Source organism: Spermophilus citellus, assembly GCF_964194105.1.
Source record: "Spermophilus citellus genome assembly, contig: SCAFFOLD_91, whole genome shotgun sequence".
NCBI lineage: Eukaryota > Metazoa > Chordata > Mammalia > Rodentia > Sciuridae > Spermophilus > Spermophilus citellus.
In genome coordinates this window covers 995,724-1,139,902 of record NW_027673011.1, presented here as the reverse complement: position 1 = coordinate 1,139,902, position 144,179 = coordinate 995,724, and the positions used below count along the sequence as shown (strand labels likewise).

The window sequence follows — 144,179 nt, the reverse complement described above, 5'->3', positions numbered from 1 at the left end:
CTTGCACAGAGGTAAGGCCTCAGACTCCTGGGAGAGGGAGGTGGCACCCCAAGGACTGGTGCCTACAGGGGTCATTTGTAAAGGGTTGACCCCACCTGTGGCCTCAGGATCCCTTCTTACCCTGTAATTATTACTTGGGCCTTGGCACTTCATTTCCCAAACCACTGAAGTGTGAAAAACAGAATCCTGGAGGTTTTCCAGTTGCTTTAGAAGGGAGGACGGGGCAAGAGAGGCAGCAGGCTCTTCCAACCATGCAGTTCCCACTTCCTCCTTCCCATTTCACACCCGACTCCAAGCACTGATCACTATTCCACACGGGGAGCTCCATGTAGAGCTCCTGTGGCTGGACAGCCCTTCTCTCTGACTGCCGCCCATCTGAATGGTCAGCTTACTCAACAGGGACCAGGGTTCCCCTGCCCTCCTCTTCCCCACCTTCTTGATGCCCAGTGATGCTATGGGGCTGCTCTGAGCATCAGAGTGATACAAGGGCCTCCTCCACTGCCCACACCTCTCCCCCTACTAGGCGCCTTCGAGCAGTACCCTGAGACTGTATACATGGCCCGAGTGAATGGCAGGTTGTACCACATGCCGTGGTGTCCCACCTGTTATTTTCACCGCCTGCCCCGAACCTTCCACTGCGAAAGGTGTGACATCTGTGTGGAGGTGAGTGCTCCTCCTCCCTGTCCACTCACCAACCTATCTCTGGGCACCTGGCCAGGACCAGGAACCTCACATCATGAGTGGGCCAGGTGGGGGTATCAGACCATGTTCCCATTGTGCTTCAAGTGGCTCTCAGCCACTGTTGGTCACTTATATATGTCATCACCTCTGTGTCTGCACCTGTCCTGGGAGGCTGGCCTTGTTTGCACAGGTGTGACATGCAAAGGGCATCCCCTCTGTGCTGAGCCTGGTGGAGTCAGGGGGAGGAAAGGTAGTGACTGTCCCCTCCCCTGGCTTGCTGATACTAGATTCCCAGCTCTTTAGGCTGACTGCTGCCCTGTCCTGGGGATCTTTGCCTGTCTTTGTCTGGGTGTCCCAGTTGGAGGGTTTCCTGGGTTCTGAGTGCGTTTCTCTGATGTGCCCACCCTGCTCGGGTTCACAAGTGCAGACAGCCAATAGTGGAAGGGTATTTTTTCATCCTTATCCAGTACTTGAGGAAATGGAGGCCCAGAGTTTTCATGTCCTGGTCCACGTGACACCAGGCAGGTCTTGTCTCTAAAGACCTCACTCAGGACAGGTGACTTGATGAGCCATGGGGTCCTAACTGTGCTCTCACCATGGAAATGCCAGGTTCTCGCTGAGATGGGAACCCTTATGTAAGGTCAAGAGCAGGCGGCCTAGAGGGCTGCGCAGGGGAGGCCCCAGGATTAGGGGGTGATGGAGGCCATTCCAGAAGGACCCTCAGACCTGCCTCCTCTCCCCTAGGAGTTCGACCACCATTGCAGGTGGGTGAATAACTGCGTAGGGCACCGAAACATCCGGCTCTACCTGCTACTCCTCATGTCCCTGTGCCTCTATCTGGGTACCGTGCTGGCCACCTGCGTGGTTTTCATCATACGCAGGAGGAACATGGCGTTTTTGGACAAAACCATGACGTATCCACACAGTCCCAAGGGCCCACACTGGGAAGAGCTGGTGTGGTGGGGAGGGAGAGGCAAACAGCCCAGGAGGGTCAGGGTGACAGGGGAGGGGCTGAGGTGGACGGGGCTAGAGGGAGAAGTCACTGGGGAGGACCTGTGAAGGACATTTGGAAGGCCAGTGGGGTCAGGGACATGGGCGGGGTAGGATGCCTGTGAAGTTAAGAATCTAGGGGCCCACAGAGTAGGGTAATGAAAGTTGAAAAGGGACAGGTGGGAGGACAGTGTGGTGGAGGGAGGTTTCCCTTGGGTGTATTGGACTAACTGTCCAGTACAGGGAGGGAGAGCAGTGGGCGGTGCTAGCTGGGGCAGGAGGGAGGGAAGGAGGGAGCAGTGGGGTCGAAAGTGGGGCCAGGGAGGAGCTCTTCCATGGCTTCCCTTCTTAGCCTGTGCACAGCATCCTAGTGGCTGTACCTGCTGGGGCCCTCCTGGTCCCGCTCATCCTGCAATTGTTCATCAAGGCAGTGGCGGTGGGCACCGCCAGGCGACCCTATGAGGAGAAGGTAAGCGGTGAGTGCGTGTGCCTTTGGCTGTGTGGAGGCATCTTGCACCTCTTCAATTAGACACTTTGTGCGCTTTCTCCACTGCCCTTGGCCCTGATGATGCCTCATGAGTCCTTCCAGACCCACCTCTGAAGATGCAGCTCAGATATTTCTATACCCTGGAGCTTGGGGCCATTCTGCCTCCTGGGTGCATTGCATTGAAAGCCTACTGTGTGCTGGGTGTTCTAGGTGGTGGTTATTTGAGGGATCGGTGTAGGGGTGAGTAAGTACATCGTGCACTTGTGTTGATAAGCAACCTGCCATCAGAATAACACCGGGAGACACCAGGAACACTCTGAGAGAGGGGTCAGTCCTGAGTGGTGTAGCCGACTGGAAGAGACTGGGAGTTTGGTGGAGCCCATGCTGTAGAGGAGAACATGCCACTCTCTGTCCTAGGTGTGCTTTTGGAGAGGCAGACAGGAGGGCATTGACTGTGAGAGGTACAATTTTGTAGAAAGGCACAGAAATCTGAAAGTAGGGTGTTAACAGAATGATGAAGAAATGGATCTAGTTCAAGCACAAGGTGACATGGCAATGAGGTTGACCCCATGGGGGTCAAGATTAGAAAGGCCCAGAAAGCCAAGCGTGGAATTCCGTTTGGAAGAAGTGGAAACCTGGGAGCCATGGTAAAAGTTTGTAAAAATGTCATTCATTGAGGGGTAATTACAACCAGTAAAATTCACCCTTTTTAGTCTATAGTTAGGGATTTTGACAAATGACATCGTGTATTCTCCACCAAGATCAAGGTTAACCAGTTTCATTACACAGAAAATCCTTTCATCTCTTGTTGTCATTTTCTCTCCCTGAGTCCTTGTGGTTTTTCTCTTTCCGGAATCATGCATAAATGGTGTTGTGGGCTTTCTAGTCTGGCTTCATTCACTGAGCACGATGCATTTGAGATTCATCTATGTAGTTGCTCACATCAGTAGTTTATTGTCTTTTGTTTCTGTGTAGTATTGTATTTCCCTACAGACTATTTGTACATTCACCAATTGAAGGATTTTTTTACTTTGCATCTAGGTTTTGGAAGAATTTTTGTTTTGTTTTTGTACCAGGGATTGAACCCAGAGGTGCTTAACCACTGAGCAACAATCCCAGCCTCACCCACCCCCACCGCCAGCACCCTTATGTTTTCTTTTGGAAAAATTTTTAAAATTTTGAGAAAGGGTCTTACTAAGTTGCTAAAGGCCTTCCTAAGTTACTGAGGCTTTGAACTTGTCACCCACTTGCCTTAGCCTCCCAAGCCATTAAAGTCATGGGGAACTGTGCCCAGCCAGTTTCAGGCAGTTATAAATAAAGCTGCTACAACAACCATTGATGCATAGACATGTGGACATAAGTTTTCATTTCTGTTGGGTAAATTGTTAAGGGTAGCATTGCTGAGTCATAAGATAAACATATGGGACGTTTTAGAAAACAACTCTACTGTTTCTATTTTGTACCAGCAATGAATGAGAATTCCAGTTGCTCCACATCCTCACTAGCATTTGACACTGTCATTGGTCACTATTCTTTTTTGTTTTCAAATTGTACCCTGTCTAATAAATGAGTAGTGGTATATCACTAGGGCTCCACTCTGTATTTTCCTAATGACTAATGATGTTGAGCATATTTTCGTGTCTTATAAGCCATGGGTATATTGATGGTGAAGTGTTTGCTCCAAACTTTTGCCTATTTAAAAAAAAAACTGTTTTTTTCTTATTGAGTTTCAGGAGTTCTCTATACTGGATTCAGATCTATGTGTTGCAAATCTTTTCTTGCAATTCATGGCTTGACATTTCATTTTCTTCATCGCATCTTCCAAAGAGCAGGAGTCCTTAGTGTTGATGTTTTTCCAGCACTGAGGAGCGAACCAGGGGTACTCGACCACTGAGCTTCTTCCCCAGCATTCATTGTTGTTCACTCTGAATGGAACCTCATGTCCTGTGGAGCAGTTTCATTGCTTTCTTCCCCATCTGTGTCTTTATTGCTTTTTCTTTGAGCATCCAGTAGGAATGATAGGAGTGGGCATCTTTGCCCTGGGATTCCTTTAGTATGGCAATCACTTAACTAAAGTCTCTTTCAGGAAGACTGGTGGACAGCATCAGTGGGGGAGGGGAAGTTGCAGACCCTGAGGCAGCTGAACAGACAGAGGAGCCTGTCTGCTCATAACCTCCCATCCTTTTAGTCACCACCCCACCACTGCCATATTTGGTTCCCTCCCACCTGTGACTCCTGTGCTTGGCCCTTATTCCTCAGCCCTATGGTCTGCCTGTCTTCTCCTGTCTCCAGCTTCTATTATCATCATTGAGTTTGCCTGGCAGCCTTTTCCCTTTCTCCATCCTGTGGTTCTTCCAGCCATAGATCAGGCCATAGGCCATCGCCCTTCCTCCTCTGCTCAGAGTGAGGCCTTCCAAGTCCAGCATCCCCAAGTCTCAAGGGACCTAAATGTGGTCTGCACTCTAAGATTCACCAGACAGGGCTCCTTTCTATTCTTGGCAGCACTAATTTCAGGCACTGATCCCATGCTCCAACTTTCACTCCCACCATACTCCATTCCCTGACTTCAACTCCTCCTAGACTCACTTGCTTGGTGGTTGGTGGCAAAGACTCTGGTGAAGACCACATAAGTTCAAATCGCAGCTCTAGAACTGACCAGCAGGGAGACCTGGGGTATGCTACTCAGCCCCTGGTCACTCAATTTCTCTATCTGTAAAACAGGGAATTATGGGTTAATTCATGTAAACCTCATAGAACAGTGACTGGTACCAGAGAGTGCCCTGTGTGCTGCTGTTACATCACTACCATTCCTTCCCATGGTCATCTACACATGTTTGTGCTCAGATTAAAAGACATACAAGTCCCAGCCTTAACATCCCAGGCCTCTACTCCACCTGTTGTATGTTCTGGGCCTTATTTCCTGACAGAGTTGACCTTGTTCACTAGCCTCCCCTTCACTTCCTGGCCCAAGTCAGCCCAGCCCTTGCTGTCAGGATGATGCTCTCATTAATGGCCAAATTCAGCAGACATCTTCAGACTACTCTCTCTGGTCTAGACACAGCCTCTGAAACCAGAAGTCGCTGTCTCAGCACTTAACTCTCTGGGCTTCTCCTCTGCATGTACCTGGGTGGTGTGAGCTGGGTTGCCTACATGGTTCCCATGATACTCTCTCTCTGCTCTTCCCTTTCCACTCCCCTTGGTGCACAGGGCCTTGGGTTGCAGCTGCCCTCACCCACTGAAAGTAGGCTGGCCATGCTGTTTGTGGTGTGCTTTCCATCCCCAGTGCAGTGACTGGGCTTTGGTTTTTTGCTACTCGGTATTAAACCAAGGGGCACTTTACCACTGAGCTACATTCCCAGTCCCTGCTCCTTTTTATTATGAATCAGGGTCTCACTAGGTTGCTGAGGCTGGTCTCAGACCTGCCTCAGTTTCCCAAGTCACTGGGATTACAGGTGTGTGCCACCGTGCCTGGTTGGACAGAAGCATTTTTGATGCCCTGAAATATTTCTGATGGGGGTGCATCTCAGTGGTAGAGTGTGTGCTTAGCATGTGCAAGGACCTGAATTCTTCAAACCCCAGCACACAGAGAAAAGACATCTGAATTAATGAGTGAACCATCAAACAGAAGAACCAACATTTGGGGATAGAAGGAAAGAGGAAAGGAACAGCGAAGAATGGTGTCCTGACCCCCCAGGATAAGGGGAAGAAGGAGAGGCAGCAGGAAGTTGGGCAGAAGATGGGGCAAGAAGAAGATGCTGCTGGATTTTGGTCCTGTGGAGTGTGAGGGTGTTTGAGACACAGAATTGGAGCAGGAGCCCCAAGAGTGAAGCCAGTGAGAGAGGCTGGTCTGGGTGCCTCAGAGCTGTTGGATTCGACTTGTGTGTGATAGGGTTCCATGTTGGGGAGAGGATGGTATTCACATTTACTGCTCAGTTCTTCGAAATTTACTATCATTCCTTAAACATTTTCTATACTTTATGTACGATCAATATTTTCTACACATGATATAAATCTAATCAAATATTCTTTCTCTAAGTTTAAAGGTTCTGTAATATTTTAATGCTCCGCTATTAATTAATTTATTTCTTCTGGTACTAGGGATTGAACCCACAGGTGCTTTACCACCAAAGCTGCATCCCTAATCCTTGCTCTATTTTGTTTTGAGATAGGGTGTCACTAAATTGTTGAGGGCCTTGCTAAGTTGTTGAGACTGGCCTTGAACTTGTGATCCTCCAGCCTCAAAATCCCAATTCCCTGGGGTTACAGGTGTGTGCCACTGTACCTGGTGGTATACTCATTTCTTAAGTACTGTGAACACCTTAAAGGAGGCAGAACCTCATAGAGGACATTGATTCGAGTTGCTTTTTGGACATATTCCAGAGCTGTTCTGATGTGGAATCATCTTTCCTTCAGGGGAGGAGAGTGTTGAAGATGAAAGTCTTCATTTGTAGGCCATTGGAGACTTGGGGTGGATAGAGGTGCTGCTGGGCCACTTTCCATTCTAACAGAGTATTTGCTACCTAAAGCTCATGAAGTTGGGGTGAAACTCAACCTGTTCTGGAAGGAGGAGTGGTCGAGGCTGATGGATGGGCTCAGGGGAAAGAGAAAGTAGAATAAGGGAGAGGAGAAGCCAGTCAGAGTCCTGGGAAGGACATGACCTTTCCTGCTTTGTGTACTGAAGGTCTTCAGCTCAGATTTTCCTGGGAAATCTGATTTTTGACTAGGGAAATATGTCTGGGCATCCCCTGCTGCCACTGGTCTCCCAGATAGTGAAACTCATGAAGGTAGATTTTTAGAAAAATTGAGAGGTAAGAGAGTCAAGTGGGAGTGGGGTGGTGACACTATATTTGGATCAGTTGAGCAGAACAGCACGAGACAGATCTTAAAAGGTACCTGGAAGGATGAGGTGAGAGGACAGGTGAGGCCAATGGAGACACAGCAAGGATCCTGCAAAAGGAAGCACTAGGGGTTGAGAGCCCTGAGAAGGCAGGAGAGGTGGGTGCTGGGTCAGCACTGTCTGGGGACAGCTGCTCACAAGTGGGTCGAGGGAGGTCACGCTTCCTGGGAGCCTGGGAGGGCAGGAGGCCCTGGGTCACTCTTGGGCACCCCTGTACCTAGAGCCTGGCCACAGGCCCAGGTTGAGCCCTGGATTAACTGACCAACTTAGCGAGGGTCCCTGGGAGATGGCCGTGCCCAGTCCTGCTGATTCTGAGCTCCTCTTCCCTTCCTCATCTCCCTCCAGTATGACAAGGCATTCAATGTGGGCTGCCCAAGAAACTGCTACATCGCACTATGTGCACCCCTGGGACCCAAGTGAGTTGGTAAACCAAGGGCTCAAGTGGTGGACCCTGGGGCTGGTGGGGTGGGGTGAAGCTGGGTCTAGTTCCCTGATCCCTGTCCCCAGCTCCCAGCCTTAACACTCCCTGTTCCTTTCTTTTGGGGTTTTCTCCAGGGCACTCTGGGAGTTTCTGGGAATTTCACTCTTCCTTGGTGTTGTAGGTTCTTGCCCCAAGAATTGTGCTCGAGGGGAATGGCAGCCTGGATAAGGCTCCTGGGCTCTGTGCTTTCCCAGCTGAGGGTGAGAGTGGTCAGGGAGACCAGGCCAAGGTGGGTAGTGACTCCTTGCATTTGGCCTGTTGCTTCCCAGGTACATGTCCGAGGCGGTCTGCCTTCAGGTGGACGAGGGGACCAACTGGGGGCCAAAAGAACACCTTAAAGACCTCCTTTGGCCCAGGTCTGCCACTCAGGCCCCCCCAAGGAGTGGCAAGGCTGCACCTGTACAGAAGGTAAGGAGTATCGGGTGTGCTTTGAACCATGAGGGTCTGTGGTTGCACATATGTTGGGGGAAGCCCCCATGTGGGGCAGGCCCTGGAGCTGAAGCACTTGGAGCATAAGGAGTGGGATTATGGACCTGGAGCGTGCAGGGTCCAGGTCACAGGGCTTCAGAGCACACCCAGGTGTCCCTGGATAGAGAAAGAGAAAAGACTGAAACACACTTTCTGGTTGGCTTTGTGCCAGTCCTTACTTTTTTGGTCCCCAGTTTCCTCATCTATTAATGAGGACTGAGACTAGTCCAGTAGTTTATGTTTTAAAGAAAATTCTGTTTCTTTTATATGTGTGTGTGTGTGTGTGTGTATGTGTGTTGTTTGTGTGTGTGTGTATGTATGTACATATATAAATATTAGTTGTAGATGGACACATTTATTTTATTTGTTTATTTTTATGTGGTGCCTTGGATTGAACCTAGTTCCTCATGCATGCTAGGCAAGCACTCTACCCCAGAGCCACAACCCCAGCACTCCAGGTTCTTTATTTATGGAAATTTTTGACATACAATGTGAAACATTTGTGTGAAACATTAGGTGTACAGTGGGGTGTGCTTGATGCTGAGGGCCATTGCCAAGTAGGAATGACGCATCAAAATTTCCTTGCTAGCATACCCCATGTTAAATGGATTTCGCTGTTGACATTGCATGTAAGGTGACCTTGCTCAAGGACCAAGGCGGATCCAGGTTTAGAGCTGATCAGTTTTGAGGAAGTATCCCGGTCCTTGGGTTTAGGGCGTTCCCGGTTTAAGACAATAGGGGTTTTAGGGAAGTTGGAGGTTGAAGATTATTGCTGCCGGGATTAGGGTGTTCCTGCTGCTTGTTCCCGTTGAGTTCTCCTGAGATTCAAATGGTATATTGGAAAAAAAGCCTCGTGGATTAGGTGAATTGGGCAGCAGAACTGGATTTCCCCAGAACGTGTGTGTAGAGGCCGGTGTGAGTTCGGTGTGAGAATTGTTGTTTGAATCTACAAAGCTGTGTGGTGGCTCGTGATTCTGTGCCCAGCCAAGACTGTGGCAGGGGTGGGTAACCCACAGTGCCCCCCATGGTCCCTTGCCGTGATGTGGTGCCAGCCCTCCCCCTTGTCCTGCCTCTAGGCATCCAGGGACTTGACTGTGAGCTGTGGGGTGGAGGTTAGGGAGAACCCCATGTACTGACTCTGTTTTTAGCTTCTCATCAGCCCAGTGGTGCATTGGGAGGCTTCCAAGGGAGGCTTGGCCTCCTATTCTCCCTTCACACCCAGCAATGCCAGGACATGCACCATAAGTTCATCTCCTGACCCCCATGTGGGGGTCTCTTGTTCCTGAGCCCTCACTCCCTTGTTGAGAGTGCCAAGACCCCCATGTCTGTTATATACACATATTTTGTGCTGCTTCCTATGGCAGCTGTGCCTATGTGTCCTAGGTTCAGGGAAGTGTGGGTGGAGGCTCTGAGGGGCTGGGACAGATCCCTCCTGGAAGGGAAGATCCTTGCTCTCTGGAGAATCAAGCTCAGGAACCAACACTGCATGACTCTTTGCCCTTGGGCAAGACTTTCAGCATGTCTCTCATCCTTAAAATGTGGCAACAGTAATAATCACAGTGACTGACCTGGCTGGCTTCCTGGCAAGGGCTGCAGATGGACAATACCCACGAGCGTGGATAATACCAAGTGCGCCGGAAAAGATTTCATATAATAGGAAGGGAACTTGTTTATTGTGAGTCCTAATAGGGTAGTAGATTACTCAGAAATTACAAAGTTTCAGTTAAACATGAGTAAGTTTTGGAGATATAATGGTCAATAAGGTTGTTCCAGTTAATTTACTGCACACTTGAAAACTGATAATACAGTTGGGTACAGGGGTGCCCATCTATAAGCCCAGCTACTCAAGAAACTGAGGCAGGAGGATCACAAGTCAAGGATCAGTAACTTAAAGAGAATTGTTTTCTGTATCAAAAAAAAAAAGTTTTGGGCATGTAAGTCAATGATAACAATTCAATCCTCAGATGTGGAAAAGGAAAGAAAAATTGACCATCAGTTTTGTGGGTTTTCTGTTTGTTTGAGGTGGAGTTCCCAGTATGTTGGCCAGGTCAGTCTTGAACTTCTGAGGTCAAGCAAAACCTCCTATGTCAGTGTGCTGAGTCCTGGAAGGCAGGTGTGCACCACTGGAGTGGCTAGAAAAGGGATTGTAAATTGGGTTTGGTGGCACATGACAAATTCCAGCAAGTCAGGAACTGAGGCAGCTTTAGGCCAGCCTCTGCAATTAGCAAGACTGTATCTCAAAATAAGAAGAGCTAGGGAAAAAGCCAAGTGGTAGGATGTCCTTAGGATCAACCCCCCAGTGCTGGGGGAAAGTGTGTGTATACACACACACACACACACACACACATAGATATAAAGATATATACACACACATATATATATTTCATTATATAGAAGGATTAGGAGATTTTAGATTTCTGCTTTGGGGCTAGTATGAATAAGCATGAAAACTCATGTCCTTGAGCATGCTAGGCAAGAGCTCTACCATTGAGCCACACCAGAGACCTTACATTTAAATTTGGGTTATTTTCTCACTGTTAGTTATTAGAGTACCCCACTTTTATCTCTTTTTTTTTCCATTTTTTGGGGCGTGAGGTGGGGCTTCCTCTGATGCTCAGACTGGTCTCAAATTTGTGGGCTGCAGTGACTCTCCTGCTCCTGATTTCTGAGCAGGGGGGATTACAGGTGCAAGCCACCACACTTGGCTGTACAATCTCATATTGATAAGACATTTTACATGTGATAGGAATCCCAGAATAAAAAACAGCAATTTAAGATGACTGGGCATAGTGAAGTCTGCCTATCATCCCAGTAGCTCAGGAAGCTGAGGCAGAAGGATCATAAGTTTGAGACCAGCCTGGGCAGTTTTAGCAAACCCTATCTCAGAGTAAAAAGGCTGGGAATGTAGCTCAGTGGTATAATGCTCCTGGCTTCAATACCTAGTACTTCCAAAAACAAAGAATAAAAACATTAGGGCTGGGGATGTGGCTCACTGTTACAGTGCTTGCCCAGCACACATGAAGTCCTGGATTAGAGCCTTAGCACTACATAAAAATAAATAAAATAAAGGTATTGTGTCCATCTACAACTAATGTTTTTTTTTAAATAAACATGAAAGCTGGGCTTTGTGGCACATGCCTGTATTTCCAGCTACTCTGCAGACTGATACACAAAGATCACTTGAGTCCATGAGTTTGAGATAAGCCTGGGGAAAATGGTGAGACCATAAATCCTGCATAATAATAGTAATAATGATAATAATAATAATAATAATAATAATAATAATAATAATAATAATAACTTGTGTAGCCAAGCATGTTGGTTCACCCCTGTAATCCCAGAGGCTCCAGGTAGTGGTAGGATGATCACAGATTAGATGCAGGTGTTGGGGTCTTAACCAGACTCTTGTCCCAAATTTGCAAAAGGGTAGAGGGACTGGGGATGAAGCTCAGTGTTAAAACACCCCTTGATTCAGTCCCCAGTCCAGCAGATGGGGGAGGAAAAAAGCCAAATTGACTCCATAACATTAAGACCTTGGGACTACAGGTAACTTGTGGTAATGTTTAGCAGGTGCTTGCCAGCTTGATGCCCTGGGTTTAATCCCAAATACCAAACAGCAAAAATAAAAAAAAAAAATTAAAAACCCTTTATGTGTATATCCCAAATCACAAATGAATATGTTACTTTTTAACATACATACATTTTGACTCAGAAATGTAATATTTAGCATGTGTGTCCTTGGAGAACCAGAGAACAGCACATATTATGGGTTTTGTCCCATTATTTAGCTAGCAAAATGTATTAAAAAATCAACTCAAATATCATTAGTAGTAAATTGGTTAAAAATATGACATGACCATGTAATGTACTACTAGATTATTTGAAATGAATTTAGGGGAAAAAACTGTAATGTATTGCTGGGTTCAGTGGAGCATGATTGTAATCCCAGCAGTTTGTGAGACTGATTAAGGATGTTTGCAATTCAAAGCCAGACTCAGCAACTAAGCAAGGAACTAAGCAATTTAGTGGGACCCCTGTCTCAAAAAATAAAAAGGCTGAGGGTATAGCTGAGTGGTTGAGTGCCCCTGAATTAAATCCCTGGTACTCCTCCTCCTCCCCACCAAAAAAGATCTGAAACAGTAATCACTGTATAAAGTGGGTTCTTGGTTTCAAAACCCTACATTTGTATTCCCTGAATTACTGAGGTTGGAATGGGGCTGCCATCATGTGTTCTCTGTCTAAAGCCTAGAGCAGAACCAGACATAAGAAAGGATCCTTCTTTCTGTTTGCTGTCTCCTGACTTTTGCTCTTGGCTTAAGCCTTTTCAATTAGGAGCTACTCTGGTAGGTGATGAACAAGAGGAAATACAGGTTTGACACTTCTGTCCCTCTCCCCAAACAAACCCAGCACTCCATTCCCATTCCTCTGTTTGGATCTTTCCTGTTGGTTTACAAAATAAATATGGAAAAGTAGAGTATTAGAAAACGAGACCATTTAGAATTTAGTCAAATCTAAAATTATGTGTATGGGTTTGTTTTATGTATGTTGATGTTTATCTCTGAAAATTGATAGTATTAGAGCAATTCAAACCACAACTCATGTCTGAATTTCTCTTTGTTAGGGCATGCCAGAGCAGGGGGCTCAGTTGCCACAAACCTTCAGGATCCTCAAAGGAAAGCCAACAGAGCATCCTCTAGCTGTGCGGGGTGTCAACAAGTATTATAACGCCAACACCTTGAAAAAGAAAAATCGCAGATTTCCTCCTACTGGTGAGACATCAGACAGTGGTAAAAGACTGAATCCCATGGAAACTTGGCTAAACTGTATTGTTCCTATTTCTCCTACATAGATACTCTTTTAATCAACTGTCGGGATGTCTCTTGAACATCATCTGGAGATTGAGGATTTCATTGATCTCATAATTTTGTTAGAAATGGAATTGGATCTGTTACATAGTTTTCCATATTATACATTATAATACAACATGGTAGTGGGATTCACTCTTGTTCCATGTTGTTACATTTACTTGGGTTTTTTTTTTCCTCCTCACGGGTTTAAATGATTTTTAGTCGAGAAGGAAAAATTGTGGATTTCTAGACATGTTTATGCTAGAGATATGTTTATTGTCAGTGGCCTAGAAGGAATTTTTGCTTTATAAATGCATAGACCTTGAAATAAAAAGTATTTTCTATTCAAAAATTACATGCAAATACATAAAAATAAATACCTTACCTCAAAGGATTTATTCCTCAGAATTAGTATCTAAGTGGGTAAGAGTTGAAATATACTGGATTTTTAACAACAGTTTGTGTAAGGCAGCATGGGAATGAAGTCCACGTGGTGCAGTTGGTTGAGCGATCCCTGGAATGTCTTTGGAGATTTAGTTAGATTCTCCTTCCCTACACTGGTTCTCCTGCTTTCTCTTCTTTGCACTGTACATTAAAAGATGCAAAATAATTTCTCCCATTTCTCTCTGAGTAGATTTTGCCCATTACAACCCCAAGAAATATAATTTTTATTTAATATGTTTTCCGTCTCTATAGTCATATATATAGTTTTTAAAAATAATCTAAGTATGCAAAAATCATATGTGGTTGGATTAATTGTATTTAATATGTTTACACCATCACAGAGAAAAAGGCTATGTTCAAAAAAGAAGTAGACTTCTTTGCAAGTAATACTGATCTATCTTTTTCTATAAATAACTTACCTGGTATCCTTAGGAAAAGCTCGTACTTTTACCTAGAACTTCTGCATCAACTAGTAAGTTGCATTTTACAAAGAAACAAACCATGTCAAAAAGAATTCTTTTCCCAGTTGCCATGTTTGGTGGCTTTATATCCCCTTGCTCCTTGATACTCAAGAATATTTGTCCTATCACCTTTACTGCTTAAGGAAGTATCTTAAACAAGGAATGTTTTATTTTAATACAGCTTGGGTGGGTATGGTTTTCCTTACACTTTGGTGGGGGCAGGGTACCAGGGATTGAACCCAGGGGCACTCAACCCCTGAACCACATCCCTAGCTCTATTTTGTATCTTATGTAGAGGCAGGGTCGCATTGAGTTTCTAAGCACCTAGCTAAATTGCTGAGGCTGGCTTTGAACACAAGATCCTCCTGTCTCTGCCTCTTGAGCCCCTTGGATTATAGGCTTGGAATTACCAGGCTGGGACTCCATTACATTTTAATAACTTGATTGAAGTATAATTTACATACCATGAAATCCAGTCATTTGAATGATCAATTCAGGTTTTTCAAAATGTATTTTTAAGGTTTCAATAAGATTAAAGAGTTAGTAGCTGAGTCTTATGTAAATTTTATTTTTAAGTTACTATTACTATCATATTTCTAGAGAAGTAATTCAACTTAAAATGAAATCGGTTTTAACACATTTCACATGCTCCTCTTTTATATTATTTTTCTTTTTGTCATAGAAAAGTTTTCTGTGGTAAATTGTTAACATTCCTTTCCCTTTCATTTTCAGAGAAGGATTGCTTCCCTTCTGGAACACCTGCAGTAAGTTGATGATGTATTTCTTATAGTTCTTGCTCTAATTAAGGTTACCAAAAGAAATCTGTTTTTCATTTTTTTTAATTACTAAAATAAGAGGTAGGGCTGGGGTTGTGGCTCAGTGGTAGTGGGCTTGCCTGGCATGCATGAGGCACTGGGTTCGATTCTCAGCACCACATACAAATAAATAAAATAAGGGTTCATCAACAACTTTAAAAAAATGTTTAAAAAAATAAAATAAGAGGTAAAGAAATATTTAATGTGTCTAAATAGCACTCCAGAATATTTATCATATATGTTTATTTACTTTTCCATATTTCAGAAAATCATCTTTATTTTTTAATTGAATATATTGTAACCAGTAAGGTTTAGTCATTTAAAAATTAGCTATGAAAAAAATAACTTTTTAAAGTTTGTTTAATAAAAGGAGACCTGGTCACATTTTAATCTTTGACTTTCTTGGCTTGTCTTCCTTTGCTCCTGAACACAGCTGAACACCAAGGGGCCGGAAACATCAGCAATAGTAATGGAGGCAGAGGATGGTGATGGAGAGGTGCAGCCTTTCACTGCCCCACAACATGGCCATACAAGACCAGTGAGTGACTAATGACCTGGTGTGCACATCTGTGCATGTGTGTTCGAAAAACAGCTGTTTGCATTTGACTTTCAGAGATAATTTCAAAAAGCCTTCAAGTTTAAAATATTTTACTATGAGAAGATTAATTTAAGATTAAATTAAAGTTTTTACCTAAAGAGTACTCATCAAAAACCAATTTTTTTTTTAAAAATAAAAATCGATGTCTTTTTTAAAAGTTAGAATACTTAACACACTGGGTTTTTTCTTTCCATGTTTTGTCCCCTTTTCCAGAGAGATCATCCATTGCTCTGTTTTTTCTCTGTTTCATAATGTAGGTAACTCTGCTACCTAAAGCTTAGATCTTTCCTCTTCCCCAGATTATGTACTTTATTTCTCATTTTGACATTTCTCTCAAACCCTTGATGGCATTCTAAAGACAGTTGAGAGTGAAATTCCTCCCCAGCTGAGGAGAATTTCAACAGTAAAGAGTTCAGATGGAGCCAGGGAGAGAAGTACTAAGGGGGCTGGACTGTGATGTGGTGGCTCTGAGGACCACCATTGGATTCCCATCTCATGACAGATGGCTGTGTTTTCTATATTCCTTACAACTGGCTCTTTGAAGTGAAAGGGAGGGTATGTATTATATTTGTGTAAAATGTTTTGAGACTGGATTAATGATAGATTATTATAGTGGAAACTACCACAGTGAAACATAAAGATAGAAATGAAAACAACTTTTAAATGCAAGAGCATCAGTGAGCTGTGAGACAGTTTCAAGGGTTTTCATGATGTGTAATGAAGTTCTGATAGAAAAAAAAACAACCCAAAAATCTATCTCCCAAAAGCTATTAACAGCTTCCTCAAATACAGGAAAGTCAAAAGTACCTCTACCTGCCTGAATAAATAAATGTCTTGTCTCTTATAAAAGTATCTTTGAAAGATAAAACCATTTAACTAAAAATAATAACAGTGAAGTCAGGAGATGTGCATATAAAATGACAGTAAGAGCTTCCAGGCCAAGAACAACAACCCTAAGATTTTTGTCCTGTGTGACATGGGGTGTCACGTGATGGTGGAGCGTGATCATTCAAAGATGCAAACATTCAATAACAAGAGGGAGTGTTACCTAATCACTAAACTAAGCAGCTTAAGGCCCTGGGTTTAATCCCAAACACAAAACACCAAAAAAAAAAAAAAGAAAAAGAAATTGTTTAAAAATTCCTTTATATATCTACCCCAAATCACAAATGAATACGTTACTTTCACTTACATACCTTTTGACGCAGAAATGTAATTTTTAGCATGTGTGTCCTAGGGAAACCATAGAACAGCACAGATTATGGATTGTGTCCCATTATTTTGATAGCAAAATGTAGCAAAATGTCAACTCAAATATCATTAGTAGTAAATTAATTAAAATATGGCATGACCATTTAATGTACTACTAGATTATTTCAAATGCATTTAAGGGAAAAATAAACTGTAATGTATTGCTGGGTTCAGTGGAGCATGAGTGTAATCGCAGAAGGTAGTGAGGCTGATTTAGGAGGTTTGCAATTTCAAAGCCAGACTTTAAAAAAATGTTTAAAAAATAAAATGAGGTAAAGAAATATGTAATGTTTCTAAATAGCACTCAAGAATATTTATCATATATGTTTATTTACTTTTCCATATTTCAGAAAATCATCTTTATTTTTTAATTGAATATATTGTAAGCAGTGAGGTTTAGTCATTTAAAAATTAGGTATGGAAAAAATAACTTCTTAAAATTTGTTTAATAAAAGGAGACCTGGTCACATTTTAATCTTTGTCTTTTCCTGGCTTGTCTTCCTTTGCTCCTGAACACAGCTGAACACCAAGGGGCCGGAAACATCAGCAATAGTAATGGAGGCAGAGGATGGTGATGGAGAGGTGCAGCCTTTCACTGCCCCACGACATGGCCATACAAGACCAGTGAGTGACTAATGACCTGGTGTGCACATCTGTGCATGTGTGTTCGAAAAACAGCTGTTTGCATTTGACTTTCAGAGATAATTTCAAAAAGCTTCAAGTTTAAAATATTTTACTATGAGAAGATTAATTTAAGATTAAATTAAAGTTTTTACCTAAAGTGTACTCATCAAAAACCAATTTTTTAAAAAATAAAAATCGATGTCTTTTTTAAAAGTTAGAATACTTAACACACTGGGTTTTTTCTTTCCATGTTTTGTCCCCTTTTCCAGAGAGATCATCCATTGCTCTGTTTTTTCTCTGTTTCATAATGTGGGTAACTCTGCTACCTAAAGCTTAGATCTTTCCTCTTCCCCAGATTATGTACTTTATTTCTCATTTTGACATTTCTCTCAAACCCTTGATGGCATTCTAAAGACAGTTGAGAGTGAAATTCCTCCCCAGCTGAGGAGAATTTCAACAGTAAAGAGTTCAGATGGAGCCAGGGAGAGAAGTACTAAGGGGGCTGGACTGTGATGTGGTGGCTCTGAGGACCACCATTGGATTCCCATCTCATGACAGATGGCTGTGTTTTCTATATTCCTTACAACTGGCTCTTTGCTCGATACTCAGCACCACATAAAAATAAAATAAAGATGTTGTGTTCACCAAAAACTAAAAAATAAATATTAAAAAAAATTCTCATTCTCTCTCTCTCTCTCTCTCTCTCTCTTAAAAAAAAAAGTGTTTCATTGATTGACTGATCACCTCCCTAAACCAGGATTTGATCTACTTTTTTAAACCTACTTCCTAGTTAGAGATCCTTCTGAGAAAGTATAGTATCTTTGTATTCTCATCACTGTAGCTTGGAATAGACAGTTAATGATTGATCCAAGTTTGATGAATGAATGAACAATGAGAAAGAAGATGATCATATGAACTCTCTCTGTGCTTTTAAAAAGCAAAACAAAACAAAACCTGGATTCAGGTCTTTGAAAATGTCCTCAGATCTCTTATGTGAATTATTGACTAAACTCTGAAGCACCCTCTGGAGTTACAACACTATAAACCTCATGAGATGAGGCTGGGGTTGTAGCTCAGTGGTAAAGCGCTTGCCTAGCACATGTGAGGCCCTGGGTTTGATCCTCAGCCCCACATAAAGATAAATAAATAAAATAAAGGTATTGTATCCATCTACAACTACAAAAAAATTATTTAAAAAAAATCATGAGACATTGCTGGTTTGTAAGAATAACTTAGGAATTAAGAGATTCAGATCTTGCCAAGAATAGAAGACAAGCTGATAGATTTAGTCTCCCTCCTAAAAAATGATACTATTATCCAGAAAAGCCATTTTATAAAATATGAAGATAAATATAAAGCATAGTTTTCTTACTTTTTAATCTCTTTAAGAGGTAAATGGATGCTTAAAGCACAAAATATGTGAGATTTAAAACAAATATAGAAGCAAACTTTATGAAAATATAGCACAGAAGATGTAGGTGGTCCATGAAAATATACTATTTTAAGGATCTTGTTATTGATGTGAAGTGTTTTATTAGTGTTTAAAAGTAGGCAGTGATAAGTTAAAACTTTATAAATACTAGAGCAAATATAAGAAAATTTAAAAGTAAATATCTACTCGGCTAATGGCAAAGATGAAATGGAGCCATAAAATATATTGAATGAATCTAAAAGAAATCAGTATAAAAGATAAAGAGTAATGAGGAACAGATGGGACAAACAGATAATAAATAATCACCATAGGAGATGTAAACTATCCCCATATCAGTAATTGCATTAGATTGTTATGGGCCAGGCTATATGGACAAGGACCAAACAGACAGACTCCATTTGCCCTCAGACTCATGCAAGAAATGCTCCTCCCATGGGAACACCCCGCCTCTGTGCCCATCAACAGTTGCTTAGCTTAGCATGTTGGACAACACAAAATGGCAATTCTTATACAATATAAAAATGTTCTCTTTTCAGTTCCCATCTTTTTTGGACAATGTACCCTGTCAGAGATTGATTGTGTAGATGTTAGTAACCATTCTTTAACTTGTACTCAACTAGGGACGTTTTGGCCCACTCTCTGTGTATGATTTTAGATCTCATGACGTTTGTTTATGGTTTTGAATCAGAGCAACAGCCACTTATGATTAATATGGTTTGGGAACATAAAAGGTGTACTCAAACCCTGGGAGGAGGTCAAAGAGTGTAGACTTGCAGCCTGCCCCTTGGCCCACCAGCTGGTGGATCTCAACCAGCTGGTGAATAAAGGTTCTTTCTCCTGCTTTAAGATTGACTGAGTGATTTATTACAATCTTGCCTTAAGGAGATGTAAATTGGTGTCTTCCTCCCTTTGGGCTGCTACACTAACATGCTACCGACTGGGTAGCTTTTAAATGACAGAAATTTATTTCTCATAGTTCTGGAGGCTAGAAGTTCCAGATCAGGCTGCTAGGAGATTCAGTGTCTGATGAGGGCTTCAGAGAGAATTAGAAGTTGCTTTTGAACTTGCAATCCTCCTGCCTCAGCCTCTGAGTCACTGGGATCACAGGTGTGCACCACCTGATTCTTCACTTGGGCCTGCAGATGCCCAGTGTGTAACTCAAAGCAGGATGAAGCTTAGCATCTCTGCCTTAATTTTGTACCTGTCTTCTTTATTACCTTAAACTTTGACTCTGCGGGTAGGCATCTTAATCACATAAGGGGCATATTACAAGGTTTATTAGCCCTAAATTTACCTAACTTATCTTGTCCCCTTCACAACTAAGGATACCAAAATAAGAGTAACTAAGGTATTTTCAAGATTTGCAGGGATAATCAACTGTCCTGTTCAAGACCCCTGAAATGACACCTGGAAGTCTCCAGTTGTTGCCTCACCCCTTCCAGGAATGGTGACATCTTGCAGGCAGATCACACCAAGGTAAGACTGCCCTCCTTGAGCAGGAGCAATCTTCTAATGGGAACAGAATTGCCCTTTTCCTGGATTGCAGATCTGAAAGATAAAGATCCTGAGCAGCCAATGGAGATTGCCCCTCTCAAATGGCAAGGACTTCCAGAGTGGTCTTGCAGAACCAGAATTGAGATAATGATCAACAAGACCACTTTGGTCAGAACTGCTTAATTATGTACACTTCTTACCTTCTACCCCAATTTTTCCTCTTTTCAACCCAAAGCTCAGTACACTGAATACAGGACTGAGATGCTTGATTTCACTTGCCTTCCCAGTGTAGCTATTTGATTAATATATTGATATATTATATTGATTCATATGCTTCTATATAATATATAACATCCATGTATTATGTAGATTAACAGGCTTTTCACTCTTATTTTTTCCATTTTTCTGGGGGGAGAAGTGGCCAAACCTGATTTGTTGGAACCTCCAGAATCTGGCCTCTAGCCTAGGCACAAATACTCAGACCACAGTAATTGGCTAAAGTCTTAAAAGGCAGAGAATGTCAGACTAGATAAAATAAGCCAGGCCAGGTGGTGCACACCTGTAATCCCAGTGGCTGAGGCAGGAGGATCATGAGTTCAAAGTCAGCCTCAGCAACTTATCGAGGCCCTAAGCAATTCAGTAAAACCCTGTCTCTAAATAAAATATAAAAACAGGCTGGGGATGTGGCTCAATGGTTAGGCACCCCTGGGTTCAATCCCCAGTAGCAAAAAAAAAAAAAAAAAAAAAAAAACCAACAAAAAAAACCCACCCAACTGCATGTTGTCTGCAGGAAATTCACTTTAATTATTAAAAACTTAAAAGTAAAGCAAAGATTCAACAATTCAAATACTAAAATAAATAAAGCTCGAGGATCCCGTATTATGATCAAGCAAAATAGGGTTCAAAACAAAGACTATTACCCAAGGATAAAGAGGGTCTTTCCATAATGGCAAAAGTATAAATTCATCATGATGATATAAAAATAATAATTGTATATGCATCTAATGACAGAATTTTAAAATATCAGAAGCAAAAACTAATAGAATCAAGAGGAGAATATTATCTTTAGAGATATCAACAGTCTCCTCTACGAGTAATTGATAGAACAAATAAACAAAACCAGTAAGCATAAAGAAGACTTAATATAAAACCCACTTAGCCCAATTGACATAGGCACACAGACCCCGAAAACAGCAGAATACACATTGTTTTAACTGTTCATTGCAGTCAATAATGTAGATCATTTACAAGGCCATAAATAAAAAAAAATCAAAAGGATTGAAATGATACAAAATTAGTTCTCTGACATCAATAAAAGTAGACTAGAAATCAATAACAGAAACATACCTTTAAAATCTCCAGTATTTGGAAATTGAACAACTAAGTTCTAAATAGCTCATGATGTCAAATAAAAAAAATACAAGGGAAATTAAGAAGAGTTCAAATATAGTTAAATGAAAACAGAAAATATGAAAAATTATGTGATAAAAACGAAAGCAGTGCAAACAGGAAATTTTATACCAGTAAAAGCTTGTGCTTAAGAGGAAACAAAATTTCAAAAATTTATCTAAGTTTTTGCATTAACTGAAGAAAGGAGCAAATGGCCAGGTGCAGTGGCACAAGCCTAGAACCCCAGCTGCTCAGGAAGCTGATGCAAGAGGTTTTCAAGTTTGAGGCCAGCAAGGGAGACTTAGCAAGACCCTGTCTCAAAGAATTTGTTAAAGGAATAGGGACGTGATTCAGTGGTAGAGTGCTTTGCTTAGCCTGTGCAAGACCCTGGTTAACCCCCAGTGCTGCAAAAATAAAAATAAGCTAAAAAAGGAAAAAAATTGTAATTGAATTTATAGTTGAAAATCTTCTCACAAAGAAAATACCAGGCCCAAGTGGCTCCGCTGGTGTGTTACAGGATACATTTAGGAGCTGGGCGTGGTGGTGCCTATAATCCTAGCTATTCTGGATGCTGAGGAAGGATTTTTTAATATTAAGACAGGGTCTCATTAAATTGCCCAGGTTGGCCTTGAACTTTAATCCTCCTGCTTCAGCCTCCAGAGTAATTGGGATTACAGGCATGTACTACAACACCGGCTTTTCCTCTTCTTGCTTCTTGGCTCATTAGGTGATCGGTTTTACTATGCCACACGTTCCTACCATGATGTTCTGCCTCATTAGTGGCTCAGACAATGGATGCTTGATCATAGAGTGGACCCTCCAAATCCATGAGCCAAAATCAACTTTTGCTCTTTATAAGTTAGTTGCCTCAGGTATATTTGGCTATAGTGACAGAAACCTTTTTACTTTAAACAATCAATTGATGTGATTTATCCTAATAACAGGGTGAAAGGGAAAAACAGGCATCATCTTAATACATGCAAGGAATCCTATGATATGTCAAGAGCTTTGTAATGTTTTGAACAACCAATTAAAAAAAAAGGAATCCTTTGACAAGCTGGGTGTGGTGGTACATGCCTGTAATCCCAGTGATTTGGGAGGCTGAGGCAGGACTGCAAATTCAAGGCCAACCTCAGCAATTTAAGGAGGCCCTAAGTAACTTAGCAAGACCCTGTCTCAAATATTAAAAACAAAAAGGCTGGTGATGTGACTTGGTGGTAAAATGCCCTGCTACAAAAAAAGAAGAAGAAGGAGGAGGAGGAGAAGGAGGAGGAGACACAAAAGTCAACACCTGTTCATCATAAAAAAAAACTCTCAGCTGCTGAACATGGTGGTGCATACTTGTAATCCCAGCTACTTGGAAGCAGCTAGATCATACGTTCAAGGCCAGCCTGGGAAACTTAGTGAGACCCTGCTCAAATTTTTAAGAATAATAAGAAGGACTTAGTGGTAGAACACTTGCCTAGCATGCACAAGGCCTTGGGTTTGATTCCCAGTGCAAAAAAAAAAAAAAAAGAAAAAGAAAAGAATAAAAACAACAACTCAACCCTCTCAACAAGGAATAAATGGGAATTTCAATAACCTGATAAAGGACATCTATGAGGACCTAATAGCTAACATCATGAAGATGTTGCCTCTAATTCTGAAGATAAGAAAAATAAGTTCACTCTTACCACTTCTATTTTGCATTATACTGGAGGTCTTGCCTGGTACAGTAAAGGAAAAAGAAAAGAGAACGAGAAATAAAAAGGCCGGCAGGGGTTGTGGCTCAGTGGTAGAGCACTTGCCTAGCATGTGTGAGGCACTGGGTTCGAATCTTAGCACCACATATAAATAAAATAAAGATCCATCAATAACTAAAAAAAATTGCAAAAGCAGGTTTAAAACTCTTGGTGCTATAGCTCTTATTAAAAAAAAAAGAAAGAAAAAGGCATAAAGATTGGAAAGGAGAGATTATAATATCTTCATTCAAAGATGAGAAGATCATCTACATAGAAATTTCTAAGGTTTATAATTTTTTTCTCCAAGGAACCAGCTATAGAAGATTCTAGAATTAATAAATGAGTATGGGAAGTTGGCTTGATATGAAGTCAATAAACAAAAATTAATCATTTTTCTACATATTAACTATGATCAATTGGAAATTAAAGTTAACATAATTCTATTCACAATATTATAAAATGCAAAATATTGAGGGATAAAATTTACAAAATTTGAAAAAAGTGTTTACATTGAAAATTATAAAATATGCTGAGAGAAATTAAAGAACACCTAAAAATGTGTTAAAGTATGTTAATAGATTGGACTACTCCTTATTGTTAAAATGTCAAATGGATACATAGATTCAATGCAATCTAGTCAAAATCATAAGGGGTTATTTTGTAAAAAAAAGGACAAAATAATTTTAAGTAATTTTAAATAATTTTAAAACTTCCAGTTGGGATTATAGCTTAGTGGGAGAATGCTTGCCTAGCATGTGAATGGCCCTAGACTTGATCCTTAGCACTGTCAAACATTTTTTTCATATGCAAAGGAAAAGAACTGAGAAAAGCCAAAACATTTTTTTTAATTTATTATTTTTTTTTAATTTTGAGACAGGTTCTCGATAAATTGTATAAGGCCTCGCTAAATTGCTAAGGCTAGCCTTGAACTTGCCATCCTCCTGCCTCAACCTCCTGAGTTGCTGGGGTTACAGTCATGCACCACCACACCCAACCAAGCCAAAACATTTTTAAAAGAGAAGATCAGGATTGGGGCTGTAGCTCAGTGGTAGAGTGCCTGCCTAGCATGCATGAGGCACTGGGTTCAATCCTCCGCACCACATAAAAAATAAACAAATAAAATAAAGGCATTCTGTCCAAATACAAAAAAAAATTAAATTAAAAAAAAGAGAAGATCAAAAGTTCAGGACTTACACTATCTGATTTCAGAATATACTATAAAGATACAATAGCAAATCAATGTGATATCCGTGTAAGGATAAACAATTAGGTCAGTGGAACATTACAGAAATTTAAGAAATAGATCCACGCATATACAGTTAATTGATTTTCAACATAGGTATCAAGATAGTATAATTGGGATACTCTTGTTAAAACAAATGGTCTTCAAATAGTTGGATATCCATAAAGCCATGGGGGCTGGGGATGTGGCTCCAGTGGTAGCATGCTCACCTGGCATGCGTGTGGCCCGGGTTCCATCCTCAGCACCACATACAAACAAAGATGTTGTGTCTGCCAAAAAACTAAAAAATAAATATTAAAAAAAATTCTCTCTCTCTCTCAAATATAAATAAATAAATGAAATAAAAAGGGGATCCAAAAGAGACCTTTTTATTTTATAGGTTAATTTTCTTAGTTTTTTTTAAACAGTAATGGAAAACTAACACGGTGATTTATTTGAAGACAGGGTTTTTATACAAATAATTGAGTTAAATTGAAGTCCTTGGATATGATTGGTGTCCTTATAAGAAGGGGAAAATCTAGACAGAGCCCATAGAATATGATGTGAAGAGACACAAGAAGATTGCCATCTATGAGCCAAGGAATGAAACTTGGAGCAGATCCTCTTCTCACAGCCCTCAGGAAGAAAGAGTACCGCAGACACCTTGAGACAGTGTTGATCTTGGATCTTGGCCCAGGATGATTTTGAACTTCTAGGCTCCAGAAACATGAGGCAATAAATGCCTGTTACTTAAGCCACCCTATCTGTGGTACTTGTTATAGTAGCCCTGGCAAATGCATAGCATCACTCAGAGAAGCATTAGGAGTCATTGCAAGATTTTTGAGGCCATGTGCAGTAGCTCATACCTGTGAGTCCCAGCTACATAGGAGACTGAGGCAGGAGGATGACTTGAGCCCAGGAATTTGAGACCAGCCTGGGTAACACAGTGGGATTTTTGAGTCAAGGAAGAATGATCTGGTTTACACATTCCCTTGACTGCTGGGTGGTGAATGGACTCCTGGTGGGGGACCGGGAGAGGGTGGCAATCAGAAGTAAGATAAGGAAGCATTGCAGAAATCTGGGCACAGAGGTGATCAGGGTTAGGCCAGATCACTGACAGCAGCTGGGAAATGGTCAGATTTTGGATATGGTTTGAAAGTAGAAGCAAGGGATAGTCTGGTGGGCTGGATGTGGTGAGAGAAAAGGGAAAACAAGGATAACTACAAAATCTGGGGATGTGCCACTGGAAGGATAGAACTTTCATGGGCAGGGATGACAGAGACTGAAGGAGGAGTGGCTTTTGGGATCAGCAGGAATTTAGTGATTGTTAATTGGGGATGTCTATTAGGTATCTAAGTGGAGCTGTCAAGAAGAGAGTTGAGGGCTGGGATTGTGGCTCAGCAGTAGAGTGCTCCCCTAGCATGGGCACAACCCAGGTTCAATTCTATGCACCACATTAAAAAAAAAAAGAAGAGAGTTGAACATGAGAGGCTGTGATCAGGGGAAGTTCAGGGCTGGAGATGGGAACCCGGGAGGTGTCAGCATCTGGAAGATACTCAAAACCAAAGGACTGACAAGACCACATGGGTGGAGAGTAGATGGAGAAAAGTCAGAAGACCAAGCCCTGGCTGTCCCCTCCCACAGAGGCCAGGGAAAAGGCTGCTAAGGTAACAAAAAAATTGTGACCAGGGAGGCTGGAGGACCCACAGTAGGCAGTGGGGTCCTTGAAACCCAGTGAGAGCATGTATGAGGGAGGAAAGGGTGAGCAGCCATGTCAAGTTATAACAGCTCCTGGCACCTGGTGAGAGCCCAGTGAACACGAATTTGTTCTTGTTTTTGTGATCATGTTTGCAAGGAGGGAGTGAGCAAGAAACATGGTGAATAAAAGCAAAATCTTCATGCACCACCACACAGAAGGAAAAGCTGATGTCTCAAATGGATAAATCAAGAAACAGCAGGGAAAGAATATTTAGAAAATGGAGGCAAAATGCCTCAAAAAGTCCCAAATGGATCCCTCAGAGGAGAGAGGTACAGCTGAGGAGGTAAGGGGGTGGCTGAGACAGGGGGGTTTAAAAATAAACCTCTGATATGATTGGATTTTAAACTATTGTGTATATATATATATTCTTTGATGAAGACATTCTAAAGGACACAAAAAGAGAAATTTTGCACACATGAAACTATGGAAGGTGATTTGTGAATCGTGTTTTGGGGGGCTCAGAGCCCCTCATGGCTGTAGGGCTGATGTGGACATATTAGTTCCCCACCTGAGGACTCCTTGTTTAATGACATCTTACATGCACTGTAGGGAATTTTATTCTTTTATCACTAAAATCATTTTCTGACCTAGTGAGATAGACCTCAGAAACCCAGGAAGGCCAGAAATAATGGGCCACAGAGGGAAGAGGAGAAACCAGAGAGGAAGTTATTAGAAATATTTTCTTTTGGCCAGGTTCTCTCTCCTCTGCTCCCTCCCTGCTGCTGAGGGTGGGTATAAACTGGGGTGACATTTTCCCACCCCATCTCTCTGTCACAATGTAATCTCCCCCAGCACAGCCACCCTGAACCACCCCAGGCTTGGGAAAGACAATGTGACCTTTGTGCTTAAGTAAATGAGAATCCTCAGGAGACCAACAGAAATGCAGATAGAAAATGACTGAAATGACTGGGGATTAGGAAGGGATGGTGACCTAAATGATGAAGAAGACATTGGAAGGAGGAGAGGGTGGAAGTGCTAAGATCCAGTAATGACATGATGCACAGCTATTTGCTTATTTTCACTGACTTTTGCTCCAAATTAGTGGTTTCAGCTCTCACACAGAGAAGTGCAAAGCAGGAATCCAGCGCTCATTATGAAGGACTTCCAGGGCAAGGCACAGTGGTCTAGAGGTCCCCTAGCATGGCAGAGAGAGGCTAGGAAAGCAAAGCAAGAAGGAAATGGAAAGGGAATTGGAAAGTAGGAGGTGGGAGAGAGCAAAGCTAGATAAGGCTAGGGAAAAAAATTACAAAAAGGAAGATAAGGCATAATATGTTGGAAACAGGGAAAGAGCTGGCCAAAGAAATGAGTTTGGTTGTTATTTTGTGGATGGGTGCAATGGGTTAGTGTATTAGTTTCTTAAAGCTGCCATATCAATTACCTTAAACTTGAGGGCTTGAAAGTGAACATGTGGATTCTCTTATTAGAGTTCTGGAGGTCAGGAATCCAAAATTAAGGTGATAGCAGAACCATACATTCTCCAAAGGTGCTAGGAGAGGATCCTTCTTTCCTCCCTTTTCCTTCCTTGCCACTTCCAGCTTCTGGTCACATTCATAGGTTGAGAGCACCTTGAGAAACATAGCAAGACCCTGTCAAAAAAAAAGGCCTCAGAGCTTTTTTTTTTGGTCTCAAGTAAGAGGCCTCCCCCACCCCCACCTCTGCCCCCCACCACCCCCGGCCTAAGCAGCTACCATGGCCGAGGTCCCCAGTGTGGCGTTGTCCCAGTCTGGTTGGTATCTTTCAGATGAAGGCATTGAAGCTTGCACAAGTTCTCCTGACAAAGTCAATGTAAATGACATCATCCTGATTGCTCTCAATATCTGAGAACAATTGGCAAGAAATTTCTTCCCAGTGACATCAATGGTGGAAAAGTAGAAAAGCTTGAAGGTCCATGTGTTTTGCAAATTCAAAAAATTCGCAATGTTGCTGCACCAAAGGATAATGAGGAATCTCAGGCTGCACCAAGGATGCTGCATTTGCAGATGACTGATGGTCATACAAGTTGCATAGCAGTAGAATTTAGTTATATGCCAAAAATAAGCTTGAACACACCACCTGGAACTAAGGTTAAGCTGTCAGGCATTGTTGATGTAAAGAACGGATTCCTGCTCTTGAATGACTCTAATACCACAATTCTTGGTGGTGAAGTGGAACACCTTTTTGAGAAATGGGAGTTACAGAGAAGCTTATCAAAACACAATAGAAGCAATATTGGAACTGAAGGTGGACCACCACCTTTTGTGCCTTTTGGACAGAAGTGTGTATCTCATGTCCAAGTGGATACCAGAGAGCTTGATAGAAGAAAGACATTGCAAGTTACAATGCCTGTTAAACCTACAAATGATAATGATGAATTTGAAAAGCAAAGGACTGCCGCTATTGCAGAAGTTGCAAAGAGTAAAGAAACCAAGACATTTGGAGGAGGTGGTGGTAGTGCCAGAAGTAATCTCAATATGAGTGCTGTTGGTAACCGAAACAGGGAAGTTTTACAAAAAGAAAAGTCAGCCAAATCAGAGGGGAAACATGAGGGTGTCTACAGAGAACTGGTTGATGAAAAGTCACTGAAGCACATAACAGAAATGGGCTTCAGTAAGGAAGCATCGAGGCAAGCTCTTATGGATAATGGCAACAACTTAGAGGCAGCATTGAATGTACTTCTTAACGGCAATAAACAGAAACCTGTTACGGGTCCACCTCCAAGAGGTAGAGGAAAAGGAAGGGGTAGATAAGATCTGAAGATGAAGAAGACCAAGGAAATGCAAGGCCATCAGCACCAAGCACATTATTTGGTTTCCTGGAATCTAAAATGGGGACTTTGAATGTGGAAGAACCTAAGTCACAGCTGCAACAATTTCATCAGGGACAGCACAGAATGTCAAGTACTGAACAAAATGGAGTAAAAGATAATAACCAACCAAGACATCTTCCTCAAAGTGATACCAGGCAGCCACGAAATGAAAAACCTCCTCGTTTTCAAAGAGACACCCAAAATCCAAAGTCACTTTTAGAAAGCAGTGGATTACCTAGAAATAGAGCTTCTGAAAGACCAAGTACTTCTTCAGGATCTGAAGTATGGGCTGAAGAAAGAATCAAGTGTGATCGACTATATTCTAGATATGACAGAACTAAAGATGCTTCATATCCTCTAAGCTCTCAGCACAATGATGGTGCTTTTAAAAAAAGAACTCTATGCAAAGCAGATCAGGAAAAGGCCCATCTTATTCAGAGGCAAGAGAAAATCCACTTCCTCAAGAATCCATAGATTATAATAACCAAAAACGAGGGAAAAGAGAAAACCAAACAGGTAATCCTGATCATTTTTATGACAGGAAATCATGAACAATAAACAATGAAACTTTCAGTGGTGTGAAAATTGAAAAAAAATTTAATGTAAATACTGATTACCAAAATTCTGTCCGAGCTAATAGTTTCATTGGTGTTCCAAATGGAGAGACAGAAATGCCACTGAAAGGAAGACGAGTAGGACCAATTAAGCCTGGAGGACCTGTCACAGCTACACCTTATGATGAGAAAGTATTTTACAATAGTGGGCCCAAAAGAAGATCAGGCCCAATTAAGCCAGAAAAAGTGCTAGAATCATCTATCCCTGTGGAGTATGCAAAAATGTGGAAACCTGGAGATGAATGTTTTGCACTTTATTGGGAAGACAACAAGTTTTACCGAGCAGAAGTTGAAGCCCTCCATTCTTCTGGTATGACAGCAGTCGTTAAATTTGTTGATTATGGAAACTACGAAGAGGTGCTACTAAGCAATATCAAGCCCATTCAGACAGAGGCATGGGAAGAAGAAGGCATCTATGACCAAATTCTTGAGTTCCATAGAGGAGGTGATGGCCACCAAGAGGATCTACTTGGCCAACCCAGCAGTTTTACCAACCTCCCCGGGCACGGAACTAATCATGAAGAGTCTTCATGAAGAAAGGAGCCATTGACTGAAACATCCTGGTCAAAACCTGTTGATAAACCGTCTACTTTCCCTTCAGATTAAGATGCAGCCATGGTGGATATTTTTAGAAGAAGCAGATTTTTAGGGGGAAAAACTTCAACATATAAAGAAGGGTAAAAATACTGAGTTAAATGAAGCAAATAACTTGTATTACAAGTGAAAGGAAGATTTTTTTTTTCTTCTGCCATCAATAAAACCAATGTGCTATTATAAAAAAAAAAGGCCTCAGAGATTGCTGCCTCTCTTAGCCACGTGAGGATGCAGGAAGAAGTTGACATTCTGCCGTCCTCACCAGGACCCAACCGTGCAGGTGTACTGATCTTGAACTTCCCAACCTTTAGATCTAAGAGAAATAAATGTTTGCTATGAAAGCCACCCAGGGTATAGTATCTGCCCTAGCAGCCTGAATTGGCTAAGGCAGGGGACTAGGATTTGAGGTAATAATTATTCAACTCACTTGTTATCCTCTTTGAGACTTAAATGGCATTCTAAAGAGGGAGAATTTCTCAAGACAATTGGGAGAAAATTTAAGTCCTTAAAAAAAGGAAGAAGAAAAAAAATTTTTTTTTAAACTGAATGGCTCAATGAGAACTTATTAAAAAGTTGAAGCCTGAAACTGTTGCTCAATGGTTGGAGCTCCTGCCTAGAATGCAGGCGGAGGGCCTGAGATCCACCCCCAGCACAACCAAACAAAATAAAACAAAATGAAAACCAGCCAACCAACCAACTAACCAATCAACAAACAAAACCCCTGGAGTATAACCGGAAAATCAGAGCACTTGAAAACCTGAAAGTTGAAAGAAATCTCTGATAGAAGAGATGTGTTCTCCTGTTACTATGTCATTAGATTTTGTTTGTGATAATGTAAACAGTATAGAGCAGGCATTTAGCAAAGCAACAAATATGATTCTGACATTTCCAAGGATCCCTGTGCTAACATATTTTCAATATATATATTCCATCAATTTAGCAGATTCTGAAGCTCCAAAGTCCCATCCCAGGCCTTGTGAGGGGAATCATTAAGAATGTGACTGGATGGTACCTTCAGAGAGTTCAGGGTCTGGAGTCACACCCTTGAGAAGGGAGTCCTGAGAAAGGGGATACAGAGAATTCAGTGGGAGGAATCACAGAAAGCTTCCTGGAGGGAGGGTCTGAATGTGTGATGTAGGAGGAAGGTCCTTCTGGGCACAGGCAAAAGCAGAACTGAGGCATGGGGGAGTTCGTGTTAGATTTCCATTGCTGTGGCAAATACCTAAGATAGACAACTTAGGAAAATTTTGGCTCATGGTTTCAGAGGTTTCAGTCCATGATCTGCTGGTCCTATTGCTTTGGGCTTAGGCAAGTCAGTACCTCATGTCAGGAATGCATGGAAGAGGACACTGTTCACCCCATGGCTGCTGGAAAACAAAAGACAGGAACTAGCTAGAGTTCCGATATCCTCTTCAAGGGAATGTCCCTATTGATCTAAGTTCTTACCACTGAGCCCAACCTCTTAATGACTCTATCATTTCCCAATAATATTACAGGCTGGAAACAAAGCTTTAGCATATGGGTCTTTGGAGGATAGTTAGCTAAACTGTAACAGAGCTCATGGCATATAAGGGAGATAGATAGTGAGTGGTTCCATTAGGTTGGAGGTTAGAGTCTGTGGAAGAAAGTAATTTGGATTAGGCATGGTGAGGTTGGTTGAGGCTGGTTCATGGAGCGCCTTGAGGGCCACACAAAGAATTTTACCCTACAGATACATTCTTAGATTGAAAGAGAAGGCACATCCTGGGGGAGTTGGGGTGGCTCGAGAATCTACAGGGAGTGGAATAGTTGAAAAGAGCTCCTCACCAAACTTTAGTGCACTCTCCAGAACAAGTCCCCTACCCTTTCACTAATGACCTACATGTTGGTACCCTTACAGCTTTGAGCAGGGAATGGCACTGCCAAGTTGGGCTTGAGGGACAGTCACCTGCAGCTACTTGTGAGGTTTGATGGGGGTGGGATGAGATCAAGGAAGAGTCCCACAGGGAGGCCACTGCAGTTATGAGGAAATGAGCATTGATCAAAGGTAGTGGCTGTAAGAAGAGGAAAAAAGGAAATGAACTGCCCCTGAGATCTTAATTATTTTTGAAGCACAGCTCCAGTGGGACCAGATTCAGGGGGAAAGATTTTCTTGCTGGCTGCTCACTCCTTATTTGGGATAAGATACTGTGCACATGAGTCTCTCAGCCTCTTATCTCATGATAGTTCTTATTGCTCTATTGGTTTTGAGGCCAGGCAGGTCAGTGACTGAGATAAGATGCTCATTTATTCTCTGATAATTTTCTTCCCTCAAATTTTCTGTTTCATATATACTGGGAGATGGGAGGATGGGTACCAAGAGTGGGGGCAGTGGTGTGGGTGTTGGAAGAGATGGAAGAACACACTGGAAGTTAGACATCTCATGAACCAAAGTTTTAGCTCAACTCTCCAGTGAGCATGCTATTCACCCAACTCAGGCCCTGAATTGTGGGATTATCCTTGCCTCCCCTCTTTCTCCTTCTCACTCTTCATCCAGTCTGCCAAATTCTACCCTCCTTTGACCAGCCAACGTGGATGAATCTATGGCCAATCAACGTGGATGCTAAGTGTGAAAAACCAGTCACAGAAGGCAAATTCTATATGATTCTACTTATCTGAGGTGCTATAGTAGTTAAATCCATAGAGAGAATCTTGTTTGCAAGGCGGTGGGTGAGGGAAGTGAGAATTGAGGAGTAATTGTTGAATGGGCACAGAGTTTCCATTTTACAAAATGAAATGAGTTCAGGAGATGGATTGTGGTGATGCTTGTATAACAGTGTGAATATATTTAATGTCACTAAAGTGTATAGTTAGAAATGCCACTGAACTAAAAATGCTTAAGACCCCTAGTGTGGCAGTGCACACCTGTAATCTCAGTGACTGGGAAGATTGGGGCAGGAGAATCATAAGTTTAAGGTCAGCCTCAGCAACTTGGTGAGGCCCTCAGCATCTTAGTGAGATTCTGTCTCAAAATAAAAAAAAATGGCCAGGGATGTAATTCAGAGATAAAGCTCTCACTGGGTTTAATACCAGTACAGAAAAAAAGGTTTAAGAAAGAAAATTGCAAAATTATGTGTATCTTACCACCATGTAAAAATAGATCTGCACTTGACACACACAGACACCTAGTCAGCACTGAGCACCTTCAGGCTATCAGCCTGGTCCAGGCCATCTCTCTCTCATCTCGATTATACCAATGACATCATATGTGGTCACACAATCTGCCCCTCTTGCCTTGTACTTACCAACCCTACCATATTTGTTAGATTATTAATAGTTTGTTGTCCCCACTAAAACCTAAGTTTCAGAAGCACTAGCCTTTCTGTCAGGCTTGTTGCTATATTCCAAGCACACAGAACAATGCCTTGCTCCTAGACATTCAGTAAATTGTTGCCACTACTTGCCACAACAGGCAAAAAATCAGAGAAGGAAAAACCACACCAGGTATTTCAAAGAAGGAGAGATTGATACAGTAGTCTCACTTATATACTTTCTGCTGTGTTATTACCCTTCCTCAACCACAGCCCAAAATATTAAGAGGAAAATTTCAGAAATAAACAATTTTTTAAGTTTTACATTGTGCACCATACTGAACAGCATGATGATATCTTATGCCATTCTGCTCCTTCTTGCCTAAGACCTGAATTGGCCCCTTGTCCACCATGTCCATGCTGTATAAGGTACTTGCCTGTTGGTCACTGGGTGGCCATTTTGGTTATCAGACCAAGTGTTGCTATGTCAGCATATTGCCATCAGTGCTCTATTTTATCTTTAGTTATTGTTGTTGGTCTCTTACTCTTACTGATAAACTAGTATAGGTATGTATGTATGGAAAAAAAAAACATAGTATAGATTGGGTTCAGTTTTACCTATATTTATATGCCCACTGAAGGGTCTCAGAATGTATCACCCTTGAAGAGGGGGGCTACTGTGCAAGGAATTAGGGGCTTGCAAAATGACAGAAAGGGTGGTGGTACAAAGGTAAGGGAAAGCCATCACTAGCTGTCAGGCCCACCACTAGATTTTAGGAAAATAGGAACTTCTAGAACCTGCAGGAATCATTGCCAGTATCACATTTGCCTCCATCACCGAGGTGGGACTCACCGATGTCGGAGCAAAACTCTTATCTGCCAGGCTTCCCCACTGCTGATGGGGAGGAGGGTGGGCTAGATGGTTTGCAAATCTTCCATTTTCAAACCTCACTTGAGTGCCCTTCTGTGAACCCTCCTGGTGGGTGTCCTGGAAAACATAGTGCCTCTGCTTCTAGCTCCTGCAAATACAGATGGCAGATTTCTATAGAAGAGGCTGACAAACCCACTAGAAGTAGACAGTGTCCACCATGTTTTCTCTTCTTATTTTTTCTGCACTTTTACCTTTAAAAAATACTTTCTTAAGTGTAGATGGACACAATACCTTTATTTTATTTATTTATATGTGGTGCTGGGGATTGAACCCAATGCCTAACACGTGCTAGAAACTCAATGAGCTACAAACCCAGCTCTTCACTTATATCTTTACAGTGGAAGAAAAACTTTCTCCAGGAAAGAAATTAGTGATACTAGTTTCAAGGATTGAGATCTGTTGGACTTCAGCAACTCCACGTGATGAGGCTGTCTACTTTGAATTTCCAAAAAGTAATTACACTGAGTCAGGAATTAGGAATTAGGGGCTTTCAAAATGACAGAAAGGGTGGCAGTACAAAGGTAAGGGAAAGCCATCACTAGCTGTCAGGCCCACCACTAGATTGCAAGTTTGAAAGGAGGATTGCAAGTTTGAGGTCAGCCTCAGCAACTTAACAAGGCCCTAAGCAAATTAGCAAGACCTTGTCTAAAAATAAAAAAAAAATAAAAAGAGTGGTGAAGTAGCTCAGTGGTAACATACAACTGGGTTAAATCCCAGGTAACAAAAAAGAAAAGAAAAAAAAATAAGGTAATTAGAGATGAAATGCTTATAGGTATAATGTGGGTCAAGCACTGATTATATAAGACTGTTATACAAATTATATAATTTAGTCTTCATGACATGAGCATTATTATTCCTCTTCATTTTATAGATTAGGAGAAAGGCTGTGCAGACTAAGCAACTTACCCAAGGTTGCAGACCTAGAAGGCTGTGGGGCCAGAATTTGAACTCAGGTTGTCTCACTTTGTAGCCTGAGGGTTTTTTGTTTGTTTGTTTATTTGTTTGTTTTTATTTTTCTATTCATAGTGTTAGGAAGAACCCAATGCCTCGCACATGAGGCAAGTGCCCTGCCACTGACTGTACCCCAGCCCTGGAGCTGGAGCTCATAAACCTTAGATTCCATTGTCCCCCCAAAGCAAAAATAACAGTTCTAGGGATCCTTGGATGTCAGCTATAAGAACATGCATGAAGGAATAGGTGTCAAGAGGCATATCCCTCTGGGTCAGGGAATCCTGGAGAGAGGAGAAAGTAAGTAGAGAGAAGTATGTTTTGTGATTTGGAATTCTAATCCTTTTCTTGCCCTGTTGACTTCTCTCACGATATTCGGCATATTATTTAACCTTTTTGTGTTTGGGGGATTCTCGTAGTTAAAAGTAAAATAACTGTGTTAACATTACTCATAGGATAACGAGGGTGTGGGGAATCCTAATCACTTAGTATGAGCTCTTCTGAAACCCCAGCTGCTGAAGAGTGATGTTCTCTGCTGGCAGAAAATTGAACATTGCACTAGAGGATCTTCCAGGTGTCATTTAAAATTCAGTGGTGATGGGCTTGTCTCTGGTAGCAAAGGAAGCTGACTGCAGTCTGCCAGCTTTTGCAGTCATTATTTTTACCTTGAAACCACGCGCCTTCTTCACTTTAATTTAAAGCTATCATTCCTAATTTTAATCTTCGAGAACTGAATGTGTTTCTGCTTTTGTTCTCACCCTTAGGAACAGACTCACTGAAAACAGTCTTGACAACTAAGACCATAGCTGAGCTCTTTAAGATTTTGTGTGTATTCTAGTTGTTCGATCTTCACTTGGAAGCCATCTTTTCTTAAGTTTTTTAATTACTGCAATCACAGACTACATTTACTTTTTTGGGCTACAAGATGTTCAGAACAGAATGCAATAATGTAGGTTAAGTTTCATATAAAGAACTAGAGGAACTAGGGCTGGAGCTCAGTGAGTGAGGGTTTGCCTAGAATGCATAAGGCCCTGGTTTCTATCCCCAGAACTGTTTCCCTTGAAAAGCATTTGAATCAGGACACACATGGATTTCCTCCATATGGATGTAATAGTCAGTGTCATGCTGAGTGTTAGGGATTTAAAGATTAAGAACCTGGCCACTGGCCTCAGGGAGCTCATAGACTAATGGGCACCATGCATTTGACATTGAACCATTAAATGGACAAATGGACATTTCAAACCTTACGTTGGAGCTTTGTAATTAACAATCATTTTGTACCTTAGCATTGCTCAGTGGCTTTAAGACTCTTTAGAAACATTGCTCAGTGGCTTTACGACTCTTTAGTACCTTACCCAAGGTTACAGACCTAGAAAGCTGTGGGGCCAGAATTTGAACTCAGGTTGTCTCACTTTGTAGTCTGAGGGGGTTTTTGTTTGTTTTTTATTTATTTTTTTATTTATGGTGTTAGGGATAACCCAGGCCTTAGTAGGGAAAAGAGAGCAAATGAAAACCTATGACAGCTCAAGCATATTGTTAGTTATTAGGGACACTGGGTAAATAAGATTGTAGTTTTGGAGGGATTGTGGAGAATGTTTTGTGTAAGTGGAATGAACTGGGAAATGCTTCCTGTAGGAATTGGGCCTGCCTTGATATAGCACACGTTTATGTTAATTTTGAGCCTTTTTATCTCTTGCTGGTCTTTAGGGAGAATTGCTTTCTAAATGGCTGCCATGTAGACATGGTTCAAAATTTCTCTCCTTGATGTGGGAGATGTGATGTTTCTGGCTTGCTTTTGTGATTTTTATTTTCTTATACTTTGGAGACTGTGCTTTCACACTTTATTTCACATTTCTCAGGAGTGTTGGCCACACCTCTCAATTTAGCTCATCTCTGCTTCTCATCTGTTGCTGTTTACTCCTCCTTAAAGATCATTTGTTAAGATTTCAAGTAAATCCAGGTGCCATGGTCCATGCCTGTGGTCCCAGCTACTTAGGAGGCTGAGGCAGGAGGCTCACTTCAGCCCAGGAATTCAGGGACAGCTTGGGCAACATAGTGAGACCTGGTCTAAAAAAAACCCCAAGGACACAACTAAGACCATATATGAGGCTGGCCTCAGGTCTCTGTGCTTTGGACTAAGGACCACAGGTCCAATTTGTGGTTAAAGGCTTTGGTTATATTTTTCAATCCATGCACCTGTTTTTACCTGAAAGATGAAATTTACTAAGACTCGCTGTGGTAAAAGCTTTACTAAAACAAGCATCTGTAACTCTAGGGGAGTCTTTTCATCTGGCAGATCAAGTGAAACTATCCAAAAGCAGTGAGGGATGCTAGGGCAGGGCTTCTTTCCTGTAGGACCTGGGTATGTATTGCTTCCTTCTCTTAAAACATTGGGGAAATTTATTTTCCTTATTTCTCTTAGTAAGTGTCCACAGTTCTGTGAAGGCAGTGAACTTGGTCACATGAAAATGCAGTTAAGTGGGGGTTACAGGCCTTTCTTTTCAACTCCTTTTCATCTGTTCTTGTCCATTCAGAACACTGAGGCCTTTGGTTTTTATTATTAATTTTTGGATACCTGTGATTCAGTCCTCATTAGCAGGGGTTTGAAAAGACTCACTAGCAGGACCTCATGCACAGTAGGCATTTAAAGACTGGTTCTCATGCATACTGAGCAATCCTGTGAGTGACGTTTCACTCTGCTTTCCTGTTATGTGGAGACTAAGATAAGCCAGCTAGTCACATGGCCCAGGTTCTCTCGGTGCCTCATTATTCTCCTGAGATTTGGTTTCTTATTGTGGAAATGAGAAGGTTGTGGCTGGGAAACAGGTGACTGTGAGGAATTATAAACCAATAAAGTGATTGCTTAGCATATGGCTGAATGTCAAGGGCAATATAAATGCTTAATTTCATTTATTTAACAGTAGTTGGGTGGCCACGTGAATGTTGCTTTGGAAACCATAACTCCTGAATTCCCTGACACTTGTCTATGCTTTAAATGAAGCTTTACATTTAAGTCCTTTTTTCTTCTTTTTTTAATGTTGGAAAAGTAACAAGAAGGATCAGAGCTTGATCTCTATCTCAGCCATTTTAAAAAGAAACTGTATGAGATGCCATCATTCCCTATTCACAGCACCTATTTTCCAGTTCTACCACCTCATCCCTCCCTTTTGTTTTCTCCCAAGGTCATGTCTCCCATCCATCCATCCATCCATCCATCCATCCATAATCTATTCATCCAGAAAGACTCATTCCCAAAACCTGAGCTGGATGGGCCAAATTGAGTAGATCAGAAATATTGACTAAAACAATGCAGTGTTTCTTTGGGTGATGGAAATGTGATGGCAGGTGTTGTATAGCTAGGGGGATTAAAGGCAGGTGAAAAAGGCAATGTTTGGGGCAATGATGGTGGAGGCTTTGCAAATTCAGTGGAGTACCAGAATCTTCCCCTGTTGGTTCCTGGGCTTCCACAAGTGGCAACACACAGCTGAGAGACACAATATATAGTATGGGCAACAATAACACTATTTAGAAAAATTGGACTTGATTTTAAGCCCTCATTGGAGGAATTCCTGGGATCCTATGCCCCTGCTGTAAGCCCCTCTCTCCCCTGAGCAGTTAGGTGGCTTTCCTCTTCACCAGGGCATTGGACAATCTTTCCTGAGCTGGGTGAGCTTCTCTGCCCATCACCCCTGTTCCTGACACTCCTGCAGCCTAATCTTGGTCACTCCAGCACCAGCTGAGGCATGTGGCTTAGGTGGAGACAGCCCACCTTCTTCTCCTAGCCATAGTGACCTTATTCTGGCAGTTCCTTACAGAGATCACAACTTTTCAATTAAGCACACATTCTCAGGGTTGTTTATATCATTGTTTTTTAAATGGCTCTTCTATTGCTAACGGTGATTAACTAGTGCCTTTTGATGCTCTTCCCAGTGTTGGGGTTCACTCTCCCAAGATTCTTTGATCTGACTTGAAGATAGACCCTTTGGGTTTGGAACTGGACACTGGAATTCCTGAAATGAGCATGCAGATTAACTCTAGGACTTTTAATTCAAAGGGAAAGGAAAATTGTGTTATTCTGGTTGTATCTTTTCTAAAACAAACACATTATTGTTCTCCCTGCCCCTACTTTATTTTTTTTAAATTGTTGTTAAACACTTTTTCCATCTCTCTTGCCCAGCTCACAGGACTGGAAGTCATCCTTGACTCCTCCAGTTCTCTCCTCACACCTATTTATTCCACAGCCTAGCTGACTGAGTGCTGCTAATTCTGAAATTGATCCTTCATTATTATTCCCTCCTTTACCTCCCTCATCACTTGTAAAAACAGCTTTATTGGGTTATATTTTACATGTGGTAAAATTCACATAATGCAAGTACACAGTTCAATATTTTTTGATGAATGTACAGAGTGAAGTACCCATCATCATAAATCAGTTTCAGAACATTATCATCCCCTTAATTAAATTAGTGGTCTCTCATTTCTGATTTTATTCACTTAGAGTAATGCTTTTAAGGTGCATCCATTATTGCAGCATATACAATTCTTTGTTCCTTTTTATTACCAAGTAATATTCTATTGTATGGATATGTCATTCAAACAATGAAAGGGCTGAGGGCTATTGGGATTGTTTCAATTTTTGGCTATTATGAATAATGCTGTCAGGATTTTTTTGCATGGAAATCTTTGTGTGAACACAGATTTGTGATTTTGATTCTCTTAGGGTAGACACTTAGTGGAAATGATGGGAGGTGTAATAATCTTACATTTAACTTTTTGAGAAACTATCAAAATATTTCTCAAAGTGGCTATATCATTTTACACTTCCACCAGCAATGTATGAATGTTCTCCTTTCTCCACATCCTCAACAGCCTTTATTTTTTGTCATGGAGAGTTTGAATGATATTTCACTGTGGCTTTAATTTTTCATTTTCCTAGTGACATGCTGAGCAGCATCCCATGGATCAGTTGTTGGATCACATCTTTTGCCCACTTTTTAAAAACAATTTTTTAGTTAGAGATGGACATAATGTCTTTATTTTATGTTATTTAATTTTATGTGGTGCTGAGGATTGAACCCAGTATCTCACTTATACATGGCAAATGCTCCACCACTGAGCAATGACCCCAGCTCCCTTTTGCCCACCTTTGATGTTTTCTAATAATTGAATTGTAATGCCATTTCTCCATCTCTTTCTACCTTCTAACTAGTATGCTCACCTCAACCCTTTTATAAACTGCTACCAAATCAATGTGAACACATAGCTTTGGTGACAACCCTCATACTCTAAACCCCTCAGTGTTTTCCCCATTGCCTAAAGTTCAGACTCCTAACTTAATATTTGAAATTATGTGATGTGGCTCCATACTCCTACAGACACTGAAAAATGGCTCATGTGTGACCTCCCTGTTGTTTTCTTCAGGACAGACTGTTTCTTCCCCATGCCTTCCTCAGTTTCCCAGCCAGCCATTCTGCAAGGCTCAGCACAAAGCCACTTTCCCTAGAGGTTCTGCCCTGATTTCCTCCTCTGGAAATCTCTTGCTATCACTCTGACCTTTCCTAACTCTGTATTTTTCTTTTGTCCTACTTACCTGTTTGCTGATCAGTAAATGGTTTGCTGTTTTTAGACTTTTTAAATATAAATGTTTCCAGGCACCCCCTCCACTTGCCCAGAAGGATACTCTAGTTCAAAATTTATTTGAATGGTCATCAATTAGATATGTAGAGGTTTTATTTTATTCTGTGTCTTGGACTTCTGCAGTTTGGTGTGTGTGTGTGTGGGGGGGGTGTGTGTGCGCAAGTAACTGAACCTCACGGGCACTCTGCCACTTAACTACATCCTTATGATTTTTATTTTGTGATAGGGTCTCACTAAGTTGCCAGGCTGGCCTCAAATTTGGAATCCTCCTCTCTCAGCCTCCTGAGCAGGTGGTATAATGGGCTTTCACCACCTAACTCAGATTTCAAGTGTCCCACCTGCCACCCACATGCTGCACCTGTAATCCCAAGGCCATAGTCTCTGTTTGGGGACCAAGGAAAAGTTTGTGTTTGTCCCTGGCACTCTCCCTGCTGCATCTGTGTCTCTGGGCAAGTTCCTCTAGAGCACTCCAGATTCCATCTCGTATAGTCCTAACTCCAAATTTAGGAAGTTATAGAGTGTTATTGGCTTTTTCCTTTGGAAAATAAATTTAAATATATTTATTATAAAATGCTTATTTTAACCATCGTTTGTTAACCAGATTCCTTTTTTGTCCCTGGCTTTCGCTAGGCATAAAAGCATGTGTGTTTGTGCATGTATGTATTATATGTGCAAGTGTGAGTATCTGAATGTGCCTGGCCACAAATGCCCCGTGAGTGGCATGCACATCCTTTGTACTCACACTCCTTATTTTCCCTTTCCAAATAACCAAAACTTACTTGAATTTCTTTTTTTTAATTTTAATAAGCTTTTTCTATAATATTAAATGTCTTACAGTATACAGGTAGACACTCCCCCCAGTTGCTATACTCTTTAATAATTTTTATGTTTTTGTTAGTGTATTGCAGTTATATATAATAGTATGGCTCATTTTGATATAATCATAAATGCATATAGAATCATTTGTTCTTTTCACTCCCTAGTACTTCCCCTTTCCTTTCCTTCCTCCCACTTCCTGATCCTCTTCCTCTCTTCTACTAGTCTTACTTCTATTTATTGTTTTTGTAATTGGTGCATTCAATACATTAAAGTGGAATTCACTGTGGTATATTCATACATGCATACAGCATTAATTGATCAATTTCATTTTGAAGTTGTTTCCCTTATCCTCCCTTCCCTCAGCCCCTTCCTCTACTCTATTGTTCAACTTTTTACTTTCATCTCTCTCCTTCACCCCTACTTTTTCCCCTTATTTCTTTCTAGCTTTTGCAAGTAAGAGAAAACATTCCTTGACTTTCTGAGTCTAGCTTATTTTACTTGGCATCATGTTCTCAAATTCCACCATTTACCAGCATATGACATAATTTCATTCTTCTTCATGGCTGAGCAAAACTCCATCATGTGTATATTCCGCATTAAAAAATAACCCATTCATGTGTTAATGGACACCTAGGCTGGTTCTATAATGTGGCTATTGTGAATTGTACTACTAGAAGCATTGGTATGCATTCATCACAATAGTATGCTGATTTTAGTTCCTTTGGATAAATATCAAGAGGTGGGACTGCAGGATTACATGATAATAATTCCTTTCCTAGCCTCTTGAGAGCTCTCCATATTGATTTCCAAAGTGATTGTACTTATATACAGTCCCAGCAACAATGTTAAAGTGTACCTTTAAAATCCTCAATCCTCACCAGCAATTTTTGCTTGTATTCTTTGATGAATGCCATTCTAACTAGACTGAGATAAAATTTCAATGTAGTTTTAATTTGCATTTCCCTATCTACTAACGATGTAGAATTTTTTCATATGTTTTTTGACCACTTATGTTTTTGCTTTTGAGAAATGTTTGCTTTATTTGTTTATTTATTGATTGGATTTTTTTGTGTTAAGTTTTTTGAGTTCTTTGTATATTCTGGGTATTAATCCCTTGTCAGGAGACTAGCTAGCAAAGATTTTCTCCCATTTTGCAGGCTCTTTCTTCACATTCTTACTTGTTTATTTTGCTGTGCAGAAGCCTTTTAATTTGATGCCATCCCACTTATTGATTCTTGGTTTTAGTTTTTGAGATTTAGCAGTCTTATTAAGGAAGTTGGTGCTGGTGCCAATATGTCTGAGGGTGGAGCTTTGTTTTCTTCTCGAAGTTGCAGTGTTTCTGTTCTAATTCCTAGGTTTTTGGTCCACTTTAGGTTGATTTGTGCATGGTAAGAGACAGAGATCTTGTTTCATTACACACTTACTATTTTGATGTTAAACTCCAGTCTTTATTTTTTCTTGATGCATATGCAATTTTCTTCTGGCTGTACTATGTATACCTCTGATTTTTTAAACCTTACACTAGTATCTCATCAAATCTTCCCATTGTATCATCCTTTTATGAAAACATTTTCAGGGCTGCATGGTATTCCACTGTCTGATTAGATTGTTAAGTTATTAAAGCCATCTCCTCCTGAGCCACATGCAGGTTGTTTTTCTTCCTTTGTTATTATAAATAGTGAACCATTAGGATATTGTGATCTTTTTTCCAAGCAGGTTATTTTCTGGGATATGTGGCAGCATGGCTCCAGGTTGTCCTAATGTTAGCAGGCTGAGCACTTGTTGTCCGATCTACACTCTCCTATTTTATTTATTTATTTTGGTACCAGGGATCAAAGCCCAGGGTACTTAACCACTGAGCCACATCCCCATCCTTTTATATTTTTAGAAATTTTAAAATTTGAGATAGGGTCTTGATAAGTTGCTTAGGGCCTCACTAAGTTGCTGAGGCTTTGAATTTGTGATCCTCCTGACTCAGCCTCCTGAGTTGCTGGGATTACAGGCCTGCTCCACCATGCCCAGCTTGACCTTAACTCTTTAAAATTACTGAAATAAAAAAAAAATCACTACTTTGGCCACATGAATTTGGTTCACATGCTTTCTCTTTCTATGCCTTTATCTTCTTAATTGTCAATTTGGGGCTGCAATCAAGACTTAGAATTGGGACTGGGCATGTGGCTCAGGGGTAGAGATCCTGCCTAACATGCATGAAGCCCTGCATTCCATTCCTAGCATCTCTCTCTCTCTCTCTCTCTCTCTCTCTCTCTCTCTCTCTCACACACACACACACACACACACACACACACACACACCACACAACTTGGAATTTAGCAGAATAAATTTATAAGCAGAATTATTTATAAGAAAAAAATGATTAACAACTGAACTGATATTCTAAGAGTGGAAAGGAATTATCAGCTTTCCAAGATAAGCACCCTCCTCTTCCACTACAGTAGTGACCAAGTATACAGATTAAAGTCATCAGCTTTCTGGGGACTCTTTGGAAGCCCACACATGATCTTATGGTTCAAGAACACCAGTAGATCATATGCAAATATATCAAGATACCACATGGACAGTGTAAGCTGCTTTAATTATCTTTCAAGGAGAAACACAGCCATATCTGGCACATGCACTCCACTGGCTCTGTTGGCATGTCACTGCCTAAACTGATATGGAAATTAGTTCAAAAGACAAATATTAAAAAAGGTGTGAAATCTGTTATATTCTGCATTCTGCTTAGCAATTAGAAGTTGCCAGCCTGATTGTGTGTTTTTTTTTTATTTATACCTTGAGGCTTTCCAAAAGACAATGACAATCCATGTTAACTATTAAACTTAGGAGCTATTCACTTCTTAGGAATGCACAATGGGAAGGCATTCTCTGAAAATATGAAAATCCCATGAAACATTCCCAAATGTTCATTCAATAACTAAGCAACAAGGAGTATGGAAAAAAAAAACTCTTCATTTATAAACAGGTAATGAACCCTAACTGTTTTTGCACTTTGTACTCATTGATATACCAGAAAGAAACTGTTTTTACCCAGGAACAACAATGGAATCAATAAAGTGATGTTCAAAGATGCTCTGGGCTTTAAAAAGTCAGCATACAATTTTTTTTTTCATTCCTAAAATGGATGTTTTTAACCTAAATTTTGAAGTAATGCTGTTACATCCTTGAATGTGAAGAAGTGAGAAGTAATTATCATCTATCTCTCTATCCCTCTGGGCAGGATTCAGTTGTGTAACTGGGATTCTTCAGTGTAATAGAAAATAAAATTATAGCTAGCCTCTATAGGCTGCTAACTTCCAGAAAAAAACAAACTTTGAAATTATAAGACTTCTAAAAGCTAAAGGTAGACTTGAAAGAGTCACATTAAAACTAGAATTAGAGTACTCTGTGTACAATATTGAATTTCCAAATTATTAATGGGAACTATTAAAAGCTGGACAATGACAACAACAAACCTATTTAAGGGAACTGCAGAATGGTCCTCAGCAAGCAGAGACCAGAGTGGTCTCTAAGATTCAGTCCTTGAAACAAGGGTTATGTAGCCCCCCACTGGCCCCAGGCTGCTGAGCATGGTGGGTAGATGGTCTGAGATTTTATAGGATGGAGTTCAGAGCTGTCAGAGTGGCTGGAAAAGGAGGAAGAAAATGCTGGAGAAGAGACAGCCACAGTAAGGCAGTCTTAAAACAAGCATTGTTTCCCTCAATCTTTGGCTGATATTTTTAAAAACTCTGATATATGGAAGAGCTACAAGCAGTCCAGGGAAAGCAGCATGCAGATGATGAAAACAGTGAGCAGAGATTTAAGTGCTGACTACTGCAGGGGAGCAGAGCGTGGAGTCCCAGGTTCAGGACTTGGCAAACCTGTTGGACTTTCCCTTGAAACACCAGAGGGCCACACCTTTGGGTAAAGAACAAGTCCCAGGACTAGGAATTTTCCTTGCAGCTAAGGGCAAAAACTAAATAGAACCCCTCTAACAAAGCAGGGGGTAAATGGAATTGTATTGTTGCCACTTCACATTTTAGGTGAAGTGGCATGATGTTAACTCTAAGCAGCCTGTGACAAATGAAAGATGCATATTATAATCGTTAGAGGTAAAAAGTCAAGTCTCTCCAAGTTCAAGGTGATCCACTGGTAACTTACCTGCCTGCTAGACTCAAAAATCAGTACTCTTCAATGAAGACAACAGAATATAATATTTCTACAATGTAGTATCCACAATATTCAGTATACAGTTAAAGTTTATTGGCTATGAAAAGAAACAGGAAAATGTGATTCAGAGTCAAAGCGAAAAATCATTTAATTGAAAGTGGTTCCCAAATGAGTCAAATGTTGGAATTCAGAAAAGCATTAGGATTAGGGACAGGGATGTAGTTCAGTGGTAGTGCACTTGGTCCTGAGTTCTATCTGTAGCACTGGGGGAAAAAAAGAAAGAAAAGAATTTTAAAGCTGCTATTATAACTACATTCAAAGAGTTAAAGGAAAAGAACAAATGAAATGGAAATGTCTTTCTTTCTCTTTCTCCTGTGTGAGTGTGCGCGTATGTGTGCGTGCGCGCGCGAACACACACACACACACACACACACAATCTAAAATGAAAAAAAAATCACTGGATAGGCCTTATAGAAGAAGTAAGAATTGGTGAATTGAATGAGGGACAATATAAGTTATACAACACGTAGAATACAAGGATAAAAATACAAACAATGAAAAGAACTTCAGTAACCCATAGGATAATATCAAACAGCATAAAAACATACACATTTACAAAAGTCCTAAACAGAGAAAAAAAGAGATAAAATAGGGCAGAAAAGATATTTGAACAGTGACTGTAAATTGCTCAAATTTGATCAAAAACTTACCAATCAACTTATAGGTCCTAGAAATTCAGCAGACCTAAGCAGGATAAATGTAGAAAATCATATCCAGAAACATCAGTCAAATTTCTGAAAACCAAAGATAAAGAGAAAATCTTCAAGGCACCCAGAGGGGAAAAAAGGATGCAAAACATGCAGGTGAATGTCCATAAGAATTACTGCTTACCTTTAATCAGAAGCATGGAATGACAATGAATGACATTCTTAAAGGGCTGGCAGAAAAATAACTGCCAATCAAGAATCCTACATCTAATTAAACCATTCCTCAAACCCAAAAGTGAAATAAAGACATTTTCAGATAAGCCGAATCTGAAAGTATGTGTTGCAAAGAAACCCTCACTATAAAAAATGCTATGTGAACTTCTTTAGGCAGTTCTTCAGGAAACAATCTAGTTGGACATTTGGCCCAATAGGGAAAAAAATGAACAGTCTCAGAAATGTTAAAACTGGGTATAGGGCCTGGGGTGGTGGCTCAGCGGTAGAGCACTCACCAAGCACTTGCAAGGCCCTGGATTCAATTCTCAGCATCACATAAAAATGAATGAATAAATAAAATAAGGGTATTGTGTCCATCTACAACTAAAAAAATAAATATTATAAAAAACTAGGTATATACAAAACACTGAATTTTTTTCTCTTTTCATGGAAAGACAACAGATTGTTTAAAGTAAAATTGATAAAATTGTATTGTGGGCCTGTTATGGTTTAGATATGAGGTGTCCCCCCAAAAGCTCATGTATGAGCCAATGCAAGAACATTTAGTAGTGAAATGGTTAGAGTATTAAAGTTGTAACCTAATCAGGGGATTGATCCACTGATATGGATTAACTGGGAGGTAACTCTAGGGAAGTGGGGTGTGGCTGGCAGAGGTAGGTCACTGGGGCATGGCTTTGGGGTTTATATTTTGTTCTTGGTGAGCAAAGCCCTCTCTATGTGCTTCCAGATTACAATGTCTTGAGCTGATTTCCTCTGCCATGCCCTTTGTCCATGATGTTCTGCATCACCTTGGGCCAGAGCTATGGAGTTGGCCATCTATGGTCTGAGACATCTGAAACTGTGACCCATCACCAAATAAACTTTCCCTTCTTTATGCTATTCCTGTTAGGTATTTTGGTCTCAGCATCAAAAAAGCTAGCTAAAACAGGATCTTATAATGTATATACACATAAAGTATATTCAAATATTAGCCTAAAGGTGAGAGAGAAAATGGAATTGAACTGTTGCAAACTTATATTTTAGGTGAAGTAGTACAATATTAACACTAATTATCCCATAGTAAGTTAAAGATGCATATTGTAATCATTAGAACAAAAACCCAATAGAAGAATGATATTAAATACTAAAAATTATTCAATTAATAAGAGAGGATGGGAGAGATGGAGGAATGAGAAACAGAATAACAGAAAACTGACCCATAAAAGGCAACATGGAATGAAAAAAACCTATGCTAAGCCAAACACAAAAGAGTTCTATGTACAAAAATATTCGAGATCAGTCAAAACTAATCTATGGTGATAGACATCAGAACAGTGGTTTCTTATGAAGAGTGGGGACCGACTGCCTGCCTAAAGAGGCAGGAAAGAATTTTCTGGAGTGATGGAAACTGATATCTTAATTGGGGTAGTGGATTATACAAGAGTATAAAATTTATAAAAATGAGCATACATTTATAAAAACGCACAGAATTATGCGTTTAAAATTTTTGCATTTCACTGCGTGTACATTTTTAAACGCTTCAAATCATTTGTGGAGCCTCCAGTTATAGACTTTTATCAACAGAGGGCGCTCCGAACCCATAAAACACAATCTGGGGCCCCAGATACTTTGGGATGCAAATCAGATAAGCTCCGGGCTGGTCAGTCTCCATGGTGGATCGCGCAGCTCCCCAGTTGCTCCCCCTCGACAACCCACCTTCCCACCCGCGTCTTCACCGGCTCGTCCATTTCACCTGGCCACACGCTGCTTTCCGGCTGATAAGCAGCCCATAGCTAAGCAGCCGGGAACCAGAGCCCGTGGGCTTTCAGCCAGGCCTCAGAGACATGCCGATGCCCCGGCGGGTGGTAAAATGGCGCCCCCAGGCCGGCCCAGCTCCAGAGAGCGGGAGTCCGCCGCCTCGTGGCCCCTGACACCCGCGTGTCTCCCCCTGCAGGTGAATGAGGTCTGCTCGCCCACCAAGCCTGCGGCTCCCTTCTCCCCTGAGAGCTGGTACAGGAAAGCCTAGGAGGAATCGCTCTGGGAGCCGGCCTACCCCCGAGGGCGCAGGCTCGGCGCCGGGCTCCTTGGGACCCCGTTCCCCGGCTCGGGCACCTCGTCCCCGAGCTCCTTCACCGGATCCCCGGGTCCCGCCTCTCCTGGCATCAGCACTAGCTCGCCGGGCTCCCTGGGCGGCTCACTGGGCTTTGGCACCGATTCCCCGGGCTCTGGCAGCGGCGGCGGCTCCTCCCCCGGCTCGGACCGACTGCGTCGTCTGGTGCGAGAACTGCAACGCCTGCCTGGTGGAGCTGAAGAGGCAGGCTCTCTAGGTGCTCCTCCCGGGGCCCTTCCCGGGCAAGGTGAGCGGCGCGACAGGACAACCGGGAGGGCGACCCAGGACGGGGGATGTCCCGGGAGGGCAGTGGCCAGGACAACTACGGGGAGAAGTAGCTGCCCGACCCATCGCGAACCTGAGCAGCGCCGCCACCCGAGGGGCCTTGGCGGTTCTGGGGGCTGCTTTACACACTAGGGGGCGCAGATGGCGGCCCTGGGGAGGACCCTTACCTAGGCCCCATGGGGCAGGGGAACTAGCTCAGGAGTGTGTTGGCGCACCCGCAGCTTCAGGCCTCATGGTCCACCCGGGATGCCCCAGGTGGATGCCCCAGGTGGTTTGTCTGGCTGTGCCGCCACTCGGGACTCCAGACTGCTTATGAAATCTTTCTCCCCATCCCCACATGGGATCCTTTTCAAGAATGTCAATGGGAGCAGTAACAGCAAGCTGATATTTGGGTGTTGTCGTTTCCCATCGCATATTTGTGGTTCTTCCTCCCCAGGATTACAGAAACAGAAACACATTCAAAGGCCAGCCCTTTTTCTGTGTGTGTGTGTGTGTGTGTGTGTGTGTGTGTGTATGAGGACGATTAAGAAGAGGTGGATAGCTCCTAAGAGCAGTACCACATCCTGGCCTGCTATTGCGCTAAGGCACATTGGTTCTTCCATAGCAACCCTGCTGCGTTGTGTGACCTGCTGGGGAGCCCCCAGAGTGTAACACAATGCAATTGTATTTGCATTGTTGGGTCCAAGTACTATCAAATGATAATATTTACTTTTCCACTTCAAATAGTTTTTATCAGTAGTTAGAAATATCAAGAAAACAGTGGGTTGCTGTGGAGGTTTCTGTCACCCTTCAATGACATTTTCTGGTTTATGTTTCCATGAAATGAAATATTGTGATTTTGAGTAGTGGAATTTAGGAATAACTGCATCTGCTTGCCTCATCTATTTACCCAAACACACACTTTGATGCTTTTATATACAAGGGTTAAATTAAACAAATCCCAACAGACGGTTATAAAATTCAAAATATGGAAAATTCACCACCAGAATTGGTCTTCTGAATCCATATCCTTTCTCAAGAATAATTAACTCATGGATTGTTGTAAGTTTGCCATTTTTATAGGTTGTTAATAAATCTTCCAGGACATTTTAAGAATAAATCCCAGGGAGTCTGAAAACTTATTTCACCTTTGCATTGCTAGACCCTCCAATATAACACCATTTCTTCACTCACAGATTTATTTGCTCTTATGATCATTTGCCAGTATCCATTGATTTCCTTTCCCATTGAAAGCAAAGTGTCAGGAACAGCAGAGAAAATGACAGAAACATACAGTCCTTATCTACATAGAGACTGTATTCTAATGGAGGATACAGACATTAACTACAAGTTGCAGTTCATAATTTATTTATCCACTTGTGTTGAGTGCTAAGAAGGAGGGAGTGTGGGATTCTGTGAGGTTGTATAATGGGACTAGACCATCTGATAAAGATTTAAAGAACCTTGGTCTTGGTTCTTGAAGATATATAGCATTGTATATTTGGCAATCTTAATAAGTTGCAGCCTACCAAATTATTTTAGAATATTCTAGAGAACCCATTCTTATAATAAATTCTTTGTGTTGTTGTTTCAGTGCTCTTCAGGTGCAAAAGTAAATCAAAACAGATTCTTTTCATAAAAATGGAAGAGGGGAAGGAAAACTTACAGGAATAAGAAACAAACGTTGAAACTTAAATGCATCCAATATGATGTGTGAGGTCATGTGACAAACTGGATTTTTGTTTTTGATGAAACTTCCTCGAAATTTCATTCAGTGTTAAAAGAGGTAGCTCAATATATTTGCCAACTTTATTGATGTTGGGAAACTGATAATATTGTCAGAGCAAGGTGATAGCTCCAGAAGCAGCATTGGATGGGCTGAACCTCAGTGCTCTACACTGACTCACAGTGATCCAGGCATGCATCTAGGGAAGAGCTGTCATCACAGGGATAGTCATCAGGATCACTCTGACTGCACACATGACTATAACACAACCATAGTTTCGTGAGATTAGATGTGAAGCATGACATTAGATACAAGGGATGTAGCCAGGAATGAGAGTGCTTTTGGTTAAGCTCATGATTAGTAATGAGATATGGGGCCTCAATTTTAACTACCAATCTTTTGTATGTCTCTAAGAATAATAATTTTAGGTGTGTGTGTGTGTGTATGAGTGTGTGTGTTTAAGTATTTCTACTCTCTCATTAGGTCCAATTTCCATTATACCTTTTAATGTTCACAACTTTTTTTAGGATACTGGGGATTCAACTCCACCACTGAGCCACATCCCCAGTCCTATTTTGCAATTTATTTAGAGATAGGGTCTCACTGAGTTGCTTAGCACCTCACTTTTGCTGAGGCTTGCTTTAAATTTGTGATCCTCCTGCCTCAGCCTCCCTAGCAGCTGGGAATACAGAAGTGTGCCACCTCTTGTGGCTATTCATAACATTTTAATAAAACAATTGCCATGTTCTGGGAACCATGAATGGTGGGCAATAAATCCTTATGGGCAGGATTTATGAGCAAACTGTGGACCTCTGAAGCCCTCAGGCACCAAAGGAGTTAAGTTTCATTAGAACAAAGAGATATCATTGTACTCCAGCAAGTAATTCACCCTGGAGAGTTAGAGGCTTGAAGATAAAGATATGTTTTTGAGCGATAATTAGTAAAAATCATCTTTGTAATTTGCTTAAGATGCTTAACTGTATTTGGGGAATATATTCCTTAATAGAGTATTAAATTCTACTAGGTAGCATTACAAGTCTCATAGGTAAGCAGTTAAACATCAAAGGCAGAATAGTATACCCAGGAACCCTATTATTTTAGGATGGATTTGGCTTTGGTTCTCTCTCCACCACTGGTTTATTTTGTGACATTGAATAAATCAGTTTTTCTGTCTATTTTTTAACTTTCCCATTAAATTTCTAATAAAAAAGATTCAAACTGTTAGAATGTCAGAAGAATTATCCAAGGTAAAGCTCAAAAAGTACTTGCATTCTTCAGTGAAAACTGTGCGGGTTGATATTTATTAATTAGAAATGATTTTGTTAAATTCATGTTATAGAATTTATTTCTGAAAAAATTTAGCAACTTTCAGGTTCTAATTTCATTAGTATATTTCCCAAATATCACACTGCCATATTAATTCTCACACTATGTCAATTTGTAGGTAGCAAGCCCTGATCCCCTAGTTTTATCTTTGGGACAGTTGGGTAAGGAGAGGAGATGAGGTTATGGAAGGTCCCTGCAGGGTATCTGCTTGGTCCCTCAAATTATTAACTGGCTATGGTGATCTGAGAGTTACTGCTCTACTCTGAGCTATCTTAGGAATTGGATGACAGGGTTTCATGATAGAAGGTGACATGACTTGGATGTTACGGGGTATCGAGGTTGGTGGTGATGGTGCTGACTGAGACTGAAAAAGGTGATGATAGGAGACCCAGATCTGGATAGAGCACAGAGAGGAGGATGATAATGGATTTGAGTTCCTATGGATGGAATTTGAGTTTTCTGGAAAAAAATGGAAAATGGAGGAAGATTTGATCTTAAGACAGTTTGTTGTTGGCTATTTCAAGATTCTGCAATGTTTAAATGACAAGTGTGAGCTCACATAACTGTTTAATGATTCTCTGAATTCATCTTTCCAATAGCAACTTACCTGAGTAAGGAGATATTTGTGCCTGTTGGCAGATTGTAAAACATTTGGACTGACTTTTATTACCTTAGTCAGTAAAAAGGGCATACTCGGTTTATATCATTTCTCTTCTAGTACTGGTAAGTGGTAGTGGTCAGATAAAAGAATGTGGATGTATTAAGTGTTGGGTTTCTAAGTGAGGACAGTTCTTCTACCCACTACAGTGTTCCACTGTGTAAATATAAAATTATTTAATGTCCAGTGGTGAGAGTGTCTTTTCTGCTTTCTAGACAATGGTTAAGACACCAAGCCAGAAGAGGACAAGGAATGAGTCTCTTATTTTTGAGTTAGCTCAGATCATTCTATTATTGGGTGATAGGACTTTTGAAATGACTGTGTAAGTTCTGCAAAACATCAGTCCAAAGAAATTCCATGAAGTACAAAGAAATGTTTCAGGTTGGCCAAAGGTTATCAGGCATCTGTTCATTTCTATATCAATAAAAGAAAATCTTCTTTTATATAGAGAAGATCCAGAACTATGTTCCTTTTGCAGTCAAATATTCTGAGCCCATTTATGCCCCAGAAATATGAGCAAGATTAGCCAGACACCCTGAGAAGGGAAGCCAGGAATCACAGAGATGAAAGAAAGGAATGTTTCCTAGGGGTTAAAAACACCAGACGTGGACTCTAAATAGCCAGGGCCCAGGGAAGTCTAGACTTGGGGAGATATAAATACACATTTCTGTATTTTACTGGCTCCAAAAAGGGGTATGGAAAATAACCCTATGTAAAAGGTCCCCCAAAACCATCATAAACACTTTATAAATAGAAAAAGTAGAGATTGCATTTTAAGTATTTATTAATCATGGAGGAATTATAGTTGAAATCTCCTTCTAAAAAACATGGTTATTTTCTAAAAGCTTCATTAGAATTTCTCATTTTGGAAGTATTGTAGACAGAGGGGTAGTTACTTGATAACATCAATAATGAAAACGACCTGCAGCATTTATTGTGAAATAATTTCTGAAACATTGTAGGAGTTTATAACAGCATTCCCAGTACAGCCATAAGAGTTGTAATTTTTTCTTTAAGGCTTAGCAAGCTATGGAATAATGACATTTCATTCTCCTAGACTTTTAATTGTGGAAACAACATGGTCAGTTTTTGTAGTAACTTAATTCACTTTGCAAAAATCCCTGGCCTATAATCAATTCTTCCACACTCATTGTAGATAGGATTATTCCCTTAGATATGGGACTTTTAAGGGGCTGAGGCTGGTAGTTTGTTAGCATTTGGAAGGATTTAGTCAATTAAAATTTAGTCCACCCCTCAGTTGCTGTTTGGCATCATATCACAGTTTGTGCTATTAATCAGCTAATAACATGATGGTAATAATGATGGTTATGAATGGCTAACAGTTATTGTCATTATGTGCTGGGTGCTGTACCAAGACACACAATCTCACATAGAAAAGAGATGAGCATGATTTCTTTTCTTCACCCTGGAATTCCAGAGGCTTGAGATAATTATTTAGGTCACAAAAAGAAGGAAAAAGTTAGACAAGGAACATAAATCAAAGCATGCTTTGTCTCCCAAAGCTTTTGGGGGGTCACTGTTAATGCAGTATAAGTGATTCCAAGATCCCTGCCTGAGAAGGTTATAATTATCTGGGCTCACAGATGGTAATTTCACTTTTGGGGGGCAGAGAGGTTGGGGAAAATATGCAAGACTGTCAAGACTGAATTGACTAGATTTTCTTGGCTTGTGGTGGGGGTGGGAAGGGAACTTCCTTGTTTCTGAATGCATTCAGCTGAGATGCTGTTGTCAGTCCTCTTCCAACAGAAAACCCTGCCTGAGGGCCCTGTCCTGACCTTCTGAGAGGAAGAGCCCTGCAGCTGAACATTCAGTGGTACATCAGCAGGACTGCTGGACTTCTAGGCTGTTCTGTCTTTGAAAAGATTGTAAATTGGTCAGTGTGTGTGAGGGTCCCCTGTCTCTTTTCAGGAATACAAAACTAAGCCACTTTCAAGTCACAAGCTTCATAAGCATCTTTTCTTTCCTTTTTGAAAACTTTCTCTATTTTCTTACTATGACAAAGGAACATTGTTTAGACTGGTTTCTCAATTGACCTTTCATACTTATATGCACCAATCTGAAATATCTTTAAGTTTACTTGTATAGGTACAAAAGGATTCCTAAATTACTCTTGGGATAATTATCAGAATACCAGATTAGTTTGTATCTATCATCCTGTTTTGCCTTTGGTCCTGATCTGGAACTCATCTGAGAAAATTGGATTTTGAATCATGGTTAAAAGTGGGTCTGTCCACCATTTCTAGGTATGATAGGAATTTACCATGCTTGCTTTCTTATATGGAGTGGCCTTTTTAGTATTTAGATTTCTGATCCATTGGGAGATTATTTGGAGGTATCACAAAGGTAGAGATCAATTTTATCTTTTTCTAAATATGTATCCATTGCCCCCAAACCCTTTATTAATACATCCATCTTTCCCCCATTGAGATTTAAGATTCCACCATTATCATAAAACAAAATTCCAGTTATATTTGGATCTTTTACTGGATTTTCTATTCTGTTTATTTGTTGGTCTCCTTGTGCACCAATTCCATACCATTTTAGAAACTTTATAGCACCTTTTAATGTTTGGCAGGACTAGCTCTCTCTGACCCAAACAATCCCCTACTTCTCTAGGAATTTTTGGTTATTCTTCCTGATTATTTTCCCTTATGAACTTTAGAATAAACTTGCCTAACTCCAGAAAAAAAAAATTTCATTGGGACCATGTTACACTTGCATGTTAATCTGGGGAGATAGTTGGCATCTTTATGATGCTGAGACTTTCCCAAGAACCTGAAATGGCTTTCTTTTCAACAATTTTACTTTTCAACAATTTCTAAGAGTTTCCTCATGTATGTTTTGCACATTTCTCCTCAAATTTCTTAGGTGTTATCTTTTGTTACTATTATGAATGAAGTCTTTAACTCCATTATCTCTTCTAAGTGACAGTTATATTCATGAGGAATACTGATTTACATATTAGTATAATCCTAGTGCTTTATTAAATTCTACTAACACGTTCATTTAAAAAATTAATACTCATGAGTTTAAAAAATGATGTTCAAATATAGATGTCGTTACTCTCTTTGCTGGATGTATGTCTGTTTTATCTTGATTATTATATTGGTTAATATTTCTAACATGATATTAAATGGTAGTGTCTATAGTTTTTTCCTGACTTAAAGTAAGATTTTGGCTTTTGGTCTGAGATCTACCTACAGTTTTACAAGTCAAGGCAGTATCTATCAATTACTATTTTATTTAGGATAGCTGTTGTTTTCCAAGTATCTTTTCAGTATTTAGAGCGATAATCATGTGAATTTTCTCTTTACCTCTATTAATATTGAAAATTATTATTATTATTATTTGTGGTGCTGGGGATTGAACCCAGGGCCTTGAGCATGTAAGGGAAGCACTCCACTGACTGAATTATATCCCCAGCCCAAAACTGCAAATTATTATCTTTTATTTCCTAACAGCAAACCATCCTTGAATTCCCATAATAAATCCTACTTGGTCTCAGTGCATTAAAAAATTCTGCTAGATTCAGTTGGTTAATATTTTATTTATTGTTTTGGTTGATATTCATATGCCACTGATTATTTCAGATTCTCATTTAGGTACCAATTGCTACTGTAACTGTGCCACATTATAACCAAAATATGAAAAAGACTAAAATCCCTGCTTTGGAGCCACTCAGTCTAGTATTAGACAGATATGGAATATAAGAGTTGGAACAGTGTTTCAAGTGCTACAACAGGGCTGCAACAGAATGCAGACAGGGGAGCCTGGAACTGGCTTTGGAAGGCTGGGTAGAATATGAATATGGAGAAGCCTAGATATTCCAGTCAGAGGAAATGGCAGGTGGAAGCACAAGAGAACTATGTATGCTCAGTACACTAGGGGAACTCACATAGTGCATTGAATGAATGATAGGGTGGGAAGGTGGCAGGGAAAGGTTGAAGGGTCTTGTGGGCAAGAATCTGGACTTATCTGTAGGCAATGGGCAGCTTTTAGAGGATGTACAGGAAGGGACTGAAATGAGCTGCTCATTGTGAGAGAGATTGGACTGGAAGGGTAGTCATAGCGACCAATTAGAAGACTCCTTGCAGTGGCTTGAGTGAAATTGTGTCAACTGACTGCAAAAATGAAGTGGCAGCTTGATCTGAATGAGTGAGTAGAAAACCCATGTTAGGTAGCTCCTGAGATGCAGGGTAGGAAGGAGAGGAGGCATTCTCACAGATTTCTGGTTAGGACAAGTATGAAGACAGTGTTGCCAGCTATTCAGACAGGATATTAAGGCAGGAGAGAGTTTTTGTTATTAGAGGTCTGGTTTTCAAGGATGGTTGTAAATAATGAAACTGGTTTGGGCTTCTAGAGCTTGAGGCTGAGTGATACAGTGAGATCCACTTGGGGCCTTAGGGTGAGTTCAGAGGTGGAGACGTGGATCTGGGAGATGCCCACATGAACTAGGTGATAGAATAACCTCACAGATTGTGTGAGTTCCCTGTGGGTGTGGGTGTGGCTGTGTAGGGATAATAACCAGTGGAGCATGGAGCCGTGGGGCTCATTGACATTGACGGGAGTCAAGAAGACAGACCAAGAAGAACAGGCCAAAAAAAGAGGTAGAAAAATATATAGGAGAAGTGGTGATATACAAACTGAGGCAATCTTGAGCTTCAGGGGCTTGTTGTGAGAAGTCTGATACTTTGGTGAGATCAAAGAAGCAGTGACTGAGACTACCACCGAATTGGCAAATAAAAAGGTCTTTGGAGATCTTTGAAGAGTTTCTAGCATCCTGGAGAAAGACAGACAATGACAGTTAAGTTCAGGAGTGGATGGAGAGGAGGACATGTGAGTCAGTACTGGAGTTGTCAGAACACTAAAATTTATGAGAGATCCGTTTTTTGATGTTCTTATGACTATGAAGACCTGGGGTGCACAGACTTCAGTGCAAAACCAGGCTCCATCACTTCATGGTGACCTTGGGCAAGTCCCTTAATCCATCTGTCCAGTGGAATAATGAAAGGACCCCACCAGGGTGGTTGTGAAGATTAGGTGAAATTGTGAGATAATATTTAACTGTCACTTTCTATTATTATTATTCCAATGACTTTCCACAAAAAGAAAACTGAATTTAATGAAAGCCCCCTTCCTTCCTTCCCTCCTATTCTTTCTCTTCTCTTTAATTTCCTTCTTCTCTACTCCCCCCAATTTCTAGTGGCTTAACACAAAAATGGAGGGGGGAAAATGGAGTCAGGGAACACTGGAGCCATTGAGCTCCTTACTTTGCTGTTTCTTCACCTCCAGATCAACAAAGCATCTCATGCTTCTTCATTCATACGTAGCACCATTGAAAGTTTTAAGAGAGTTCCACTGATGCAAATAGCCACTCCTTTTAGTTGGGTTACCATGAATGTGGATTGAGAGTCTTTGTCACAGATGCAAATCCCTTCTCGAAGTCCTGCCCCTCTCAGAGCCCCCCTCCCCCCAAAGGGAGTATTGCAAACAGCATTTGATATTTCAGGCTCTGGTGAAAGAAGGAGTGCAGATTTCCTCCAGTGACTGTGCATGTGATATGCAGATCTGAACAGCACTAGGAATTTGGGCTTATCTGCCTTCTAATCCAGTTTTAGCTTTCTCAGACAGTTTTCTTTGCAGTTATAGTTTGCTGATCCTGTTGCATCAATTCCTACCAGACCCTGTGGAGAAGTCTGGAAATAGAGATGATACCCTCCCCCACAAAGCAGTATTTTCTGCCCTTATCTCAGCTCTGAGAGCTGGAGTTGACATGGAAGGAGTGGGTTCTTGTAAATTGTAGTATAAAAAGAGGATGTATTCTGAATGATGCTATACAGGTTTGCAGATCTGAAGGCTCTGAGGCTAGAGCAAGTTATTTTGATAAGCAGAAGTATATATGAATGTATCTTAAGTGCCATAGACTAGGTGGCAGCTGAGGGGCTATTTTAATTCATTTTTTCTAGTTTTTAGAATTGTAGTTCAATACTGTTGGCAACCACAAAAGGTTCTCAGAAGAAGTTTTAGTTCTACACATAGCATGCTTTTTCAGTCTTTGATAGTTTTTACATGTATGATAAATTTCTGTTTGGTTTTTGTTTAAAAGCATGAATTGGAAATAATAAGTCAAAACATGCTTTTCCACCACAGGATAACAAAAATATAAATTTTAGTTTCATAATTCTTTTATCTCATCTGACTAGGACTCTCCCCCCCAAGATAGCATAGGAGCTTAGAGAGCTTGAGATTTTATTGTGATATAATTTCATCTATTAATTAGCAGTGGTGAACAGTTATGCTTTCCTATGAATCATTATCACCTTATTTATAGTGGTTGCTTTCTTTGGAGTTATAATCACTGCCTCTACTTCTATTCCATCTAACTGGTAGCTTCATGTAGCAATGGGACACTTAGGTATTAACTAATTAGACACCAAAAATAACAACCACCAAAATCTGTTGAGCTATCTAATATAGAGGTTATGCAGAAAATAAAAGTCGAATTCAGGCAGACAACTAGCAATCACCTTTGTTTAAGAAAAGCAATCAGCTGGTGTTTCTCTATAGAGGGAGGTCTATATCCTGAGCAGCTAAAGAGATGGCCTTGGATATCTTCCCCATGACACCATGGCTGGGAATTGGAGCATCATTTTTCTTCCACCAAGCCAGGAGGCATGGCAATGGGAACTGAGGGACAGAGGGGAGAAGGATTAGAAGGAGAATAAGATGGGGCGGGGAGAGGGGAAGAGAGGGAGGACGGATGAGAGAGAGGGTGAGAGAAATAGAAAACAAAGAAGTGGGGGGTATAGGCATCAGTGGTTGTCTACAATCCCAAATTTTTATTGAAGAAGAACTGTGCTTAGAGCTGGGGACAGAGGTACAGTCCAGCCTCCAGCATAATTAGCATTGTGATCTTGGGAAAGTTACCCAGCTCACTGTGCTTTCTCTCTCTTTGTGGTGCTGGGTGTGGAACCCAGGGCTTTATGGAGTCCATTCCTGGCTCCCATATTCCAGAGGAATATGCTTGACAAAACCCTGTATGGATTTCTGGCTGAACCAAGAGCCTCAAGCTGTTCTGTGGGCTGCCATGAGGCAAGACTTTGGATCACACTAGTCATCCAGTGAAGGTGCCGGTAGCCCTCTCATCAATGAAGCTTCTGACTTTAGAATTTGGATGATAAATTGATTGACAAAGATATTCCTGTTTCTTTCTCTCCCTCCCTTCCTCTCTCCCTCTCTTTCTCTCTTTCTTCTGGGAATTGAACCTAGGCCATCATGCATGCAAAGCACACATTCTACCACTAAGTTACACCCCCAGACTCTCTTCCTGTTCTTTAGTAAATCTATTTGCTTTATATTATTCATGTTTTAAAATAGAAATAAACTTGAACAAAAAGGACAGTTGACTTTATGAGAGCAATTGGATTGAGGGTTATTTGAGGCAAAGAATGACCTTAGGACTTAGAAAGGCCTACTTATAATTAGTTTTACATTGAACATATCTGCCATGTTGATTAGGATTTAGAAACAATTTGTGGAGAGTTTCCTATAGCAATATAGGAATACCAAGACTCCAAACACTGTATTCATCATTCTTAAAAACAGACTCTCTGTTGAAACTTTCCTCAAACCCTTTTTGCCCACTTTGACTTCTCTTTTCTTTTTTCTGCATTTACAAGTGTCAAGAGGGGACCATAACTGTTTAGGCCAGTATTTATATATTATTAGCCCATGGCCTGGATGGTCCTGTAGTGTTTGAGCTATAGGCTGAGAAAAGGATATGACAGGTAGCTGCCTGCTGAACCAACAGAAAACATTCAGTTAATATTGATTTGGTTTTTCATCTTTATCCTTACCCCTGGTTGCCTCTTTAAACTACCTGCTTCCTGGGGAAGTTTTCTCCAACTTTTGTTTCAAATCTAATACTTTATGTTTTTGTCTAAACACATTTCATGGAGTACAGATATTAAAAGCAGAGCTTCATTTGGCTTGTACTAGCCCGGAACACATTAAGACTTCGGAGCAAATATAGTTGAACAGGCACAGAGCAGCAGGAGCTACAGAAGTACCTCGTGCTCCTCTTCATCATTCCTCTGTGTTCTCTGCACACCCATTATTACAACATTAACAAAGCATCCTGTAGCCAAACCCACACAACACAGGGTTTTGGCCTATTCACAGCCAACCTTCCACATAAGTTTTCACTGATTATTATCTCACTGATTATGATAGTGTACCCTGTATTACTTTTTTTATTATTTACCCTTAAATTTACCATAAAAATTAGGTTCTGAAAATTTTTCAAAAAAAATTTGTTGTAGATGAATACAATACCTTTATTTATTTATTAATTTTTATGTGGTGCTGAGGATGGAACCCAGTGCCTCACACATGCTAGGCAAGCATACTACCACTGAGCTATAACCCCAGCTGCAAGGTTCTGAAATTTCTAAAGGAGACTTTCTAATGGGCCAAATGTGGGGGATGTGTGTGTGTATGTATGTGTGAAGGGTGTGTGTGTGTGTGTGTGTGTGTATACACTCTGTGGACCCTAAAGGAAGCATACAAGTTGGTAACATGGTAGACATCCTGTCTCAGGTTTCAGACATTGTTAGGCTGAAGCTTTTATTGGAGGTCAAGGCAGCTAATAAAGTGGAATGTGCAATTAAAAGGGCATTCAGCAGAGAAGATGGTGGGTTACCGCAGCAGGCTGAGAATGGAGCAGAGGAGGAGGGTGGCAGCTGCAAGAATGCCCATGATGGCTTTATGAGTGTATACATATATTTACATATATACATACACATATATATGTATATACACACATATACACACGTGTGTGTGCATATATATACATACACACACACACATATATGTGTGTGTGTATATACATATAAACACACACACATTTGTGTGTGTGTGTGTGTACGTATATATATACATATTTTGCAGCCAGGGTGGTAAATGCAATACAAAGGCATGATTTTAATATGCCTAATTGGGCTCTCTGCTTCCTGTGTGAGGTATCTACTTGGGGGAAGAAAGTTGCTGGATTGTGGGCTTTTTGTGGTGAAGGTGTGTGCTGATTAACATTATTATTATTATTATTATTATTATTATTATTATTATTATTATTTTTAATAGAGTCCTCCTAGTTTTTAGTGATTCTTCATAATGGTCCTTTAGAGGGTCAGGAAGGAGATAATAGAATGATGGAGAGGGTTAGGAGGCATGCCCAGGGTCACCCAGAAAAACTTGGGCTTCTGAATCTCTGGTGGTTTTGATAGAATTTATTTACCCAGCTCTTTGCCCTCATGTGTCTCCTTCTTGACTCTGTACCCCTTGTGTGTTGTTAGTGATCCAATCCAGGATACTCAAATTTGGGATCTGGTGAGAGCCTGCTTTCTGATTCATGAGTGGGGTACTTTCTCCCTGTATCCTCAGGTGGTAGAGAAGACTGGCTAGTTCACTAGTGATTCTTGTGGAAGGGCACAAACTTCTTTTATGAGAACTTCAACCTCATGTCCTAATTGTGAAAGATGTAAAGACCTCACCTCCTAAAGACATTACCTTGGGGTGAGCTTTCAATATATGAATTTGTGGGAACATAAACATTTCATCTGTCACAGCAAGGATGAGGCTCATTCCCCAGATGCTGGCTCCCTGATGGTGTTTGTATTGGGTTTAATTTTTCCCTTTATCTGGTAATGTGGTTCTTCACTATCTCCATTGTTTGCTGAGATGGTAACACATGATGACATCCTGGGTGGAGGAAGAGTGGTAATAATAAAGGAATCACCCTTCCTTTAAGACTCTTCCTTCAGACTCCCTCAGAACTTGGAGGTGAGAGGAGAAATCTGTGGGCTGGTTTCAGGTCCTTTGGTCCAGAACATCAAAGAGGCAGGAGGTGGGTGGCAGGATGGTTTGTCCACAGATATTAATGGGATCATGTACACAGGGAACAGTCACCAGAGTTTCTGTGTAGGATACCATTGCCATTTTCCCTTCTTTCCTTCAATACCCCTTGGAGGGATGTCATGGCTAGGTATGGAGGGGAAAGTTGATAGTGGGAATGGATATTTAGGAGTTAGTGAGGAAGTTGAGGAATCTCAGACCCAGAGACCAGAATCAGCCTTGAAGATCTGCAGGAGCCCTAGGAAATGGTATTAACAGACATAAAGTGTCCCAAGAGGGAGGGCTTCAAAAGAAGTGAAATAACACTGTAAGGTTTATGCTTGAGTTTGAACAGAGGATGATACTGTGTAACATGTTGAGATTAGCAGCACAGCATCCATGTTCATAGCAGCCTTATTCATAAAAGCCAAAAGCTGGGAGCTACCCAAGGGACTATTGACAGATGGAAGACTAAATACAATGTGCTATGTTTGTACAGTGGAATACTCAGCCTTAAAAAGGAAGGACATTCTGTCACAAGCTACATATAAGTGAACTGTGAGGACATTTGCTAAGTTAAGTAAGCCAACCACAGAATGACAAACATGATTCCATATACAGGAGGCACCTAGAGTCATCAAATTCATAGATGAAACCATATGTGGTGGCACACACCTGTAATCTCAGTGAGGCTGAGGCTGAGGCTGAGGCAGAAGGATTGCAAGTCCAGGGGCAGCCTGGGCAACTTAGTGAGACCCTGTTTTAAAATAAAAAAAATAAAAAAAATATTGGGGATGGAACTCAGTGGTAAGGCACTCCTAGGTCCAATCCCCAGTACCACCCCTGCCAAACAAAACAAAACAAAACAAAACAAAACAAAACAAACAAACAAACCCTAGTAGAATGGACGTTAGCAAGAGTTTGAGAAAATGAAAAATGTTCTGGATGAAGTGGGGATGTGTGGTTGTATAATGGTGGGAATACATCATGCTGTGGAACTGTACGCTGGAAAATAGTTAAATAATCAGTTTTATGTTACATGACATTTGATGTTATATAAAATCATTTTCCCTGCCCCCAATAATACATTACAAATTGTGTCACAAAATCGTGTTCAGAGGGAAGATGGAGCCCCGTGGTCTGCCTGATCATGCAGTAATGACACATGAAAAGTTGTTACTCATTATGAGTAATCTCACATTGAACCTCATGAACACACTGAGGCAGACACTATTACTGCCTGACTTTATAGCAGAGGAAACTTGGCAAGGTTAGGTTCTTGGACCAAGATCCTGCAGCGAGATTTGGTGCAAGTCAGGAGGTGATCCTTGCACTATCTGCTGCATAGCTTCTACTTGTTGTCCTCTGCCTATTGGCCTGCAGGAGGGGAAGGAGAAGGTTATCCAGAAATGGAGCCAGTTGAACACCTATAGAGGGATGTAGGAATAGGATTCCCCACCCACCCTCTCTTTTCTCTTATCTCTACTTGCCTTCTGAGAAGAGACCTGGCCATGACTAGCCAAGACTCCTCCCTCTGCATTTGCTATGGAATAGCATGTGCAATAAGCCAGCTCCATGTTATTCTGTTCTGTAGATCTCAACACAAAGCAGCCATCTCCTCTGTGGCTCTAATAGTTTGAAGAGTTTACATGGTCAGTCATCATAACTGAGTAAACATATTAAGCTAGCAAATAAATCTTTGTGAGAGCAGCATGTTAAACGGTTTCCTGCATAATAGTTATTAATGCATTGCTATAATTACATTTCTCATTTTACAGTAAACTCCAAGAAAAAAAAAAAAAGATTTATTGAGCTCTTGGGTCCTTGACAGTAGTATGTTGAATGGCAGTGTAATTTTTCCAAATTTGCCAACACACTTTGCACGTATAACTTTTTTTGGAGTTGGACCAAATGGACCCTTTTAAAGCTCTGATAAGTTAATACCACCTTATATTTGTATAGCTGCTTTTTCAAGTTAATTCACTGGGCCATTGCCACTTTTCCTTCTTCTTCTCAAAGGACCCATTTAAGGAAATGTGAGGGCTGGATATGGGGGTGGTCTGTCTTCATTTAATAGACAAAAGAAAGAGAAGAATCAAGAGGCCAAGAAACATTTTTCTCCTATTCAACAACTATTTATTCCATATCTCTTCTGTATCAGTCCCTGTTCAGGACTCTAACCCTTGATCAATGTCATCAGCAAGCTTAGGTTAGACCCTAAGACTCCTGATGTCCTTTAGGCCTGGGTCCTGCCAGCTGTTTTCTAGAAAATGACACTTCTGAGCTGTGAGGTTTCATGGGTTATTGAATACCTGTCATTGACTGGTGTCTGACATTTCCCAGGTTAAAGAAAGAGAATTTTATCATAGTGTCACACATCAAGGGCCTCTGCCATAGATGAAGCACCAGAATCACCAGACTCTCAAGCTCTCGATCTGTTCTTGCAAAGGGCTCTCTCAAACCATTCTCATGGACTGAGGCTAATTGGGAGTTTCTTTGGGGGCCTGTTATCCAGCCCTTGCTGCTTTTCTTGGTTAAAACTTTCCACCAGGGTCAAAAGCTACAACAGTGAGAGGCTTTTGTCTTGAGCAAGGCCATTAGATGGTACAGTAACTGCTTTCAGATGCTGCTAATGTGGCCTGGCATTAGTATTGTGACCCAAAGGTGAAAGGCTACATATTACATTACAACCCTGAACCAGGCAGCCTCCAGCCACCAGTGTATTTTAGCAGAGAAAGGAAGGAGGATAGGGTGACATATGCACTAGATGGAACTTAGAAGTAGGTACTGGAAAAGCTTAAGAATGGAGCTTCAGTTTCTAGAGATACTTTTGTAAAATGCATTATCCATGTCAATGCTGATACATTAATATCAGTGATGTCATCATATTATTCCTGGAGTATAGCAAACATCTATGTGCATATTATATATGAACATATTGTGACTATGTGTATATTACAAAGTATTAGGTCCAGATTTTTTTAAATTCCTTTGCTGTAAAGGATGCAATCTTCATTAATTTGTTTGACTCCACTAAAAATTAGTGCAGGTCTGAGACAAGACTCTTAGAAAGTTAAAACTCACTTCCTTTCTGGGTGTCAGGGTCCACTATTTAGCCTCCTTTGCTTTGGGAGGCTCTGGGAGTCACCTGGGCTGTGAACGCTGGGTTATTCAGGTAAGGTGGAATGTGAACACAGAGAATAGAAAGTACAATGGAGGTGGGCTTCCTGCTTGTTTTGATGTGGTAGGCATCTCTCCCCACGAAATGCTACTCAAAAGTGAGTATCTGTTGGTCAAAATCCTCTGAGGTTCTATGAAATCAGGATTTGAAGAGAAAAATAAAAAGAAAGTACTAAAAATGAAGAGATGTAGTTTTGTGGTAAGATGCAGAAAGTTACTGAATCCAACCATGGTTATAAAAATAAGAGGTCATTTAGCCTAAGTTCTAAAATCTCTTATTTTATTAATGTTAACTGAAAAAGCTCTTTTGTTTGTTCAATTTTTAATTGTTTCTTCTTTCTAAAGAGCTTAAAGGCAAGAGCCCTAAGCATGGAAGCATTGTTTTATTCAAAGGTAGGGAAATAGTATTCTGTGAAATTTCATTATTTGTTCCCAGCAAATACATTCATACTCTTTTTTTAATATCTTTATTTTTATTTGTTTATTTTTATATGGTGCTGGGGACCGAACTCAGGGCCTCACATATGTGAGGCAAGCACTCTGCCACTGAGCTACAAACCCAGCCCATTGGTATTCTTTTGCAAAACATATTTGTATAGGGACAAGTAGTATCAGGTCTGTGGAGGGCATACTGGAACTTACTAGGAGATAGAACAATATAGTTCATGGAAGGGGACCAGAGGAGTTCAGGAAAGATGCATCCCTGCTATCTGCCACGCCCAGCAGCAAGACTTCTAGGGATCGGGAGGGTCAACTCCTTCCATAAATGGTGCCTTCAACTGCAATAGAAGGAATTTGGCTGACAGGATGTGAGTAGATGATGGGGCTTGTGACTTCCAGGTAATTCTTTCTATGACTTTTATAGTTTATATTTATTTCTGAATATAGTCTGGTATGAAACTTTTGTGAAGAGAGGTTTGCAGAGTTTTGTGGTAGCTTATCCAGGTATTTGCCATAACCTCTTAAAGCACAGAAATTCAGGAGTGTGGCCATTCCCTTAATTTTTTAAACAAATACAACTCTGTCTTTATTGATTCTGAATTCCTTATAGGAGTATACACTCTCTTAATAATTAAAAGAGCATGGCCAAATAACCCTATTTTGAGGTCTCTTTGTGGGGATGGACTGTAGATTGTCAAACTTTTGAAGAACATAAGACTATGGTGGGGATGTTTATGTGACATTGTAAGTGGCACACACTGACAAGTGGCTCAGCTGAGCAATCCCGGGAAGTGAATTGTAGATGAGTTGACTTCCTGGCATCCTTGGCTCTTTGGTTGAATGAAGTCTCTATGGAGACGTTATTACCCTCACTACATAAGGAAAGAAAGGGTAGGATTCATTGCCTTTTGGTTTTGATTTTGCTTGTCTTGATGTGTGTGTGTGTGTGTGTGTGTGTGTGTGTGTGTGTGTGTGTGTGTTTTTCTCCCCTTGCCTTCTGGTGATGGATAGTGGTGATGGCAGTTGAGGCCTGTTTCTGATTAGTAAAATGACTAGGAGAAAAATGCTTGTCTGACCCTGTGGAGCCCTGTTTTTTTTTTCTATCAAAAGTTTAATGGCCTTGGGTTCCACATTTTTAGCTGAAAAATGAAAGGCTTTTTCTGGGGGGACTATGACTTTTTCTTGAGAGGGACGGTGAAGGGGTGACCTGAAATGGTGGCAGAGTTGGATGAGGATTGCCTTACCCTTGGGAAAGAGCACCCTAAATGTAGAGGAAGGACCAGGTCAGGTTGTGCCAGCAAGTGGAGCTCCCTTCGGCAGTGAGATTGTGATATTTCTGAGCACAGATTCTTTGTTCCTTAGGAGAGTATCATGTAGAGGTCAAATCTCACTATTGCTGCTGTTACAGGAAAAAGACCATTACACCAAAATAATTCCTAAGCTGTGTGCTATTTCTGCCAGTGATTTTAGACACATTCTGGAAATATTTAGGGCATATTCTAATGTATCAAGCACTGTGCTAGGAGCTCAGAATTTTCAAGAACAACCAAAGAACTGAGTGTGGCTCTGGAGCCCTTCTTATGGGTTTGGGGCTGTATTTTAAATAGCAAGATCACATCCTCAAGACTTTGTGTAAGAGCTTTTTCTTACTCCTTTCCATGATTATATTCTTGGGTTATTTCTTTAGTCAGCAGTCTCTTGGTGGTTTGTATTATATTTTTTTTCTTTTATAATTGTGTTAAATATAAAACATATAAAATTCACTGGCTGGACCATTCTTAAGTGTTCAGTTATGAGGCTAAGTACATTCACATTGTTGTGCAGCCAGCACCAGTCTTCATTTCCAGAACCTTTTCATCATCTCAAACTGAAACTTTGTACCCATCAAACAGTAACTTCTCATTCTCCTTAAAGGTGTTTTAAACCAAAATAGGATTTGCAACACTCTGGAGAATGCGCTAAAGAAAAATGTCATGATCGAACCATTCATTCACTTACTCTGTTTGTCAGACATCTGTTAAGCTCCTAACATGTACCACCCTCTCTGTTACACTCTACAGATTTAAAAACAAACAAGGCCCAGACTTTGCTCTGGAAAGTACTAGGGAGACAAATGTGCAATCAAATAAGTACCAGTATGTGGGACAAAGGGATCAGTGCAAGTGTGGGTGGATGTAATGGGGCACAGCGAGGTGTCAGAAAGTCCAGGCCCACCCTTTACCAGAACTGAAGAGGATAAGCAGGTGTTTGCTGGGTGACAGAGGGCCTGGGGTATCCAGAGAGTTGCAGCTGCAGGGTAGAGGCGGTGAGGCACAAAGCACCTGGAAGTAGCATGTGTAAGCCAAGGTGGCCAAGGCAGAGGTGGAGAGCTGGCAGACAGTGTGGGGCCTTGTGGGCCTTTCCCTGTACCCAGAATGCCTCCTGGTAAAGAATTCTTAAGCAGGAGCCAGATTTGTGCTCAAGGATAAATTGCCGTCAGCATCAAGGAAAATTGGAAGGAAACAAGACCGTAGTTAGAGGCAGGCAAGAAGCTTTAAAAGAAATATCTTTATTTTTAAACCGTTGATTTCACTGGAACTTCTGCTTTCCTAGGAAATATTTTTAAGAATGTCAGATCCTCTAAAATATGTGTTTCTGAATGTGTAAGTCAGTTTTCCATCACTGTCACAAAATACCTGAGAGAATCCATGTACAAGGAGGAAAAGTATTTTGGCTCATGGTTTTATAGGTTTTAGTCCTTGGTTGGTTGGCTCCATTGCTTCAGGGCCTGTAGTAAGGCAGAATACCATGGTGGAAATGTGTGGTAGAGCAAAGCTGTCTATCTCATGGTAGCTGGAAAGCAAAGAAAATAAACAGGAAGGAGTAAAGGTCTCGGCAACCTCTTCAAGGGCATGTCCCTAGTGACCTAAATTTCTACTGCTAGGCCCCATCTCCTAAAGATTCCACCATCACCCAGTAGTGCCCAGGCTAGTGACTAAGTCTTTAATACGTGGGCCTTTGCAGCCTTTAGCACATGAGCCTTCAGTGGCCATTCAAGATCCAAACTACAGCACTGAGTGAGGCAGGGACCTATGTGTTTCTCTCTCACCCTGGAGTGAATGGTCATCCTTAGATGTTGGAGGTGGTGGTGGAGGAGAGTGCCTAAGAGTATGGGCATTGGAGTCCAGGTAATCTGGGCTCTAGCCCTGGCTCTGCTCTTCATCAGTGATGTTGTTCGAGAAGTTTACTCAGCCATCTTTTTCTCAGCCTCCACCTCTATAAAATTGGGAAGACAGATCTTTCCTTTCAGGGTTACTGACAAGACTAAATGAGACAACCTTGCTTAAAATACTCAGCATCAGTATGTGGGTAATGTCTGGTAACTGTCATTGCCAAGCTTTATTTCCCAAACCGTGACTTCTGGGGAACATGACCCAGGGCTTCAAGAGGGAATTTGGAGCCACTTTTAAAAATGTTCGCATCTGCTCATGTGGTCTAGGTAACTGTGCTCACTCTGGAAGTGGTCAGAGAGGGAAAACAAAAAGAAACCAAATCTCAGAGAGATTCATGCACTTTTTCATGACCAGAGTAAGATTTGGGCTCCTCCTGGAGTCTTTGCTGCAGAATTCTTATTCCCATGGGCCTGATGGAGTGGGGGTGGCCTGCTTCCTTGTTGCCCCCCATCTCATCCTGTGCCAGACCCTGTCAGACACAGAGAGGCCTAAGAGCCTCAACACTTATTGTGCCAGTGAGAAATCTGCCAAAGGCCTCAGAGATCTTTCTATATTAAAATTTCTTCTCTTTATCTCTTTCACATACAAATTTAAGTGCTCTTTTCCCCCTCTTTAAATCACTTTTGTGCTGTTTAACCTCTTTACCCTGATTTTTTTCTCCCTCTTTTCTTGCTCTTTTTATGGTAGTTTCCAGCTAATGGATCACCTGGATAAGATTGCCCCTGGCTTTATGAGAGTAACAATTAGTGCTCACCCTGAGAAGGTGGCTGCTCTGTTGCTTGGCAGCCTTGGTAGAGAGGATGGATTGGGCCCATCTCTTTTCATTTGAAAGTTGGCTATTGATTAGCATGGATGCCAATTTACCGCCCCGGCCCTTGACAGCCCCTCTTGATCACATTATGGTATAAATTTTCAAGATTGTATTACATTGGCTCAGGAGAATTCAGGAGTGAAAAATGTGGCAAAGTTTAAAAAAAAAAACCTCACAAGAAAATGAGTATTGCTTCCATTATATTATATATATATTCTAGGTAATAATAAACATGGTTGCACCTGAGTATGGTCTGAAAGAAACTCTGTGTGTGTGTGTGTGTGTGTGTGTGTGTGTGTGTGTGTGTGTGTGAAGCTGGGTTAGTCATGCATGAGGCATGGGGAAATCTAGCAACAGGTTTTAAAGTATTTTCATCTTTGGTTTATTCCTTTTAGGATTGATTTTTAAGGAGAAAGCTTGATTTTAGGGAAAGGTCAGACTGTTGGGTATATTGCTATGGCAGGGCCCTTATAGTCTCAGCTTTGAGAGGGATGAAGAAGGGAGGGATTCGAGGTGGCTGAGGAGGAGATGTTGGCCACCATGGGCTGGCTGATGCTAATTTTGTGGGACAGATGGTATATATGCAGACCATTAGGTGTTTAATAATATGAGGTCATTCTTTTTTCTTTTAAATACGTTTATTGAGGTACAATTTGTGTGCTATAAAATTTACCCCTTTAAATGTACAATTTGATGGGTTTTATTGTATTTTCAGTTTTTCAGCCACCACTATCATCTAAATTTTAAAACATTTCTATCACTTAAAAAAGAAATGTGCCCATTACCAGTCACTCTCCACTCCCCTATACTCTGACCACTAATCTACTTGCTATATATAGATTTTGCTACTTTGATCACTTTATATAAATGGAATCATGTAGTACACATTGTGTCTGGCTTCTTTCACATAGTAAGGTGGTTTAAGATTCACCATGTTGGGGCATCTATCAGTACTTGTTTTTACTGCTAAATAACATTCCATTGTGTAGATATGCCCATGTTGTATGTCCATTCATCAGTTGATGGACATGTGGGTTATTTCTAGCTTTTGACTAGCGTGGATAATGCTGCTATGGACATTTTTGTGTATAAATCTTTGTGTGGACATGTTTTCATTTCTCATGGGGTAGAAATGGAGAAATGGAATTGCAAGTTGATATGATTCCTCTGTGTTTAACATTTAAGCAATATCCAAACTGTTTTCTAAAGTAGCTGCATCATTTTACAATCCCACCAGCAGTAAAGATTCCTTTGTCTACATCCTCTTCAGCAGTGGTTATTATCCGTCTTTTGATTTAGTGGAGGTGTAGTGGCATCGCATTGAGGTTTTGATTTGAATTTCTCATTTCCCTAATGGTTAATAAGGTTGAACATCTTTTTGTGTGCCTTTTGCCCATTCATATATTTCCTTTGAAAAATGTCTATTCAGAGCCTTTGTCTTATTTTTTTATATTGGGTTATTTTGCAGTTGTCATTGTTACTGAGTAGGAAGAGTTCTGTATATCTTCTGGGTGTAAATCCCTTTTCAGACATGATTGGTCAGTAATTTCTCCTGGTCAGCAAGTTCTCTTTTCACTTTCTGAATAGTGTCATCTGAATCATGGAAATTTTATTTTTCAAGAGGTCTAATGTATCAATTTTCTTTTATAGCCATGCTTTTGATGTCATCTCTAACAAATCATTATCTAACCCAAGGTCATGAAGATTTACTCCTATATATTCTTCTAAGAGTTTTGTAGTTTTAATTTTGATTTTTCGGTATATGATCCATTACAAGTTAAGAATTCTTTAATTATCTGTAGAGGTCCATCCAAACTTTCTATCTCCTAGGAAGTGAGGCTGTCCAATTTCCAATGTAGTCAGTCCTCTTTTCCATCTTAAACCTCATCAGTATGGCTTGTACTTTCTGCATTTCTATTAGCATTCTGGTCTTCTGAGCCTATACTAGAATCACCCATTAAGTTTTACTTTCCTTTATGCTTTGAAAATGAATGAAAAATTATGTTTTAAGAACTCAGGTAAGTTCCACTTACACAAATGTCCAAACTTTAAAACTGAACTGCATGCATTTGCCTCTGTGTGTGTGTAAAATGGTGCTGCTGCTGTGGAGAATGGTATGGTGGTTCCTCCTCAAACAAATATTGTATTACTATCCAATCCCACAATTCCATTTCTAGATGTAGACACCCCCTGCACCCCCTAAAAAGCAGGAACTGAAAGAGATTTTTTTTAAAAATAGATATTTGTACACCTATATTCATGGTAGCATGATTCGCAGCAGTCAAAAGATAGACACATATCCATCAGTGGATGGATGGATAAACAAAATATAGTGCATACTTACAGTGGAACATTATTCAGAAAAGGAATGAAAATCTAACACATGTTGCAACATGGATGAAATGTGAGGACATTATTCTAGGTAAAAGAAAGGGCACATATTATATGATTCTACTTACATGAAATACATAAAGTAACTAGGCAAGTAGAGTGGTGGTGCTTGGGGTTGTGGGAAAATGGGGGCAGAATTTCAGTTTGGTGGGGATGAAAAAGTTCTAGAGATGGCTGTTGGTGAGGTTCCATAATGGGAAAATACTTCATGCTGCAAAACTGTACACTTAACATGGTTAATGTGGCAAATGTTATGCATATTTTACTACAATAGAAATTGTGAATTGTTTTATCTTACCTTGGTGATTTTATTCCCTTTTAGATTCAGGAAAGTAGGGTATAAAATATCATCTTATGTTGTTCCAGTTCTGGACAGTTAATCAGTGTTAATGTTTTCTTTCCTTTTTTTCTTTCCAATGTTGCTTGTTCTAAGAAAACAACCCAAAATCATGTTCCCTTGGACAAACACACCTTTTCTATAACAAAACAGTAAACTCTCTTTGAAAGTTTATCTACTCTCTTATTGTTAAGCCACAAAGAAGCTGTTTTGACAGGAGGTTTGCACTAACAATTAGACTTGCTCTCAGAGTATTTGGGGTACACTCAGGGCTTTGTGGCCCTCACACTTTGGAGATGTTATCCTTCCTGATATCTGCCCAAGTTTTCTTTCTCAAGTAGCCCCCAATGAAAAGTCAACCTCAGAATGCCTGTGATGCCCAAAGTGAGAACTTTGCATCTTCTTTGTGGCATGGAAAAGTACCACCCTCTCCACCCTGGTGTTACTGAAACACTGAAAGCAGGTAGCGCCAGGGAGCAAAATGACAACCAGATTGCCAGGACTTACCTGTCAAGATCCCCTTCTCCTTTTGAGCCAGGTATTATTAGAACCAAACCATTTAGCTTATAATCTTTTCATTTATGATGTGACTATTTTCCTTTCATACATCGTATGTCTTTTTCTGTGGTTGTCTATGAGTAATTCTCTTATATCTCTTCAGATATCTACTAAAAAAGCACACTTATAAAGTGTTCTTTGATTTGAAGGAAGTAGTCCTTTTTCCTTAGTCTTATAATGCCTCAATTCTTACAAACTTTAAGAACCAAATATGTATACATATGAATTTTTTTTATTGTCATGTAGCTTTTCCTGTGATCACATGCCACCAGGATTTGGAGGAGAGTGAGGAAGAAGAAGTTAGCTTTCAACTTGGAAAATAGAAAAGTCAGTGCCTAATAGATGATACTTTTTATGTGTAGAAAACCTCTAATCAAATCTGTTCTAAGAGATGATTTGCCAAGGATGAAGGATGAAATTTATACAGCCAAGGTGTATTTTCACTGGAAGATATCACTAAATCATTACTAGGAAGAGAAGTTTAGACTCAACTCAGTACATTGTTGTATTGATCATGAACTGATGGTGCTATGGCTGACCAAAGAAAAGGAGAATTTAATAGTATTTGTCAGTGTGCCTTAAAAACTTGCAAGGGAAAGAGAACTCTAAACTGGTTATATGAATAAAAGGATCTCTAGAAGTAGGACAGAAGCTTAGCTGGTATATACCAGTATGGCCTTCCTGGTTGTTTATGGCCATTATCTTTGATCTCTTGGGCATCTTTTTTTAGATGGTTTGGCATCTCTTCTAATTATAATTAGCCAGGGGTTAGGCACCACCTGGTGTTGAATACTTTGACAAACATTCCTACTGGAGGTATTCCTCAGTCATTTAAAACTATCTAACTTTATACCAAGATTAAATTAAAAACTAATTTTCCATCGTAGTAAAATATATGTAACAAAATTTTCATTATTATTAGTCAGTTTTACATTACTCTGACAAAATGTTTGAGATAAACAACTTCAGAGAAGGATAAATTTATTTTGGCTCATAGTTCCAGTGCTTTCAGTCCATGGTTGTTTGGCTTCATTACTTCAGCAGCACAGTACATCATGGCATTGTGTGCATAATGGAGTCCGACTGTTTACCTCATAGTGACCAGGAAGCAAAGAGAGAGAGGAAGGGTCTGGGGGTCCCAATGGCCCCTTTCAAGGACATGCCCCCAATGAGCTAATTCCCTCCCACTAAGCCCCCTGTCTGAAATGTTTCATTACCTCCCAGTAGCACTACAGACTGGCTATCTTTGGCATATGGGTCTCTGGGGGACATTTAAGAGCCAAACCATATCAACCAATTTAATTGGTTTTTTTAAGTGTTACAGTGAATATTGTTAAGTGCATCTACATTTGTGTAGCCATCACCACTGTCCATTTCTAGAATTTGTTTATTGTCCTAAACAGAGACTCCATATTCAATTATAGCTCCCTATCATTCTTTCCCCTTCATCCTTTCTCCCATCCTCTGGTAACTTTCATTTAATTTGCCTACTCTAGGTACCTAATATAACTGGAATAATGTAATACTTTTGAAAAACAGTGTTATTTTTTTATAAACTATTTACTTAATCATCTTAATAGGAAAGGTAGCAGAATACAACAATTACTAACAGGGCATTATGTAAAATTGTGGATGTGTAACCGACATGATTCTGCAATCTGCATTTGGGGTAAAATTGGGAGTTCATAACCCACTTCAATCTAATGTATGAAATATGATATGTCAAGAGTTTTGTAATGTTGTGAACAACCAATACAAAAATAAAAATAAAAAAATAAAAATAAATCATCTTAATAATTATCTTAAGATTTCATTAAATTGTGAACTTATTATTATTAGCACCAAAATATAATTAAAATGTTGTATACAAAATGAATTTTAAATAGATACAAGAATAAATGTAAGAAAAAATTTAAGTGCATAAGAAAATGTAGGTGATTATGTGATTAATGATTGGAGACATTTCTAAACTTCAATGAATGGAAGTAGTCACAAAAGAAAATATAGACAGATTTAGCTACATAAAGATTAAATTGTGTAGCAGAAAACATCTGGAATTGATAGATAAAAGGTAAAAAAATGTAAAAATTACAACAAAAGATTGATATTTTTAACTCTTTAATGCAAATTCCTAAGGTAAACAATAAGACCAGTTTGTAAAAGGTGAAACAGAAATGGTTAGCAAATATATAAAAAAATAAAATTTGCAAGTCAACTTTTCAAGTAATCAGATTAAAATTGAAGCATTGAGGTACCAATTTTCATCCATCTTAGCAAATATTTTTAAAAATGTGATAATCTTTCATATAATGGTGGGTGAATTAATAAAAATATTTTGGAAAGCAGTATGATGAACTTTGAAATTATTCTTACTTTTTGACCTAGTAATTTTTCTAAGAATCTGTCTTAAGGGAATAATTATAACTACATGAATTAATGCATAAAAATAATTCCTGAAGCATTATTTACAATTATAAAGAATCAGTAAGGGGCTACATGTTCAGCATTATGGAAATGTTTAAATAAATTGTGATCAGTTCATCTGATCAAATACTGTGTGGCCATTTAAAATGACATTTATTTATCAGGGACGTGCTCATGATGTAATCCATGCTAAGTGGGGGGACAAATGTAAATTACATATGGAGTAAGTCCTAAACAATTACATGTTATTTTTTTTATTGTTGGTTGTTCAAAACATTACATAGTTCTTGACATATCATGTTTCACATTTTGATTCAAGTGGGTTATGAACTCCCATTTATACCCCGTATACAGATTGCAGAATCACATCAGTTACACTTCCATTGAGTCCTAAACAATTAAATTCACAGGAAAAAAGCAAATGAATATTTTCTAAAATATTAGAAGAGAATACATGGCTGCCAGTCTTCTCTAGTAAGCTGTGTTTCACAAATGGCATAAATAAGTTTAAGCAAACATTTATTCTTTTGGTTCATTTTGTAAAAATTGGATTCTTACATATTGTTTTTAGGAATTTCTCTATTTTATAAAACATCTATGAGAAGTTGCAGTTTCAATACCCTGTATTCTGCTAAATGGTCATCAATACTGATGACTTTTAAAAACAATATAACAGTCTAGAAGAGTGGGAAAGATTATGCTTATTGTAGGTGTGTATTAGTCAGCTTTCCATCACTATTATAAACTATCTAAGACAATCAACTTACAAAGATGAAAGGTTTATTTTGGCTCATATTGGAGGTTCTGCTCCATGGTCATCTTGCTTTGGGCCTGTGGCAAGGCAGCATATCCTGGTGGGAACTTGTGGCAGAACAAAACTATCCACATCATAAGCCAGGGAGCAAAGGGAAAGAAGAGGCAGGGGTCCTACAACCACTTCTGATGGCATGCTCCCAAGGATCTAACAGTCTCTGACCAGGCCTCACCTCCTATAGGTTCTACTATCTCCCAATAGTACCACCCAGAGGATCAAATCTTTAACACAGAGGCCTTTGAAGGACATTCACCATCCAAACAACAGCAAGGTACCTGCAGAACTCACAGTACCTCCTTCCTTCTTAGGGAGAAGGGACAAAAGATAAGTCGCCAGCAGGAGTAGAGCATGTGAACCACACCTTTAGTATAGTTGACTTCTGAATATCACCATGTTTACTAAGCTCACAGTCAATTATTTTTGTAAATAAGAGAGCTTATGTTTTAGCTCTTAAATCCTTTTATTTCTAAATGCCATATTTCTTTTCTCATTTCAGGGATGCAGTAATAGCATATATTAAGAGCTTATGAAGAGCCAGGTCCTGCCCTAAGCACTCTGTGTATTATATCATTTACTATTTACATCAATCCACTGAGGAAGGTGATATTACTATCCTTAATTTTTAAATGAGGAAACTGAGGTATGGAGAAGTCAAGTTAGTGGAGAAGCACATGTTTGAACCCAGGTAATCTGAGTGCAGAGTTTATCCACCACTGGGACAAGTTCATTGACCATTTATCTGTGGTTTATGAATGAATCACCTCAGGCACAGATGGGCCCAGGTTGCCATCTGATGAAGCATCTGGCAAATCAATGGCAAAGAAAGACCTTGGAGTAGAGATACAGGGGTGCCCATTTACCTTGTGAGGAACTGGACTAAGTGGAGCTAGAAAGTTATATCTGCGTTCCAAAGTTTCTTTTTTGCTTTCCAAATAGTGTTCATGAATTTTCCATGGACTTTCAAGAAGAATGTTCATTCAAATAAAACAAAGGTGATTGTTAAAGCCATCCATGTAGGATGCTGGGCATTTGAATTTCAAATGAAAGTTAATTTATAGGAAGATGATGAGGCATTTTATTCCAAATCAAGTCTCAATCTTCCCTTCTTGCCTCATTGCTGCTCCAATTTAGTGTTGGAGAAGGCCAGTTCCTCTTTGTTATAGCAAATGCATTTTTAAAATCCATCCCTTGTTTGGAATGAACTTGATTTCATTTTATGTAGATGGCTTGATGCAGAAGGCAGTTATAGATAGCAGCCATCTTTGAGCAGGTTGCATGGGTTTAAAGTTGCATGGACTTTGATAAAATAGTGACCCTGCAAACTTAGTGCATGGAAACATAAGAATGCTTTGCTTTTCATTTTTGAATCTGACATTCAGCTTTATAGTATTAACACAGTTTAATTGACTCCAATTAAAACATTGGCCCTAGCTCCTGAATAAACAGAAAAATAAAGATGCTTGTAATTAAGCATTGGTGTTTTCTTGAAGAACCTATAATTGCTATAATAGAAATATCAGTAATTTTCTCTGTATGGTGTGTGCATTTGTTGGAAGAGCATTGTAGTTTGTAACAATTGTTTGACCGAGGTTACTGTATAGTCCAAATATAATATATAAGGCTCTGAGGCATTTAGCATATGGAGAAAAATTTAAAAGGGACTAGTTTGCAAAGGTAACTACTTGGGAGGCCTTAATAATTGTTACTTTTTATGGGCTCTGCTAGGATTTCAATATGGGAGCCAACAGGACCTTGGGAGGATTCTTTTACAGTCTTCCTTTAAAAAGCCACTAGTTTTCCTCTACAGTGGCATTTGGGATATTTCCCGCCCCCATAGATTTCCTTTCTCCACGTGCAATCTCATTCACTGTTACCTATTAAAATGGTCGTGTGTTCAGGAGCATTGTTGCCTGTTATAAACGTGGGCTGGTGGTATCTTCAGATTATGCTTGTAGGTAATGTTTGGCACTACCTCCAAGGTGGGAATAACATTTCTTTGCTGTGCCTTAGTCTCACCATCACTTAAGTGGGGAGTGTGTTGTGCCAGCAACTTTGCTCCCATCTGGCATTTCGAGATGTGCTGTGGGGTTGCAGATTGCATATTGCTTGAGTTCCTTGGGGCACAAGGTCCCATCAAAGTGAGCTTATGGCTTTTCAGGACTAGGGGGTGGGGCATCTGCAGTCACACCTTTTAGATCTTTGCCTTTAGTTTTCTCAGAATAGGACACCTTCCACATCAGTCTGGATCTTCTTTGAGGTCCTCTTCTGAGCTGGGAGAGGAGGCAGGGCTCTGTGGTGTCCTGGGGAATGTTCATTGTCTTACCATGCTACTTTGTGGGAATGGGGGGACGTCCCATTACTTATGGCCCTTTCCTGGGACCTGAGTGCATTTATGAGGTCCCTCAGGATATCTTTTTGTGGAAGGAGGGTTACAGAACTATTTGTTTCTAGTGTTCCTTTGTCTGGTTTTTAAGGCTTTGTGCATAGATTCAAAACAATGGTTAGATATTGCCTCTGTAGGAAGAGCCTCTTTTTGGTCATTGATATTTACAATATAATGATCCTTTTGTCTCCTCCTCTGCAACTACTCTGTGACTAAATCTTACACATTCCCACTTTGCAGTGATCAGGATGCCAGTGTGTTTTTTAGCCTTCTTCCTAGTCTCCATATGTCCATTTCCTTTCCATTTCTAATGGTCCTGAAAACAATCTAATACTTTTTTTCTTTTTTTTTTTAGAGAAAGAATTTTTAATATTTATTTTCTAGTTTTCGGCAGACACAATCTTTGTATGTGGTGCTGAGGATCAAACCCGGACCACACACATGCCAGGTGAGCGTGCTACCACTTGAGCCACATCCCCAGCCCTCTAATACTTTTTTTCAAGCATAGTTCATTTAGTCTCACTAATCTGCTTAAAAACCTTCACTACTTTCAGCTGAAAATGGTGACCTCAGTGTAAATCGATGCCCCCTCTACCTCCTACCCACCTTCCTACGTTCTTACTGCCTACCTACATACTAGGCTCCAGACCAATCTTAAGCTTACTTTGGATTCTCTTGGAAGACTTGTTGAAACACATATTGCCAGGTTTACCCTCAGAGTAGGTCTGGGATGGACCTGGAAACTTTCATTTCTAACAGGTTCCCAGGGATTCTGGAGAAACACTGCTGTAGCCAGATGAGTTACTTGTGCTTGAAGAGGCCTCAGAAATCTCCCTTGAATATTTTAAATGCTGCTGCTACTGTGTGTGTGTGTGTGTGTGTGTGTGTGTGTGTGTGTGAGAGAGAGAGAGAGAGAGAGAGAGAGAGAGAGATTGCATGTGTGCTGGGGACTGATCCTGGGTGGGGACTGATCCTGGGGCCTTGTGTAGAGGACAAGCCCTCTGCAGTGAACCACACCCCTGGCCCAGTGCTTCTTCCTTTATTTTGGGTAATCTCCTTGATTCATTGTACCCATCAAAATCCCACACATCCATTAGAGTATTTCCCACTGACACTGTTTTGAGCATATGATTGCCAGTCCCACCAAATGACTCAACACACTCCCCATTGACCAGCCAGAGTTCTGTTATTTCATCAGAGCCTCCATGTTCTGGAGTTGTTTATATTTCATCTTATTCCTCCCTTCTCTTCAAGGAAAAAAGGCATATAGAACTCCTTCAGTGCTTGGTGATAGGAATTCTATTTCTATTTGATTCTGTTCTGCATTTCACCATTCTGGCAAGTGGTTTGAGATTCTCAGAGGGCAAGGATTATATCTTATTCATATTGGAATATTTGGCAGCACCTGAGTAATTCCTTGCCCACAGTAGGCCCATAATAAATATTTGTTGAATGAACAGTAAGCTTAAATACTCAAGATGTTACAGGCCTCAGATATAAAGAGAAAGCCCCATATAGCCTTCTTGCTTGTATTGCTGTAATTCTCTTATAAACTGTGGGCCTGTAGAAGAACATGAATTATTTTTAATGAACTTGTGTGTGGCATAGTTTAAACCTCTTTATTATTCTTCAACACTTAGCCTTGAGTAGTCTCCATCAGCTAGCAAGATGTGAGGAGGGGCTGGACATGGCACATCCCCAGGTTATTGCTTTTCCAGAGATGAGCATTTTGAAGCCGACAGTGAAAGCCGTCTTTTATTTTATCTCAGTATAATTAAGACAAGTGTGTTCACACGTGTGCACATACACACACTCTTCAGAAGTCTCTTAGGGCCAGTGATAGTGGCTGTGTAATTAATTGCCCATCAGAAAGACTCAGAAGCAGGGACCAGCAAGGGAGAAAAGTTCTCTTTTTTTCAAGGATTTATTTTTGTACTTGATTGAAAATACGTATAAGGCGTGGGGGTGCAACTAGTGGTAGAGGGCTTGCCAGCATGTGAGGTACTTGGGGTTCAATCCCCAGCACTGCAAAAACAAAACAAAAACAAGAAACAAAAAAATTCTAAGAGTAGCACATGCTCAATGAAAATAATGAAAACGGTACAGAAGTGCATAGAGTCAAAGTTGAAGTACCCCTGAGGAAGTTTATTTATATAATTTAGTGATATGTAGGCATGTTTTGACATTTGAATATCCCCAAAGTAGAGTAAATGGCATTTACAATATAGCTAACAATCAGCCACAGTGCTATTACTCAGAAAAATGAATGTATGCTTTTTATGGCGACCTGAAAATTCTTAGCGCTCCTGTATATACCTGAACTTCCCCAGTCTGCTTCAGTTTCACGTGTGAGTATTTTCCAAGCCCAAGCCAGCCCTCTCTTAAGTCATGACTTCAATTAAACTGTAAGGGAGTAAAAGCTGAGGGATGAGGCTAGGAGTGTAGGTCGGTAATAGAGTGTGTACTTAGCCTGCACAATGCTCTGCATTTTATCACAGCACTTCCCCCAATCCCAGCCACAAAAAAAAAAATTGTTAAGGAGTGAGATCTGTTTCCTCCCTCTTTCTTCATCAGATACACTGTAGCTTACTGTATACTACCACACTCAGATACTGCTGCAGGAAGACAGTGATGAGCAAAAGAGACCTAATACTTGCCTTTGGGAGGTTCAAGTCAGTACACCAGAGTCATTGCAATCTCTGAAACCAGTCTGCCTGAGTTCAAATCCCAGATCAGGCACTCACTAAGCTCTGTGACCTCAGAGAAGTTACTTATGTCTCTGGGCCTGTGTTTTTCTAGTGAAATGGGAATGATGAAAGTACCTATCTCAAAGGATATTATAGGGATTAAAATAAATAATGTATGTAAAGCGATTAGAGCAGAGCCTGATGTTTGGTGTTCAATATATGTTAGTCATTATTTATAACAAGGAAACAGACACTAAACAAATAATAACAAATACATACAAAGTTATAAATTAAATAAGATCTGTAAAGAAGAAAGGATGCTATGAGAGTGTAACTAGGGGTTCTAATTTAGACTGAGAGGTCAAGGAATCCTGATTTGCAGCTGGAAGGGTACCCATGTGTCAGGGAGGGGTGAGGAGAGAGAGTACGTGAGCTGACCTGAAACTGGAGTCTCAAGGAGGGGTCACATTAAACAGGGCCTGGGGGCATCTGCGTCCACTTCATTCATTTTAGACCAGAGGAAACTAAGGCCCAGAAAGTTTGCTTTATCCAGGTCACCAGGCAGGTGCAAAGCTGAGGCAAGACAGGTTCCTTTGTACCTTTTATCCTGGCTCAGAAGTTCTTCACCCTTAATCTATCATCACTTTCAGTTCCTATCAGATGCAGTACATGTCCTTAGACTCTGCCTGATAATAGGGTGGTAGAGTCTCACACAAAAGAGGGCAGAGTGTATATATTATATACTTCCCATCAACACATGCCTGCACATGTGTACTTCCCTCTGTCCTCCCTTCCTTCTTTCCTTCTTTGGGAGTAGTAGAGCTTAGAGATGCATGTTGGATGGTAGTAGATTGCTTAATAGGGAATAATTAAGGCTATTGTTTCTAGATTTAAATAATCTGACCAATGTGCTTCTTCATTCATGTGTCTGTCCATCCATCTCTCTGTCCACCTGGACTTCTGTCCATCATCCATATATACATACATCCATACATCCACCTATCCCTCCCTCCATCCATCCATCCATCCATCCATCCATCCATCCATCCATCCATCTGTTTGTAAATCCATCTACCCACCTTCCCACTTGGTTCATCACTTATTCATACCATCCACAAGTATTTATTGAAAGGCATCATTGAATCAAGCATTTGCACTAGGTATATTTGTTTGATGGTCAACCAAACCAACCCAACTTCTGCCCTCATGCTGTTTTTGGTCTATCAGTGATAAATTAGCATGACTGCACTTGATATGTGCTGTCACCATATTAAGGGGTTCAAAAAATATGCAAGATGGATCTAACACCCAAAAGGAATGCTTATTCTTTTGATTCTTCAGGATGTTTCTTTACTGGCTTATTTATTTTTAATTTCCAAGATGGGGACAGTGATATTCCCACATCTCATTTCTCTCCTAAATCTGATTTTCACAGATGCTCAGTGAAGGATAGGGAGCTATTGCAGCTGCACATTGCATACAAAGAGGAATGGGATTTCATGAACCATTTTTTATTTCCCTTCTGGTCTCTTGAGTCTGGTTGATTTTGTCTAGAGCCTTGATAACCTCCTAGACAAAATATTTAAATCTTCTGCTACTCTAGGGACTTTGAGGAAGGAATATTTTGGCTGAAATCCTTAATATTTTGGAATATCGTTAATGGAGGGGTTAAACAGCAGATGTTATTCGAAACAATCTCTATCCCAAGGGAATGTGTCAATATCCTTGTATTTGGAAATGTCATGCATACTCATCAGTTTCTCCAGCCTCCCAATTCTGTATTTCATTCCCCTTCGAGGAAAACCTCTACTTTCTTCCTTTTGCCTCTGTTTTCCTTGACATATATTTTTGTCTGGGTTTTCAGAAAAGGATTAAAAAATAGTTACTGTAAATGAGTGAAAGAGGTTGGAATTGTTATTATTTTCTCTTCCAGGGACACTTGACTTTTCATAGAGATCAAAACTTTAATGCAAAGGAATGACTCTAATTGTTGAATTTCAGATGAAGGCAGGACTGATTCAGGGATAGTAGGATTTTCCAGATATTTTGAAATTATAATGTAGAGGAATATGTATAACAATGGGTACATGGGTGAGGCTGTAGTGGAGCACATTTTCCAGATGGACTAAAGGCCATCCTTCTACCTGTGATTCTATTCTTGATAAATGTATTAGTTTTTGTTGTTGAAGTTTATTAATGCACACCATGTGCTGATATCATCTCTTTAATAATCATGAGAAGGAGGTAATGTTATCTTCATTTTACACATTAGACAGCTGAAGAGGACAGCAGCCATGTTCAAGGTCACACAGCTGAGATTTAGATTTGATTCCGAAGTCTGGTTTGTGGGTCTGGATCATCTGCTTGGGTGAAGCATAGTCTCCATAATCCCCATGGCCTCACCTCCTGACTTTTAAGCTATTACAAGTTAAACACACTAATATGTCAGGTCGGTTCCACTTTGAAATAGCATAGTAGTCATCATGTGGATGACCTAAGCTCCATATAAAACAATCGCAATAATAGAGCAAGTAAAGTTATCTGCCTGAAGACTTATTATTATTTTTTAATATATATTTTTAGTTGTAGTTGGACACAATACATTTATTTTATTTATTTATTGTTATGTGGTGCTGAGGATCGAACCCAGTGCATCACATGTGCTAGGTGAGTGTTCTATGGCAGAGCCACAACCCCAGCCCCCTGAAGACTCATATATTAGGTTGCAGAGATCTTTTTAATGTCTGTGAGGAGTTGTTGCTGGGTTCTGAATTCTTGCTATTTTCATATTCTTCCCATTTGTTTTTAACCTCCAGCCCTGCCATGGATTATTCTGTGGCCTCTGAATTCAGAAAGGCTATTAACCACCTGGATAATTGAACCTTTATAACTTTTAAGATAACCACCTAGAGGCAGTGGATAACTACAATAAAGGGCTTGTATTTCTAGTTCTTAGAGCTGTGCTCTAACATAAACCCAGCTTTCCACTTCCTTAGTTTCACAACCTGAAGAAATCAAAGCTAAACATTACCAGAAGACATTATGTACTATTTAAGCATGTTCTAGAATGGAAACAAGCCTCCTTTCTCGTGTCCTGTGGGGGTAAGGGGATCTATTTCTAATTTTGCCCTGCCTCTATAGGAGTTTTTAAAAAACAAAAACAAAACAAAACAAAAAAACAGGGAAAATTTTTTACCCCTAGTGATTCTGCACCATAGGGGTTTGATTGTATCTGAGGAGGCTCTATCTTTCAGGGAGAAGGTTTTTATTTCCTGTTGCAGTTTTAAAGTTGCCCTTGTTAAGGGTGATGCTCTTTCCCTAGTCAGCTTGAATATTGAAAGGCGGGAGGCGTGTTGGTCTATGTTATGTTGGCCTTGGGGCATTAGAATTACAGAGCAGCTTTATTTAGGATTTCTAGACAAGCCATATGCACTCAATTATCCCATTTTCAACGACTTGGCCCTTTGTATCACAACTCTCTCAACCCCCACCCCAGTTCTTCCACTTGCTGTTATTGCCAACATCCAGAAAGACCCCGGAAGTGCTATTGTTAGGGAAAGTTCAAATTTACATCTCTGGTCCTTTGCAGCATAACCCTCTGTCCTCAATGTAGAACCCTCCTGCTTTGTGCATCATCTTTGCCTTAACTGAGTTTGTCCCAAGAAAATGGCTGCAAAGTTAATTTACACCAGAGTCACAGATTAATAAAGTTTTGTGGAAAGAACACAGGCTTTAAAGTCAGGGAGATCTAAATCCAGATCCTGGTCTACTTTTTTGAACTTGGAAAAAGTTACTGAATATCCCAATCCTCAGTCAATGAAAATGGATTGAGGTTACAAAGAATCAAATTAGTGTGTCTGTATGGAAATTGGGCAGAATAGTAGTTAATTCATTCCCATGGGATGGTTTATGACTCAGAGATGTTTAATACCTTTAAAACCTGATTTCCCCCTACCTTGACTTTTCCCAGAGGTTTGTACTCAACATTTATGATCATCCAATAGGGTTACATGATGTGTATATTTGAATTTCACCTGTGCAAATGCCCTAAAAGGGAACAGATTTCTGCTGTTATAATAGACCACAGGGCAGATATCCGTGGTTGTGTGTGGGTTGCATTATAGCTGCATTTTTCTACTTCTGAAGATTTTCTTGACTCTCTTTCATGTTGGATCAGGAATTGGATTTTTGTTTATTGGCCAAGGGTCTCTCTGTGTTTCCCTGGATGCCCACAAAGTTACATGTTCATTCTACCTCAGCCTCCTGAGCAGCTGGGATTACAGCTGTATGCCACATCAGGATGTGGACTTCTTATATCATGTATGATATGTGCTCCCTCCTGTCTCCTCCCTGGAGGTGCCTCAGGAGACCACCTTTCTCAGGAGTCCAGCTCTGTGTCCATACCTCCTGACTGGACATCTCTTCCCTTTTATTCCTACGAATCTGAACATTTTCTGAAGGTTTTGTGGTCACATTTGTATTCCAGTAGGTGAAACAGAGGAGGATCTGTGCTGCCATTTGAACTTAGGTTCATGTGGCCAAAAGCTTTAGGACAAAGGTCACTTGAGAATTGATGTCAACTGGATATTCTTGCACATAGTTAGGACTTGGATATAGTTCCCTAGGAAAATGTTAACCCCCAGATTGTTCATGCCAGTGTGCAAGCTGCTTACAGAAAGTCAGCAATTAGTTCACATCTTTGCACAGAGATGTGTTAGGTTCATTCTGGGTGTTCTCCTATAATCACTGTCACACATGGTACAGGGAATTGTGAGGCAGGAAAATAATTAGTGTGAACATGGTAAGGAGCTCTCATGAGAATGTGGAAGTTGTGTCAGGCCCAGGATGAAGGAACAAATAGAAAGAACACTGGGACTTCCTGTATGATAATAATTCACATATGAAATATTCTAGATTGATCACTAAGAATAAATGTTAGACAGCTTTGCATTACTGTAACAAACATCAGAGACAAGGGAACTTATAAGGAGGAAAGGTTTATTTTGGCTCATCGTTTTAGTCTTTGTCATTTGGTTCTATTGCTTTGGGCCTGTGGCAGTACAGTGTACCATGGTGGGAACATGTGGCAGAGGGAACTGCTCACTGCACGTTGACTGGGAAAGCAGAGCTTGGCTAGGGCTAGGGTCTCAATAACTCTTCAAGGGATGCCCCAGTGACCCAACTTACTTCCACTAGGCCCCACCTCCCCAAAATGCCACAGGCTGTGACCAATCTTTTACACATGGGCCTTTGGGAAACATTTCACATCTGAATTATAACATCCACATCTGGTCCTCCTAGAGTGCTTGCCTAGCATGGGAGAGAGTCCCTGAGCTCCATCCCCAGCAAAATAAAAATAAATAAGTAAAAAAGAAACATTGTATACTCCAACCCTGACAGGGGGCCTTCCATTTCTTATGCTTTTTCTGTCTTTTAGAATAGTTTGTTCTGTCTTTTTCCTGAAAAGAAGGGTCAGCACACTCTTACCTTCCAAGGAGCCCTCGTGGAGTTCAGGCATGGAAGCAACTGCCCAGAGCAGACCTAAAGCCGAGATGAAGGAATCGGGACAAGAGGATTGGAGGCAAAGATGGGGCACAAGGGCTAGAAGACAGGGTCTGTTTCCCTTCTATTCTAGATGTAGGACCCTCCAAGTCCATACAATCTTTTATCATCAGGAAGCATTAATGTAAAAGTGTATGTGCATGTGGCCCTGAGCCAGAACCCTTTGATCAGCCCTCCCTTGCTCCTTATTTAGGATGATGAAAGATGTGAAGCCTTAACTTTTTAGGTTCCAATTGACTGCAGAATTTCCTGATTGAGGCTGGAGCCTGGGGCTACCTCAAGGTAATAATAACATAGTTGTCATCTCTGGAAGGTATATTTTTCTAAAATTTCTGCATAAGTAGACTCCCATTGTTATGTTCATGGCTCTTTCCATGACATTGTCTTCTTCTCAAAAGGATCAGAAACTGAAATTTTGTTGACAGGAAAATCTGTTTCATAGGAAGAAAGGACATAGATGGAACCTAACATTTAAGTTTGTAATTTTGTGGAAACCTGATGAAAGGGAGGATTCTTTGAGACTCACTTTTCATTGGCTGCAAGTCTCAGGTATACCTGGATTCATACCAGTTGGTGCACACTTCAGTGTCTCCAATTCCTAAGTCCTCTGTTCTCTTTTATGAGTGTCTGGAACGGGAGTGTCCTAGATGTACTTACACCCAGAACATTCTTCTCTTTACAGTGATTTGTAGTCTCCTAACCTACCCCTCCACACTGGGGACTGAACATAGGGCTATGTGCATGCTAGGCAAGCACTTAACCATTGAGTCACATCCCTAGCCCCTGTGCATTTTTCTTGCTGGAAATTGGTACATCTTCTGCCTCCCTTGCTGACAGGCTTCCAAAAATTGAGTCTGAGTTAGAAATCAGAATTTCTATTTGGGAGCACATTTTCATTTCATAGTCTCAGTGAACAGGGGATTGACTTGCTATTGTCCATGCATCACATGGCAGCTAATGTCTTGTATTAAGGAAAGAGAATACCCCATCAAGGGCCCACTCTTTAATCTTCTTTGTAGAGCAAAAAAGATTAAAGATTATTAAGCACAAGTGGTCACAAGACCATTTAGCATTCACACCAATGCTTATCTGTCATTTAATTCTAAGCCAAGTATAATATGTTTTTGCTGCCTGGTAGAATTCCAAAAACAAGTTATATTTGAACAGAGTTGAGTAGCAACTGAAAAGGAATTTTAAGAGAGAAGTCTTTTCTCTATCCATGAATGCATGTTCCTTCTATGGTTCTATTAAAATAGCACCACTTTACTGAATTAACAAAAGTTGTTCTCCTTCCTGTTGTCAAAGGTCATTCTGAATCTTATCTAGCCTCTGAAACTAAAGTGGAAAGGATATCTTTGATATTGGTGTCTATGGATTTACTGTAATATTTGGACATGAAAATGAACATTTTTATTTCCTTCAGTTTCTGGTTTGTTTTTTCCTTGTGTTTATCTTTTGGGTCCAGAAATCCTAAAACACTGAAGATGGTCAGGCACTGTGGCACACATCTGAATCTCAGGAGGTTGAGACAATAAGATCACAAGTTTAAGATCAGCCTCAGCAAATTAGAGAGATCCTGTCTCAAAATAAAATATAAACTGGGATGGGGATGTAGCTCAGTGGTAAAGTGCCCTGGGGTTCAATCCCCAGTACTACAGAAAAAGAAAAAAAATATGAAGATGAGTCAGATGTCATCTTGTCTTAGGAAGTACATGGTCTATTGGGAATATGGTGAGATAATGTAAGTGTTTTGCCTGGCTGTTTGGTTTTGTTGTTCTATCTTCCTTTTATGCTTTTTTTAAAAAATATTTTTTAGTTGTAGACAGACACAATACCTTTATTTTCTTTATTTATTTTTATGTGGTGCTGAGGATTGAACCCAGTGTCTCACATGTGCCAGGCAAGTGCAGTACCACTGAGCCACAACCCAAGCCCAATTTTATTATTCTTTTTTTTACTTTTATTTGTTTTCCCTTTTATTCTTTTCTTAATTTTTTTTTACAGATAGCTTTAATCCTATTTTTTAAGGATTTTTCAGATTCTCTCAGAGTTCATAATAGGTTTCTGTCCTTCATTCACTCTCACACTGAGTTTAAAATCAATAATTTATTTTCCAAATGTCAATCATATTCTTTCACATGATTTTTAGGTTCAGGAACCCTAAAACATATGTTGATAAGCCAGATGAAGGTGTGTCCTGAAGAAGCACATGGTTTATTGGAAATGCAGGAATATGGGGAGGTAATGCAAGTACACGAATGGCAACAGTAGAAGATGGAATGTGGTAGGTGGTAGAAAAGAAATGCTGAGCAACAAAATGAAGGTATTGGGGTTTAAAACAAGCATCACATCTAATGATGGGCTGATTGAGGAAGGCTTCAATGAAGGAGGTGACATTAAAGTTGAGCCATTGAGAACTGGCAGGATTATGTATTCTTTTCTCTTTAAATCTTGATCTTTAACCCTTTTCTTACATTTCCCTGACTTTTCCCAGACTAAAACTCTCCACCTGCTGTGGATACCCTTGTTTGTCTCTGTCTATGGTAGAAGGTGACCACTTATTTGGTTTATTCTTTGTGTTGATGGCAGCACTCAATGAAGTCGCTGAGTACTTCAAGGGCCTGGCTGCTTGGTGACCAGTCAGGTACTTCCTAGCCAGCAGCTCCAGTGTCACAGGGTCCAAATAATCTCACTTCACTGGGATACTATGAGGCTATTTGGAAGAACTTGTGGGAAGCACATTCATTTCCTGAGATCAACGCTGCTTTTTTCCTGAAAATGTCATTTGGGGACTAGGGAGGCATTGGTTGTAGTCACATGGCAGGTGCCCCTCTGCAGGGTCAGGAAAAAACTTCATTCACTCATATCTTATTGCCTTCCCTTCCTTTCTTGTCATTGAGGCCAGTGCCTTGGGACCAGGTTCCATCCCCTTTTGGATGCCCCAAGCCTAGCATAAAGCCTGGCACAAAGCTGTGAATTAGTGAATTAGTAAATGAATGAATGGATGAGTAAGTGAGTGAACTAACAGATGGGATGAATCCTCCAGGGAAAGAAAAACCTCCACAGACTTTCAGAAATGGAAACAGACTCTTTCTTCACAGATAAAGAGGAACTATTATTGTTCATTAGGTAATTTGAAAATATGTCTTATGGTTTCATTATTTAGAATGATATGATTTAGGCATGACCTAATCTTTCTTTCAAGGATTTGCATTAAAGGAGTCAGAACCTCTAGACCCCAACATTTTAGTTGCATTACCCATTGTTTCTTTAAGAGAAAATGAGAAAGACCTTCTTTTGAATTCCTTTTTTTTTCTGGTGCTGGCTGACATAATCCAGTGTCTCGCACTTGCCAGGTAGAGCTTTTTCACAGAGCAACACTACTAGCACCTGTCATTCCATTTTTATTGGAATGACTTTTTTAATGAAAAAAAAGAGCAGAACTCCAAACCACCCAACATCATATTGATATCTTACAAAGAAAAACCACCATTTCTTTAAATGAAGCTCCTTGCAAGACCTTCTGTAACAAAAAGAGGAACAGGAGAAAGATCTTGCAATTATGTTCACACATAAGGTAAACTGGGAAAGAGACTAACCATCCCTCTATCCCATGCTACCCCTCCCATCTTCCAGCAGTCCCAAAGGACAAAAGGCAATTCAGATTGCAGAATATTATTTCTGTTGCCGTAGCACCAAACTATTAAAAACAAAACTGCCCCTCAAGGCAAAACATTTCATTTATTTTCCTTTGAATGACTAACTTTTTTATTAAGATGAACTAAGTGGCTACATCTAGATGGTACACCGGCAAGAAAAATATATTTATTGTAGCCTTTTGGAATGCCTGCTTTATGCTCTCTGGAATTATCTTTGGATTTTAAATAAAGAAGAGCTGATTTTCCTGGAAGTCAGTATCACTTAGCTCTGCCATGTGTCCTGTCCTCTGTGACCTTGATTGTTTTGCCGACTGGATCTTTGGGGACTGGATCAAGTTGTTGAAACATTTAGCAGGTTTATCCATCTTCAAGGAAGACTGCATTTCTGCCTCCACTCTGACTACACTTTTAAGTGTTTAGTATGAAATCATTTAGTTTTTGCCTTCTTTCATATTTGAGACTACAGTATTAATGCATCTGTTCAGGGGGCTTGCAGTGAATAGGTAACAAATTGAGAGTCCCCATTTGTTTTCTTCTGACCCAGCCCCATAAGCATCACACCCTGGGAAAAGAATTTGTTCCAGCAAGGAGATCTTATTGCTGTCTGCTCCTCTTGGGACAGAGAAGTGATGTCTAATTCTTCTCTGATTGAGGTGCCATTTGCTCTGAACTGATAGAACTTGAAAGGAAAAAAAAGGTGTTAATGATTAAAATGACGACAATTAAAAACCTGCACCAAACTTAGCAGCAAAATGGAGAAAATCATGCATGGAGGAGAGATGAAAAAAATATAATAAAAAGTCCCCTGTAGAATTTGGACAACACATTTTTTGGGGGTGATATCTTTCATTTGAATGCATCACATATATTATATCTGGTGTGTTATCTATTACCTACCAAGAATCCAGAATGCTTGCCTGGTAAAGATGATTAATTCTGTTCTTCAGATGAGGAAACTGAAGCTCAGTGTAGCTTTATGACTTTCCCAAGGATACACACTTAATATTGACAATGGTCATAGCCACTGGCACCTACATAGGGGTCTGTCTACAGTTTAGCATATGCATATCCTTGCAATAAGCAGAGGGTCCTGTTTATATAGCTTACAAAGTGAGTTGAGACCTTCCACCTGTAGTGTGTAATATTGTGATCATTATATTTTATGTAATGCATAACTTCTGAATTTAGGGTTCTATATTATAGTTTCTTTTTAAAGATGAAAACTTATGTTTTAAAGTACTGTCATCAGGTGTTTTCCCAAAAGATCTAAAATTGGCATACTATATAAAGCAACATAGCCACATCAATGTTTATAGCAGCACAATTTACAATATCCAAATTATGGAATTTACCCAGTTGAGCCCATCAATAGATGAATGGATTAAGAAATTATGGTGTGTATATATACATATATATATATGTATATATATACACAATGAAGTTCTATTCAGCCATTAAAAAGAATGATATCATGGTGTTCACTGGTAAATGGATGGAAGTGGAGAATATCGAGCTAAGTGAAATAAGCCAAATTCAGAAACTTAAAGGTGGAATGTTTTATCTCATATGCGGAAGCTAGAGTAAAATAAAGGAAAGGGGAAGGGAAGGATAAGATTACATAAGGAACAAGTCAAATGCATTAATTAATAGAAAATCTAAAGGAAGTCTAGTGTAGTAGAGGCAGGTGGGGAAGGAACAGAAGGGAAAAGGGTGAAGGAAGGGGGATCATGAACTGAAATTGACTTCATGCATGAATGAGTTTTTTGGGATGAACCCAACTACTATTACAACCATAAAGCTCTATTAAAAAAATCCAAGTTGTATGCCACTTACAAGCCTATATTTATAAATTTGAGAGAGTACAATAAAGAAAACTATTTAAGAAATAGATACTGATTTCTTTATCAAAAAGGGTTTTAAATAATGAATTAAATATACAATTTGTTTAGGCTGTATTTTTTATACTACATGTGTTGATATGTAGTAATTCTTGAACCAGGTTAAAATAATAAATTATTTAAATACTGTAAAATTTTTCATCTGAATATATCTAGTTTTTTGTTAGAAAACTTCAAATAAAAAAATTCTTGGTCACAATAAAAATAAGTAAAGTATTGTTATCAGAGGTCTCACCTATTCAAAGACTATCCAAATCGAGATTCTGCCATACATTTTAACCTAGCATAAAAATATTTAGGGTCTTAGTATGTTCTTATGAACTGTTGAAATAAGATGAAATCTCATGTATATATTTATATATTTTTTTTCTTTTTTTAATTTTTCCTATTTTACATTCTGAATTTCTTCCCCATATTCAGAATGGCCAATGGAAAGAGAGAAGGTGAAGAAAGCTGCTGATCACTGTCGTCAGATCTTAAATTATGTAAATCAGGCTGTCAAGGAGGCAGAAAACAAACAGGTAAAAAGGAAAAGCAAGAAGATAAGGATGGCATTGAAAGAATATTAAATTCATATTACCTAGGATCTGTGAAATAATTGAAATTATCATTACATGATTGATGGGCAAGGACATTTGTTAGCTTTACATCTATACATGTAGTATGTGAGTCCAGATTTTTTTTTTTAAGTACTAGAGATTGAACCCAGGAGTGTTTTACCACTGAGCTACATCCCAAGCATTTTTTTATTTTTTTTATTTTGAGACACATTCTTGCCAAGATCCTTTGCCAAGGATCTTCCAGTGTTGCTGAGGCTGGCCTCAAACTTGTAATTTTTCTTTCTCAGCCTCCTGAGTCACTGGGATTATAGGCATGTGCCATCACTCCCAGAAGTTCAGATCAACTTGTTATATCAGAGTTGTATTTGACTCTTTTGAACATCTCTTGCTGTTTGTTTATTCATTTATCTATTCTGTGGAACATACACTGTAGGCTGGGAGCAAGTCTAGAGGGAATAAGAAATTGAGCACAATAACTCTCCACATTGAACTTTTATCTAGTAGAATTAAAAGGCATTTGACAGATTATAGTACAAGCATTTTGAGTCAGTATTGGTAACTGTATGAAGGAGAATTTAAGGATACTATCAGTAAGTATCTCACTAGGAGGCCTAACCTTGTTTTGAGATGTTAGAATGACTTTCAGAAAAAGTTCCCTAGAGGAATTGAAGTTTGAATCAAGTTTGGAAGGATGAGTAGAAATGAGTCAAAACAACATGGAAAGGGACAACCTACAGGTATAGAGAGCAAGCAGTATGTGTGACATACAAAGCAAGTCCAGTCTGTTTGAGTAACAACTGTTAGATCAATGTGGATCGTGCCTATAAAGTAGTGAGAGTTCTATAAAATGAGGTAAGGTAGGCCAGAGGCAAACAACAGAGGGTTCTTTCAACCATTTTAAAGTGTTTGATTTTTATTCCAAGAACAATAGGAATTTATTATAGACATGAAGACCTTGGAGGTGTATAGATTTTTACTGGGAGGTTTCATTCATACTCCTATGTGGAGGGTGGGTTGAAAGAGGTAGGTTTTAAGTGAGAGATACAAGTTAGGGGTCTGACCATAGTCCAGAATAACTGATGGTGGCTCTGAGAGAGACAGGAATTGGAGGAATATTTAGGAGATGAAATTGGCAGGATTTGGTGATTGATTCAGAGAAAGATTTGAGGAGAGGCTATGTCAAGAATAAACACAGGTTTCTGGCTTGCATATGTGGATGGTCAGGAGGAGTGGAGATAGATCTGAGGAGGTGGAGAGATGCAGTAATTAGTTACCTATGTGGGTCCACCTTTAAGAGGACTATACTGAAGATAAATTTTCAGATTGTGAATATACAGAGGCTAATTGAACCCATGGAAATGAGTGTAATATCTTAGGAGCTAAGTATGGTGACAGCTTTGTTGGTGAGGCTGTAGAACAACAGTGTAGGTACTTTCTAATGTATTGTTTGGAGGGTAAAAAGATAAAACCTAAGGGAAATTTGGAAATATTTATCTAAATTAAATGCACATACCCTTTGACCCATTTCAAGAGAAATGAAGGTGTATGCCTACAAACAGACTTACCAGAATGTTTATGGCAGCTTTATTCATAACAACTAAGAATTCATCAGATGGAGAGTGGATAAACCAACTGTGGTGCAGTCATAAAATAGAATACTGCCAGGGGATAAAAAGGAGTGAATCTCACATTAAGCTGATTGGAAAGAAAACAAACACAAAGGAATACTTATATATAAATAACTATTTATATAAACTTCTAAGAGGCCAAATTAATCTATAGTAGGAAAAGTATCAGAAAAATGGGAATGTGGAGGTTAACTGGGAAGAAGTAAAAGGAAACTTTCTGGGGTGATGGTAATATTTCATATCTTGATAGGAGTTTGAATTGCATGGGTATATGCATTTATCAAATATTATGTAAAGATACACTTAAAATATGTGCACTTCACCTTATTAAATTTTACTTAAAGAACTCTACACAGATATTGAACTTCTGTTTATGAAATGCATGCTGCAGTATTTAGGAGAGGTGTATACTTAGATCTATGATTTCGAGATGCATCCAAAAGACAAAATGGATTGATTTGATAGATACAGGAAGAATTGATGGATAAATATGTAATAAAACAAAACAAATGTTAATTGTGGAATGTAGGTAGTGGGTATGCAGGTATTCATGACACAATTTCAAACTTTTCTGTGTATTTGAAAATTTCATAATGTTGAAGAAAAATGCACATAACCTTTGATTCAGTGTTTTTATCTGGAAATTTATCCTGAAGATATATATGCACAAGTGTACAAAGGCATATGTTTAAGGTCTTTCTATTACAGTATTATTTGTTATTAGAGAAGACTGGTAGTCATCAAAATGCCTATTAGTAAGAGGCGGTTAAATTATAGTTCATTCAGTTAAATATTATACATAGTCTTTGAAAAAACATGAGACTTCTCTCTCTATATGTGCTAATATGGAACAATCTCCAAAATATATTTCCTATCACCTACCCCTTCTAATACATACCACACACATGAAATACATATATTAATCTGCCAATTGAATGAAGAATACCAGAAAAATAGATGTGTGAATATATTATACTACCACATCTTAAAAGTGTGTGTATACACACATAACACACACGGTTGTATATACATGTATTCTCTTTGAATAGGATTTTTCTTAATGGCCATCCAAGAAATAGATATTAGTGCTTTCTTTAGAGACAATTGGGAATAGAGAGAGGGCAAAAGAACAGGGTTGTTTGCCATACTAACCTTCAGAACTTTGTACTATCCATATGATTTACATATTCAGAAGTATAAGGTAGTTAAAAGGCCAATGAGTTTGAAAAGAAGATTGAGAAGGGACAGGCAAGGAGGAGGAAGGAAAACTACTCCTGAATATTTTTCTGCAAAATGCCTTTCGTATTTAAGAAATTTTATGCAGGTTATTTGAACGTAAACTTTATTCCACTTTCAAGACAGAGTGTTAATAATAGTTGAATGTAAATGGTATGTGTTATGTTAATAGAGTATAATAATGCTAAAGCCAAAGAGGTGTTTTAAGAAAGAATGGTTGTTAGTTATGTCTAGTGTTGCAGTGAGCTCAGTTCAACACAGATTAATTATGTCCACTTGGTGTGGAAACAGAGAGGTCATTGATGACCAAAGCAGTAACCTTGGCTCCATCCTGATTTTCAGCGCTTAGAAGATTATCAGCGTCGCCTTGATACCTCCAATCTGAAGTTATCAGAGTACCCAAATGTTGAAGAGCTCAGGGTGAGAGATGGTCTAATCATAATTTTAAAAATAAAATAGAATGTACTAAAGACCTGGCAGGTAATTAACATCTTAGTGGGAATATTCATCACTTGAAGGAGTTCTATATCATAGATTATCTTTATTTATGATTTTATTCTGCCTTTTATATGTCTTATCTGTGTAAGAATTATTTTTGTCTTTAGACCATTTTGTGAAAAACTATAATTTTACATGACAGGAATTGTCAGGAGACTAAGGAACACTAATTATTAGTAATATTACTGTATTCTTTCTCTCTTTTTTTTAAAAAAAAAACCTATTTATTTATTTATTTATAATGGTGCTGGGCACATGATAGGCAATCACTCTACCATTGAGCTACATCCCTGGCCCATTTTATTATGTTCTATAGCTTGTTTACTACAAGAACTTTCCAGATCATTGAGTAAAGCAGAATAACTTAATTATTTTTCTGTGAAGCTCTTGAAAAACATAAAAACTTGAAACCATTGCAGGAATAATAGTGTTTTCTAATTGCACCACTTGTATGTGGACTTTTATACTAATAAACTTTTTAGGCGCAATGAGTCTTTTTTATTTCATTTCATTAAGTGGTTGTTTTGGCAGATTCATTTGGTGACTATTTAAAATAGATTTCTGTGTCACATGTAACAGTTTATCAAGAAGCATGCTAATGTACTTATTCCATTGATTTCCAAAAAGATTTTCCAAGAGCTGCTAATGCTAAAAAATGATTGTCTTTACTAAAAAGCTACTGATTTTAGAGTAAGCATGAATAATAGTACTTGGACTTTTCATGGTGAATGTTGTGCCTTAAAGCTTTATTTGCAATTAGAACCTTTGAACTCAGAAGCCTCTTATAGATAAGCGTGTACATCACCCTCATCCAGTTATTGCAGTTAAGAGATGGATTGGGAATGAGTTGGTTTACTGTTTGTTATCATAAGCTATTATCTCTTTGGAGTGAGAGTTGAAAGATAATACTCTTGAATGTTTTTCTCCAAGATGCCTTTCCTATTTAAGAGATTTTATGTAGATTAATTTTTAAGGGTTTTTTAAAATTATACTTTAAATTGTTTTGCACAGTGGGGACACACACACACACACACACACACACACACAGAGGGTGCGGGGCAGGGAGAGAGAGAGAGAGAGAGAGAGAGAGAGAGAGAGAGAGAGAGAGAGAGAGATGCAGGTTACTTTAATGTAAACTATTCCATTTTCAAGACAGAGAGCATAATAATAGTTGAATGTAAATGGTATCCATTATATTAAGAATGTTTTAAAAAGAAACTAAATTATACAGAATACCTTCTCATTGAGTGCTTGGAAATAATTTGCGTGTAACTCTCTTTACTTTGGCAGAATTTGGATTTAACAAAAAGGAAGATGATTCATGAAGGACCATTGGTTTGGAAGGTGAATAGAGACAAAAGTATTGGTGAGTCTGATATTATCTGTCAGTTTTGAGAAGAGTGGAAAAAGGAAAAGAATAAGAATTTCATTTTACCAAAGGGAAGAAAAAAGAACCATTTACAATTTTCCCTTAAGAGAGTTAGCAATGCTATTTAGAGGACTTCTATTTGTGTTATTTGTTATATGTGTGTGTGTGTGTGTGTGTGTGTGAAATATTCATTTAGGAATGCAGCAGAAAACTTTTTCATGATTCAGTCCCATTTCCATCATTATTGTATTCTAATGAATCTTTATAATCAGCTTTTTTTTTAGACCATTACCTGTCAAATTATATGTGGTGAGAGAATATTGTTCTTTAGTTCTTATTGGTTACAGACTCACTTTGGTAAAACACAATAAAAATTAAAAAAAAAGAAAGAAAGAAATCATAGGGCTGGGGATATTGTTCAGTGACAGAATGCTTACCTAGCATGAGTAAGGCCCTTGGTTGATCCCCACCACAGAGAGAAAGGAAGGAAGAGAGGGAGGGAAGAAGGAATACCAATGTCAATTTTCAAATTTATTAGCTTTATCAGAAATAAAATTTCTCAACCAGGTACAGAGGTGCGCACTTGTAATCCCAGTGGCTTTAGGAGGCCGAGGCAGGAGGATTGCAAGTTCAAAGCCGGTCTTAGCAACTTAGTGAGGCACTTAGCAACTCAGCAAGACCCTGCCTCTAATAAAATATTTAAAAAGGGCTAGGGATGTGCCTCAGTGGTTAAGCACCCCTGGGTTCAATCCCCAGTATGGAGAAAAAAAAATTTCTCTGTGACATTCTTTTAAAGTTTATTAAACATATCTCAGTTTCTGTACTTATTACCTTTTCTACATCTTTATTTCTAGATCTGTACACATTGCTGCTGGAGGACATTCTTGTTTTGTTACAAAAACAGGATGATAGGCTGGTGTTAAGGTGTCATAGTAAGATTCTGGCATCTACAGCTGATAGCAAACACACATTTAGTCCTGTCATTAAGTTGAATACAGTGTTGGTTCGACAAGTGGCAACGGGTGAGTATGTCCACCAAAGGATAGTAACCTCCAGATTAATTATGAAGTTGCATCAGTAGTCACTGTTGTTTAAATAGCACAATTGGCTATTCTTAGGCAAATGAAATGCATTTTATTTACTGTTTAGAAAGGGAATTTAAAGTTTATACCCCCAAAGTACTTGGGATGCCTAGATTCTCTGAGTGATTTCTGCATTTAGAAATTTTTTTGCAGTTATTTTGGTCTTTATTCTGTGTTCAAATCATTGATAAATGCCAATGAAGATAGTGCATTGAGAGGTAATCCCAATGAGAAGACGTTCATTAGAGTGGTATGTTTTTTGATAACTGAAGAGGTCTGTGTAGTTTGGGTTTATTAAAGCCAGTTTAGGTTGACAAGTTGTATTTAACTGTATTACAATATCCTTTTCAAAACTTGTTAGTTATATGAAGGCAAAGTAAATTTATGATATCTTTTTTCTCAATACTCACTGAATGTTATTGACAACTTAGCAAAGGGGCAGTTCAAAATAAATGCAAAAGAATAATAGCATTCAGTTTAGTAATTTAGATTTTGACATCTTTTTCTAACTACTGTGGAATTTAGTGTTAATTTTTATAATCTTTGTTCTATTGAAGTGTAACATATGTAGTAAAACATACAGTAAGTTGCTCATAATTAAAATGTGCAGCTTGATGAATTTTTGCAATGTGAGCATATTCAACCTTTATCTAAATTAAGACCCTAGAAATATCCCTTATGAACTCTCTAGATTATATTAGTAAATAAGTTTTGTCTTGTTCTTTTCCAGACAACAAAGCCTTATTTGTCATCTCCATGTCAGACAACGGAGCCCAAATTTATGAATTGGTGGCACAGACAGTCTCTGAAAAGACTGTGTATGTATTAGATTTAGCTTCTTTGTTCTAATTAACATTTTTTATTATCCCAAGGATAATATTCCATGAACTTGTTTTTATAATAGACTTTATAAACCAAAACCTATATTGAAACTAAGCACTTCTTCTATATTCTTTTTTTTTTAATGTGGTACTGGGGATTGAACCCAGGGCCTTTTGAATGCAAGGCAAACACTTTACCAACTTAGCTATATCCCCAGCTCTCCTCTATATTCTCTTAGAAACATTCCTCTAAGAACTTGTTCCTTTTAACATTGATGTCTTTTGATTCTGTTCTATTACAAGTAAATTTTTCTAAAGAAAAATTTCTCAGAAGTATAAAGTGAATTGTTTTACTGGGTAATATGCCCATGTTAGAATTTTCTTTCAGGGGTGATTTTGGAATCTTAACTTAATAGTGTGTTGCCAGAATAATAGTCTCTGGCAGAGTGGGGAGTTTTTGGTTCGGTTAGTTTGGTTTCTGTTTCACTTTTATTTTTGCTTTCTGAGTGTATTTCTTTTTTCCTTTGCTTCTTGTATTTTGGATTTCTTTCAAACTTCGTGAAGCTGGCAGGACCTAATCTGTCGAATGGCTGCTTCAGTGAAAGAGCAATCAACAAAGCCAATTCCATTACAGTCACCAGCTTGCGAGTAAGTGTTCCTTGGTGTTGTAATAAGACTTATTTTGTAGTTTTGGTCAGAAAAGAGATGGGTAATTCTTATATTTGTTTGCAGTGATGTTTAGGTACCTCATGAAGCTGAAAGATTATTGTTGTTGTTTTCTTCCTACAGAGGAGACAATGATGAAGAAGAATCACCAAAATTAAAAGTAGAACAGCATGGCATTTCAGTCACTGGTCTACAAAGTCCAGGTACACTTATCTCTTAGGATAAGAATGGGGCCTGGGGATGTAGCTAGCTAAGTGGTAGAATGCTTGTCTAGCATGCATGAGGCTCTGGGTTCAGTCCTCAGCACCATCAAACACAAAAACTGATAAGAATGAACAAATGTAGCCTATTACCTATTGAAATTACCTAAAGAAAGTTTGAAACTTTTGGTTTACACAGGTGCTGGCATCAGCTATACAATTTAACAAACTCAACTTGTAAACTTTCTGTGTGCCAGTATAACATTGCTTTACGTGTTGTGTATTTTACTTGATGCTTTGTAACTTATGTGCTGTTTTTTTCTAAGTATTTTCTGAATGCTTAAACTTTTTGTTGAAATATACTCTACCTTTTCTGTTCCACTAAACAGACAGAGATTTGGGATTAGAGTCTCCCTTAATATCATCAAAACCTCAGTCTCATTCACTGAGTATCTTTGGGAAATCAGAGGCAGATGATCTTTTTGTGACTGAGAGACAGTTTGCAAAGGAACAGCATACAGATGGGACACTAAAGGAAAGTGGAGAAAATTATCAAATAACAATTCCAGATCCACACTTGCCTGTCTCAGAAGAACGGTGGGCATTGGATGCACTAAGGAATTGTAAGTTCTATTCATAAATTACTGCAGATACCTATTAAGTACCAGCATTCTATAATGTACTGAACAGCCATTTAGGAAGAATCCAAAGGTGTATAAACTTTTCCCTTCAAGATATTTACAGTCTAATTGGAAAGATGATAGAAACCCCTACCCACCCTACCTGTACCTTTTTAAGGAAACATTCAAACAGTAACAATTCAGGTATGTCAGAATTGATTTGGGTTAGAATGATCAGAGAAAGGCATTAGAGAACAAGAAAGATGTGATTATTGTCTTGAAGGATGGGTAAGATTCAGACAGGTGCATAGAATAGAAGCCATTTAGACCAGAATACTGGTAAGACCAAAAGCATCAGCAGGAAACTGTGCAAGTGTTCAGAGACAGTAAGCAGGCTAGCTGGCCTATGGTAGAGGCTGTAAGTTACAGGACTATGGGAAAGGTTGAAAAGATAAAAAATGTGCTGTTCAGCCCAGCCATTGTGAACTTTGAATACCAAATTGGGCACTTTATACTTCAAGGATAGCATATTACCATGTTTTAAGAGCCTTTTCAAACTACACATATTTTTCTACCTTTCTCATGGAAATTATCATATTATCTACCACAGATTATTGCCACACACAAACCCCACTCTATTAGTTGCCCCCTTCCCTCTCTGTACTGGTTGAGAATCACTGTTACAAATAGGAAGATACATCTCTCAGGTGTAATAAGGTGGGGAAAAGTCCAAGAACAGTTGGTATAGCTGTAGAGAACCATTTGAGGTTTTTAAACTAGGGTATAAATGAAAAAAGATTAATTGGGCTAAAAGTCATACAAGGATTTGAAGGGAAAGAGGCTTAGAGTGATATGCTTACTAAGTAAGTTATTATAGTAGTCTGGATTTGAGCCTGAAAGGGTTTGGACTAGAATGGTTTTAGGAGTAGAAATGAAGTTAAGGAATCATTAAATACTTAGAGCGTTTGACTTATTTGGATATGAGGGCAAAGGAAAGCAAAAATGTAAAGATAATTTCAATATTCTAGTCAGAATACCACCTTCCCTACCTCTTTTCGCCCCACTTGATGATTTGGCACAGATTATGGGCTCCATTTTAAGTCATGTCAACATTTAGTTAATGAGTGGCAAACCATTCAAGAGAAAGTGACTAGCACAAAGTTGGCATTTCAGGGAGATATTTGAGTGTCAACACCATAAGAATTCATGACACCTCTCAGGAAGTGAATGTAGTGAAAGACAGAAGAGAGGGTTAGACACTCAGACACATGTGGAAACTAATTTCCTAAAGAAACATAAGATAGAAATTAAGCCCAGGATGAAAGTAGGGATTTAGCTGAAGTTATTTAAAAGCTAAGGATTGAGCTCAGGGGCACTTAACCACTGAGCCACATCTCCAGCCTGTTTTATTTTTTATTTTGAGACAGGGTCTCACTAAGTTGCTTAGGGCCTCTTTAAGTTGATGAGGCTGGCTTTGAGCTTACATCCTCTTGCTTCAGCCTCCTAACTGCTAAATTACAGGTATGCACTGATGCACCCTTCTAGTCTTGGTGATCTTTGATAGTTTGACTAACATTGCCCTAGAACTCTGTCATTGTACGAGTGACTTCAACATAAATTTATTAGTTCATTCATAGTTTAATTGGTTCTTATTTTCTACAACATATAGAAGCTATACAGCTAGTAAGATAATTTTTAAAAACCAGATGAATATCTTCTTATCTTTGGAGATTAGATACACTACTACCAAAAAATAGGAATTAAATTATTACAGGGCAATTTTATTTTCTTCTTCACCATGTAGGGAGGTTCTTTGTATTATTAATAATGATAAATGTTCTATGTGGCTAATAAAACTAGAAAAAATAATGCCTATGTATATAGTGTTCTCCTGGAAAAATCAGAAATTTTAGCTTTTTTTGTTTGTTTGTCTGATTTAGACAGCCTTTCAACATCTTTAAGTACCTTTTGAGTTTTAGTCCACTTATATGGAAAACAAAATAGAGACATGATGTTGGTATTTGGGGTCTTTTTCCTAAAGAGGAGTACCTCCCTATTCATGATGCTTAACTCTTGTTGAGTCTAGTTTAATGTTAAGTCATTTATAGAAGATGATGCTTTTTTTTTAAAAAGTTATTGTATAAAATGGGTATTTTGGCAACATGTTATTAAAAGGTGCTTAGATTTGGAGATGATTGGAAACTCAGCTACCTGATTCTGGCTGTCTGAGGCTATGGTTATAAATATGCTTTCCTTTTTTTTTCTCTTTCCCCCATTCTAAATCTTTAGTGGGTCTGTTGAAGCAGTTGCTGGTACAGCAGCTAGGTTTGACTGAGAAGAACACTCAGGAAGACTGGCAGCGTTTCCCAAGTTACAGGATAACCTCTCAGGGGGTGCAGGCAGATAGTGAAATCCAGAACTCTGAAAATACAAAGGCTTATCCTGGTGAAGGACAGATGCCCTTTAGAACTGGAACTGGTGACATGGCAGCTTGTTACAGTCCATGGACTTCAACTGAATCTTCTGCTCCACGGGATTCAGTGGTACTGGCATCCCAAGATAGCCAGGCAAGTAACATTTTGGTAATGGACCACATGATTATGACCCCAGAGATGCCTGCCACAGAGCCAGAAGGGGGTCTTGATGAGAGTGGAGAGCACTTTTTTGATGCCCGTGAAGCACATAGTGATGATAATCCATCAGAAGGTGATGGAGCAGTTAAAAAGGAGGAGAAGGATGTTAATTTACGCATCTCAGGCAAGTTTCTTTCACATTTAAACTTTGATTTTGATTATTGTTAATGTTTTCTATGCTGGAATGAATGTTATTTGTGTTTGCATATATGTCTACATGTGTGTAGTACATATTCCTCATTCAATAAATAATTCCTGAATCTACTTATACCAGACCTCATGCTAGGGGCTAAGAGATACAACAGTATATAAAATGCAGAAAAAGTCTCCTCATGAAGCTTGAGTACCAGTAGGGGAAAGAGTAATGGTAAATAAGAAAACAAATTAAGGGCTGGGATTGTGGCTCAGCAGTAGAGTGCTCACCTAGCATGTGTGAGGCCCTGGGTTTGACCCTCAGCACCACATAGAAATAAATATATAGAATGAAGGTGTTGTGTCCAACTACTTCTAAAAACTAAATGTTAAAAAAAAGAAAACAATTAAGTAGATGTCAGATAGTGAGAAGCATTAGAAAGAAAAATGTTGGGATACAGGGGTATAGAGTAATGAGGCAGATAGGGATTGGAAAGAGGACCTCTGTCAAGTAGTACCTGAGTGAAGTGAGGGAAAAGCCACGTGGATACCTGGGAGCAGTGTTCCCGCAGAGGGCAGAGGAGTCAAAGCTGCATGCCAGGAACAGGCTTTTTGTATTTAGGGAGTTTTTACAGGGCAGGAAGAAAACGGTAAGAAACCAAGTAAGAGAGGTATTTGGCAGGGGAGGTGGTGACAAGATCATATTGGGACTTTGTAGTTTCTAGCTCTAAACTTTTAAAATGCCAACTAATATGAAATTATTCACAGGTTACCTTGAAAGCTTGCCAGGTTTAGCTTTAATCTGAAGTGAGAAAATTCTGATGGATTTAAAACTAAGCTTGGGTGTTAATGGCTTTTCCCTTTGTTAATAGCATTTCAGATTGTCAGCATATAACCCCATCTCTATTTTCTATTTTCTGATGTCCTGATAGCAGTACTAATCTCATCTAACTATTCTGACTCCATCAATAGGAAACTGTTTGATCCTCGATGGCTATGAAACGGTGCAGGAGAGCTCCACAGATGAGGAGGTTGCTTCCTTATTTACCCTGCAGCCTGTGACAGGCATCCCTTCTATGGACTCCACTCACCATCAGCAGCATTCTCCCCAGAATGCTCATTCTGATGGGGCAGGTTCACCATTCACCCCAGAATTCCTGGTCCAGCGGCGTTGGGGAACTATGGAAGATTCCTGTTTTGAGATCCAGAGCCCCTCCTCTTATACAGATTCACAAAGCCAGATCATGGAGTACATTCATAAGATAGAGGCTGACCTTGAACACTTAAAGGTACTTCCCACTTGAGCATCCACAAGACTTGATTATAAGAAACACATTTAGCAGAGAGGATGTATGGAATGACTGAAATGCTCATGTTGATAAACTTTTTCAGGTTCTAAAACCATATGTTTTCTTTGACCATTTTCATGAGTAAGCATGGATAAAAAGCTAAGATCGATACTGTTTATTTTGTGACAAATCAAAAAGAATAGAAAAAGTTGTAGTTCTATAACTATGGTTTGTGTGGGTTTCTCAAGAAGCTTAAAGTGCTTGGGGCAGCTGGCTACCCTCCATCAGATGACAGTAACAGTAAGCTGAGCTGGGTGGTGCTTACACAGTTGTGAATCTCAGCAGGGAAATGCTCTGACTTGCTGTAGCCTGTTAATTATCTGTGACTCGCTAAGTAATGTTCGTAGTTTCCCAGATGCCAGGATGGGTAGAATTGGCTTCAGTGGCTTCTGTAATCCAGAAACTTGAACATTAATGCAATTCTTTAAAACTAGTAATTGAAGATATTACTGTTTCAAAACTGACTTGTGTGGCCTATTCAGGTTGAATAGGACCCTATTCAGGTTGGCCCCTAGTAGACAACACTACTAGAGCCCACATGCTTTTTCCTGACATGGTTTAGTTGAAAGGCTTTAGGAATAGATTTAAAGTGTTCTTAGCCTTTTAGCTCAAGACTGGTCTCCCTTAGCTTTTCTTTTAATTTCATATGATAGATTTTCACCTCTTCATATGATTATATGTGATATCATCCTATGGATGATGAGATGAGATAGCCAGAAAACCACTGTGGGCAAGTTGTTTATATAGTTTATGCCACAGGGGGTGGGGCCATTTTCAGGGTGACTTCTGTGATAGGAGAATTGCCTTTACTGGGTATCCCCCTCTGCTTTCATTTTACATGGGAAGGTTTTAAGCTACTAATTCAAGGAAGAAATGGGAAAAGGAAATTTACTTTTTGCCCCTGCTAACAAAATTTGTTTTTCTTATAATGTCCAAATGAAAAACCTGTGGTTTTGTTTTACAGAAGGTTGAGGAAAGTTATACCATTCTTTGCCAAAGGCTGGCTGGATCAGCCCTCACAGACAAGCACTCAGGTATGTGAAATTATGGGTTCCCAACTTTAGCATCATCCTGCCTGAACAGTACATTGAATGAAATGATTTATTATTCTTTAAAATGAAAACCTTCCGAGATTCCATTTCTTTTCTGTCTTTAAAAACCATTTGTTTCTAAACATCATAAATCAAGCAAAAGCTCTTGTCTGCTGACTCTGCTATTCCTTCTCACAGAAGAACTGCAGTTGTCAGTTCCCATGCTATACTCTCTTCCTTCTCTCTCTCCACCTTTTCGAAAGCAGAAGGTGGAGCTGTGGGAGGTCTGGTAAATCACAGATTCAGGGTGAGATGTGCTGGTGTGACTCCCTTGTATGGAGGGTTGTTCCTCAGGTCCTGCTGTGCTTTCATGCCTCTTCTGACAGGGACAGGGTCTCCCCTTGACTGCGGTTGGGTCTGTTCAGTGCAGCAGTTTATATTCATTTGCTTGTATGCTTTTGGGTACGCTTTTATGCTTTTTTGATTCAGAAACAAATGTATAACCATGCCTACAGATTTCATGGTATTCTTTGCAGTGTTCATTTGTTCTTAAGCAGGTTTCCACATATCTTTATGTTTTCTCAGATAAAAGTTAAGGCCGAGTGTCCTGGAGGTGACTGCAGGTTGTTGGATTTTGAGCATTGGCCTTGTATCAACCACATCCTGGTTCCAGTGTGGACACAGAGAGAGTGTGACAGAGGATCTGCCTGTGAACCACTTGGGATTAACCATGTCCTGAGGTGCCCAGAGCAGGACTAGTTCTTCACAGTCTGGCAGCTGCACTGGTCTGTCAGTGAGGGAACATCTATTCTCTCACTCTCCTCTCCTCACTGTCGGAAAGTCGTTTTGATTCAGAACAAAAACCAAATGTATAGAGCTTTGGGTGTAGGATATGAAATTGTAGTTAGACATAAGAAAAAGAAAATCAGATGTATTTATTTGACTTCATTCCGTATTTGAAAGCACATTTTAATTTTTATTTGCCTTGTTTTATTTTAATTGAGTAGTGAGAGTTCTGGCCCTTTGTATTTAGTACACCCAAGGATCAATTGCTCCTGAAGTGAAAAGGTCAGGATGAGGTATTAGGAGGTTGGGTAGAGAGGAGATGAAGCAGAGGGAGGAAAAGCATCTCATCTTCACTAATTGTGTTCCATACTCTCTGCTGTGCAGCAGGCTGATTTTCTGAGGGTCACCTCAAAGGCATGGTGGTCCCTATGTGCAGAAGATGTGAGCTATGTGCTGCCCAGAGGTCAGAGAGTAGTGGGCTTCCTCCTACCCTAATGCAAGCACTGCTTCTCTGTAGCTGGAATATACCCCCAATTAACAGGAATCCTCAACATACTAAATAGCAGGCACTTGAAAATGGGTGTATTCTCTTCTGTTGTCATCTTTTCTAATGAGGGTTGGGATTTGGGAGGGAGAGGAAAGCAAATTTTTTATTTTCTTGACTATAAATTTGTTATTCTTGGTATTGTTTCATTTTTATAATTCTACATTAGACTTTGGCACTTGTAAAATCATTCCTGCAGATTAAGCAGGAAGTAAGAACAAATAAATGGAAATGCTTCAGTGGTGGTGGGGGTTGCTAAGGAAGGGTGGGATGGGGGTGGGTAAAGAGTTTGTGAAGGTTATCTAAAATGAATCACTACTGAGTTGAACCATGGCTGTCGTAAGCCACGGGTACTGCTGATTATAAGGCCAGTAAAATATTAGTACCTGGAGGTTTGACTCTAATTTTTTGCACTGATGGTGCCAAAGGGCTCTTTGAGTCACGAGGAGAGCCAGGGTGGAGTGAAAAAGATGTGGTGGAGGAGGCAGAACTGCTCACACCAGCTCCAGAATCACTTCCTCTGACCTCACTGCCACAAACTCTGTCCATACTGGGCCATGACTGACCTTAGGAATTGCAGACCAGAGCATACACTGGATACTGCAGGCAAAGTATTGGTAACTGCCTGCTCTAGGATGAATAGCAGTATTGGCAGCACCTAGAGAGGATATATATGTCAGAATTATAACTTGAGAACTCCTTCATTTATATTGGCTTTCTGTGGTTTTCTTTGTACATTAGGTAAATGTATTTCTGGAGTATTTTGCCAACTAAAATGAATTCATTTGTCAAAATTGTAAATTATGTTAATAAAGAAGGAGTTCACTCATTGTTCACATCTTTCAGTAGTGCCCTCTGAACTCTGTGGGTAATCAGGATGTAATTTTTTTCTTCACTGCAGCCCCCTTCCTCAAAAACAGAAGCTTTCTCACCACAAATGGTGAGGATTCCCAACTACTTCTATAAACACCACTACAACTTAACAAGCTTAGCATCCAGATTCCTGTTTCTGTCCTTTCAAAACTGATCTATGTTTTTAGGTAGATCAACTTGGATCTTTGTACCTCATCTATAAATTGAAATTATATTTCAAGTCATAGGCCAAGTATAATTTAACTCAGAATGAAATTGAAAATGTTTAGAGGCAGAAGCTAACAAATAAGTGAAGCTTGGATTTTGGAACTTTTCTGTATCTCTTAGGAGAAGCAAGTAGAAACCAAATGGTTACATTGTGCTGCTGGAAATAGTGTAGTCACTTCCAATAAAAAGGGTTAAACCTGTAGCCACTTGACACTAAAACCTTCAGGAGAAAGACACTACAGGGTCATTACATAATTCTTTAGCACTCAAGAAGGTTGTAAGTTAGCAAAGTTTGGGTTTCTCTTCTAGTTCAGCCAGTATTTTGTTCTTAGTAATTATTTACTTCTCTTTTCTTGCAATTTAGCCTTTCCTTGGCGAAACAGGGCTAACTGGAAAAATACTTTGAGTGTACCTCTAGTACTTTGAAATACATCCATGCCCCAAGATAAAGTTAATTCTGAAATCCATCCTACTACTTTTAGTGTTCTTTTGACCTTACCATCCTAATTTCTTCCCTTCTCCTTCCTAACCTGACCTCCCACACTTTGATTTCATTTTGGCCATTATAATCACATCTGTTTGACTTTCATATTATATCTGTCCCCCTTCAGGGAAGATAGAATTAGATATTCCTCCTGTCTTTGAGTGAAATTGGTTACCATTAAAGGATTTTTCTCAAAGTTACATAACTAGAAGTTGGAATCTGCTGTTGTACTGAGGAGTGTGATGGAGGCAGACACCAACCTTCCCTAAGCCAGAAAGTTACATGTTGGCTATGGAAGTGACCTGCACTGATAACTCTGTTCTCTCCTATGGGCTTACCGGCTTTTTTACTGTTAAGTGGCAAATTGCATTTGGAGGGTCTTCTTCCTTTTCAGAGAATAGACTTAATCAAGGCAAATCAACAATCCCCCAAAGTGCTATAATTTAAAATCAGATTATTGCCATGACCATATGTTTTTGTGTAATTTAAAATCAGCTAACTTGAACTTCCTGAGCTATGTTGTCTTTTAGAACCTAAATTGTAATTCTTACATTGCATGGGAGGTAGATTTTCTAAGATTTTTGGCTTTCTTTCCCACAAAACAACTTCTAATGACTATTAGGATGAATCCCCTTTTAAAAATTTTTGTTTGTTTGTTTTGAGAGGAAAAAGAAGTGACTGTGGTAATACAGGAGAAAGGCCTTTGTTTTCCTCTCTTAATTATTTAGAAGCTAAAAGAAAATAATTACATTTCCTGTGAGTTTTCTTTTACTCGCATCTTTTTTTTTTCTTTGATGTTAGTAAACTTGGCACATTTCCTGAGGTGTTGGTATCTCACACTGGAAGTCCTCTTCTCTGAAGTTGATATGATGTTATTTGGAACTACTAGAGCTTTGGTCATGGTTTCCTTTCCTGCATGTCACAGAGGGCACCATTGAGAACTGTGTGCATAGGACCTCAAAATACAAAATTAGCAGGAACTTATAGCAGCTAACTGTGGGCTAGCCTACCCTCCCCCTAGTAGTACAATTTTTGTTTTTTAAATCATGTTTTTCTGACATTTCTGCACCCTTTTCAGAGTGATCTGCAAAATTATTCTTCCTTCAAGAAGAGTTCCTTTTGTCTTGTACCTTATGCCTTCCCCACTGGAACTGAGGGTTTTGATAATAAATTAGTAGGAAAAAAAATGTTCCTCCTAGAAGGAATCCTCCCTGCCATTCCCAGGTGCCAACTGCTAAGCAGGTATACTGCAAAAATGGTAACTGTAATGTGCACACTGTTGGTTATTTTTAATAAACCTCTTCCTACTAGAACATTTTATTTTCCTTGTTCACCATACAATCATGTACTCTTTAACAGAAATTGCTTTTAAAAAATCTGGAAATATCTTTTAAAAACTTTATTAATAATCATGTATTTTTACTGATCACATTTTGAAATGCCTAAAAGACTTTATTGTTCTAATTATCCAGATGTACCTTTGTAAAATAGCTCTTTTATGAACTAGCTGTTAAGGCTGTATGTTTCTGGAACAAAATATTGGTCGTCTAAAATCTTTCTGTTTTCTGGGGTTTGGGAAAATAGAAAATAAGAGTTCAAATATTAAATAAGCTAAAAGGAACCAGTATATGACTTTTTATTTGAACACATTCTTCATTTACCTTATACAATTTATTTAGAGAAGTCAAGGAGTCAAAGGGCCTTTAACTAACTCATCTTATTGACGGTGACTCTCATACATCTTCCCACTTGTTGGAGCGTGTTTCCTCTGGTTGGTTGATCTCTGTAACGTGGACTTCCATGCTAATGATTACCCTAGCACTGGTCATGGTTTCCTTCCCTGCATGGCACAGAGGGCACCAAGCAGTGGGGCAGCTTTGTTGCTGTTTTTAAAATATATTTATTAAGACATAATTCATACATCATACAGTTCTTCCCTTTAAAATATACACTCCCATGGGTTTTGGTATATTACATTATTAATTTCTTAAAATTTTGGTAAAATATATGTAATGTAAAATTTGCCATTTCTACCATCTTTAAGTGTACAATTCAGTAGGATTAATGGGCCAGTTTTTATGGTTCACTTGAAGATAACTCTAGTTTAATACTACGTACATGAAAAATATGATATCTTTATTATCATTCCTATCCCCAGTGCTGAGCTTCCTAACATAACAGTTTTTCTATGCTTTTAAGGTGCCATTTCAACTTAGAAAGCTCACTGACTTTTGTTATTTTCTGTATTTTGGTTTGGAAATTAAATTGTAATTTGACTTATTTTGAGATAGTATTTTAGTTTTCAGGCATTTAGGGGCACATTTGGCTGGTAGACCTAAGCAGCGTAACAAAAAATGCCATTTTAATATTTTGTAAGATGTTTTAAACCTATTAAAAATTAAGATGAGTTAAAAGTTAAGTATTTAAGTTAAGTATTTATACTCTTAGCTCTGTAAGAAATGAACTTATTTTACTCTTAGTTCTGTTTATAAGCATATGTGTGTGTGTGTGTGTTTGGTAAAACAAACAATATAGCATTCCTATTTGCTCTCAGCCATCTTCTCATGGAATGGAGAAAATAAAACTGTTGGCATTTGAGCAGTCACTTCTACTTTTTATTGCTCTCTTTCAAGCCAAATGACAGTTTTACCAAAGGTTTAATACCAATTTCAAAGATAAGAGGCTCTACTCTTATTTTTAAACTGTATTTAAAAGTTGCCTTTTAATGAAATTTGATGTCATCTTGATATTTTATGATGAAATATTACAAATAGCTAGATTTAAGTGTTTCCTTCCCTCTATCCCTGGAATGTCAGCAATAATTCTTTTTACTAACTGAAAACACTTCCTCAATTTTAGCTGTCAGGGAATATGTTTGTTTCCACCTGTTACTGTTAGTGAGAAATCATCATTCCTTAAGCACTGGCAGAGGTCTTGGTTTGAAAGCACTAAGGTAGATAGAGTTGTTTTCCTAGCCTGTTCTCTCATTGATGAGGGTACTTTTTGATCTACCTGTAGCATAAAGATGGATTTACAAGCATTTTGAAATAAATCTCTTTGTGCACATGATCCACAGGATTGGGTCTGTCTGCACATGTGGTGATCAAAGATACTAATTAGGGTTTATCTTGGTAATTTATTTAAATTTTTGGAGAAGTATTTCCAGAGGGGGAAAATTACTATTATTATTTTGTTTGTTTGTTTTTGTTTTTATTGAGATGGTTTCTTGTGTTGCCCAGACAGTCCTCAAACTTGTGATCCTCTAGCCTTAGCCTCTGAGTAGCTGGGATTACAAGCCTGCACCACTATGACAAGCCTGTTATTTTAAATATCAAAGGCAGATAGCATGATACATAGTGCAGTGATATTCAGTCTTTTTGATCTCAGAGCTGATTTACACACTTAAGAATTATTCAAGATTAATGGAGAAGCTTATGAATATGTGGATTACTTCTCAGTATTTACTATGTTCAAAATTAAAATGAAAAAATTTACACAATATAAGAAAATTATTATAAAAATAGCAATAAATCCATTACACATTAACATAAATCACATTTTTATTTTAAAAAGAGACTCTTCCACAATTTAAAATAGTTATTGAGAAGTTTTTGAACCATCTTGAATCTCAGGTGTAAAGGACAGCTAGGTTCTTGTATGTGCTTCTTCATGCTGTCTGTTGAAGTATGAACTACAGAGAAAGTCTAGTCTCCAATATTTATTTTTAAAAGGGAGAAGTATTTTAATAGCCTTTTCAGATAATTATAGATTATTGATGTGGTAGATTTTTAAAAGAGATGCAATGTAGAATCTAAAAACATCAATGAAATTTTTATATTCCATTACACTGAAAATCCATTGGCCCCTTTTATACTTTAAATGTGTGAGAAAAGGTATCTTTTACCCATGCATGGTTTCATAATATCCTTTATTGGTCATTTGGAAGCATTAGTTTACTGAGTTAAATATACCTTCCAAATATTGACATATTTCTTTATATAAAGTCAAAAAATCACATTTTTTTTTAAAATTAGAGCTTTATAATTATACATATTAGTTGGATTTGTCCAAAAAAACTCAAACATGCATGGAAGTCAGTTTCAGTTCTTCATCCCCCTCAGTCTCCCCCCATTCTCTTTCCTCTATTTGACTTCCTTTTGCTCATCTGTTAATTTATATTTGATTGGTTCCTTATGTAATCTTATCCTTCCCTTCCCCTTTCCTTTATTTTACTCTATCTTCTGCTTATGAGAGAAAACATTTGACCTTTGAGTTTCTGAGTTTGGCTTATTTCATTTAGCATGATATTCTCCATTTCCATCAACTTACTGGTAAATGCCATGATTTCACTCTTTTTTTATGACTCAGTAGAACTCCATTACATATACACCACAGTTCCTTAATCCATTCATCTATTGATGGGCATCTGGATTGATTCCATAATTTAGACAGTATGAATTGTCCTGGTTTAAACATTGAGGTGGCTGGCTGTCTTGTTGTTGTAGTATGCCAAAAATCATATTTACTTCCCAACTGATCGTATCAGAAAAGTGTAAAAGTGGTAGATGCAAATTTCCAAAATACTATTTTTCCTTGAAATCTTGAATTTTATTATTGACAGTGAATGTAGTTGTTTGTCTCAAAGTGATAGGCTCACTTTTTTCATTTTTGAGAAAATACCTGCCAAATTCTTAAGTCTGTTCTTTCATTGCTTATAGTCATTCTTTGAGGTTAAAATGTTCTTCTGTTTAGAAAATGAACAAAGAGTGAAAACTGGCTTGTTTTGTTTCAACCCAAACATTTGCACAAGTACTTTTCCTTCAGCTGCAGTTAGGGTACTCTGGTATGCAGCAGACATACTTTATGCAAACTTTCCATATCATTACAGAATAAAAAGAAAATATGGGGCTGGGGGTATACCTCAAAGGCAAGTGCACAAGCCCCAGATCCAATCTCCAGCAACAGTGTAATAAGAAAAATAGTGTGTTTTCAAGGATTGTGACTTTATAAAACTATTAGGGGTTTTTTTTAATTTTTTTTTTGTACTGGAAATTAAACCCAGGAGTACCTTAACCACTAAGCCATATCCCAGGCCCTTTTTTATTTTGAGACAAGGTCTCAGTAAGTTCCTTAGGGCCTAGCTAAGTTGCTGAAGCTGGCTTTGAATGTAGGATCCTCCTGTCTCAGCCTCCTGAGCCACTGAGATTACAGGTGTGCCCCTCTGTGCCAGGCAAAATTATTAGTTTTTACTGCTTCATCCAGGGTATTCTTAAGTGACAAGGCAGATCTGTATTGCAAGTGAGCAGTGAGGAATGGAGTGACTGTTGGTGACACTTGGTGTCACAACCTTCGTCTATGCTAGCCTCCAGTAGCTTCACCCTCCATTGTTTCTGTGTCATCAGTGTAAATGGCAACATGGTAAAAAAGGCAAATGGTGTGCTAGTAGTTTTATGGAAATCATTTTGATTCTCCAGACCTCTGAGAGCATCTTGGACACCCCCAGAGGTTTCTAGGACACACTTTTGAGATCTGTTGGTATAGTGAAAAGCGCCTGACTATGGAGGATTGGGATTCATTCCCACCTCTTCTACTTACTTGCCCTGTGACCTCAAGCAGGTTACATTTTCTCATCTGTAAATCAGGGAACATAATAGTCAATAGTTGTTGGGAGGATTGAGTGAAAAATTACAAAACAGGGGTTCAGTGTCTCAGAGTTGCTTTTCATTCTAGGATCTTAATCACAAGACCAATTAGTTTAGAATATATAAATATCTCTCTTGCTAATACAGCTACATTTTATGTCTTTTTTATTAATTTTTATTTATATATGACAGTGGAATATATTACAATTCATATTACACATATAGAGCACAAATTTTTCATATCTCTGGTTGTATACAAAGTATATTCACACCAATTCGTACTTCATAGGTGTACTTTGGATAATGATGTCCACCTCATTCCACCATCATTTCTAACCCCATGCCCCCTCCCTTCCCCTCCCACCCCTTTGCGCTATCTAGAGATTGTCTATCCCTCCCATCTCCCCTCCCTACCCCACTATGAATCAGCGTCCTTATATCAGAGAAAACATTCGGCATTTGTTTTTTTGGGATTGGCTGACTTCACTTAGCACTATCTTCTTCACCTCCATCCACTTACCCGCAAATGTCACAATTTTATTCTCTTTATTGCTGTGTAATATTCCATTGTGTATATATGCTACATTTTCTTTATCCATTCATCTACTGAAGGGCATCTAGGTTGGCTCCACAGTTTAGCTATTGTGAATTGTGCTGCTAAAAACATTGATGTGGCTGTGTCCCTGTAGTATGCTGTTTTTAAGTCCTTTCTTATCCTAACTTTGTACATTTAAATCCTAGGCTCTTGGCAGAGGCTATTATGTATTTGTGTTCATTAAAAAAAATCCTCTAGTTTAACCCAATTGTTCTATTTAAATGTAAAGAAAGAAAAATGATCCTTTATGTTTGATCTAGCAAGAAATTTGGTTTTCGAGAAACCTGTGTTTTGGGCTTCTTGTGTTTTGGTGCTGCTGTTAAAGGGTCAGAGCACTGGGGTGTGGCTCATTGATAGAGTGCTTACCTAAAATCAGAGCAGAGACTAAAGAGAACTCAAGTGCCCTTGTATAGTCTGGGTACCATCCCAGCATGGCAAAAAATAAAAGATCATACAGTGTGGGATAGTAGATGTTCCAGAAACTTTCCATTAGTTTGGTAGTGATTTGTAACTAGCTGCAGACCCCCATCTACATGCAGGGTGTTAATACTTCTTGGGTTTGTCTTCTAGTGAAAGCTAGATCTTGGTAGTTTTGAAACATCTTTATTCTTTTCAAATATGTAAACTGTTTACTTTCTGAGTTATCGGATGGTTATTTGATGAGTTTGTATTTTGTCTTCCTAAAAATGCATTGATTGCCTTGTCTACTGCACTGAAGAGAATAAGTCATGATAATACTTTGAAATCTTTTCTGAACAAACTGAGAGCCCAGCATCATGGCCTAAAATCTAGTGTAAAGCAAGATTTCTGGTTTTCTTCTCCATCCATACCAGGGAAGCAAGAGCAAACCAAACTTGAGTTCTCTCTAATCTCTGCTCTGATTTTAGCTGATTGTCTCACCTGGAACAAGTCATATACCTTATCTGGGCCTTAGTATTTTCATCTTACCCTGAAGAAGTTGGATAAGGATTCTTCTCCTTAAGGTCCTTCCAAATTAGATGGCCCATGAGCTTAATGACATAAGAAAACAGACGGAGTTACCCAATGGCTTGTTGGGTCATTTTAAGTGACCTTGTGTTTTGTTCCAGATAAGATTGTGATTTTAACCTCACTTGCTGAGGCCTGTCCCTGACAGTCTTTTCTCCCCTCTGCTTTGGGCATCTGTCTGTCTTTTGGTAGCTTCTTCCTGTTCATTGTTACCTGCAGGTAAGAAGCATTATTTTTCTCTCTTCTATTCTTCCTGGTCTCACTGCCAGTTTACAAGAAACTTGGAGCCTTTTGTGGAAGAAGATCTGACATTCTTGGTTCCCCAGGAGACTTGTTGAACATTGGCTGAGACTGTGAGGTCCTGTCTGTATTCCAACTCAGGAATAGAGTGATGGCTTGTTCAGAAAAGTTTATGAAATGTGAAGGTGTCACAAAGTTGAGTCCCTGGAATAAGGGCTAGCTGGATTAATGATTGCACTTGGCAAGCAAAAGCACCATCGGAAAAAACTGTTTTACCTACGAGAATAAGTCTCAGACAACTTGGAAGTTTTGATGCAAAAAAAAAAATATTTACAAATTAATAGCTCAAGTGAAGGGAAAGGAGGAGGGACAAAGCCATTGCTATGCCCTCCATTTATTTTAAGTAAAAGACAAGAAAAAAGCTCTCAAATATTCTCAAACTGTCTTTCCTCTTAGAAATTATGCTCTTTGGGATAAATTCTAACCAGGGCCATCTGTGACATTTGGCTGTAATAGAGCCTAATGTTTTCTTCCTGTGGGGGTATTTGCACTCTAATGGGAGTATTGTTTTAGTCAGCTTTCTCGATGCTGTGACTAAAGGACTCCACCAGAACAATTTTAGAGGAGGAAGAGTTTATTTGAGGGCTCAAGGCCCAGGAGGTCTTAGTCCATAACAGGCCGGCTCCATTCCTCTGGTGAGGCAGAACATCATGGCAGAAGAATACCAGGGAGAGAAGCAGTCCACAGAGTGATCAGGAAGCTGAGAGAGTCTCCACTCCCAGACAGACAGACACCCAAAGCCACACCCCAAATCCCACCTCCAGCCACACCCTAGCACTTCAGTTACCACTCAGTTAATCCCTGTCAGGGGATTAAGTCACTGACTGGGTTAAGACTCCCACAACCCACTCATTCCTCCTCCAAACCTTGCAGTGTTTCACATGGGAGCCCTTGGGGGATACCTCATATCCAAACCACAAGTATGTAGGGAAGGTTCTGGGTGTTTAAACATGAGTTTTGATTAATTTAGATCCTCAACTTTTTTCTTCCTCTTCAGAAATGTTCTAAGCTGAATTGTGGTTAAGACTAGATATACCTCGGAGATCAAATAAGCAGAATCTTGCTATCTTGAGTCAGAATAGCTTGAGAGCGGTCGGTGACTACAGAGTCAATTGATTCATTGGTGAACTTATTTCCAGCTTTGTTTCAGAAAAGAAAGATTTACAGCAGAAGCACAGCGTTTGAATATGGTTTGAGAAAAAAAATGAAACATGGGCCTTAGGGAAAGGAGACCAGAGATTAAGATCATTGGAGTATTGGTTACTGGGTACTGTGATTTCCTTTCTTCTTTACCCCCTTCCTCCCTCCCTCCCTCAGACCTACTGTCCCTTCCTTCCTTCCCTCTGATTTACCCCTTGTTCTGTTTCCACTGTAGCCAGGTCTTCTTGCAGCCCATCTCCACAGATGCACACTTGCATAAATCACCTCCTCCTGCTCTCCAGTGTCACATGCAGGACTGACCTGCGATCCCCCCCCCACATTACTTTCATCCTGCCACTTGCCTGCCCAAGAACCTACCCTGGCTCTGGAGTTACTGCTCTGTTGAGACCAAATCTGCTTAGTTTCTGAGATGTCCATAACTTATGCCGCCAGCTTTATTTCCCTCCTTGTCCTCCCCATCACGAATCCTTTTCTCCAGTAAGTCTTGGCTTCCTTCCTGTCTCCCCACTGGCATTCCATGTCCTGCCTGCACCTTTGCTATTCCCGCAGTCCGGAATGCACCACTTCCTCTCTAGCTGTCCACATGCAGCTCATCGTTTCAAGCTCAGCCTTTTTATTTCTTGCAACCACTCCTTAATGTTCTCTGTGTCCAATGTTTGCAGCTGCCACTGTCCTCATCCCCCACCTGACCCTCACACCTCCACTTAGCAATGCAAGCATTTTCTAGCACCCACTCTGTGCCAGGTAGTGCACCACATTTTGCAGAGGCTTCAAAGCTTAGTGCTAAAAATAATAGGACCAACTTTCAGAGTACAAACTGTGTCAGGTGCTGACCACCTCATCTCCATTACCTCTCATCTTCACAAGGACCCCAAGAGGTAAGTGGCTTTTTTTTTGTTAACAGATGAGATCACTGAAGCTAGTGGTTATTATGATGTTCCTGAGAATTCAAGAAGGGTCTATCTGCCACCAAAACTTCGTTTTTATTATCCAGCTACAGAAATTGTTTCTGTCCTTTAAAATGTTTTTAATCAAATAGTAAAGAGAAGTCCATGAATATCATGTTTCTGCCTTTCTCCCTCACTAAATTACAGTTAGCCACACTGAACCCCGGTAGAAATCCTGAGACATTTTCATTCCATTTAAGGCATTTAATCTTGGAATGGCTTGAACATAGCTGAACATTCAGAAGATAAACTCAGAATCTGAATTCTCCTAAGTAGGATAGAATAGCAAGGGTCTGGGGTTAGGAAGTGGGGAGACCAGTAGAAGGCTATTATAATGTCCAAATGAGAGGCTTAAGTTTGGTAAAATGACAAAGGGAATAAAATAGAATAGTTGAGGTAGAGCTCACGTGTTGGCACAGACATTTACATGGAGGGAGGAGTGAAACCTTGGTGAACCTAGGAAACTGGTCTTGCCATTAATAGCAAAGGAGGAGCATGGAGGGGGGAGAGGTCCTGGGGGAAAATTAGTTTGAGCTGTGTTGAGTTTTAGTTAGCAGTATTTTAACTTGAACCTGTCTACTACAAATCCAGCTTTGGAACAGAGTGGAGTTGAGCCCTACATATTTGTTGTTCCAGTTCATTTATGGACAGGAGTCTTGTGTTCATGAAAGCTCACTGTTGAAAGTACTTTAGAGCTCGTCAGCTGATGAACAAAATGGGTACATCCATATAGTGGAATATTATTTGGCCATTAAAAAGGAATGAAGTATCGATACATGCAACACAATGAACCTTGAAAATGCTAAGTATAGAGGACAGTCACAGAAGGCCATTTTTGTCTGACTTGTTTATATGGAATGTCTGAAACAGGAAAATCCATGGAGACAGAAAGTAGATTGGTGGTTGCCAGAGGCTGCGGAGAGGGAGATTCTTAATGGGAATGGAGTGATGAAAATGTTCTGGAATTATATGGTGATGAGAGCTGCACAAACTGATGAACACACTAAAACCAAGTGTACATCTTTAAATGGTGAATTTTATGGCACATGGATTATATCTTTTTAGAAAATTGGAAGAAGAAAAAGTACCTATTCTGTCCCCACACTGAGTGACTCAATGCCTCCATCCATCCTCTGCTCACACTCAAGATGGTACACTTACTCTGCACAATCAGCCATTCCCATGTTACAGGTCTCCAGCTGGATAAGAAGCGTGGTCTCTGAATGTCAGATGGTCCTGGCTGTGCCACTTCCTAACTTATGGGACACTGGGCAAGATGGTTCATTTCACTAAGCTCCAGTTTCATCATTTACAAAGTGCAGCTAACCTGCCTCCCAGGGTTGAGCTGCGAACCTGGAAATAATGCACAGGACGCGCACAGTGTCTAGCATGTTGTAAACGTTTGATAAATGGTAGCAATTAGTTTTTTATCTCTTGCCTGCTCTTCACAATACAAAATACCTAGTGAGAGCTCAATTACCACAGTGTTTTTGGATTGCCTGAGAGCCCAAAAAGTCTATTGTACCAAGTGGAGGTACACAGGGCAATGGCATAATTGGAATGAGCTATGAGAATGTATGGCTTGTTTTTGGTTTATAAGAATCTCATTAGAATCTGCTGATGCATTTATATTAGGTCATTTTGCCCAGTTTTGTTTTTCCCTTCAAGGGACATGTGTACCATGTGGCAAAAGATAGGAGGAGCTTTGGGATCCTGACCGCTGTAGGATGGCCAAGATGTTGGGAGAAACTTGTGTTTAGTTTGTGTTTTTCTCCTGTCCCCAAAGCTCTAATGACATTAAGAGTTGAGAGCAGTTTTATTTAGCACAAGGTGCTGATCAGAACTTTCCTACCATCCCCATTCTCTTTGGAAACTAACAGTTATAAACAGAAAAGTAGTTTGTAAAGTATATGAAAGTAACAAGGAGTCCTTTCCTCTTCTCGACCTAAACTCACACCTCTTTTCCTTGTTTTGGCTAAGATTGGACAAGTATTGTGAAATGATATGGCACCAAAAGCTTAGACAGGAGACAATTTATTTAGGTTCAGTCATCTAGAAGGTTCAGCAACCTTTTATAAGCCATTTGTTATATTATGTGTCTAGTGCGATCCTGGTGTTAGCTGAAGATGTCTCTTGTATCGCTTCATAAAACACTGTAATAAACCCAATAGAAGCAACCTTCAAGAGAGCTGCCCCTCCCGCCCCACCTTCCCTCTGCTTCCCTGCTCCCCTAACTCACCCCCTGCTGGGCAGCGGGAGCCACAAATCACCAGTGTTACTTTCAGGAGAATAAAAACACCTACAATCTCCCTGCTTGCTTTTTTTTTTTTTTAATCCCTTTACTGGTCTGTTTGTTTTCAGCTGTCAGTCATGTAAAGTATTTCCCCTAATCAATTTTTTAACCTCCTTGTTGATATTTATCCAGCTCTGTTGAATATATGATATTAAACCATGCTCCATGGATGGGAGAGTAAATCTAAATTTTTCTCTGTTCTCTGGAGACATCATAATATTTCCTATTATCCGAGGTTATTGCTTTGCTAGGATATTAACAAGCAGTTTCTCTACTGGAAACTACATTGCTTGCCTTTTCTTCAGTCTCCAAACAGTTTTGAATTAGCATGGAAACCAGGTTAATTTCTTGACTCCTCTCCTCTGGTTTTGAATCTCCTCTGCTTCATGCATTGTGGATAATTTGGTGCTCGGGCCTGTCCATTTCCTCTGGCTCTGCTACTGGAAATATGATTAAGTGCCACCCCCCCCCCACTCTGTGGCTTTTCATTAGCTTGTCAATTATTTCTGAGCCTGTATTTTCTTTATTTAGACCTAAGATACCACTAGGGAAGAGGGCTGAACAAAAGAGCCGTTTCCCCCTTCCTCTCACCAGGGTGTGGGTGACGCTGGTGGCACAGCACGTCTGGCTGGACACCATGTCTTCTGTACTAGCTAAGGGGAAGGTGCATCCTGTGCAGTCCAGATGTGGGAGGGAACGTTCTTTACGTTGCCTTTGCTCAGTGAGACTCTTCATCTATTGTTATTTTGAAGTATTTTTATTATCTACCATTTATTAAATGTTTTCTGTGTGCTCTGTTAAAGAATATACCATGGTTCTGTCTGGCTTTAGGGTCTGGAATGCTTAGTTTTAGCCTTTATAACTAAAAATTTAAAAAATGGATAGTGGACCATATATGGCATTTTGGGGATATTTTCCAAATATTTTCTATTAAATTAATAAACATTGGACCCAGCCCCTCAGGGAGAGAGATCCAAAACAGGCACATACATAAAATAAGACACAAAATAAGAAAGGCAAAAACAAAATACACTTGAACATATTTTAGAAGTAAGGTTGATTTTTACCTTAAATTTTTTTTCTTATTTCAAGTGATAGATTGAATTTTCCAGCTATTTTCACCTCACCTCTGTTTTTCATTCTACAAAGAATGTTTTGATCTTTTCATCTGGCCCAAGACAAAGCTGGTGACTTTGCTCAGTGACAAGAAAAAACTATGGAGCCTTAAGGGGCAAGAGTTTAGATTGCAGCTTGCTTAAGTGGTGTAGCTTGGTTCTGTGGAGCATGTGTATCAGGAGGGCAATGGGGTTGTTGGAATGTGACTGCAGCGGGAGAAGGCCATGCTCATTTAAATTTAAGAAATGCCACCTCAAGGCTCATAATCTACTAAATGGAATACTTTTCTGTCTTGAAATGAGGAGAACACAATTCAGTGTTGAGATGAGGAACAAATATGATACTGGCTGTGAATACACTTTGTTAACTGTGAAGTGCTTTGCAGATGTTAGTTGTTATGAAGTGCAGTGGTGAGATGAGCTGTGTACCTACATACTGACAACAGGAAAGTATCCTAGCACATTGACTTTGTGTGTGTGTGTGTGTGTGTGTGTCCCCAAATGTATTCATTCATGCACTCAGGGTTTTGGGGTTTTTTTTTGGTCCTGGGGCTGGAACTCAGGGCCTGGCAGATGCTAAACCACACTCTGCCACTGAGCCACACCCCCAGCCCGGCAGTTGTATGGAGCTGAGGACTGAAATCAGCAGTCAGCCCGCCTTGGAGGTGTACAGGGCAGCATGCTATTCTATGCACCACAGTAGGCCAGCTCCTGGGCCCATGCAGGGACCACGCCTGCTCACAAGTGTATGCCCAGTACCAAAGACAGTGCCTGCCACCTAGAAGACTCTGAATAGTAACTCAGCAAATTCAACTGAAGTTGAAAACACAGCCCTGGAGTACCACCCCTCCATTTCTTTAACCAACAACATTATAAAACAGATCCTTTTACTGCTACTGGAAAATAAAAATCTTGTCTTTGGAGGTTAGTGGAGAGAATTCCATTTTCTATTTTGGTTATTAAATGGATAGGTATTTATGTCCAAGTATTTTTGCCTGGGTCTACCTCTTTAGCTTATATTTTTCAAATTTTGTTCCCCTTTCCCCACCAAATTTTTAAGACAACCAGATCACCTCAACCATGTCCTAATTAATTAGCATCTGAAAAGCAGTGGACTCGGTTGCCTTAGAGTCCATTGGTATTCAGAAGAACTAGGTTTCACTGTGTACTGAGCTTTACTCAAGTGCTTAATGCTTGAGAATGTTTGAAGGAAACCGTCCTTCCTGCTGGATGAGATGCCCACTGACTCCAAGGTACAAAGGCAGTAGATACATTGAGATAATTTTTTTGCATATTTACTGCACATACTGTTTTCATTCCTGAATGTGTGTGTGTTGTAGGTCATTTTAAAAGCAAACACGATGTTCCCTTATTCAGACTGGTCTTATTTTGGAACTATCTTTCTCACATGGAAACATCTGGCCTTTTACAACTAGGCCATCAGTGCTATTTACCTAGTAACACTTGTGTGTGTCAATAACATTGCTTTTGTCAATAGAGTACTTAAGTAATTACTGCATTTTCTAGTATTAAGCATCTTCACTGCATTTAAAGTGTCCATGTATCTAAACTTAAAGGCCCAAAGACACAGGCAAGTCTGTTATTGTTTTGTTTTGTGTTTGTGTTGCTGGGAATTGAATCCAGAGCTGGGGGCGAGATTCTTCCTTCAACAAGAAGTGTCCCATTTCTCCAAGTATTCAAATTTCCTTTTAGCCTTGGGCCAAGGAGAGGGGCTGAGTATCCAAGAATTGAGAGATGGAAAGTACCTTGTGCATTGTCCTAATCTACTGCAGGAATACCCTGTGGGGCAGTCCTGGCAGACAGCCATCCATCTGCTTGTATCCTTCCAGTACTGGGGAGCTCATTATCTCCTAAGGCAACTCATAAATTCTTTCTTAGTTGAGCTACAATCAGCCTCTCTGTGACTTCTATCCATTGATCCTCGTTGTGGAGCAACATAGGGAAAATCTTAAATACCTGAACACAGCTACCACATCTTCCTTTAGTCTTTTCCAAATTAAGATAACTGAATTCTTCTAAAATTAAGATTTCTACCTGGTATCTAGGAGAACAAGTGTGGAAATGATTGCACATTAAATTTTGCTTTAATGGCAGCTGTCTGGTGGAGTATTCTCCAGGGAATTCATACTTGGGCACATTCCACTGCCTTTTTTGTTGTTGTTTTCAGTCCTGGAGATGTCACCGAGCTGCATCCCCAGCCCTTTTTATTTTTTTATTTTGAGACAAGGTCTCATTGATTTGCCCAGGCTGGCCTTGAACTTGGATCCTCCTGCCTCACTCCTGAGTATTTGGGATTACAGGGGTGTACCACGGTGGCCAGTATTGTTCTCCAATGTAACCTACCCCCTCATTTAGCTGGGACAATTAGGATATCTGTCCTGGGGGAACAGAAATCCTGCTTATTCCTTTTGCTATTCTGAATTCCTGGACGGAGCTCAAGCTCTTGAAAATTGCTGTGAGATAAAATGTAAAGGTTTTCCTTTAGGAGGGAAAATTAAATGCACCAGACTATGTTTTTTTGAAAGTAGAAACCATGTCCAATCTTTCTTTCTGTCCCCTTTAGTGCCCAATACCTTACCTGACAGATGCTATTCAATGAATTATTGCTCCACTGAGCTAAAAAGACAACTGGCCAGCAATATGTTGAAACACAGGTATCTGCTGAAATGTAAATAGTATTTGTGTAAATAGACATAAATGTACACCTACCCACATACCCATATATACATAAATGTGCACACACCTTTTTTTGCCTTCAAATATCTCCATGTCACTCCATAATAATTCTTAGGAACACAATGCCACTGTTTAGACAAAACTATACCCTGGATAAATTCCAAATACCAAACACCTGGGGGAACATGGAAACTGCTGCCTTATTTCTGATATCCTGGGGTGGTTGCATGGAGATGACAGATCCGTTGCTCTGTACCTGCCATTTCTAAATTGATTAAGCTTTGCTCCCAGATAGAAAATGCTGCACTATCACTCATCCTGCTACCTCTTGCTCCTGCTCATTTGTATGGTCTCTTTGGTCACCCTTGGAGATGCAGAAGGATGAGGAAAATGCAGCTTCCTTGTTTCCATCCAACCCCCCATCCCCATCTGAGTTAAAGGAGCTTCATCCCTTCCCAAGGTGGTCTTGGACCATCATTCTTCCAGCTGAGCCCTTCCCTCCCAGAAGCAAGTATTTTTAACATGGCTTAATGGGACCAACCTAGACTAACTGTGGGGATCCAAGGAGGAGGGGGGTGTGGAAGGAGGAAGCACATCATACTTGTAAAATGCTGCTCTGAGATGTGAGTGCAGGACTGCAGCTTTGGTGGCCCTGGTCTACATTTGTGCATGACCAACAGTGCCCCTTTCTCCACGTCTGTAGCTGTAGTGACAGTAGACCTCCAGCTACATGCAGCTCTGTGGAAGACTCATATCTCTAGTTCTGGGTTTCCACCCATCCTAGTGATGCCTCCCCCTTGTCCTTGACTCTTAAATTGCCTTAAACCACTTATTGCTTCTCCAGCCCCACCCTGCCTTCTAGCCTGGACAGTGATCACTTAACTGAGTTAATTGATCAATGTAGGTTAATGATACCATACAGAGAATACCCCAAGTCAGAATGGGCCAGAATTGTTAGAAGGAAAATGTGTCATCTACAATACCTTTTACTTGATTTTGGACTCCAAAAGGACTCGCCCTGGATTCATCTTGTTTTCTCTTTTGCCTGGCACCTAATAGGCACCAAAGATCTCATGAAGAACTAATTGCCATGGCAGCTGATCTCCTCTGCAGAGTAGTAAATGGGGACTGAGACATGTGGCGGGAATGAATTAGGTCCCCATATTAGGGATGACAGCAGGGCTGCAGCACTGAGAGGCAGGTTGTATTCGGATCAAGGATGATCCAGATTTTCATTTCAGTGTGAACAGTATTCGTTATGCCTAGACTAATAAAATGCAGATAAGAGATGTTAGGGGAAGGGAGCTGGGTTATAATATGATCGTCAAGTGGGGATGCAGCTTTTCACCAATAGTTGTAGTCTTTGCCACCAGCGAGGCTGAGCAATATGGTGTGATGAGGCTTGAGGACTATGCAATGTCTAAACCACAGACCACATCTATTTGTTCTTTGCCAACACTGATCCATAATGTCACTGGGGAAAACTACTGCTTATTTCATCCTGTAAGGCATGGGTAAAAATCAAAGAACATTCCTCCTAACTTCAATTCCATTTTTAAACTGGTTCTGTTAGACCAGTTTATCCTTTAGAAATGAACCATTTGTCCCCAGCACAGGCATCGAGGACACAGAGGATTTACTTTCATTTAATCTGGAGCTCTAGTGAAGTGCTTCGATAGGATTGATGGACTGTAGTGCTGTATGGCAATACAATGTACAACCAGTCTCTTGCTTCCCTTATCCTCCAGCTCCTTAAATGTGAACTCCAACTTCAGCCTAAATTAACATAGACTGCAAGCATAGTGAGGACCCAGAGTGTCATATTTGCTAGCTGGGATGTCATCTGACTTATGGGGACTAATAACAGGAGCAACTGTGATCTGCCAGAATTGTCATTCAACCCCACTAACTCTTTCTCTGTAGTCTATATTCTCTATGAACTTGTGATGAGCCTTCGAAGGGACCTTCGGAAAAAAAAAATGGCAGGTAAATTTAAGATAAAATATTCTGCTTCATGGGTCTACCTGAGGCAAATCCAAAGAAGGGAGAAGCTATAAGAAGTTCACAGTCTATTAGAGCAAACACAAAACAAGTAGGTAAGCATAATCTCTAGTACATGCAAGAGGGGCCCAGAGAAAGGAGAATTCATTCTGTCAGGAAGGGACGAGATAGTGAGGTGTGAGATGGTTCTGGCAGGAGAGGACTTCTAACCTGAGTTTTGAAAGGTAAAAATGCACTTGTGTATTTAGGGGGTGTGAGGAGGCCAGGCAGAATTCAGTGTATTAAGGCACACAGGGTTAGGGCAGGATGACCGGAGAACCTGGAGTACTTTGGTATTGATGGAATATGAGCCAGGCAGAGGCAGAAGATGGGAGGGGCAGGGGAAGCAAGCAGGGACCTTGTGTCTGTGCCAAGGAATTTTAGATTCAATTTTACCTTCCCGGTTATGTGGGATGCTAGAAGGGTTTTTCACTTGGGTGTGAAGTGGTGGGGCTCATTTTAAATACATCACTCTGGCAGCCATTTGGAGGTGTACTGGAGGAAGAAGCCAGTCCACAGGCAGGGAGACGGCTGTGATAGTTTCTAAGAGACAGTGGCATGATGATGGCATGAGCACTAAATGTGAGGAAAAATCACCCAGTCACTGTGCCTCAGTTGGCTCCATTCATGCACCTATGAACCTTCCAAGGGACCTGTGGGAAAGACATGGTAGGAAATTCAGATCAAGTATTCTTCATCCATGACCCTGAGGTAAATACAAAGATGGAAGGAGCTGAAAGTAAATCCAGGAGAACAAACTCCTTCCTGCAGTCTCCAGCCTCCACGGGGATGCCCAAGTACATCCAAACCTGTCTATCTAGCACAGCCAGCAGTCGGCTGCTTGGAAGGTTTCTGGTGAGAAGTCCTAAAGGAGGGGGCCCCACATCCCAATCATTCTGCTTCTTCATTCAAGATCAGCCAAGCCAGCTCACTGGGCTCTGACCTTCCCCTACTGTGGAATCAAAAAATGATCTGGAAAGACCTTCTCACACCTAGGACTGAACTTGGGAAGTTAGCTTGCCTGGAACTGTGTTCTGATTGGCAAGTGGCACCAATGTTCAGGAGTAAAGAAGGTGGAGAGCAAGAAGTGAGTATTTTAAAAAAAAACTCAGCAGCCAGCCTTGAGGGAAGAAAGAGACCTGAAGTGAGTGGGGGACAACCAGCTGGGGCTAACAGTAGGCTTCTCTGGCATGGCTGCCCACCCTCTGCCTTGCAGGGACTCCTGTTTCTAAGGGCGGAGACTTAAAGAAGAAGAAAATCAATATCACCCTTGCAGGAAAGGAAGAAACTGGGGTCCTCATGAGGCTCTAGCCAAGGCTACTGCCAGTCATCAGTAATCTCTGGGACCTGCCAAAAGCTCCTCCTCACTTCCCTGGTTCATAGGATGAGCTCATCAGGCCAAAGAATATGAGAAAGCATTTCGCTTTTATACTATTTTCCTTCCCAGACACTTAGCCTCTGTGGTCTTGCTGATCTTGCATCCTTCCAGTAGGCTAGGGATTCATGCATGTCAGAGTTTGAAATAACTTTAAGACTATTCCAGGCTATTTCCCTCATATTTGGAGATGGAAACTGAAGCCAAGGGAATTGAAGTCTCTGGCTGGGTCACAGGGATGCCCCTCACTCCTGCCAGCCTAGGGCACTTTCCATTAGATAATTTTGTCCTTTGTGCAAGTAAGGGGAATGAGTTCCAGAGTGAGAGAACAGAGCCGGAGTTAAACTCAGCTGTGTAGCCCATTCACCTCAGGGCCTTACTGTCTCACAGGTGATCTTAAACTTGAACGGGTTTCCTCATCTGTGAAATGGGGTTAGGTTTCCCTTACACCTACCTTACAAAACTGATATGAAGGATTTTGGAAACCACACTTGTGTGGGCAGTTTGCTCTTGGCACATAGTAGGTGCTAAATAATGTTTGGAGAAATGGAGCCCTGTTCAGTTTGGTGACTCCCCTTCCTAAGGAGCATTGAAACCCAGTATGGAGGTGGGAGAGGGAGGACAAGGCTCTTGCAGAGAGTCATATTCCTCACCAAGCAGGAAGCTCAGTGCTGGCTGGCTGGCCAAGGGGAAGAAAATGTCGATGAATATTCTATAGTTCACATACAAACCTTTCGTGCCTGAGATCCAACCAAGTATGTCTGGGAATGATTTTTTCACAAACAATTTTGCTGAGACTGGGTGTGCTGATGAGTGTAAGATAGGGACAGAGGGCAAATGCACTCTGACAGCCATTACAACATCCCACCTTAACTTACAGTGTGAGATTCCAAATGTGCCTCTTGGCACAAATAGTATGAGGTGCATCATTAGAGCCTCGATGCTTTCATTTAACTCATTGGGGCAACATTCCTAAACCCCAACTTGCAAACGGAATATGGTCTTGCCCAGAAATCCTCCCGCTCTCCATCTTCCGTGCCCCCACCAAGGCCAGTCTCTTCGGTTAACAGGGCACGCTCATCCCTCGCGCTGTTCCCCAAACGCCACCAGGAGGCGCCCTTTGCCCACCGAAGCTGGCCCGGCTAATAACTCCCGGGGGCCGGGGTGGGCTGCCCCTTTGCGCAGGGCTGTGGAGGGTGCGGGCTGCGTCCGGGTTCCCCACCTGAGCTCCAGACATCGCCGCGCCCGCGCCTCGGCTTGCCGAACGCCCCTCGTCCAAGCTCAGCGCCGCTCCCCAGCAGGGCGCCTCCCGCTTGGCCGGCCCTGGCGGCCGCAAGTTTGCCGGGGCTTCTCAGACCCGTCCCCCGGTCGCCACTGACGCCGCTCCGCTGCCCCTGAGCCTGGGCTCTGGGCGCGCTCCGCGGGTCCCGGAGTGCTCTCAGGGGCTTGCGGCTGCCGGCGGGGTGCGGGCGGGCCCCGAAGGGGCGCCCCCCCGGCCGGCGCGAGCGGGGCCGCCGCAGTTCCCGTGCTGCCCGCCGGGCGGCGCCCCGCGCCTCGCAGCGCGCCTCCCGCGCTCCCCGCTCCCGGCTCGCTCGCAGCCGGACACAGACTCTGCCTTCGGCTGCCGGCGAATCGGGCTGGAGCCGCCGCGGTTGCTGCGGAAGAAAAAAAAAAAAAAAGGAAAACAACAGCCCAGCTGCCGGCAGAGCAGCACCCAGCCCCTGGCTCAGCCCCCGGAGTGCGGAGCCGCCCAGGTAAGGGCATCGGCCCGCCGCGGAGACCCCAGCCCGCACCTCGGGCTGCCCCCGAACCCCCCCCCCAGTGCCATCGCGCCGGCTCCCCGCCGCGCGGCACCCCGACTTCTGAGGTCTCCGACGCTCCTACCCTCGGGGGCCGCGGCTCGGCCCCCGCCCCCGCCTCCCCTCTCCCGCCTTCAGCCGCCCTGTCCCTGGCACCACGGTGCCTGCGTCCCCCAATTCGCCACCGAGCCCCCGCCGCTCTGCTCCCGTAGTTCCTCCAGTCTCCATCACCGTCTGCCTCCCCCCTCTGCATCCCCTCCCTGGCTCGCCGTCCTCCCGCTGTGGTCCTCCCCCTTCCCGGTACAACTCCCAGCCCTGCCTCTGCCCCCTGCAGGGATGACGGGCCCCTTCCCGACACTGGCGCTTCTCCCCCATCTCGTCACCCTCCGCTTCTCCCCGCGCTGCTCTTCCCCAGCTACGGTCCTCCTTCAAGCGCAGCCCTGCGCCCGAAGCCCTCTCCCCTTCCCTTGCTTCCATCTGCCTCGACTGCCCCTTGCCCCTGCCCTGGACTCTGGCCACCACCACACCCCCCACCCCACGCGTCGTCTTGCTTTGGCAGAACCAGAGTCCTATCAGAAATGACCCTCCTTCCCGCGACTAATGGGGTTCCCAGACATCCCACCCTAGTTCACCGCGTGGGGAAGTGAGGGAGAAACTCTGGAGACCTGCATTAGGCGCGGGAGGGGGAGGAGGAGGGAGCTGGGTGGAGGGGGAGGGGAGCCCATGGAGATGCTCTCCCGTGGGGACTGGCCGAGCAGGAGCGGCTCAGACCTGGCTGAGTGGAGGGTGTGCAGGCGACTGCTGGGACAAGGGGTTCAAGGCGCTGTGAGCACCTGTGCCTCTCGCACCTGGCTCCCTGGAGCTGAGGAAAGTGAGGGAGGAGGTGGAGCCTGGGGAGAGTTGGCTGAGGGCCTTGGGTTGAGGTTGATCGCTGAAGGGGCTGGGACAGGTCCCTCTCGCTGGGCTGCCTGGCAGTGGTGGGGCAATGCGGGCTGAGCCGCTCCCCGCCTGGACCTTGGGCTGCTTGGCTCTTGGCATCTGTACTTGATGCTGCCATCTTCCTCCTGGTGCTGTTGTCTGGTGATGCCACGCGGTGCCACCTCCCTGCCTCCCTCCAGTGGCTCTCCTGGGCATGTCTCCCAGGGGCCTAGGTTCTCTGGAAAGAGGAGAGGAGCTCTGGCAAGGCTGGGCCTCTCTGCCCTGCAGTGGCCCTCTTCCCCAGGTGTGGAGGGGAGCTCCCCCCCCCAAACCGAGGTTAGAGGGGCCTCCACCCCAGGAGTGAATGCCCTCTCTACTGGGTGCTGAGGTGGAGCTCCCACCCACCCTCACACCCTGGTCGGAGCGGCCACCCCCCCTAGGGTGGAGTGCACTCTCCCCTAGGTGCGGAGTGGGGGCGAGAGCTCCACCCCCCACCCTGACACCCAGGTTGGTGAAGCCTCCCCTGCGGAGGGAGGAGTGACCTCTGCCCTGCAAGAGGGGTGGAGGGGGAGCTCAACCCCCTACTCCAACACCCAACTTCCAGAGTCCTCCCCAAGGAGGGTTAAGGTCAGGAATAGAGTGGGGAGTGCCCCTCTGTGGTGGGTGCACAAGGGAGCTCCCCCAGCCACACAGGTTAGAGGCTCCTCCCCCCTGGAGAGGGGAGTTCCCCTGTGCCCTGGGTGCACTGGGGAAGTCCCCCGGACAAACAGCTTAGAGGGGACTAGCCCCTGGAAGGGGGTGTGCCCTCTCCCCTGGGTGTGGAAGGGGGGGAGCTCCCCTCCAACACCCAAGTTAGAGGGGCCTTCCCCTGGAGTCGGGAGAGCCCTCTCCCCTGGGTGCGGAGGGGGAGCTCCCCCACCCACACCCAGGTTAGTGGGGCATCCACCCCAGAGGGGGGAATGTCCTCTACCTCTACCAGACTGGGGATGCCCTCTCCCCTAGGTGAGGAGTTAGGGGCGGGAGCTCCTCCCCCCCACCCCAACACCCAGCATGGAGAGGCCTCACCCCCCCAGGGGGTAGTGCCCTCTCCCCTGGGTACAGAGGCAGGAGCTCCCCCTCACACACCCAGGTTAGAGGGGCCTCCCCCCTTGAGATGGGAGAGCCTTCTGCCCAGGTGTGGAGGGGAGCTCCCCCCCCAAACCGAGGTTAAAGGGGCCTCCACCACAGGAGGGAATGCACTCTCTACTGGGTGCAGAGGTGGAGCTCCCACCCCTCACAAACAGGTCGGAGAGGCCACCCCCCCTAGGGTGGAGTGCCCTCTCCCCTAGGTGCCCAGTGGTGGCGGGAGCTCCAACCCCCACCCTGACACCCAGGTTGGTGAAGCTTCCCCTGCGGTGGGGGGAGTGCCCTCTGCCCTGGGTGAGGGGTGGAGGGGGAGCTCAACCCCCTTCTCCAACTCCCAGCTTCCACAGTCCTCCCCAAGGAGGGTTAAGGACAGGGTTAGAGTGGGGAGTGCCCCTCTGCGGTGGGTGCACAAGGCAGCTCCCCCGGACACCCAGGTTAGAGTCTCCGCCTCCTTGGACACAGGAGTTCCCCTGTGCCCTGGGTGAACTGGGGAACTCCCCCGGACACCCAGGTTAGAGGGGACTGGCCCCTGGAGGGGGGAGTGCCCTCTCCCCTGGGTGTGGAGGGGGGGAGCTCCCCTCCAACACCCAAGTTAGAGGGGCCTTCCCCTGGAGTCGGGAGAGCCCTCTCCCCTGGGTGCTGAGGGGGAGCTCCCCCACCCACACCCAGGTTAGTGGGGCAACAACCCCAGAGGGGGGAATGTCCTCTACCTCTGCCAGACTGGGGAGTGCCCTCTCCCCTAGGTGAGGGGTTAGGGGCGGGAGCTCCTCCCCCCACCCCAACACCCAGGATGGAGAGGCCTCACACACCCCAGGGTTTATTGCCCTCTCCCTTGTGTGCAGAGGGGGGAGCTCCCCCCCACACACCCAGGTTAGTGGGGCCTCCCTCCTTGAGTCGGGAGAGCCCTCTTTCCCAGCTGTGGAGGGGAGCTCCCCCCCCCAAACCGAGGTTACAGGGGCCTCCACGCCAGGAGGGAATGCCCTCTCTCCTGGGTGCTGATTGGACCTCCCACCCCCCCTCACATCCAGCTCAGAGGGGCTTCCCCCCTAGGGTGGAGTGCCCTCTCCCATAGGTCCTGAGTGGGGGCGGGAGCTCCACCCCCCACCCTGACACCCAGGTTGGTGAAGCCTCCCCTGGGAAGGGGGGAGTGCCCTCTGCCCTGGGTGAGGGGTGGAGGGAGAGCTCAACCCCCTACTCCAACACCCAGCTTCCAGAGGCCTCCCCCAGGAGGGTTAAGGTTAGGGTTAGAGTGGGGAGTGCACCTCTGTGGTGGGTGCACAAGGGAGCTCCCCCAGCCACCCAGGTTAGAGGCTCCTCCCCCCTGGAGAGGGGAGTTCCCCTGTGCCCTGGGTGCACTGGGGAACTCCCCCAGACACCCAGGTTAGAGGGGACTGGCCCCTGGAGTCGGGAGAGCCCTCTCGCCTGGGTGCGGAGGGGGAGCTCCCCCACCCACACCCAGGTTAGTGGGGCATCCACCCCAGAGGGGGGAATGTCCTCTACCTCTACCAGACTGGGGAGTGCCCTCTCCCCTAGGTGAGGGGTTAGGGGCGGGAGCTCCTCCCCCCACCACAACACCCAGCATGGAGAGGCCTCAACCCCCCAGGGGGTAGTGCCCTCTCCCCTGGGTATGGAGGCGGGAGCTCCCCCACACACACCCAGGTTAGAGGGGCCTCCCCCCTTGAGATGGGAGAGCCTTCTGCCCAGGTGTGGAGGGGAGCCCCCCCCCAAACCGAGGTTAGAGGGGCCTCCACCCCTGGAGGGAATGCCCTCTCTACTGGGTGCTGAGGTGGAGCTCCCACCCCCCCTCACACCCTGGTCGGAGCGGCCACCCCCCCTAGGGTGGAGTGCACTCTCCCCTAGGTGCGGAGTGGGGGCGAGAGCTCCACCCCCCACCCTGACACCCAGGTTGGTGAAGCCTCCCCTGCGGAGGGGGGAGTGACCTCTGCCCTGCGAGAGGGGTGGAGGGGGAGCTCAACCCCCTACTCCAACACCCAGCTTCCAGAGTCCTCCCCAAGGAGGGTTAAGGTCAGGAATAGAGTGGGGAGTGCCCCTCTGTGGTGGGTGCACAAGGGAGCTCCCCCAGCCACCCAGGTTAGAGGCTCCTCCCCCCTGGAGAGGGGAGTTCCCCTGTGCCCTGGGTGCACTGGGGAAGTCCCCCGGACAAACAGCTTAGAGGGGACTAGCCCCTGGAAGGGGGTGTGCCCTCTCCCCTGGGTGTGGAAGGGGGGAGCTCCCCTCCAACACCCAAGTTAGAGGGGCCTTCCCCTGGAGTCGGGAGAGCCCTCTACCCTGGGTGCGGAGGGGGAGCTCCCCCACCCACACACAGGTTAGTGGGGCATCCACCCCAGAGGGGGGAATGTCCTCTACCTCTACCAGACTGGGGATGCCCTCTCCCCTAGGTGAGGGGTTAGGGGCGGGAGCTCCTCCCCCCCACCCCAACACCCAGCATGGAGAGGCCTCACCCCCCCAGGGGGTAGTGCCCTCTCCCCTGGGTACAGAGGCAGGAGCTCCCCTTCACACACCCAGGTTAGAGGGGCCTCCCCCCTTGAGATGGGAGAGCCTTCTGCCCAGGTGTGGAGGGGAGCTCCCCCCCCAAACCGAGGTTAAAGGGGCCTCCACCACAGGAGGGAATGCACTCTCTACTGGGTGCTGAGGTGGAGCTCCCACCCCTCACAAACAGGTCGGAGGGGCCACCCCCCCTAGGGTGGAGTGCCCTCTCCCCTAGGTGCCCAGTGGTGGCGGGAGCTCCAACCCCCACCCTGACACCCAGGTTGGTGAAGCTTCCCCTGTGGTGGGGGGAGTGCCCTCTGCCCTGGGTGAGGGGTGGAGGGGGAGCTCAACCCCCTTCTCCAACTCCCAGCTTCCACAGTCCTCCCCAAGGAGGGTTAAGGACAGGGTTAGAGTGGGGAGTGCCCCTCTGCGGTGGGTGCACAAGGCAGCTCCCCCGGACACCCAGGTTAGAGTCTCCGCCTCCTTGGACACAGGAGTTCCCCTGTGCCCTGGTTGAACTGGGGAACTCCCCCGGACACCCAGGTTAGAGGGGACTGGCCCCTGGAGGGGGGAGTGCCCTCTCCCCAGGGTGTGGAGGGGGGGAGCTCCCCTCCAACACCCAAGTTAGAGGGGCCTTCCCCTGGAGTCGGGAGAGCCCTCTCCCCTGGGTGCTGAGGGGGAGCTCCCCCACCCACACCCAGGTTAGTGGGGCAACGACCCCAGAGGGGGGAATGTCCTCTACCTCTGCCAGACTGGGGAGTGCCCTCTCCCCTAGGTGATTGGTTAGGGGCGGGAGCTCCTCCCCCCACCCCAACACCCAGGATGGAGAGGCCTCACACCCCCCAGGGTTTATTGCCCTCTCCCTTGTGTGCAGAGGGGGGAGCTCCCCTCCCACACACCCAGGTTAGTGGGGCCTCCCCCCTTAGACGGGAGAGCCCTCTTCCCCAGGTGTGGAGGGGAGCTCCCCCCCAAAACCGAGGTTAGAGGGGCCTCCACCCCAGGAGGGAATGCCCTCTCTACTGGGTGCTGAGGTGGAGCTCCCACCCCCCCCTCACACCCTGGTCGGAGCGGCCACCCCCCCTAGGGTGGAGTGCACTCTCCCCTAGGTGCGGAGTGGGGGCGAGAGCTCCACCCCCCACCCTGACACCCAGGTTGGTGAAGCCTCCCCTGCGGAGGGGGGAGTGACCTCTGTCCTGCGAGAGGGGTGGAGGGGGAGCTCAACCCCCTACTCCAACACCCAGCTTCCAGAGTCCTCCCCAAGGAGGGTTAAGGTCAGGAATAGAGTGGGGAGTGCCCCTCTGTGGTGGGTGCACAAGGGAGCTCCCCCAACCACCCAGGTTAGAGGCTCCTCCCCCCTGGAGAGGGGAGTTCCCCTGTGCCCTGGGTGCACTGGGGAAGTCCCCCGGACAAACAGCTTAGAGGGGACTAGCCCCTGGAAGGGGGTGTGCCCTCTCCCCTGGGTGTGGAAGGGGGGGAGCTCCCCTCCAACAACCAAGTTAGAGGGGCCTTCCCCTGGAGTCGGGAGAGCCCTCTCCCCTGGGTGCGGAGGGGGAGCTCCCCCACCCACACACAGGTTAGTGGGGCATCCACCCCAGAGGGGGGAATGTCCTCTACCTCTACCAGACTGGGGAGTGCCCTCTCCCCTAGGTGAGGGGTTAGGGGCGGGAGCTCCTCCCCCCCACCCCAACACCCAGCATGGAGAGGCCTCACCCCCCCAGGGGGTAGTGCCCTCTCCCCTGGGTACGGAGGCAGGAGCTCCCCCTCACACACCCAGGTTAGAGGTGCCTCCCCCCTTGAGATGGGAGAGCCTTCTGCCCAGGTGTGGAGGGGAGCCCCCCCCCACAAACCGAGGTTAAAGGGGCCTCCACCACAGGAGGGAATGCACTCTCTACTGGGTGCTGAGGTGGAGCTCCCACCCCTCACAAACAGGTCGGAGAGGCCACCCCCCCTAGGGTGGAGTGCCCTCTCCCCTAGGTGCCCAGTGGTGGAGGGAGCTCCAACCCCCACCCTGACACCCAGGTTGGTGAAGCTTCCCCTGCGGAGGGGGGAGTGCCCTCTGCCCTGGGTGAGGGGTGGAGGGGGAGCTCAACCCCCTTCTCCAACTCCCAGCTTCCACAGTCCTCCCCAAGGAGGGTTAAGGACAGGGTTAGAGTGGGGAGTGCCCCTCTGCGGTGGGTGCACAAGGCAGCTCCCCGGGACACCCAGGTTAGAGTCTCCGCCTCCTTGGACACAGGAGTTCCCCTGTGCCCTGGTTGAACTGGGGAACTCCCCCGGACACCCAGGTTAGAGGGGACTGGCCCCTGGAGGGGGGAGTGCCCTCTCCCCAGGGTGTGGAGGGGGGGAGCTCCCCTCCAACACCCAAGTTAGAGGGGCCTTCCCCTGGAGTCGGAAGAGCCCTCTCCCCTGGGTGCTGAGGGGGAGCTCCCCCACCCACACCCAGGTTAGTAGGGCAACAACCCCAGAGGGGGGAATGTCCTCTACCTCTGCCAGACTGGGGAGTGCCCTCTCCCCTAGGTGAGGGGTTAGGGGCGGGAGCTCCTCCCCCCACCCCAACACCCAGGATGGAGAGGCCTCACACCCCCCAGGGTTTATTGCCCTCTCCCTTGTGTGCAGAGGGGGGAGCTCCCCCCCACACACCCAGGTTAGTGGGGCCTCCCTCCTTGAGTCGGGAGAGCCCTCTTTCCCAGCTGTGGAGGGGAGCTCCCCCCCCCAAACCGAGGTTACAGGGGCCTCCACGCCAGGAGGGAATGCCCTCTCTCCTGGGTGCTGATTGGACCTCCCACCCCCCCTCACATCCAGCTCAGAGGGGCTTCCCCCCTAGGGTGGAGTGCCCTCTCCCATAGGTCCTGAGTGGGGGCGGGAGCTCCACCCCCCACCCTGACACCCAGGTTGGTGAAGCCTCCCCTGGGAAGGGGGGAGTGCCCTCTGCCCTGGGAGAGGGGTGGAGGGGGAGCTCAACCCCCTACTCCAACACCCAGCTTCCAGAGTCCTCCCCAAGGAGGGTTAAGGTCAGGAATAGAGTGGGGAGTGCCCCTCTGTGGTGGGTGCACAAGGGAGCTCCCCCAGCCACACAGGTTAGAGGCTCCACCCCCCTGGAGAGGGGAGTACCCCTGTGCCCTGGGTGCACTGGGGAAATCCCCCGGACAAACAGCTTAGGGGGACTAGCCCCTGGAGGGGGGTGTGCCCTCTCCCCTGGGTGTGGAAGGGGGGGAGCTCCCCTCCAACACCCAAGTTAGAGGGGCCTTCCCCTGGAGTCGGGAGAGCCCTCTCCCCTGGGTGCGGAGGGGGAGCTCCCCCACCCACACCCAGGTTAGTGGGGCAACAACCCCAAAGGGGGGAATGTCCTCTACCTCTGCCAGACTGGGGTGTGCCCTCTCGCCTAGGTGAGGGGTTAGGGGCGGGAGCTCCTCCCCCCACCCCAACACCCAGGATGGAGAGGCCTCACACCCCCCAGGGTTTATTGCCCTCTCCCTTGTGTGCAGAGGGGGGAGCTCCCACCCACACACCCAGGTTAGTGGGGCCTCCCTCCTTGAGTCAGGAGAGCCCTCTTTCCCAGCTGTGGAGGGGAGCTCCCGCCCCCACACCGAGGTTACAGGGGCCTCCACGCCAGGAGGGAATGCCCTCTCTCCTGGGTGCTGATTGGACCTCCCACCCCCCCTCACATCCAGCTCAGAGGGGCTTCCCCCCTAGGGTGGAGTGCCCTCTCCCATAGGTCCTGAGTGGGGGCGGGAGCTCCACCCCCCACCCTGACACCCAGGTTGGTGAAGCCTCCCCTGGGAAGGGGGGAGTGCCCTCTGCCCTGGGTGAGGGGTGGAGGGAGAGCACAACCCCCTACTCCAACACCCAGCTTCCAGAGGCCTCCCCCAGGAGGGTTAAGTTTAGGGTTAGAGTGGGGAGTGCACCTCTGTGGTGGGTGCACAAGGGAGCTCCCCCAGCCACCCAGGTTAGAGGCTCCTCCCCCTGGAGAGGGGAGTTCCCCTGTGCCCTGGGTGCACTGGGGAACTCCCCCAGACACCCAGATTAGAGGGGACTGGCCCCTGGAGGGGGGACTGCCCTCTCCCCTGGGTGTGGAGGGGAGGGCTCCCCTCCAACACCCAAGTTAGAGGACCTTCCCCTGGAGTCGGGAGAGCCCTCTCCCCTGGGTGCGGAGGGGGAGCTCCCCCACCCACACCCAGGTTAGTGGGGCATCCACCCCAGAGGGGGGAATGTCCTCTACCTCTACCAGACTGGGGAGTGCCCTCTCCCCTAGGTGAGGGGTTAGGGGCGGGATCTCCTCCCCCCACCACAACACCCAGCATGGAGAGGCCTCAACCCCCCAGGGGGTAGTGCCCTCTCCCCTGGGTATGGAGGCGGGAGCTCCCCCACACACACCATGGTTAGAAGGGCCTCCCCCCTTAGACGGGAGAGCCCTCTTCCCCAGGTGTGGAGGGGAGCTCCCCCCCCCAAACCGAGGTTAGAGGGGCCTCCACCCCAGGAGGGAATGCCCTCTCTACTGGGTGCTGAGGTGGAGTTCCCACCCCCCCTCACACCCTGGTCGGAGCGGCCACCCCCCCTAGGGTGGAGTGCACTCTCCCCTAGGTGCGGAGTGGGGGCGAGAGCTCCACCCCCCACCCTGACACCCAGGTTGGTGTAGCCTCCCCTGCGGAGGGGGGAGTGACCTCTGCCCTGGGAGAGGGGTGGAGGGGGAGCTCAACCCCCTACTCCAACACCCAGCTTCCAGAGTCCTCCCCAAGGAGGGTTAAGGTCAGGAATAGAGTGGGGAGTGCCCCTCTGTGGTGGGTGCACAAGGGAGCTCCCCCAGCCACCCAGGTTAGAGGCTCCTCCCCCCTGGAGATGGGAGTTCCCCTGTGCCCTGGGTGCACTGGGGAAGTCCCCCGGACAAACAGCTTAGAGGGGACTAGCCCCTGGAAGGGGGTGTGCCCTCTCCCCTGGGTGTGGAAAGGGGGGGAGCTCCCCTCCAACACCCAAGTTAGAGGGGCCTTCCCCTGGAGTCGGGAGAGCCCTCTCCCCTGGGTGCGGAGGGGGAGCTCCCCCACCCACACCCAGGTTAGTGGGGCATCCACCCCAGAGGGGGGAATATCCTCTACCTCTACCAGACTGGGGAGTGCCCTCTCCCCTAGGTGAGGGGTTAGGGGCGGGAGCTCCTCCCCCCCACCCCAACACCCAGCATGGAGAGGCCTCACCCCCACAGGGGGTAGTGCCCTCTCCCCTGGGTACAGAGGCAGGAGCTCCCCCTCACACACCCAGGTTAGAGGGGCCTCCCCCCTTGAGATGGGAGAGCCTTCTGCCCAGGTGTGGATGGGAGCCCCCCCCCAAACCGAGGTTAAAGTGGCCTCCACCACAGGAGGGAATGCACTCTCTACTGGGTGCTGAGGTGGAGCTCCCACCCCTCACAAACAGGTCGGAGAGGCCACCCCCCCTAGGGTGGAGTGCCCTCTCCCCTAGGTGCCCAGTGGTGGCGGGAGCTCCAACCCCCACCCTGACACCCAGGTTGGTGAAGCTTCCCCTGCGGTGGGGGGAGTGCCCTCTGCCCTGGGTGAGGGGTGGAGGTGGAGCTCAACCCCCTTCTCTAACTCCCAGCTTCCACAGTCCTCCCCAAGGAGGGTTAAGGACAGGGTTAGAGTGGGGAGTGCCCCTCTGCGGTGGGTGCACAAGGCAGCTCCCCGGGACACCCAGGTTAGAGTCTCCGCCTCCTTGGACACAGGAGTTCCCCTGTGCCCTGGGTGAACTGGGGAATTCCCCGGGACACCCAGGTTAGAGGGGACTGGCCCCTGGAGGGGGGAGTGCCCTCTCCCCTGGGTGTGGAGGGGGGGAGCTCCCCTCCAACACCCAAGTTAGAGGGGCCTTCCCCTGGAGTCGGGAGAGCCCTCTCCCCTGGGTGCTGAGGGGGAGCTCCCCCACCCACACCCAGGTTAGTGGGGCAACAACCCCAGAGGGGGGAATGTCCTCTACCTCTGCCAGACTGGGGAGTGCCCTCTCCCCTAGGTGAGGGTTTAGGGGCGGGTGCTCCTCCCCCCACCCCAACACTCAGGATGGAGAGGCCTCACACCCCCCAGGGTTTATTGCCCTCTCCCTTGTGTGCAGAGGGGGGAGCTCCCCCCCACACACCCAGGTTAGTGGGGCCTCCCTCCTTGAGTCGGGAGAGCCCTCTTTCCCAGCTGTGGAGGGGAGCTCCCCCCCCAAACCGAGGTTACAGGGGCCTCCACGCCAGGAGGGAATGCCCTCTCTCCTGGGTGCTGATTGGACCTCCCACCCCCCCTCACATCCAGCTCAGAGGGGCTTCCCCCCTAGGGTGGAGTGCCCTCTCCCATAGGTCCTGAGTGGGGGCGGGAGCTCCACCCCCCACCCTGACACCCAGGTTGTTGAAGCCTCCCCTGGGAACGGGAGTGCCCTCTGCCCTGGGTGAGGGGTGGAGGGAGAGCTCAACCCCCTACTCCAACACCCAGCTTCCAGAGGCCTCCCCCAGGAGGGTTAAGGTTAGGGTTAGAGTGGGGAGTGCACCTCTGTGGTGGGTGCACAAGGGAGCTCCCCCAGCCACCCAGGTTAGAGGCTCCTCCCCCCTGGAGAGGGGAGTTCCCCTGTGCCCTGGGTGCACTGGGGAACTCCCCCAGACACCCAGGTTAGAGGGGACTGGCCCCTGGAGGGGGGACTGCCCTCTCCCCTGGGTGTGGAGGGGGGGGCTCCCCTCCAACTCCCAAGTTAGAGGGGCCTTCCCCTGGAGTCGGGAGAGCCCTCTCCCCTGGGTGCGGAGGGGGAGCTCCCCCACCCACACCCAGGTTAGTGGGGCATCCACCCCAGAGGGGGGAATGTCCTCTACCTCTACCAGACTTGGGATGCCCTCTCCCCTAGGTGAGGGGTAAGGGGCGGGAGCCGCTGCCCCCCACCCCAACACCCAGCATGGAGAGGCCTCACCCCCCCAGGGGGTAGTGCCCTCTCCCCTGGGTACGGAGGCAGGAGCTCCCCCTCACACACCCAGGTTAGAGGGGCCTCCCCCCTTGAGATGGGAGAGCCTTCTGCCCAGGTGTGGAGGGGAGCTCCCCCCCCCAAAACCGAGGTTAAAGGGGCCTCCACCACAGGAGGGAATGCACTCTCTACTGGGTGCTGAGGTGGAGCTCCCACCCCTCACAAACAGGTCGGAGAGGCCACCCCCCCCTAGGGTGGAGTGCCCTCTCCCCTAGGTGCCCAGTTTTGGCGGGAGCTCCAACCCCCACCCTGACACCCAGGTTGGTGAAGCTTCCCCTGCGGTGGGGGGAGTGCCCTCTGCCCTGGGTGAGGGGTGGAGGGGGAGCTCAACCCCCTTCTCCAACTCCCAGCTTCCACAGTCCTCCCCAAGGAGGGTTAAGGACAGGGTTAGAGTGGGGAGTGCCCCTCTGCGGTGGGTGCACAAGGCAGCTCCCCCGGACACCCAGGTTAGAGTCTCCGCCTCCTTGGACACAGGAGTTCCCCTGTGCCCTGGTTGAACTGGGGAACTCCCCTGGACACCCAGGTTAGAGGGGACTGGACCCTGGAGGGGGGAGTGCCCTCTCCCCAGGGTGTGGAGGGGGGGAGCTCCCCTCCAACACCCAAGTTAGAGGGGCCTTCCCCTGGAGTCGGGAGAGCCCTCTCCCCTGGGTGCGGAGGGGGAGCTCCCCCACCCACACCCAGGTTAGTGGGGCATCCACCCCAGAGGGGGGAATGTCCTCTACCTCTACCAGACTGGGGAGTGCCCTCTCCCCTACGTGAGGGGTTAGGGGCGGGAGCTCCTCCCCCCCACCCCAACACCCAGCATGGAGAGGCCTCACCCCCCCCAGGGGGTAGTGCCCTCTCCCCTGGGTACGGAGGCAGGAGCTCCCCCTCACACACCCAGGTTAGAGGGGCATCCCCCCTTGAGATGGGAGAGCCTTCTGCCCAGGTGTGGATGGGAGCCCCCCCCCAAACCGAGGTTAAAGGGGCCTCCACCACAGGAGGGAATGCACTCTCTACTGGGTGCTGAGGTGGAGCTCCCACCCCTCACAAACAGGTCGGAGAGGCCACCCCCCCTAGGGTGGAGTGCCCTCTCCCCTAGGTGCCCAGTGGTGGCGGGAGCTCCAACCCCCACCCTGACACCCAGGTTGGTGAAGCTTCCCCTGCGGTGGGGGGAGTGCCCTCTGCCCTGGGTGAGGGGTGGAGGTGGAGCTCAACCCCCTTCTCCAACTCCCAGCTTCCACAGTCCTCCCCAAGGAGGGTTAAGGACAGGGTTAGAGTGGGGAGTGCCCCTCTGCGGTGGGTGCACAAGGCAGCTCCCCTGGACACCCAGGTTAGAGTCTCCGCCTCCTTGGACACAGGAGTTCCCCTGTGCCCTGGGTGAACTGGGGAATTCCCCGGGACACCCAGGTTAGAGGGGACTGGCCCCTGGAGGGGGGAGTGCCCTCTCCCCTGGGTGTGGAGGGGGGGAGCTCCCCTCCAACACCCAAGTTAGAGGGGCCTTCCCCTGGAGTCGGGAGAGCCCTCTCCCCTGGGTGCTGAGGGGGAGCTCCCCCACCCACACCCAGGTTAGTGGGGCAACAACCCCAGAGGGGGGAATGTCCTCTACCTCTGCCAGACTGGGGAGTGCCCTCTCGCCTAGGTGAGGGTTTAGGGGCGGGTGCTCCTCCCCCCACCCCAACACTCAGGATGGAGAGGCCTCACACCCCCCAGGGTTTATTGCCCTCTCCCTTGTGTGCAGAGGGGGGAGCTCCCCCCCACACACCCAGGTTAGTGGGGCCTCCCTCCTTGAGTCGGGAGAGCCCTCTTTCCCAGCTGTGGAGGGGAGCTCCCCCCCCCAAACCTAGGTTACAGGGGCCTCCACGCCAGGAGGGAATGCCCTCTCTCCTGGGTGCTGATTGGACCTCCCACCCCCCCTCACATCCAGCTCAGAGGGGCT

At 42.5% G+C, this 144,179-nt stretch overlaps 3 protein-coding genes and 1 pseudogene across 4 annotated transcripts; all 4 read left to right on the top strand.

Moving 5' to 3' along the window:
• Window positions 1-1,500: 1,500 nt before the first annotated feature.
• On the top strand, window positions 1,501-17,056 carry LOC308640253 (palmitoyltransferase ZDHHC19-like; the record flags this gene model as incomplete). The annotated part of the gene is made up of 8 exons (XM_081312224.1): window positions 1,501-1,595; window positions 2,035-2,140; window positions 7,401-7,471; window positions 7,806-7,944; window positions 12,626-12,773; window positions 14,489-14,520; window positions 15,005-15,109; window positions 16,940-17,056. The coding sequence occupies 8 exons, from the start codon at window positions 1,501-1,503 to the stop codon at window positions 17,054-17,056; spliced, it is 813 nt and encodes a 270-aa protein (XP_081168350.1).
• A 10,679-nt stretch (window positions 17,057-27,735) lies between these two features.
• Window positions 27,736-30,215, top strand: LOC308640242 (tudor domain-containing protein 3-like; annotated as a pseudogene). The gene has a single exon. The product of its transcript is annotated as a tudor domain-containing protein 3-like (transcript).
• Window positions 30,216-48,237: 18,022 nt separating this feature from the next.
• On the top strand, window positions 48,238-104,576 carry LOC308640252 (rho guanine nucleotide exchange factor 12-like; the record flags this gene model as incomplete). The annotated part of the gene is made up of 11 exons (XM_081312223.1): window positions 48,238-49,099; window positions 54,594-54,720; window positions 93,516-93,616; window positions 96,862-96,939; window positions 98,308-98,383; window positions 99,241-99,408; window positions 100,199-100,286; window positions 100,854-100,937; window positions 101,079-101,158; window positions 101,545-101,778; window positions 104,065-104,576. Exons 3-11 carry the CDS (start codon window positions 93,524-93,526, stop codon window positions 104,574-104,576), a joined length of 1,413 nt encoding a protein of 470 aa, XP_081168349.1. The 5' UTR covers window positions 48,238-49,099; window positions 54,594-54,720; window positions 93,516-93,523.
• A 460-nt stretch (window positions 104,577-105,036) lies between these two features.
• On the top strand, window positions 105,037-108,500 carry LOC308640244 (rho guanine nucleotide exchange factor 12-like). Its single transcript, XM_081312219.1, has 3 exons — window positions 105,037-105,829; window positions 106,854-106,923; window positions 107,506-108,500. Exons 1-3 carry the CDS (start codon window positions 105,617-105,619, stop codon window positions 107,514-107,516), a joined length of 294 nt encoding a protein of 97 aa, XP_081168345.1. The 5' UTR covers window positions 105,037-105,616; the 3' UTR covers window positions 107,517-108,500.
• The last annotated feature ends 35,679 nt before the right edge of the window (window positions 108,501-144,179 follow it).

Bases quoted from the DNA above. Each gene is read 5' to 3' on its own strand.
- LOC308640244 (XM_081312219.1), top strand. From the start codon at position 105,617: ATGGACTCCACTCACCATCAGCAGCATTCTCCCCAGAATGCTCATTCT. The intron at 105,830-106,853 runs GTACTTCCCACT...TTTGTTTTACAG, and splicing joins CTGACCTTGAACACTTAAAG to AAGGTTGAGGAAAGTTATAC.